The 144179-nt window shown below is 35.3% G+C and overlaps 1 protein-coding gene and 1 pseudogene across 2 annotated transcripts; one reads left to right on the plus strand and one right to left on the minus strand.

Annotated features, from left to right (window-relative positions):
* Nucleotides 1–39488: 39488 nt before the first annotated feature.
* Nucleotides 39489–96054, plus strand: LOC150101469 (uncharacterized). 2 transcript variants are annotated; one of them, XM_090400451.1, is made up of 5 exons: nucleotides 39489–39643; nucleotides 45713–46275; nucleotides 84027–84218; nucleotides 86739–86987; nucleotides 94370–96054. In XM_090400451.1, the coding sequence occupies exons 2-5, from the start codon at nucleotides 45757–45759 to the stop codon at nucleotides 94619–94621; spliced, it is 1212 nt and encodes a 403-aa protein (XP_090256577.1). In that variant the 5' UTR covers nucleotides 39489–39643; nucleotides 45713–45756; the 3' UTR covers nucleotides 94622–96054. The 2 variants fall into 2 exon arrangements, with proteins under 2 accessions (XP_090256577.1, XP_090256578.1); XM_090400452.1 differs by lacking the exon at nucleotides 84027–84218.
* Nucleotides 96055–138316: 42262 nt separating this feature from the next.
* Nucleotides 138317–138973, minus strand: LOC150101470 (general transcription factor II-I repeat domain-containing protein 2 pseudogene; annotated as a pseudogene).
* Nucleotides 138974–144179: the final 5206 nt, after the last annotated feature.

The raw sequence follows: 144179 nt of genomic DNA on the forward strand, positions 1-144179 counted from the left end.
GGCCTGAATTGGCTTGAAAAAGGTTTTATGTTTAGTCTCTACAGCAGGGTTTCCAGATTATGTAAAAAAAAAAAATATATATATATTTAATAAAAAGAGAAAAAACCCTGAGCCTACCCATGATACTAATGTACTACAGGGCTACAGCCTTTCATGATCACATTAAAAAATAAATAAATAAACCATTCCTGAATTCATCGTGGTCCCGTTAAATGTATTTTGGTCCGTTAACTTTTCTCAGACCGGTTTGTCTGCTTTGCAAGAGGAAAAATTCCACCTTTGTATCAGAAAGACTATCTTCTCACATTCTCAATTAACTCCTCTAAAATGCAAACAATTCTTACGTGTTGCACTTTCTATCTCTCAAACAATCGCAAAGAGAACATTTACTTGTTGTTCGTTATACAACTTTTTTTTTTCGTAACCTGCACATCGTACAGTTCCTATTCCCTGCTCTTTTATGATAACGTGAAAGCACATTTTCCGGTCTCACTCTTTTCATGCATTTCTGATAGCAATTTTTATCCTCCTTCACAGAAAAATTTTACATATCTTGATAACAGTTTTTCTTCACTGTATTATATTTAATAACTTTGATCATTGATAAAAAATCATAGAATGCATTGCTCTCTCTCTCTCTCTCTCTCACACACACACACACACACACACACACACACACACACACACACACACCACATCATTCTATTTTCTTTCTTTTCTTTTCTTTTCTTACTTAGAAGGCAGAATACAATACAGCGGTTTGTATTCTTCCTAAACTGATTTGGAAAATTTAAATCGAATCTCTCTGACAGTGGAGTTTAATCTTCAATAACTATAATGCACTAGCAAAGATCATAAAAACTTATCTGCAGCAAGATTATAGACAGATATTCAAAGAGAGAACAGGTAGTAAACGCAAGACAAAATTACAAAAACCATTGCTAATAAAACAAAATTAAATAAAGCAAAAAACCCTTTAAGAGATTAGAAATTGTGATTAAAAATACTAAAGAAAAAATTATTAAGACAATAAGAGTGTAAGATGATCAATAAAATATTTAAAAAAAAAGCAACTGACAAGAAGCATGGACTACATTGTTCATTATTAACTTCCGTCTTCTTTATACGACAAGAAAATGAGCACCATCTTTGTCACAGTTTGTTATCTCGTAAGTTATCTGCTTTATCTCTTTTATTTCTGAATACTAAGTATGGATTTATGACACTGCACTTTGTTATTTTAATGAAGAGTCCTGGTTTCCTGAGTTCTTCTAACTCATCCATCTCTCCAAATTTGCAATAGGCACGTATATTCTTTAAAAAAAAAAAAAAAAAAATCTCGTAATACAAGCAAGCACGTGTGACAATATACGTGCTTACTCGAGTGTAACTGCTTCATATACATTTTTGGCTTTTTTCTAATTATTTTTTATAAATATTTAAACGTAACTGTTGTTAGCAGACGCCCTCTATATTTAAATAATCTTTATTAAACTTAACTGCAATTCGACTGTTTTCGTTATAATGGGCACTTCACAGTTCAGTGAATATGTTTTGCTAATATATATGTAGTTGTTTTTATCGAACTGCAACACTGAATGTTGATTTGCTATTAATTTAGTATGAAACAACGTACTGTTGTATTATTATTATTATTATTATTATTATTATTATTATTATTATTATTATTATCTGAGACCTCCAGGTTGTCAAGGGCTCATCGAGAGAGGCTATAAATCACCCAAACCAACTATCATACCTTCCCTTAAATGCATTCACACTAGATGCACTCACTACCCCTAAAGGCAAACTATTCCACTCACTCACTGCTGTGTAAGAGAAAAACCTAGCTCTTACCCCTTTCTTGATGGTGAACAAACTTAAATTCCGTGGATGCCCCTGTGATATCTCCGCACCTTCTATATAACGAAAATTTTCATCAGACGATATCCAATAATGCCCATTCAAAAGTTTATAGACCTCTATCATATCACCCCTCTTTCTCTTGTTACCCAGAGTCGGTAATCCACATACTCGCAATCTGCCCTCATAATCTAAAATCCCACAATCCAGATATAATCTTTGTAGCACCCTTTCCACAGCTTCTTTATCCCCTTGGAATCCGGGAGACCAAATCCGGTCTCCCGATTATTGGTTAGGAACAATCCCTTAATTGCACTCGAGACTAATCACGTTTAATAAACTCATTTCAACTGCTCATTCAGTTTTACTATTTGCGTTTGCTCATCTTTCTCTACAAAACTTACCGTTGGACAGTGATTCTCCACAAAGCTAATCTTTCTTAATGTGATATGCTTTGTAAAATAATTTTTATTGCTTAGTATAGTGCCAGAGTATGAAAAAGTCCTGAAATGGATAGTAATACTATATCAGTTATAGTAACCTGCAATTTTATCAATTTTTCTTAATTGTGAAAATGCCATGCTTATTCTAATGTTCACATAGCATGAAGCATAAATAACTGTAGTTATTAAATGACAGTGTTACAGTGTCAGATAACGAAAATAAGTCTGTTGAATTTAATTACTGCGATATGCACAGTAACCTGAAATAATTATTGCGCTCGCTGTGTGATTCCGGAAGATTTTTTATGCTTCCAGATGTTGGTGATAACAATCATTTTCCATAATGACATGTTCCTCTATTCCTGTAGACGCTAATTATAACGGATGTCTATTGTATTTCAGCTCAACAAGACACTTCGGTATACCCAATTCTTGCTAATTTTCTGATCATAAATATACAATACGGACTATAATGACAAAGATAACATGGTTCGTATTTTATTATATATTATAAGGGTAGTCAAGAAATATCACCTGAAGCAGAGACGGTTGCTTTTCGCGTGTTTCCATCTTCATGTATGACATGAATTTAAATAGTGTAAGCCTTGGCATAGCAAGTACAGCAAGCTGGCAACGTCTCTGTAGGTAGCTCTTTGGATCAGTACAAAAAACAATCCTATTGCCATTCATCAATTCCTTTCTTTTTTTTTTCTTTTTTTTTTTTTTTTTTTTGTAACCTCGAATTTCACCGTTTTGCGAGTAGTTTGGAATTATATTGGGAGTTGTTTATGAATTTTATATATATTATTTTTCATTTATTTTTTACATAATCCGACAACCCTGCTCTAGAAACCAAACGTGGAACTTTTTCAAGTCACTTCAGGCTTCCAATAAACTAGGACATGGACTTACAATGGCAGAGCAATTCATCTCCTACCTAAAGACAACCACAAACATCCATACCCAAGGCGGGATTTGAATCCGTAGCCTTTGGTTAGAGAGTCATGATAGAGATGCATATCAAAATAAGTTTTTGTTATAGCGAGGACCGTAGGTGTTTTTAAATTACAGCAGAAGTAACTAAAGTTATAAATTCTTATGGCCGGTGTGCCTACTTTAAAGGGGGGGGGGCAAGAAAGTATCTGACTTCTAACCCATACACGGCGCTAATGTGTTATGAGATCGGCAACCTCTCATGTATAGGATTAATGGAAACTAGCGAGGCACTTATAAATCACTAAACGCTAATTAACACAACTGCAGTAATTCATGTTTAGAACAAAGAATTCGAACAAACACATTTAGTATTCGTTCATCGATAGTAAAATATGTATACATGGTATAATAGTTTTACTAGTTTATTCAACTAAATTTATACTTTGTTATTATTACTTTGTTTTCCATGGATATCCCTAAACTATTGGCGAAAAGTCACTCCATAATCTGTTAAAGTCCATTGCACTCATTAAATGTATTTTTATGTGTTAATTGCGTACGTTCTCAGCCCAGTTTTCCAGCTATGCAGAAGGAAACTCGAGTTTCCAAGAGGAACCCTGCCACGTCCGAGAGCTAACACGCTTTCGGTTGAAAAAAAAAAAAAAAAAAAAAGAAATGCTTGGAAATATTCCTCGTATCATGAGATTTTATATTAATTCATGAAATTAAAATACATTTGCACGAAAGAAACTTTTTTTTTTCTATTGGATTCTAACAGCGGCATTTTTGGTTTATAAAACTGCCGATGATTTATTACAGCAGTTTACTTTAAAAAAAAAAAAAAATCTGCGTAATCAAGTTAAATCACTTGAAATGGATGGCGCTGCCATATTTATCGCAAGAATACCCACGTATACAGACCAGGTCGCTAACACGTTATTCACAGACATTAAATAACCTTGAAGAAAAGTAAAACGTTTGTTCAGATCGAGTTGAGTTCGACAACGATCAACGAGCTGTGAATAACAATTGAAACTTAAATTGTTCCACTATCCATTCTACTGAACAGAAAACACACGAGGTTATTGAATTTCATGAGTAGAATTCGCAAGTGTTGTATATATTTAATGCTTAAAACCCTGCTATTAAGTTGTTCAACCAATGAACAACTTAATAGCAGGGTTTAAAACGAATTAAACAAGCTCTTATTAAAATTGTTAATCTATTAGGAATGGAGGAGAGACGTACTATAATACATATATCTAACAAGTGCCTTGAACTCTGCGAGAATTTAAAAAAAAAAAAAAAAATGAAATTTCTTCGGAGATATGCTGTACTTCCATTCAAGATAACTTATTGTTCTTAATGAAGACAGTTTTGAGTCGCTTATTGTACGCAAAATAAACGTATATTTTCTCTATACACACCAACAGCGTGAAAAACTGATAAATTAAAAGTAGAACAGCGTGATGTGATGCACTAATTCGTGGCGAAAAGCGAAGAGGAGGCTAACATTCATGCTTGTATTTAGAACGTGTAGGGCAACTGTAAAAGAGCCTAATTTTCCGCCATGAAAACAAACTGAACAGAACATTTAAGGGATATTACATGACATAAATCGAGGTGTGTGTGTGGGGGGGGGGGGTAAACACGTTATTCTTATTACTGAAAATAAAATAGAAAAACCTATATGAGAATCTGTTCTCTTTCGTTTCTTACTTAATTTAATTTTATTTTTTTGAATAAATATAACTTTTCCCTATTGTATAAAATATGAGAGAGGATCTGATCCAAGATTTTGTAGTAAGTGTTTTTATTTCTTCTTTTACTGAAAAACAGCAAGCGTCTTATTTTTCTATATTTTGATAGAATTAAACTTATAAGGAAATCGGTGTCCGTCAGCAGAATTCATAAAACACATCACTGATGACTTTTTTGGTAGCGTAATGGCGTTGAAGGGCTCTCAGAAAGACGTGTCAAACATATAAAGGGTTCCATTGTCTTTGGATATTTTAAGTGATTCGTTTTAAGAGGCGAATATTACACGCATACATCATACTTAATGTCACATAACACGTATTGCAGCTTTTATTTTTCATAATTTACTAATCAAATAACGCTTTGAAATGTTTTTAATAAAAACGCTATTAATTATTAATATAAAGGTTACAATGCAGTATGCAAGCAATGGCTGCCTTTGAAACTAAGTTTAGAAAGTGATAGAATAAGTGCAAAAATACAGCCCTGAGAAATGCACCACTTAAAAGTTAATAATCCGTTATGTTCGCGTTGTGTAGGTGCTTTTGATGAGGGGATTTCACCTCCAACTGGAATCGTTAATGTTGGAATTCCTTGAGAAGATTTGGCCAAGTGGACAGTTACCATGTATCCCATGTGTACCCACCTTCAATAACTCCTTTCCTCTGATAGCTTCATCCCTTTCTCATCTGGAAATCCTCACGTCTCCTGGTAATACTAGTACTGTAGCTTGAAATCTTTAGTGTGTTCCAAGTTCTTGGAACATTTGCCAAAAATCGCCAACGTATTACGTTTAGAAATAAATAAATTCTCCATCTCCTCTTTTTCATTCTCCAAAGAGAGTCCGGTAGCTGTTTTAGTCCTAACTTCTTTTTTTTTTTGGGGGGGGGGGGGGGTGAAGATAGACAGGTGAACTACACCATTCATCATCACCACAGTTCAGTGCGCGATTTCTGCGTTGCACACACAAAAAAAATTCTCATAAAAGTGCAGAGGCATACAGAATTAATGCATACAAGACATTGGCTAGACCAATACTCACCTATCGGAGTGAAGCTTGGAACATCAGGAAAAGAAGTTGAACAACTGATTACATCAAAAGAAATTAAATTTATGAGAACTGCAAGATATACGTTAATATACGGGATAAAAAAAAGGTTATACTGAATAAACTAAATATGATACTCATAACATGTAGTAATATAAACAAAAATGGTTGCAGGTTGTCACGAATGGACAGGTTACCTCGACATATTCTTCGATATATCCGCAAAGGAAGAAGTCTGCCAGAAAGACTAACCAACAGCTGGCTCAAGCTCATAGCAGGCTAGGTTTACTACTAGATAGGATAATGATGATGATGTTGTTGCTGAGTCGTGAAGTTAAACAACGCGCTATTTCGGAGGGGAAAAAATACTACTTACTTACGCCAAAGATTGAAAACTAAAATATATTTCCCTAGGAGGGGATTAGAACCGAACCTTCTTCTGCAGATCTAGCGACATGGAAGTTATCACACAGGCACACCTGAGAAATGTTTTAAATAATATAGTCACAATAATTATTTCTTAACCACAGCTGACACACACACACACACACACACACACACACACACACACACACACACACACACACACACACAAACTGAGTCAACAATAATGTTATTTGAAAAATTTCTTCATTATATATCACTAATCTCGTCAAACTGAAGCCTTCTAGGCGCTATATTTTATTACTTTTTTCATATTTTGACTTCTTTATATATAATATTAACCTTGTATTCACCTGATAATGAAAGAGTATACATATTTAAACAATAATCTGGTACCTTTTGACATGTTTAGCACTAATTTATTATTTTATTATGTTTAACTAATACTGGCTTAGTTGGCTGAGTGGACAGCATTTCTGTCCAGTGAACAGAAGCAGTAAATTCGAAGGCTACTATGATATGGACATTTGAAAGTCTTCAGGTGGTAGATGATCCTAGTTGCCCGGTGTGACTAAAGTCCAGCGTGTTGAAGAGGCTTGGAAAAAAAAAAAAGTAAAATAAAACAATATATAAAGAAAGTGCAGACTCAGTTTTTTTTTTTTATTATTTTTTTACACTACAGATTTCGCTCAATTTTTGTTTGAACGTCACTATTGCAACTGGAAAAATTTAATTTGTTTGAATTAGGTCTGAAATAACCAAGGCTACTGCTCGCATGTTATATCCGTTGATTGTGTGTATTCTCTGGACAGTTTCTCGGTTTAGGAAGATGAAAAACCGGAATTTCTTGGAGACAAACTCTACTGCTACCTTCGTTTAAGATCAGCCAAAGCACTCTTAAATTACGTATGAAGTAAAGGTTCCTCTCATTTAAGGTTCTCGAACACCAGGTCTTACCAACCGAAGGAAATATAAATATTATATACTGTGTGTGGGTGTGGGTGGGTGTGTGTTCCATCACATTTTTACTCAAAGCGCGAGCCTAAATATTTGAAATTTGTTACTCTTCTCGGGTTGTTACGTAAGGGCATGTTTGTTTGTTTTAGGCAATACAAGGCATGACATTTCAATGATGTATGTGAGAAACTATGGTCATCTTAAGATTTTTCAAGATGATGAGTTCAGCTTTATGGGTTTTTTTTTTTTTTTTTTTGGATTTAGTTAATGTTTGTATGTGTATTGCGTGTTTCATCGCATATTTTATTCAAAGTGCGAGCCTAAATATTTGTTGTTTGCTTCTTTCTGAATTGTTGGGTAAGGGTATGTTTTTGTTTGCTTCAGGTAATACGTAGGAAGTATGATATTTAAGTGATACATATGCGTGTGTGAGATCTGTAGTCATCTGAGAGCTTCTAAAGATGATGAGATAAGATCAGATTTATTGCTGTTTAGTACGATAGAATTGGCTTTTTTTAAAGCCTATTAGCGATTATGCTTGTCTGTCTGTAAATGCTGTAAGGGTATTGGAGGGTTTTTGTGTATGGATATGTAGTGCGTCATCTGCGTACGAGGGTGCTGAAAAGTTTGAAAATCACCATGAAGGAATTGAGGTAGAACCACGTAACTTACATATTATTCTACATGTTCCCTCCATGAAGTGTTATACCCTTGTTACAACGCTGCTACATCATTTGCAATCCTCTGAGAAAAAAGTCTTTCTCTTGTTGCACAAACCAGTCCTCAGCTGCAGATATGACGTCATCATCTGTGGTAAATTTGTTCCTTTCACGTGTTTCTTTAAATTTGGAATTAGGAAATAGTCAGATGAGGCCAGGTCTGAAGAATAGGGTGGATAAGGCAGACATTGATGGGTTTCGTGAGCAGGTACGTTGTCCAGCAAAAGCAACATGCCTCTGTTCAGTTTCCCGCTGCGTTTTTCCTTCAGTACCTACTTCATTTCCTTCAGAGTTGTTGAATAAACTTCTACTGTAACAGTTTCGCCTTTTTTTTTCAGATACTTGGTAAAGATTACACCATCCATATTCCAAAAGACAATGGCAAAAACCTTCCCTGCTGACTTTTGGGTTCGAAATGTCTTTGGCTGTGGAGAATCTTTGTATCTCCACTCCACTCCACTGACTGTTGTTTGGTTTCTGGGTCATAGTACTAGATGAAGCCATGTTTCATCATCAGTCACAATATGAGCCAAAACAAAATGTGCACCTAATTTCTCAAAATGACTCAAAATCCCTTGAGATGAAAACAGACATTCTCTCTTGGTCGACATTCAATCATTTGGGGACCCATTTCGCTGAGAGTTTCTGTAAGTCCAGATGTTGATGGATAATGACCCCAACTTGTTCCCTGGATATCCCTAGTCTTTGCAATATTTTTGGCTGGTATTCGTCTATCATCAACGATCATGGCATGCACTGCATTGATGTTTTGAGGTGCGATCGCTGTGGAAGGTCTTCCTGACTTGGGAGCATCTGTTATCTCAGGATTCCCAGTTTTAAACTTGGCGATCCATCTGGCGACTGTTGGATATACTGGGGTAGAGGCCCCTAAAGTCTCACACAAAGTTTGGTGAATCTCAGTTGCGGACTTTTGTTGCAGCACGAAAAACTTAATGACGGTCAGCATCTCTGGGGCTTCGAATTTCGTCAAAACCCTCTGACACATCTTCTTATATATCCTAAAAGAAAAAGAACAAATTATCACCATTTGATTAAACATGGGGGTTAAAGGGTTTTAAGATATGTTCTTTCTCGTGGTTATTAACAGTTGCTTTAATATAATTTTTGTTCTAGGTGTTTATCAGAATTTTTCAGCCCCCCCCCGTACTGATAATGTAACTGTAATTTGGTTGGATCGTTTACAAAAATATTGAATAAGCATAGCAATTAATTAATTAATTAATTAATTAATTTAAAAAATTAAAATTAATTTTAATTTTTTAAAATTAATTTTTGACATGGAAGTATCCAAATCTTTTTGTGTTGTCTGGAGCATCAAAGAGTATTGTTTTGTATCTGAACAATGTTGGTGTTTGACTTTCCAAGTATAGTTCGCCTTAGTAATTTCTTCCTTGAAAGTGTCTTTAAATTTGTCCGCTAGTTGTTTAAACAGTGTCTGGTAAAATTACGGATAATATTTATTGATGCAAGAGGTGTATTTTATTGAGTTCGTTTATTACTGAAGGTGTACCTTTAATTTTTTCCTTCATTTTATTGTTGTAATGTTTACTTTTATGTCGCAATATTTCTGATTGGAGTTTGTTTCTGTTATTCAATCATTTCTTTTTTTTTAAGCTTTGATTACATAAATTTTGGAAAGATAACTGATGCCTTTCCCCCCCCATAAAAGATAACTGATGCCTTTCCCCCTCCCCTTAAAAGATCTATATGGATCTTTTAAGATATAAAAGATATAAAATACCATGAGGTTTTTTCTCATTTCTTCATTCTGCTTTTATTTATTATTTTTTTTTAATTACTTTGATGTGGGTATGAAAATGGAGTTTTGTTTCTTTATACGGGGATATGTAAAACTGTGGTCTATTAGTTTTGCTTTAATGGTTTACTGATATAAATCTGTTATCTCTGACACGAACATTAATGTGGTCTATACAGGACTGTACAATACTTGCATTTACTTTTTCTTGTATAGTATAAGATAAAAATGGTTGCTATTGGTTACTATTAAGCAAAAGCTAATCCGTTGTTTAGGGTTTTAAGGTTTCCCGTTTAGGATGTCCCTGTTTCTTGCTATAATTAAGAGTTTGTTTTTATTTTCAGCTAGGTTTTTAGTTCCTCTAGGAACAATTTAGGATTTTCATAGTTTGTAAATAGAGTTCAGTATTAAACCGTGTTCACTAATACAATTCTATACAATTTAAATGTTTCTGGCTGTCTGAAATTTCGTTCTTTGTTGAATTACAATGTATATTTGTTTAATATAAACAATAATTCCCCCATCGTTTATATATACTGTATATATTTTTATTTTATTTTTTTAACGACAACAGCCATATATTTGGAAGGTGTTTATATTTATACAGAGGAAACGCCTTGTTAGGTAGTTACTTCTCTCAATATTATGTTTATAATAGCTGAATGTTCACTATGATCTGCTTGGAGTTATAGCCAGTATTTTTTTACTACATGTACGTACATATTGATATTAATATTAATCTATGTATATTAATGTATAATACAGTGCACCCATTCCCATTTAAATACATGAATTTCTTTTTTCCAGTCTTCAAATAAATCGAATACAATATGGTTTACTTGGTCTTCTAGTTCTTATTATTAGACCTGATCTATTTGATCTTAATAATAATAATAATAATAATGAAAATATATACTCTTAGTTTTAAGTAATAAGAAAATCAAGATAATAGTGAGATACTAATTGAGAATTACGAGCCTAAACATGAAAAAAAAACTGATTTTTTTCCAATCACTTCGAATATGTCAGAAATGATTGGAAATGAGAAGCTGATAAATGAAAAATGTCAACTATTTTGTTCTTAGCTTTAGAAAGTGATACGTTTATTTTAGACATTCTACATCTACAATGAGTGCAATGGACAGCGTACGCGAAAATAAAAAAGAACAAAAATGAATTATTAGGGTAGAAAAATAAGAGAAATGTTCCAATACCGGAAATTGCAATGAATGAATTTAGCCTTTAAAACAACTTATGTCAGTATCACATAACTTTCTTTGATACAGCCGGGAATGGTTCATTCTACAATATCTCTTTGATATTAGCTTTATTCTTATGTCATCTTCATGGACAAACCTATTAAATGGTCTCAAAGAACCTTGTTTCTACTCTAAGGCCACTAAATATTTGAACACAGAAGCCTTTTCCTTGGGACTATTTTTCCTGGTTAAATATAGGTTATTGTCACTGACCTCAATAGATAAAGAGCTGCAGGTAATCATCTGAGCATATAATGTATACTATATCGGAACCACGTTATATAACATGGTTAGGTAGCGCTGTAAAGAATTTAAATAACCTATGGTGGGTCTTCCGTCATATCGAAGAGTAAGTAACCTTGGGCTTTTTTAATTTTCTACGTTGCTGAACTGCAGTCAAGGATTATAAATACAGTATTGATCAATTCACTGATAGCTATAACTGCACTCGGTTACTATCTTCAGGGAAATATTATATTAATGTTGGGAAATACATATTCAAAGTTGAAAAAGTTTGAATTAAGGATTGTGTTCGTTATTATCAAAAAGATAAATAGTATTTGCGATTAAAATGAGCTCACAATAATTTCAGATTAGCTTACAGTTGTATAAGTTTGGACAATTGCTACTTCCATATAAGAGATTTAATATTCTTGTTGCATTGGTTCTAACTTTTGTGGGACAAACAATTAAGTGAAAAATTATCACTTTATACAGTAAACTTTTTAAAATCGAGTATTTTAATGTTTAGGATACTGACGTAGGAATTTCCCGTATTCAGTTTATCTTTATAAGTTTTATTTTCTTTTTAAAAAAATTCTGGAATAAACAGAGTAAATTCAGATTATATTATTGAACACACTGAATACCAGTACATCACAATTTTAAAATTTAAAGTTTTCAAAATAAAGTTGCTTTGCTGTTGAGTATAGTTTCCTTTTGGCATATAGTATTTCAAGGTTTTTATTCTTCAAGCTAAAATAATATTTTTATTGGCGATATCTGGGATGGCGAGACACTTTTAAATGATGCAATGTTTACAAGCATTTTATTTATACATTAATTTACGACTAATTTACATAAGGATGGCATGTTAATTCAGGAGGTTAAATATTTTTCGGAAGAATATATCTTCTTCAGTATATTAGGATTTGTTGCCAATTTCTCACTGAATGTCTCAAAAAAAAAAAAAAATGAGATATTTGTTTTAACTGCTGTAATAGCAGTTAAAATCGTAATGGCAAATATAATCTGAAAGGCAAAATTAAATTTGAAAATAAAAATAAAAATAAAAATCGGGGATAATTTCGAAGACAAAAATAGGCTAGGACGTGGGGTTTGTTTCAAAGACCCTTCTCCAAAATCGAGAACGAATGTTCATGTTAATAATATTCGATAATATTTACGATAATTTAGTAGACATACAATTATATTCTATAACTTATTTATCATAACTGAGAAATATATTATACTGTATATAATATAAATAAATACATACACACACACACACACACACACACACACACACATATATATATATATATATATAAACATTACATTCGACAACATTTTATAATTTAAATTGTACGTTATTGTTTGATAATTTTCGATAATATTTATTATAATCGATTATTATTATTATTATTATTATTATTATTATCTAGTAGGGGGAAAACGTTTGTAGCGGAGTGGAGTTTATAGAGTGCCCACTCGCGATGAGCCCTTAGAGGTGTCACGTAATAACAATAATCAGCATCATAATAATAATCGAGTATTTTAGGATTTATTGCCTATATATTTGGGAGCACTATTACACTTAAGTTACGTGAGCTAATTACATTTGTTCACTGACAATGGTTTATCGTAGAGAGTATTTAAATATAGACAGCTAAACTTATATCGTTACTTTCTTTTAGCCAAAATGCAGCATAGAAATATGTGCATTTTTTTTTTTTAAGTTTACTTAATAATAAACAAACGAACAGTTATCTATGCCTAAATACAACAGTGCAAGATTGCGGCAGGATCGCTTGGCGTGCTGCCGTGTTTACTGCTACTGCGTACTACTACTACTACTATTATAGCATTATCTAATAATATAAACCAAAAAAAGTGAGAGGTTTCTTTTTAAAAAAAAAAATGTCGGCCACTTATCTTGGCTGTCAACAAACTTCATATTAATTAACTATTAAACAACATTGCATATATTTATTAGATGAATATAACTGATTCGTATTATGAATATATGCATCCATCAATAATTTAATATATTATACTGAAAATCAACAAATACCTTAATTTTTCTTATAAATCTTTCATAATCTCGGATACATACCATGAAAATTGTCTACCAAAGCGACATCTGCAATTCATCAAATTGAGAAGAAGAAATCCTTTAAAATATTTTCAAATATCAATTTTTATAGCTGTCGCCACTGTGTTCCGCTCTGTGTGTGTGTGTGTGTGTGTGTGTGTGTGTGTGTGTGTGTGTGTGTGTGTGTGTGTGTGTGTGTGTGTGTGTGTGTGTGTGTGTGTGTGTGTGTGTGTGTGTGTGTGTGTGTGTGTGTGTGTGTGTGTTAAACATACCAAGAAATTTAATAAACTTGGTTTAATATTTTTTCCCAAGTAAGCAAACAAGCAAGTAAACTAAGCTGCACCTGAAGTATTTTCAGGCCTGAGGCAACTCGTGGTAAAGGTGGCATAAGTTCTGATCACTTGCCTAAATATTCCATAATACAAAGCACATCTCCTTACGGACATGTATAATGCTATGTATTATGGCAAGAGTCACTACCCAGACTGGTTTCTATCTTTATTGAGGTCTCGTCAGTGGGAGCCAGACCGAGAGGTGGTGATACCAAGGTTGCAGTAATGCAAAACTTGGGAAAAAAGCATTAAAACCAAGTTTATTAAATTTCTTGGTATCTTCAACGCATAGTACTCTCAAGGTAAAAAATTTTCTACATCTTTCTCTCATTCTGAGATTTTTATTTAATAAGGTTTAAGCACCTTTGTGGCAACTCCCTTAGGTAAATATAAGTTCTGCATTGCTTCAACATTGGTATCTCCTCTGGGTCTGGCTCGGTAGTATCGTAGCCACTTCTGACAAGATCAAGATCAAGATAAGACAAGGGATCATGACATGATGACGTTTATTTGATGACGTCATTCTGTGTGTGACGTCATGAGTTTGGAATGTTAGGAATTTTTCTGGGGAGCATTTGTGTATGTGTGCCGTCATGTTGTTTGTTTTGTTCGCATATGGAATTATGGGTAATGATTAGAGATAAGGATTCGTGTCATGATTGGTGGTGCCCTTCTGACAAGATCAAGATCAAGATAAGATAAGGAATCGTGAGTTGGGTGTGTGTTGTTATGAGATGTAGATAAGTGACGTCATTTGTTAGTTGTCAATAAGTAACGTAATTTGTTAATTGTAAATAAGTGACGTTGTTGTTTTGAATGGAAAAGGGAGATATATTAGTGGATAAGGAATCGTGTCGTGATTGGTGGGACACTTCTGACAAGATCAAGATAAGATAAGGAATCGTGACATGGATGTGTGTTCTTATAGAGTTTGGAATGTTTGGAATTTCGCTGGGCCCTCGTCTGTCAGGGACATCCCCTGGTGTGTTGGATTCACGTATTGCATTGTGGGTTTTTTCTGTTTTTTTGAAAGAATTCTGTTTTTTAAATCTTTCAGGTAATTCTTGCCAACTACAAGGTTATTTTGTCAATGCATATCTTACATTAATTCCATCAGAAATACAAATTTCTTTAGGAAATAAATTTGAACTCTTATTCAAAAGAAATTGGCAGTCAATTATCCCAATGATAACTGAAAATTCGTATTTTTCACCCACTGTCGATTTTTCATAATCGTTTTCCTTCATTCTTCTTCTTCGATTACTTCATCTGGCACCACAAATAAATAGTTATTTATTATTTCACTGATTATTAGCTCTGATCGTATACTTTATGGTAACTTTCTGTTACACAATTCTAAACAATTAGAACTTTTCACAAAGAAACTTTCAAAGAATTTTGTGTGGCTCACCTGTTATTTTTACTTTACCAAACACAAAACACCACAACACAAAACAGCAGCTGCAGTGGATGAACGATCACTCAACTTTATGGTTTTTTCTTATAGTACTGTTTACCCTTACTATATGCCCTACCCTGACCGTTCCTTCAAAAATGAACCTTTTGCGCAGATGCCTCAACGACATGTTTTTGCATACTGTTGGATATACTGTTGGTGTATTTTTATCTTACATTGTGTGGGGAAAGGTAAAATTTGTATATGTGTTATCTGTAGAGTACAAACATTTTTTCTATACCACACTTTAAGAGTTTAGGTCTGGTTTTGGGGTTAATATCTCTCTGTAAAACAACCAAATTCTAACAGTTCAGATTTTTGATTATGTGAACGAATTGTTTTCAGATAACTCAAACAATGTCAATAGGTAGCATTAGACAATTTCTAAAATAATCAATACATGGATATCAGTTTTCAACACTTTTTTTTCCACATTCCTGGTATTAATTTCATAGTAATGATTTTTTTTAAATAATTAAACAGAATTGCATTAAGGTATAAAGTTGTGGATTTCAATATCAAGTTCTAATTAGAATAACTGAGTAAAAAATTCACTGTGGAAAAACACAACACATCTTTGTTCATTTTAAGTTTACAAATGCATATTTTATTTTGCTGAAATACCATTTACAAGTATATTCACTGAGAAAAATTCTAATTTTCTCAGTGAATATACTTTCTCAGTGAATATGTAATTACCTAAAAATATTTAACAATATTTAGTTTACACTCAACATTTTCCAAAGAGTTCAATGAATAAAATTTTTGTTACTCACTGTTTCTTGGTTACATTACATCAAAATAGCTGGTCATGCAAAAGAGATTTTAAATCTGATACCATGGTAATCACACCTCCATACATTTGATACTGTGTCAGTCTGAAAATAACACCATGCCTCCCTAAACATTCTGTGTATTCTTTAGTCACCAAATATACACAAACAGTTTTTGTAAAATGCTCCTAAATGTCCCAAAATAAAGAATCTTTATCGAATTGGATAAAATCTTGGAAGTCTAATTTTACCATTGATGAATTTAAATGATTAGCGATAATTTTCCCCATGATACGAATAGCTGGTAATTCAGTTTCCAAAAATAGTAAATGATTATCAATGTCATGCATTTTTGGTGAAAACCTCTCAGCTTCTTCACAACTAATAGAAAAAACTCTACTTCCAACAGCTCCTGTATCATCAAGTATTAGTTCCCTATCTTGGCATTTCAGAATATAACACTCACCAAGGTCCATTTCGTAGTCAACTCTTCTTTGCAAGTAGCTGTAGCTGAGGATATCAGACCACTTCCTGCGTAACTTTTCCCAAGTGGTCCTAGATAAATACATCACAATATACGTGTCTTCTAAAATAATAATCGATTTCCATCCTTTTAGAGCTAGGTGAAGAGTTTGTCTTGTGCTATTTTCCTGAAGAAAGAAAATTTCAATGACTTTTGTGGCTCACCCATTATTTTACTTTACTTTCCTGGACAGAAAATACCACAACACAATACAATAACTGCATTGGATGAACGAATTGCTGTAACTGCAAAGACTCTTGACTCATTTGTTTTTACTTATAGTACTGTTTACCTGACCCCTTGACCATTCCTTCCAAAATGAAACTTTCGAGAAGATGATTCACGGACATGTTTCTACATGCTGTTGGATATGATGTTAATGTGAGATTATCTTACTTTGAGACATCATAGGGCAAATCTTATCTCTGTGGCTCAAAGGGTATCTACATTATTTGTCCTTATTATGTTAAGTATTTTATCCTCAAAAAGTGTTTTTGGTGTTAGGCCATGTTACTAGTTCTCTCACACATATGTCCGAAATTGTTGGGATGGGAAAAAAATAGCATTAGGTGGTGGAAGTGAAAAGGTCATCAAGAGGGTGACAGAAGTCTTCCCTGCAATACTCCCCCACCCCACCCCACCCCTAACCCCATCATTCCCTATTCTCCCCCCCCTCCTCCAGAAGATGTCTGCTCAAGCTAGTGGAGATGAGCGAGCTCATCATTTGCAGATATCTTTTAGTGATGTCACCTCCAACTGATACTGATAACTTTGGAGGGAAAAAAAACGCGTTTTTTTTCCTCCAAAGTTATCAGTTCCAAAGTCATTACAAACTCTATAATAACACACATCCACATCATGATTCCTTATCTTATCTTGATCTTGTCAGAAGTGTCCCACCAATCATGACACGATTCCTTATCCACTAATATATCTCCCTTTTCCATTCAAAACAACGTCGCTTATTTACAACTAACAAATTACGTCACTTATTGACAACTAACAAATGACGTCACTTATCTACATCTCATAACAAGACACACCCACCTCATGATTCCTTATCTTATCTTAATCTTGATCTTGTCAGAAGTGGCCCATCAATCACGACACGAATCCTTATCTCTAATCATCACCCATAATTCCATACGTGAACAAAACAAACAAAGGTGACGTCACACACACAGATGTTTCCCAGAAAAATTCCTAACATTCCCAACTCATGACGTCACACACACAATGACGTCATCATATAAACAACCAATCATGTCACGATTCTTATCTTATCTTGATCTTGATCTTGTCAGAAGTGGCTACCATACTGCTTGGCTCCCACTGACGAGACCTCAATAAATGTTGAAACTGTAGGGTAATGACCCTTCCCATAATACATGGTATTATACATGTCCGTAAGGAGATGTGTTTTGTATCATGGGATACTTAGGCAATTGATCAGAGCTTATGCCACCTTTACCACGAGTTGCCTGAGACCTGAAAATACTTCAGGTGCAAACTTAACTTACTTACTTGTTTGCTTACTTGGAAAAAAAGGATTAAAACCAAGTTTATTAAATTTCTTGGTATCTTTAACGTATAGTACTTCCAAGGTCAAAAAACGTTCTACATATATATATATATATATACATATACATACACTCTAAAATAATTATAATATTTTAGCACTTTTTAAAAAATTGCCACATTACACACCAATTAAAACTAACATTGAGAATATTTAGTACTCTTTTCTCCATGGGATGTTTCTCAGCTAGGAGAAACAGTATGGCATAAATAAAAAAAGCCAAGTACCGAGGAAGGATGAGATTAATTGCAATTTAGAAATGCAATTTACTGATATTATTTTTAATAACTGGCGATATTGCTGTTACTGCTTTATGGTATTGCTCGAGTTTCAGGATGATTTCATTTTTAATAATTAAAACAATAAGAGCCTCAGTCGCGCAATTCGAAGAACGACGGTACGTTGCGCCCTTCGATTGGAAAAGGCCTAAGTTCGATTCTCGTCGTGAGGGGAGGAATCTTTATATGGGCTTCTTTCAATTGAAGGTGAGTTAGCCGATCTCACATGGAGGTAGCAAGGTTTTTCTCCCGGAAGCTCGGGTTTTTCATCCCGCATACAGAAAAACGGCCTTCAGGACACACGCAATTTACAGACAAAAAAATACTAGTGATGGTGGTGGTGGACAGTAGATGGCGGTGGTGTAGATGATGGTGACGGATGGAGATATTGTTGAGTAGGTGTCCTCCTTCGATGAGTCTTCGGACACCTTGGAGGTGTCACGAAATAATAATAATGATAATAATAAGTGAAGTAGTCATATCTGAATTGCAGCCGACCACAGGCTCGTCAGTGCTTAGCTCGCTTTGTACATATAAGCATTCGTCATTAGATCGAACTAATTTTTTTAATATGAAGTAGATAAAATAGTCAAAAAATAGTTGAATAAAATGATTTATAGAGTTGTCTGCAAAGCAAGAATTTCTTATTTCGTTTTAGTTCAATTTGGCTGGCTTTCTCAGGAGAATATTACCAATGGAAGGAATGACTATGTTTTGAATTTGACTGAAATCAGTTGAGTGATGTAACCTGTAGAGGCAGTTGCGAAGGATGCTACCTCTCCCTTCCAACCTCTACCTTCATTTTTGTCTGATTGCGCTGCAGTTCTCATGGGAGAACAAACAGCACAAGCATAACTGATTTCAAATGTCGAAATGTTTGAATAATGCATTCTGCAGAGGCGCTCTTCCTTTCATTTTAATCCGATTAGATGAACCTCCAATAATGTGAGAAACGATTCGACCTGTAATGGTATCTTCAAAGAAGAAAGAAACGAATAACAACAACGCGTTTTTGGGGACGTGTTCGCTATTTTCAATGTTTTTTAATTACCTCTAAATTCACCGCGTTTAGCATTCTCTCCTTTTTGAGCATCTCTGTCGAATAAAAGTGGAGAATTGTTAATATTCATCTTGGAACCGAAGTTACAGTAGGTTGAATTTTGGCGCTAATGGTTCTTGTAATACGAGGTCTGTGACTTGCTTCGGTATTTAGTTTGGAATCACTACTAGTGATTGATACCAGGTACCATGAGTTCCTCCTAGCCTTTTCAGAAAGTTGAGTTTGAAACAGTGTTGCAGATAGAAGAAACTTTCTGATTGGTAGGTAGAAGAACTAGCGCTATGGATTTACTGGACTCTTTGCGTTTACAATAAAAGGCGGACATATTCATGACTGATCGCAGGACCTCAAAAAGTAATAAAAGAATGGAACTCCGCAAGAATAAATGAAGAGAATTTAGTTTTGGGACACTGAAGGCGGAATTTGCTAAAGCATACCTTTATTGATTTGAAGAATAGTAAAATAATTAAAGAAGTTAGTTTGGATAATCTTCAGCCATATAAAAAGTAGCAGAAACTGTTCCTCTGTTACCAATAAAGTGGATTAATGAGGGAAAAGAAATTAATGCGATCTCTTTTGCTGAGTCAAACATTTTTCAAGGGGATTTTAAGATGATTTCAAAGCTGTTTTGGATACCGTTTCGGGTGTGAAGGATCGGTATCCCTTGCATTTAGATGCTATTTAATCGTACATGTCGTTCAAACGTCGTTGGATGTTGCGCATGGAAGTAGACATGGCCAGGCACGCGTCCTGTCTGAGTATATTTCATGCGATAAATCTCACTACATAGCAGGAAACGGAAAGAATAGGAGACTAATAATTCAAAACTGTTCTCAAAATCTATCTATCTTGTGTTGGTAAAAATGCATGAGTACCGAAAAGAAATATGGGGAAAGTGACTCTCCGTGGAAGAAGACTAATTTGTGATGCCAATAAAGAAAGAAAAAAAGGGGGGGGGATTAAAAAAAATTTCTGCGAATAGTTTCTCCAGGGGCATCAAACAGTTTTTGTTCACAATTACTACTGTATGACGATTACTTAATTCACAAGTAAGCAATTTAATACGTCGAAAAAATTGTCAATTGTTAAAAAAAAAGCTCTCTGATTTGCAAAATTTCCATTAAAAGGATGTGTAATGTGGTTTTGATTCAGGCACTAGATAGCATAGCGTCAGCTTTGTTTGATATCCCATTTACGGTACACATTACACAATTCAATTTTGACCGTTCTATAAGATTTCCTTCTTTACTTGAACAAATAAAAATCACACGAAGACCGTAATTAACATTTGAAAATACGTATAAAAGCTTCATAGCCTTATCTTCGAAGTAGCATTTCTAGTTTTCTAATATTGTTGCTTTTATCTTCATTTCCTCAAACTACAGTGCATACTGTATGCATATAAATAACTGCTGTAGCGAAAACTATATATTAAAGGAGAAATACTCATAAATTTGATGTGTGACCTATAGGAAATTATAGCTCGCTTTCACGTATCCTAGATAGCAAACAAAGACTATGATTTTGCTAGAGATAAGACTGTATTACACCTATGTGACCACTGAAAAGCTCATGACAAATAACTGGTATTAGTTGTAAATGTGAAGTTGTTGTTTTTTTAAGACATTTCCCCTAACCTCTTCTTTGCTTTATTATTATTATTTCCTCATATTTTGAAGTCAATACAAAACTCATTAGGCTTAACTGAACTTTCATCGCTGTAAGTATATTTCAGAAATTTTTCTCTTTATCACGATATCAAATCTCACGAAGTTTTTTTTTTCTTTTACTTCTCACGCTTACATAAACGCAGAAAGTAAAAAATAAATAAAAAAATTTTTTAAATCCAATTCACTTACTCAAATTTGCAATGGTCACGCTATGTTATCTTACACGTTTGTTGATGATTTTTATTGTTCTTTCTTATTGCTATGCACCATCACAAATATACAATGAACTGCTAGCAACCTGGATTAGTAAATGGGGTAGCAATAAATATTAGCGTCTGTAAAGGCAAAAACAGATCTTGCACTGAATCCATAAAGAGGTAAGTATTTTAATCACAAAAGGTCAAACAGTGCACTGAATTCAAATCCAGCCAGTTAAGTTCATCGACACAACACACACACACATATATATATATATATACACACACACAGCTGTTTCGACTGTTTCTCGATTAAAAAAAAAGTTCCGTTCTGAGGTTAAATATTTTTTAAATTAACGCTAATTTTTGCTGATTATTAATAAAAAAAAGTATGTGAATGTGTTTTTATTTATTTTTATTCATTCATTTTTTATTTACAGCTTGCACGTGATGAATCATTTTCTGAAACCGGCTTTAGTCAAAGCCGGTTTTAGGAAATATAAAATGGACATTTTACTTCACTATCAGATAAATTTCAAGGGCAACCATAAAGGGATATTATGCGTTCGAGATGTTCCATTGCTAATCTACCTTATTTGGGTTTAACAGAAGGCTTTCTTTCATTTAATCTAAGATAAATGAGTTAAATAATTCCTTTTTAATTTTTTTAAGCGAATGGTTTTCGAACAAAAAAAAAAAAAACTCGTGGTTAAAAGTCATTACTTTTTTTTTTTTTTAAAGGAGCGCTTCATTCAATTTCTTAAAAAAAAAAAAAAAAAAAAAAAAAAAAAAAAAACAGAAAAGTACTTGCATTATACACGTTATTTGTTACCAAAAGCAAATAAATGAGTTATAGGACAATTAAAAAATACTTTTTTGAAAAATGTTGGTAACTCCTATGGAAATTGTACTTGATCGGAAATATAAAGAGTTATTGATCTCGATCAATAAGTCTTATATTTCCAAAACTTTTGATCAGCTAGATCATACAGACCTTTATAGTTTTCTTGCTCTTTGCAGATAGGTTGCAAGCTGCCTCTGGGATTGATCACAGCATTTAATGGATGGTTCTTCTTCTTCTTTTTCATACTTCTCTGTAAATATAAGAGTATTCCCAAAACTCGTGTTCTTTTTCTTACGTTTTTCCCTCCCTACTATACATCAATTACTTTCTCTCGCTAACTTAAATCTTATCAACAGTTTTGCTGACGACAATACACTCCATTCCTCCTATTTATTTAATAAACTATGTACAACTCAAATACGCAAAACTCTTTCGAGACGAGTCTAGCGAGATTCATTACAAATAAAATGTAGTGTTGCGATGTTTTTTAAAAAGATTTAAATAATATAAATAAATTTCTCCTTCTCACATCTCTTCTTGGATAAACTTTCTTTTGGTATGTAGATCTCAGATAATTCCAACTTTTCTTAGAAGAGTTGGAATTAATTTTTTTCTTAAGATTTTTATTTATTTTTAGTGCATGCAGTCTTTTAAAAGACTGAAATTGAAGAAATTGATTAACAAAAATAAAACTCTCCTTGCATATTTGACACCGATAAAAGCATGATTCACAATCAGAGCCGATGTTAAGCCTACAAATGTTTGGAACAAAATTAATTAACTAAAATCTAAATGGAAAAAAGGAAAAAGAAATGTGTGGTGATCCGATATTTTTCGTGAGGGTAGAGATTGGCGTTTGAGGGGGGGGGTTAATATTTTAAACGGTTTTAAGATTTTAATTTAACTGTTCTTAATATAAAACAATATGAAGATGGTTCAGATAGTTCATAGTTCCTCTAACAGGATCAAAATACCAGAACATTAGTGAACAAAGAATAATACTTTGTGATTTGTACATCTGTTATGTTAGTTTAATGATCAACAAGCTTTAATGGGGCTAGGGATTCGAGGGTGTTAGTGGACTGTGAGCGAAGGTATATTGTAAAAGTCACTAAAATACGTGGCTCATAGGACTACGTTGGTTATTGAAAAACACAGAGAAGAAGCAGACCTAAGGAAATTTTCCTATCTCTTTATTAGACACTGATACTGCCCTATCTGGATTATTATGCATAGATCTGATCGCCGGAGAGCGACCAAATGGTAGCAGATCCGTGAATGCTCCTTATGGGGATAGACTGAAGATTTATGAGTTACAGTAATTGGCTGGTAGGGGGAATTTTATAAGTTAGGGCTAAGTTTAGAATAAGATAAGTAAAGATTCTCATCATCTCTTTCGACGAAAGGGTTTCATTAAAACCAACTAAGCTATAGCTAAGCTGGATAAGGAAATTTTACGGTACCTGATTAGGGAGAGAACGAGAAATCATTCCTTGGATAATGAGTAAGAGTGTACCTATGGTGAAGACTATAGATTTATTGCTTGAAGAGTGGTAAATGAGAGAATAGTTTACCAATGTCAGTCGTGAATGCTTTGTCGATGAATGAGTTCAAATTGAAGCATAACATTGTGCAAATGATGGTTAGTGTGTAGCGAAATGTTTAGTGCGCCTCACACGATGAATCTACGGACTTCACTGAAATCCCTAAAGAAGGGATCCTTGTTCAGCATTATCGAGCATGAGATGCCGGATCACACGAATGCGCATATAGCACCTCTGGTGAAAGAAATCATGCAGAATGCACTTGGGGCAGTTGGAGTGAACTTTAGTTGTTTTGCAAGATCCAGATCCAGGTCAAAATCCAACCTTCTATTCAGTTACGAATACAGGCTGATTCTGAATGTCTGTAAGTGATAATGCACATTATATTTTGCCAACAAGTAGATCAAGTGATTAACATACTCACTTTCCAACCACCGAATCCCTCCATGGACATGTGTTAATAATAATAATAATAATAATAATAATAATAATAATAATAATAATAATAATAAATAAAGAAAAATTAAAAAATAATTTTAAAAAATCCTTAGCCTACCCATAATGCTGAAGTATTATACATTTACAACCTTCGTGAGTGACATAAAAATACTTGTGTTTGTGTATGTTTAGACGATGATGTTGGTGAAGTACCTGTAGAAGTATTTTTTCTGGGGGGGGGGAGATGAAGTTTTGTTTTTATGTTTTTCAATACTGCTTTTTTTTTTTTTTGGTGTTGAAGCAATGGAAATTTTCTGTTATTTACCATTTTGATAATCAGATAAAGAAATACAATCTATAACGAGGTAGTATTATATTATCCATTGAGTAATATGATATCATCACCTGCCTAGGTAGAAAAAGAAGAAGGGAAAAATAAAACTAACTAATGACACGCGCTCATACTCAGTATGCATTTTTTTAGCAATGCACACACACACACACACACACACACACACACACATATCTTTACTCTGTCCTTTATTATCCCGCATATAACTTACATTTGTGTTTGCGTATTTTTAGGAAAGAGGTAAGAAATATTACTGTTTTTATCTACTGCAACGATCAACTGTAAAATCAAAAGATATGTTTGCTTAAAAAATGATAACCCTCCCCCCCAACACACACACACACACACACATACACACACAAGAGCATTAGAGAGTTATTAGAAATACAGGCATTTCCTTTACTACAAAGCAAACACCATTTCAATGACGTAAACACGTCCTTAGGGTAGAATGCTGGAAGGGATTGCTGAAAAAAAAAAAAAAAGCTGAAAGCGGTGGCAAGGTCATAGAGGATGATCCTCGCAGCGTTTTGCTGCAACCAGACAGACGCTTGTCGCAAAATTAAAGAGAAGTTGCGACATTCTTAGAGCAAAACCGAAACAATATGGGGAGCAAAAGACAAAAAATGAATGTTTTACATGCCGCTAACAAACGGTACACCGGAAACGGCAAACGTTCAGCCGTCACATAATGAGCTCTTCTCTCCTCCCCTTTCTCCACCTCCAAAGCTCGAGAAATCAAAGAAAAGAGTGATGTAGTAGTTCGCTGCACAAAACCACTACCAGACAAAAAGTAGGAAATCTCGCTGCGTGCTCTGTGAACGCAATAACCGAAAGCCATATAATAAATCATTCCCGTTACAAGTTGTCATCGGCATCCTTTGCTCGGTAAAGTGTGCACAGTACAAACCCGACATACTCAACTTGTCTACTACAATCAATATTCGAATGATTTAATTTCCAATTAGTCCACATTGTCCTCAGTTACGAAAGCGCAACTGAAACTGTTATAATATTTGTTCACATGCCATCAAGACTGAACTGGTAATGGGGGCGGCGTACACGCGGCTAGGCCCCTAGAATTTCTTTTTAAAATTTTTATACTATTTCGCTGTATAGGATGACCACAAATTTGACACTTGCCAATAATGGCTTCATTAGTTTAATATAAAATAGGCACAGAAATCACAGCAGGTATTTTCTTTATTGTAGTTTATGAATTCCTCTCGTACTTCACGTATGAGAAGATCAGGAAAATTACTGTTCATACCAAGAACATAGCAGCCCAAGAACAGAACCTGCTGCACGCCACTAGTAACAAGCCTTCTTTTGGACTCTACTTCTGAATAAACTACTTTTTGATATCTCTCTATCAACCACCCTCCTATCCATCTCACCAACCCTATATCCACCCCCATGTGTTGCAGTTTACTGATTAGAATTTCATGTGGTATCCTGTATTGGAGAAGTCCAGTACTTTGACCACCACTACTGAAATGCTAAATGGTTGATAATTTGCTACTTCTTAGCTGAGCTTTATGCAATGAAGCTACTTTCACCTTCCTTCCATTCCCTTGGGAATCTATCGAGCTGAGATTCAGATTGAACAGTCTAGTCAAAGAGGCTACCAAAGGGACTGAACTGACATCCAGATTCTGCAATATCCAATGTACCTCGACTTCCTCTATCCTTACTATCACATTAATCTCTGTCATATCTATTACTATAATATCGTCAACTGGACGACATTTTCTTGCAAGATGATTACTGTGTGATTACACTAGTTCACCTGCTTCGGTCACCTCCCTACCATCCACATTCTTCAAAATCATTCTACTAATCTGAAAGAGATCTTTCAGTATACTCCTGGCTCGTTCGGCTAATCTCCTCTGATACTCAAATTTTGCTTTCCTTACCATACCAGTCACTCTTCTATTACTATAATATCGTCTAGCCTTTGCTTTATACTGCTCATGGACTTTCTGGTCACTTCTATCTGTGAATCTCTTCGACATGCTTCTAGAAGCTTTTCTTGCTTTTTAACTCCTGCTGTAACTCATCCATTTAATTCCCAGTTTATTAATTCTCTTAATTCTTGGGATGCAGTCAGCTACTTCTTATTTCAAACATCCCTTTATAATTTCCCATGTACTAACATATTCTCCTGAAGTATATTCTCCTATGGCATTGCTCCAAACAATTTTCTAAGTTTCACGTATTTCTCAGCTTTGTAATTCCACATTCTGAATGAAGATGAAATTTGGAACATTTCTTTGAAATACCTTGCAGTAGCGTCAGATGTTTATGATAATAAATATTATTTTGAAATGATTATCAGTTAAATGTGTACAATGAAATCAAGCGCCTTAGTTTGAAAGTGACAGATGTAAATCTGCTAATGCAGCTAAAAATCTTCCTGAATTTAGGGCAATGGCTTGTTTCAATCTAATGATATTTCTTTCTCTGCCTGCTTACCTCTTACTATTATTTTATATTTACCAATTATAAACCAATTTTGATAAGTGTCAATTTCCAGCTATTCTTCTAAGAAGTTTCAATGCTGTACTTAGCATTCCATTTTCATCTTTTCTTTTTGATGATTTTCATTTCCGTATAGTGAAGTACAATAAGTGAAGATAGTATATATCTATAAAACATTGCGTAATCTAGTAGTTTTGTATTAGGGATGAGCTACATATTCTTTATATGCAGTATAATGTAGATAAATGAATATATTCACTTATTTTAATATTCGGTTATCTGTTACATTTTTTGGAAGCATCATTTATTTTTGAATTTTTTACATTAATTAATATAATAATACCTCCTGGCTGATTTAAGAGCAATGAATTAATAAAAATTTAAAAGAAAGACGAGTGACTCAGCTGAGCTTATATGTTATAAAGTAAAACTTTAAGCATTTCCGCTCTATTATATAATCCAGAAATATTGACAGTTAAAGATCAGAGTAACATATATGCAGTTGAAAAGATATAAATTTTAAAAGCAATTAAAGCATGTAAAAAATTAGGGGAAAATATATATGTGAAGTTATCGTGAGAGAATTAGATATTTATCGTTTAAATGAAAAGAAACAGATAGAAATAGAAATAAAGAGAGAGAGAGATCAAAGACCAATGACGCCAGAAAGCAAATATCCTTGATGGGATTAGGAAACCAACTCGAAAGCAATTAGTGTTATTGAAAACACTAATTATATCAACGATTATAATCTACATTTTCTTCATAATTAATCATTCATAAGTATTTGTGACATTTTTAAGTTTCTGCTCAGGCTTTTTCCTTAACACGACAACTAGCGACTCCTGAAATGATAACTTATTTTTTTCTAAAATGTTCATATTATTATTATTATTAAGAGAGACCTCCAGGGTGTCGGGGACTCATCGAGGGAGACCACATACTACACGCACCAGCTATCATACTTATTCGTGAATTCATTCACACTGCTTGCACTCACAACATCCAATGGCATCCATTCCAATCACGCACCATCCTATGAGAGAAAAACCTAGTCCTCACTCCTCCTTAGTGGAGTTCATTCTCAGCTTCCAAGGATGCCCTCTTCTCCTTTTCCCGCTCTCCGTAAATTGAAAACTTCCATGAATTGAATTCCTGTATAACACTTTCAGAAGTTTGTAAGTCTTAATCATATCACCCCTCTTTCTCTTGTTTGCTAGTGTCTGCAGTCTACAAATTCTCAATCTGTCTTCATACTCTCATAATTCTGATATCAATTTTAACACTTTACACTCTCTCCACTATATCAGAATCATAACGGAAACTAAACCTGCGCACCAATAGTCCAAGGGAGGTCTTATCAAGGCTTGTAAAGAGGCAAAATAACATTCTTATTTTTACATGTGAACGTTCGTTTCAGCATTGCAATTATCTTTTGAGTTGTATTTGCAATCTTTGCTACATGGCCCTGAACTTCAACTTCTTGTCTAACTGTGCAAGATCCCTAGCCTCATCTGTTTTTTCTAGCTTAATCCCACCAACATAACACGATATTGGATATCTAATCACGCCTAAGTGCATGACTTTACATTTACTGATATTGAACTGACATCCATTTGATATTGAACTGACCTACCTACCTATCTATGTGTCATCAGCAAATAACTGTATGTCGCTTGTAGAACCCTTCTCAATATCATTAATGTACAGATTGAATAACAGTGGACCAAGCACTGATCCTTGTGTCACACCACTGGTTACTTTAAATCATGCAGACTCACATCACCCATATACTACTTTTTGATATCTGTCAGTCATCCCGTTATCCACGCTAATATTCTATAATCCAAACTCATATTCTCTAATTTATGCAACAGTCCACCATGGTGTATTTTGTTAAAATCCTTAACAAACTCCAAGAGTATCATGGTGTATCTTGTCCAGTTCAATGGCAACATTTTTATAGAATGTGAGCAAATTGCTAAAACATGACCATCCCTTAGTAAACTCTGTTGCTCATTGCAAAGTAGAAATTCAAAGGAACGGCCAGTTCAGCTGATATTAAATTGCATTATGAATTTTTTTCGGATAACTGATTTAGTATCCCCAGATTAAAAGAATAACTAAAGGAGACGTTTCTTTAAATAAATCATAATAATTTATTTGCCTGCGAGGGAAGATAATGACAGGAATTACGTAATTCATGTTGTATATTGAAATAAACATAATATTACAACAAAAATGTGCTAGAGGGCGATTTTACATTTTTGAAGATAAAAAAATCTAACTGAGTTGCCCGTTTTCTTTATGTGTATGTGTGTGTGTGAGTGTGTGTGTTTACACACACACACACACACACACACACACATATATATATGTCAAAAAAATCGACCATAGAACTCAACTATTTCAGACAATAACTACGAGTTAAGATTTAGAAACACTGTTGCCTACGTCTTCTCGCCACAAAGTATTTAAAATTATTGGTAAATACGAATTCGACTACAGTTGATGACTAAGGATGGAAATAGACTGCCTACCAATCAGCTTTGGTTCAGAGATTTCCGTTGCTTCTTTTGAAAATAAAAGGGAATTTATTTATTTTTATAACAAAATATATTTTAACTGTATTATTTTAATCTGAACTATATGAATAAAAATGCAAATAAAAACACATAGTTTCTAAGAAAGTAATTATTTTTATTTTTATTTTATTTATTTATTATTATTATTCTTTTTTTTTCAAACGTTTCTTGGCAATTTACGTTTCGGATGGGATCCTAAACCTACGATGTAAGACTCACGAGTGTCATAATCCAATTTCAGTACAAGTATAGTGTATCAAAATTACACTGAGCTTAATTTTTAAAACTGCGTTTAACAATCTTGCATACGATTATAATCTTTACGACTGTATTATAATGACTTATAGCAACTCAAGCAAGCTAAGAAACGTGCAAAGGAGAACCTGTTTAAAAATTCTGAGTAGAGGAATGGGTGGAACTAAACTTATTTAGCACAGCAACAAGTTTTCTTCGGTTCCTTGAGCTTCTCCCTGTGCCCATGAACATTCAGTGAGCGTCTCAAAAGTTTTCTTGGTTTCCAAGCTTAGCTTAAAATCTGTGACGAGTTGTTTCGAATGTCAATCGTGGCATATCGGCCTATCACACACTCTTTGAGAGCAAGCTAAAAAGTGTTCCATCCGTCTCGTGTTCTACATGTTATGCACATAAAACGCATTTAATGGAACGCACTAATTATTGCAACGCTTAATTGTATGATCTGACAACCTTCTTACAACCACCGTCTACTTTATGAAATCTGAGGCGACCTCATTTTGCGTATAGATAATCAAGGTGAACGGTTTTAATAGAAGGAACTTGATCAATCGAAAATTTCCTCTTGTCTAATAATGGGGACAAAAAAAAAAAAAAAGTACCATAATGTGAAATCACTCATTGTGGACGAGCTTCATAGTTTAAATGTGGCCAAAATTCACAAGGTTTTAAGAGGAATGAGAGGAACTATCTAAAGCTTATTGCAACGTGATCTAAAAATCTTAGTTACACTAATGGCACAACAATCAGACTAACACTGGACGGTATCAATATGCTATTAACAATTTATGAAACTTTTTATAAAAAAATTCAGCATTCAATATGTCAGTTTATTTATAAGGGACTTAGAATTATAATACCAAATAAGTCCCAAAATAGATTTAAGGATATGGATATCCAAAATTAAATTTGAACAAAGTGAGGAGTGTTACAGTACACGATCAATAAATGCACAAAATTCGTAGCATATATGAACTCCTCAAAGATTCTAAATGAGGGTTCTGGGAAATAAATGTGTTTTGTCTACCATTAATCAACCACTTTCTGGTTCTGTCATTGCAAAAACTTCTGAGATAAACTACCTCCCTTTCAGCAGTGCAAAATTAATAACAGCGACCTGAAATTTTTATACTTAAGGCTGAGCCCCTTCAAAAATCCCTTCTGAATGAAAAATTGCTCTTTCGTAAAATGTTTATAGCTGAACGTATTCTGTTACTTTGGTAACTCCACTATTCGAACACACATACCTTCATAGTCATGCAACATTCGCTGATTGATTTATAGATGGCAGACGCCACTAGCTGACAGCTTGTCTTCTGAGGAGTATTTCCAAATTAAAGAAGACAAGTTCTGATGATTCTAAGTCTATGACCTAAGAATTTATTTCGTTTTAGCAAAGGGTGTCGTTTAGGTCAAATTTTAAAAAAATATTTTTTTTTCCCTGGACGAAAAAAAAAAAAATCCAACTTAGTAGATATGACATGACATAAGAATCACCTGCCGTGAGTTTTGTCTATCGGACTCTCTGACGAACTGTTACTTTGCATAACAACTGTAAGGTGGAGTAGTCCAAAGATTTTTATGAATGTACAACAGTCTTCAGTGATCAACGCTAGGCGAGACTACATTTAACCTGTCTAGAGCCCAAACTTGATGATAGGTCATCGAACTTATTTTTGTAACTGCGCCTAACTACTAGTTCAACGTTACCCGAAGGCGATAATTCTTTTGAACTGCACGAGGCGTTTCTATTTGGTAAGAAGCTACACCTCACTTTCGTTCTGTTGTGTTTTGATTACTCCCTGTCCGTATTTTTGTATGTTAATGACTTATTTCAGCATGTTATATCTACAAACGAATTCTCACAACTTTCTTCAGAAAAAGACCGTAGTAGCATAGCCTCTTATTTATTTAAAACGGTAATTTGGGAAGGCACTCCATTGCCCTAACGTAGGTCAAATACTAAATTGATCACTAGTCACGATAAGTATTTGACCTCATCTTTCGTGAATAGCATTGCAAGCGCATGTCGAATAGGAGAACAAGCAAATAATGAATAGCAAATAAAGGCTATTGTTAAATGACGTCACTTTTAGGAGAGGAGGAAGGGAAGTCCGTGTATTTTCTTCGTCATATTTTGAATTATTTTGCAAACCACCACTTTAACAAATTTTAAAATAAATAAATGAAACTTCGAAAAATACTGACTGATTTAACTCTTGATTTCGAAAGACAGTAGACGGATACTATCATACATTACAAAATAAAAAGTGACTTTATCTGTAAATTTTAAAGGCAGAAGTTCATGTATTTATATCTAAAATTTTCTTTCTTTTTATTAACATATGACTGGGGGGGGGGGTGAAACATTTGTTATTGTGTGGGTATCATTTTTAAGAGATAAAAGAGATCGGACCGATGTTAGAGTTGAGAAAGGGCAAATCTGTCAAGGTTCAAAAAATAAACTAAAAATTGTCTTCTGCATGGAAAAACGTAGTACCAGATCTGAGGGGAGTGTGGGGGGACTATTAATAACGACTATAATATATTCCTTATGCTTTATTATCGTATTTGCATTGTAGATTACAGTGGAGGATAAGCGTTAAAATAAATATTGCATCGCGTTAAAATAAATATGCAATATCAGAATTTTTTTTTTATTTCTTTGCAATACAGCAGTGGCTTGAGGAGAAAAAATAAACGTGTCTACTCAGTCTAATGATATTGGGAAAATATTAATATATTGCACTTACAGACAGCTTTCTGTATTAGTTAGAAATAATATTCATTGTAGTCAAGTGCTAAATAATGATACTTGAATTGTAAGTAATGAAAAATTTGTAATCCTAAATTTAAGGTCGGGGAAGAAAGCTGTTGCCAACAGAACTATCTAGGCACCAACAGGGAAAACACGTGTGTGTGTGGGGGGGGGGGGCAGTCTTTTCAATATCAAAACTTTTTTTTTTTAAATCGGTATTGCAATTTTGTAACTTTAATTATATTAAAATAAAAATTAATTTATTTGTAGGATTTTTTTATTTGGCGGCATACAAATTTTCTATTTCCATTTTTTTTAAATTTGAAGTTAAAAAATCAATTTTTTTTTTGTTTTCCTAAATAAAAATGTTGCTTGGAGAGACTAAAAAATAAATAAAAATTTAAAAGTGTCCGCACGGTTAGCCTAGTGACTGTGCTCTTCGCAACCATATGCCTGGTGAAGGGGGGGGGGGGGGTCCTAGGTTCCATTCCCGTCGGTGCCGTGAGGAGCTGAAGGAACTTCCTCAGCCATAGCCAAGTTAGCCGGTCTTGTGCGTGGACAGTAGGGTTTTTACCCCAGTTTATTCTGAGGTTTTTCATCCCACAAAGCAGGCAAACGGGCCTTGAGAACTCAACACTACAGGATACACGGGCGTACGGCTGACCACCTTATCCTGTGAACGGCTTGAGGTCCGATGATTAATAAACCCTCCACACCGCAAGGTAAAAGAGGGTATAAAGAAGATGAGATGAGATGAAAGTCAAAAGTTGTATTTTAGCTGTCAACATTCTGACTGTTCCATGGAAACGACTGAACTGAGTACCATATCAACATGATAACGAACTGACTTGTCGAAAATATGTGCTGGCAGCACAGGATGTGTATTCAGCAAGAGATAAAGATATCGAACTTTATTAAGGAACCAACTGCACTGACAGTTTCGCTGAGAAATGGACCAAATTATCTCCATCCGTTTATCAAGAATTGAGGGGGGGGGATCTATACAGGAAAGTAATATTTGTAATAGCTATCAAAGATGAGCTAACGGCGTATTGAAGTTATTTTGTGAAAATAAATTAGGTATCCAGATAATTTTTGCATAATATGTATATACAGTATTTGCAGTAGTAAGACTCAATTTAGAAAAACATACTTGCAAAACAGTATTTATTTATTCTTATGGTAAAAAGAATACAATGCAGCTATAGGTCAATGTCTAGTCCAGAAAACCAATCCAGGGCCTCATCTGTCACCTCGTGGATGTCTTGGAGGCTACCATGAAATTGGCGCCTTAGGCCGTTCACAATATGAGAGATTGTCTGAGCTACGGGAGAACAGCCTTTATTGTGATGTCAGTAAACGACGTCAATGATGCCCAAATCTTCCTAGGAAGAGCAAAACCAGGTTGCGGAGCACAGGGATCTTCAACCAAGAAGCCAGTTGTTGGAAGAGTATTGGACCAGTGTTCTCTCCACGACTTACAACACAGCAATTAGAACTGTCAACATTGGTGTGGGAGACCTTCAATCTACCAAAGTTGATTGAAGAACGGTAGCAAAACTGGATTAAGGCTTTCTAGGGTTCGGAGCACTATATTTTGGTACCGACCTCATAAAATGTGACAGTTATTTTACTAAAAATAACTAATACTTATATTGAATATTTGATTTAAACTGACCTACTCATTGATTTTCTAATCATGTTGATCCTTATGTCATCAAGGATTGTATTCCTTTAGTACTCCTGTTGGCAGTATTGTCGACAGGGTGTAGCACAGAGGCTACATGTCTCACGGCGCGGCTTAATAAGGGCGCTCGTTCAGCCATATTGAGGTAGGCGACGTGGCTACGCTAGCAATTCCTGTTAACGTAGCAAGTGCGGAAAGAAGTTTTTCCAAGCTCAAACTGATTAAAAATTATTTGCGAACAGCAATGACCAAAGAGAGATTGGTTGGTCTAGCAATTATATAGATAAAGGCGGACATAGCATTTGGAGATTTTCTTATATTTTTGTCTTATAATCCACCAGGGCCGATATTTAATTGTTTGCCTGAGGGAGCGATCTAATTTGGTGACGGCCCTGTCTGTTGGCCTGATGCCCTAAACAGAACTTAATGTGCTTAATGGGTAATCCGACTGCAGAGTGGTGAAATTAGAAAGCACAACTTAAAAAAAAGAGTTTCTTTATAATAAGATTTTTAAGATACTGGTATGCAGATTCTAAGTTCACTGTTAGAACCAGATGGAAATGGTAGCTAAATACTGTGGCTTACGCCATTTAATCAGCAACTTCGTAATACAGTTGACAACGAAGACTCCAATTGATAAGAAGTGCCTGAGATCGATTCTCGTCGTAATAGCAAGAACATTATAAGGACTTTTCGAATAAAGGCGAGTTATCTTCTCCTATTTTGCCAGTGGACCTCCCGCGACAAGTCTTTGGACTCAATGTAAGTGCCCATATAATAATAAATGTAACAAGCGAACAAAATACACGAACAGTGTTTGGTCTAAAATAAGCTCTAGACAACTATCTTTACTTCCCTTTTCATCGATCGATCTAATTCGCATTCTCATTGGCTCCCTTATAGGAATTCAAGGGAGAGATTACAATCTTCTTTCATTGTTTCCTTGTTAAGTAAAGTTTGGGTACATAATTAATCCTGTCCACTGAGGAAGTATATATTATGTTTATAAATATTTGTTTGAGACTCGATCTCACTAAAACATTTATCTTTGAGAGAGAGAAACCTTCCACCTCCACATGACACCAGCTAATTCTCCCATTCTGTTGAAACTCCCTTATGTTTTATTTTTTTTTTTTCATGCTGAGAAGAGAACTGAACCCAGTTCTTCACAACTAAAGTTCATAGTCGCTAACGACTGAGCGCTATGAAGCTCTATGCGAGTTTACGGTATGACATAGTTTTTCTCTGGCAATTCCCAATTGTCCAAGTGACATTACCTACTGATCTCGTTTAGTATAAAACGAAGACTAATTAGACCAAATGCCATGCTATTTCTGTAAGCTATCTAATTATTTAGTTGTTTTTCTGACTGATTTTAATAATAGATGCAAAACACTGAGCGTTATTAGACTAATGCAATCTATTTTGTAATCCCCATAATTAGATACTCGTTTTATCTATCTTCCCGGAGAGACTTCATTATCTACTTTGATACTAAGTTTCATTCTATCTGTGATGATGTTAGTTCGTCAGCATTTCATGTTTGGAATATTCTTATCCATATTTCGAATGAAACAGTCTATTGATAATTTTTAATAACAGCTAGTATGGTATTTAAATCGAAAATATGTTGAAAAATGCAGTGAGACAACACTATAATTCCGAGAAAATTAGACTGCATTAAACTACATTTCAATAGTGTGGTTTTTTTTAGAAATCACACCTTTCGCTCTTCTAGACACACGCGCAACCAATCTGACCATACGAATTAGGCATTTTGGTCCATCAGCCCATTTGTAGTATTGTTGACGCATTGGTCTGGCCCTCCCCCGGCGTCTCAATTTCAGAGTATTCTACTAGGCCGAGATCAGGGCTCTGTATATGCTAGTCAAAATTTTTCACATAATTTTCCTCAAACTGTGTTGTAGCAGCACCTAGACCACGTGCTATTACACATGGTAATTGTCCTGCTAAAAGAAATATCGGTCTGTTCTGTAAAACTACCACAATATAGGTAGCATTATATATCTATAAGTGTTGCATGTTCATCGGTTTTCATCCCTCCAGATGCTATAACCAAAGTTGTGCTGGAATAGCTGCAGATCATTATACTTTCTACATCAAACTTCACAGTTAGGATGATGCAGTTGTACAAAAGGAGTTCTCTTGGCATTCGCCACACTCGCCAGCGTGATTAAAAAAAAAAGAATTAAATATTAAAAAAAAAAGAAAAGATGCAGAAGTGATTAGTTTCTCCATAATAATAAATGTTTTGGTTTTCGTGCAACTTTTCTTTTATAGAAACTAAGAGTGTGCAATTCTAAACTTAGTGTGATACTAATGAATCTCTGCAGACACTTTGACCTTCTGATTGAAAGTGAGTTGGCCATTCCTAAACAGCGTATAGATTTTTTTGTTCTGAAAATGCGGGGTTTTTCATCCCAAAACGACCAGTTCAGAGAATATACCGGCTTCACAGGGTTAGTTGCTTTGCCAACATTTCTAACCACCATGTCCGCCAAAAGAAAAACCCATGCGTTTTTCTTCCTTTTGTTTTTCCACAGCTCTGAGAGAGTTTAAGAAAAATTATCAGTATCTCAAAAAATACATTGAAAGCGTTTTTGAGAAGTCCAACATCGTAGCCACAGGTACAGCCAGGTTAGAATGTCTTATATATAATACACTGCGTGTCCTTCGCAGTATTATATGACATGTACAAATATTTTATATAAAATAAACTATCGATGTTTTAATAAATTTACTTACTTTGAAAAGTTTCCCACGACTCACTTAAAGCAGTGATTTTTCCAACAACCTTGTCACACTCTTGTTATCTTCAGTGTGGAAAACATTGCTTATGAAATAAAAGTTGTGCAAAACCTTTCAGAGCATAGTCTCGTTAACATAAACACATAATTAACTCAAGTGCTGTATAATAAACAACCTATTTACCGATGTTATTCACATTTATGAACTTCCAAATAGCAGGCTTCTCCTCTTATAACAATATTTGAATATTATTATTATTATTATTATTATTACGGGAAATTAGACTCATCGAGAAAGGCCCTAACATCATGTCAAGAACAACTATTCAACATTCACATAGTATCTATCATACTTCGCCTTCAACTCATTCACAGTCATGGCACCCACAACGGACCCTGGCAGCTTATTCCACTCATTCACCACTCTTCAAGTAAAAAAACCTAGCTCTAACACCCTTGCTAACCACACTTTTGCCCAGTTTCCATGGATGGCCCCTAGTCTTCCGACCACCAGTCCTGTTCTCAAAAATATCTTTTCAATTAATCCTATAGAAACCCTTCAGTAATTTGAATGTCTCAATCATATCATATTGCCACGTACCAGAGCTTATATAAGTTGCAGAATCAAAATTGGGCAGTAGATCATTCGAAATATGTAGTATAATGTGATAATATAGCACATACTTCTGTTCTCAGATGGATGTGTTTGAGTATGGCGGCTACACGAAGCACTAAACGCTCTTCTCAGATTTATTGATTCCTGAATGAGATTATTTTTGTTTTGTTTCTTGCATATCCTGATTACGTCGTTTCCATTCACAATAATATTTAATGAGTGGTCAAAAACTTCTTCCTGCACGAGCGGAGGGAAGTACCCTTGCTTTTCTTTTATATCTTGGAGTCCTCCGTAGTCTACTGTCAAGAGTTTGATTTCCCTTTCGAAAGTATGCCCGAGATGTGTGCTGCTACATTAATTTTACTTATTTATTTTTTAAGCAGAAATGTATATATGCAGCTAAATAGATAATTAACATAAAATAATTAATATATTTCACATAAGCAGTGCTCGACAATTTGTGCAAAATCCTATTAGCGAAATTAAAAAAAAAAATCGCGCAAGACCGTCCCCATTTTTAATATGTCCCAATAAGTCGATAGAGTTCCATAAAGTGATCAGTGGTGGCGTTGTATCGTTCTTCGAAGAACTTTTTTGTGTGTGAGAACCATCCCAAGAAGAAGTCAATAAATAATACAAATAAAAAGGGCAGTAAAAACAACATTGATTTTTATTTGGAAAATATAATTAGTTAATTAACTTTTGTTACCAGAATGGCTCTTTATATTAAAAAAATGTTCAGAAAATTACCTTTTTATTAAATAAAACATATTTTATTTTCTCCTGTCTGCGTCAACTCGCCCGTTGTCAAAATCTACGTCGGCGAGCATATTTATCGAACTTTGCAAATAAGGATTATCTCTACCAAACTTCAATTAAATTCATCAATTACTTAAAAATTATTTAAAATATAGAGCCAATAGGCTTCATTTCGGCGATGTAAAACATTTAAATTAAAGGGGATATTAAATCCCACATTGTTTTAAAAGGTCGCCGATACGTTACTATATTCGGCATGAAACTCTTTGATTCCGATCTTTGAGTTTCTTATTTCTTATTGAGTTTCTTAATTAAGGGGATATTAATTTTTTAAATTAATATCCCCTTAATTTAAATAATCCATCAATATTACTTTAAAAGATTTTATTTTTTTTTAAAGAAAAAGTGATTCTGATACACACAGTGTTCTACACAAGGCATTCTACTCATCAAAAATTATCTGCATACTTACTATTGTAATATACAGTAATATTGCTATGAATATAAATGTTTTTAGGAAAAATTTAAAACTGTTCTAGACTTAAGAGCTAAGTGAAGACATATAATAACCTTACCTTTTTATAAAAATAGAAAAATGAGTAAAAAGTGAACACGTTTATGATTTTACAATTTTCACATTTCTGTGGCTAATAGCCTTTAAAGCACTATTGAATATGTGCCTTCTTTCAAAAATTATCCGCAAAACTGAGCTACAGCTGTATCCAGAAACGTTTACGATATACCAAGTATATGATGGTAATTCTAGTTTTAATACATAGATCCTATCATTGTGTGATGTGTACGCAATTTCACATTAATCCCTGATTTTTATTAACTTTATTTTTGTTTGTGTACAGTGCAGCAATATATGGCAGTTAGTAAAATACGACTTATGTTCTCTCAACGCTTCCTTACATGGATAACCGAAAACCAGATATCGCTGCTTCCTAGTCTGCCGAGCTAATCGCGTTACATGATTGGTTTAAAACTTGTTAGTAAGACCACGTGGTTCTAACTGTGACACCGCTACACTTACAAAGGTAAAGACCAAAATCATAGCAACCTGTTCATGAAACAGTTGGTGTTGTGTAGTGAAGGTTGTTTCGTGTTCCTTAACTTTGTATTATTTTTCGTACTACTTTTTTTAATTCATATTCTCGCGGATCGCTTTAAAGCGGAAGGAATGGCGTAAAAGAAACTTTGTCTTTCAATTTAATACCATTTAAAAAATTGGTGAGTATTTTATATTTAATATTGGCATTTTTTTTTTTTTTTACTACCATTTAAATGTTAAAACTATTATTTTTGCATTTAAATGTGCTGAAGTTGTACATTAAATTTGTCAAATATCTCTGAACACTGAATTGAGAATTTATGAATAGTGAAATGAAAATCCTTACTGGTAATGACAGTGCTTACCGCTTCGTCTACAAATCATAAGCTCACTCGTTAGTGATTTTTTTTTTTTTTTTTTTTTTTCCCCTGGAACGGCTAAACACGTTTTGTTTTATTTTGTGTTTGTGCTAGCAGGGCTACTGATTAAGCGTCTATCAATGTAAATTTCGCGTATTTAATTTATTTACTTAACTCACGGAATCGTGTATTAGCACATCATCTTGGAATTGTGCCCAGAAACTTTCAGTTGGGAAATGAGATTGACAAACGGCTAGGACCAGCATAAGTATTACGATAGTGGCATTATTATGGAATATCATAGGAATTATGATCTCATTTTCGTTACAATGCTCAATTCAGTTTTCATTTGAAATAAAATACGTTAAATGCTTAGCTTGCTCCTTTCTTTTTGGTTTTAACTTTCTTTAATTTTGTTTTGCGCGAAAAAATATAACGCCAATTCGTGTGAACGATTTGTATGATAGTTAAATCATTTTGTGCTTTATGGAATAAACTGTACGGAATAAAATTTTGTGTATTTTTCTCAGGTGAGGCCTAGGACTTCGTGAAGGTTATATGTAGTAGTAGTAATTTACTGATGGATGGGCGCTGTGCATATATCGCCCCTAAAAATAGCCATGCTACTTCCTAACTCAAGATTATTATACAGCATCGAAGAAAATAGTATTAACCACACATGCATGTTAAAGTTTGTGAGTAATTATTTAGGGAAAATAATCAAACACACACAAAACATTCAATTGTATGTCAACTAACGAGCATATAAAACTTAATTTAAAAACCTGGATTACGAACCTATCTAGCGGACCGCTCGACCTTGAGCGATTATCAAAAGGTTGATTATCCCCCACCCATACAATATGCATCATTACCTGATCTTTCTCTGCAATGATGGGTGACTTGTTTATATAAAATATTACACTTCATTGGCATCCTAAGCGAGGTGAAATTCTCGATACTAGAGCCAGATGAAATGTGATCATGACTGCTTTATACGAATGATTGCTCTTTTCCTTAAAGAAATTAGAGCAAAATATTGAATGATATAAGCATTTTTTAAAATTAATAATTTAAAATTAGTTATTAAATAAAGTTTTTTTTTATCGATTTGAAGTAGCTTACACAGGACTTACGAGATCTGTGGGATACATTTTATTGCGGCAACAGTGAGGGTACGCTACATTTTTAAAGGAAAGGCGATAATTTAAAAAAAAAAGTTTTTATACGCTCTTAGTAAGTTCAATAAAAATTCTGTACAATCGCCCAAAACAGTTTAAAAAAATCTAATTCTTCCCGCTGAGTGGTACACATTCAAGGGGTGGAGATTGTTTAATCTGTAGGATCGTGTCATATATGCTTATCAGTCTACTTTATTCCCACTGTGTTGGAAGAAGGGTCACAATAATTGAAGAAATTTTCAGCTTCGATAGCATTGGCAAAAATATAGTGAATGTTCATTGATATAGCCTGTTTTAATCCGGGATGTTTGTTTTATATCTTAAATAACTGGAGCTCTTCACTCTAAAAAAAAAAAAAAAAAAATTGTAGTTGTGCGGAGTAGTATAGTATAATATATGTATAGAGTGGTATAGTGTAAATGGTGATTTATGCAGTGTGAATCATGTAGCATAGTGGCCTATAATAATATAAAAAAGGACGAGCCAACTGGTAATAAAGCAGGAGATTGGTTGCATTTCAGATGCGACTACTTTACTAATATTTATTGTTGGTGATATCGTTGTGGATGCATTATTTCGATTCCAGGGAGAATTTATATGCTCAATTAAAAACAACGTTGGCCAAGAAGACACTTCTAAATCGCAATATATTCGTGGATGGAGAGGAAAATAAATTACTGAAATTTTCTAGTCAGTCGCATCTCCCTTAACTTCGATGTTTTAAGGTATCTCAGTATAAAACGAAACAGTAACGAAAATTAAACACATTTCGAAAAAAAAAAATACAATTCGATGTTTAAACAGAAGAGTAGCAAAATATGCTACAGTTCGGTTGGCACGGGGGCACTTTTTAAGTCATGCCACGGCAGTGACTCTTAAGCGAAGCACTGGAGCATGTCACCTAACTGCCCATTACAAGAATCATTAGGGGCAAAATTCAACCTGTAACTCCGGTTTTAAGTTGAATATTTTCAGTTCTCCTCTTTTATTGGACTTTCGAGTTGGAAATGTTAAATTCAATTAATGAGAGAACTAAAGCACTTTGAGAATGGTTGAATCCCTCCCCCCCCAAAAAAAATTCCTCCCTCACTGTAGATATTACAAGTCGCATCTTTCGAACTGATTTTGATCAAATTTGGAATATTATTACTTAACACTGTCAAGGAAAATCCAAAGACTCGTCGCCAGCACTCCACTCTGCACAATCTGCTTAAAAACTTGGCATAATCGAAGTAAAATCGGGTAGGGTTATCTTTCTCGAATACCTAGTACTATTCGCATTGCAATAGATTTCGACCAACATTATAAATATTTTTCTTTCATTACTTCAGCTCAGTTGGACTAATATGAAGTGAGTTGGAGCAGAGATGGACTTCTTTGCAATACTAAATAACTTCAACAGGTAACTTATTAGTTCTATCAACTGGAATGAATATTTCCTATGTTGTTTGAAGTCCTTTTACAGTTTCTGCACAAATACACCAAAATATAGAGGATTGTAAAAGTAAGGGAGAAATAATGCATGTTCAATTTAGAATAACTATCCAATGAATGTTGTACACCTTCAACTAAAAAGTGATGCCTCCATATAAGAGAAGACAAGATATTGCAATTTAGAAGTGTCTTCTTGGCCAACGTTTTTAATTGAGCATATGAATTTCTTCCTGGAATTGAATAACACCACAATGCATTCACAACAATATCACCAACAATAAATATTAGTAAAGTAGTTGCATCTGAAATGCAGCCATTCTCGTCCTTTTTTTATATTATTATAGGCCACTCTACGCTACCCAAGGCTACATGATTCACACTACATAAATCATCATTTACACTATACCCCCTATGCGTTTTAAAGGATGTTCTGCTCACTTTCTTGTTTTTTAAGGCAGGGAGAAACTTGCCTTCCATTGAAAAAGACCACATAAAAATTCATTACTTGTCATCTTTCCATTTGTACTATGGAGGCGTACAAGGTGTTTTTGGAAATTTGATTAACAGAGCAATTTGTAAACCATTTTACTATGTACAAAGCTGGCCTAAATTATAGAGGCTGTATTCAAAGGAAAGTGCAGCAATTAACCAGCAAAGGTTGGTCGATTGGTAGAGCCTCTGCTATTAATGGCTCACGCAAAAAGTTAAGCAAGTTTGAGTGCAGTTAGTAGTTGGAAGAGGTTCAATCATTCAATGCTGTTGGCACACTCTCCCTCGATGAGTCTCTGGACACCCTGGAGGTATCACATAATAATAATAATTAATTAAAAAATATCATATTTAAAACATTTTAGCAATTAGAACATTTAAAAATTTTCTGTGGATTAGTGGTTAGAAACACTGAAAAATTCTATTATTACAAATAGACTTCCTTTTGAATTAATGTTTGGCATAAAAACTGGAAGATGGTGCAATGAAAGTAGCTAAATTAATGCAAACTTTATATGTGGGTATCCAGTTAATATATCCCTTTGGTTGGAAAGACCCAGGTTCAGATTTTGCCTTTTAGGATGTGAAAAATGTTTTATCAGGATTTTTTCACCTAAAAGTGATTTAGCTGGTCTCATATGGAGGCAGAGGGTTTTTGTCCTACAAAACAGGCAAACTTCCCAGAATACATGTAGTTTACAGACATAATATGCTGGCCTCATAGCTTCAGATACTTTGGCCATAATTCCAATCAACCAAACTTTCTGCATCATGTCATGTTAGATGGGAAGTTAGGCTTCTGATTTGCACAGACCAGATGTTAGGTTTTAGTAATAAAAGCATGAAGTGAAGTGGTCAAGAGATATGACTTTACCCTTTGGGATGCCTTTTCTGATCTAACAGAACTGCTGAAATGTTTCTAGCTGAGTTTCATAGTGAAATACAAATTCAATGTACTTCTCAATTCAGAGTGGTTTAGCATTGTGACATAGCACAGCCTGTTTCTCCAACCCTCTTTAGTACTTAGTTTCAGGCTTTATATAATGGATATCCCTTGCTATACTGCACCTTGTATACCATTTTTAATATAATGGACATATTCAAATGCTAGATTTACCTGAAGACACTTGCAGGAATAGTAGATTTGTTGCAAAAAAAATTGTTAGTAAATTTGCTGCTGAAACATTATAGAATCAGTTTATTCTTCATGTTCATCCAATTTTTTTCAGCAACAGTTAATTGTTGGGATCTTTTTTAATTGATATCATTCAAGTAAGAGAAAAGTTCTTAGGCTATTGCTGAAAAACAAATAGTATTTACAATTTGTGAGGAATTTGAATGCGAAGGAGATCTGAGTAGTAGTGGACAGTAACTTGGAAGTTTGGAAATTATATTTGTAAAATTGTGAAGACAACTTAAAGGATTATGGCAGAGAGGAAGAGAATCCTGACATGTAAAGAGCTTATGGTTCCATTTGTATAAAGTCTTGATTAAATCACTTATGGATTACTGTATAGATTTAATTACATGGTTTTCAAGAGAATGAGGATATATTGGAAAGGAGGATCCAGAGAAGACTACAGCAGTGTCGATTTTCTGGAATGTTGCCTATAGAAACTACCAAGCTAGTTTCCTATCCAAGAGGAAACTTACTCCTAATAGATATCAAAATATTGTATACAAAGTAGCTGTAACTTGGCTACTCTGTACAATACATTCCTGTTTTAATAAGAGAGTATGACCTGTAAGGTGATCAGGATAGTTATGTATAGAGCACAAACTTTTAGTACAACTGGAGGGATACTGGAAGCCAAAAAAAAAAAAACTTACTAGCATCATTGAGCTATTGAATGTGTATTGAATTTTTCTTGGACTGTTTTTGCAAGTGTTCTTGGGATGATCAAACTTAAAAAAATTCTTTTTTTTTTTTTTTAGTGTGAGAGACATATTATGAAAGTAACCCCCAGAGGATTATTGCCATATAGAGAATGACCAGCAAAGATAGCAGTGGCTGTTTCACAGTATAACACTGATTAGAATACATCTGGATTATTGGGCTCAAATTTGATCACTGGGCTTTGAAGAGGATGAAGTGACCTTGGAAAAGGGTATAGAGCAGTGTTTCTCAACGTGGGACAATGAGAAAATGTTACATTTGTCACCTCATCACTGATATACCCAAAACACTCACCATTGTCGGAAAGGCGGGGGGACATCAGTCTTTGAGGTGGGGCATGATCCAAAAAACATTGGGAAATACTGGTATAGAGGCATATACGAAAAAGAAAAAAAAATGTATCAACAAGAGTGTACGATGTTGGTTATGAGGATAGGCTGAAGGCATGCAGACTGCATAGTTTAGATAGAAAATGAAGGGATAATATGACTGAGAAATTTAAACTAAGGTATTTAGAAGATTGACACTGAGGAAGATTTTTCATGTGGTAGAACAATGGCAATTTGCAAAAAGAAGTGGTAAGAGGGTGAGAATTACTTTTGCATGGAGATGGTTAGTCAATGGAATTCATTGCTTTATAGGGTGGTAAAAGTGCAGATGGTGAATGGGTTTAAGTGAATGATATAACCTCATTCACTGTCTAAGAGTCTTGTGACTCTTTGACAGTGAGGTGGTCACAGTGAGCCCTGTGTCTTCCATGGAAGTCCTGAATAATCATAGTAATAGAATAACTTCTTACAGATTGATCATGTTAAATATTTATTTAGTTCTATATTTGGAAACTGTGTCTCATCACACTTTGATTATATTTCCTTCCTATTGTCTTAGTTTTGCAGATTTATCTTCTGTTACATTGCTCCGAGTCCACAACAATGCCATCAAAATTAGAAGAGCTTCAACTCCGATTTCGGCAAAGACTTATGCAAGAGAAAGAGGAAAAGTTAGAAAAGGCTAATGAACAACAACAGAATTCTTCAGATAAAGCAGCAACATCCAGTCCTAGTTATAGTTCACCAGTAAATCAAAAAGCATACACTTCTAATACTCATCAAAAATCATCTGCATTCCAAAGTTCTAGAGCATCTCCAGATAAGAAAATGAGTCCAGGAATAGATCGTTCAAGGCCTCTTCCTCCTATACATAGAAATGGTAAGAATGAGCAAATATCATTCAGTAATATAAGAAATAGTCCTGGAACTTCTTTTTATGGAAAACCCACTAAAGAGAATAGATTGCAATCCAGATATGTGGATAATGGAAATAAACAATATACAGATAGTGCTGCTGTTGCAAATGGAAGAAGATCAAGTGGAGAATTAAAACACAGTCCTCTTTCTAGTATCACTCAAGAAAGGCCAAATGAAATAAAGAAAACACAAGTAACAAGAAAGGTAAGTATCTACTGCTACTAATTAGCTTTAATAAAGAATATTAAAGTACCTATATCATACAGTTAGATTAATTCTCGTGGAAAGACTTAGATGTTGGTTATACATTCTTACTAAATAGCTTAAGGAAATTACAACGTACAATAGAATATACATTAAAATAAATTTTAATACACTTCCAATATTTCAGCAACGTCACGTTGCCATTTTCACAGGAAATTAAAAAAAGACACGTGCACGCAAGCACAACACACAGTAAATGAGGACAAAGCTGGAAGCAATTCTGTCTCCTAAAAGTCCTGATGGTTCCCCCTAGCAGGCAATGTTAGTATTCTTGGTCGATTGAGCTGAAGGTCTTCTGATGTAGGTTTCCCAAATTTGTTGAGGTTTGGATTGTTTCTTAGTTCTGAGGCTGATTCCATGAATAGCCTTTCTTATTTGAATTTACTATGGTATATTATCGTGGCTTTCTTCCACCGTATTCTATGGCAGGTATCCAGCGCATGGTCTGCAAGACAAGAGTGGTTGTATTGGTGAAACCGGATATAGTCCTTGTGTTCTGAAATTCTGATATTAGCTGTCCTGCCTGTTTGGCCAAAGCAGGACAGCTTACAGCTCCAAGGGACCTGGTATACACCAGGTAGTTCTAGGGGGGGGGGGGAGGTTGGTCTTTAGTGGAGTGGATAAGGGATGCCAATTTTTTATATGGTCTGTAACAAGAAGTTAAGTCATGTTTTTTTAGGATTTTTGTAATTTTTTTTGAGGTGTCTCGGATATAGGGAATGGTGATGGATTTAGAGTAATCCTTGTTGTGAAGGGGGGGGGGGTATTGGTTTCAATATTTATTGGATTTTGGGGGGGTAGCCATTGGCTGAGAAAGTGTTGAGAATGTGGTTTAGTTCTGTGGTTAGGGCATTGTCATTTGAACAGATAAGTTTAGCCCTGTTGTGTAGTGTCTTAACGACTCCATATTGTTGTGAAGGGGGGGAGGGTTGTTGGTGAATGTATCTGCCTGTATGGGTGGGTTTTCTATAAACTGAGAAAACCAAGGTTCCATCAGGCTGGCGGGTGACTAGTGTGTCTAGGAAAGGGAGGCTGTTGTTTTCCTCTTTTTCTAAGGTGAACTTGATTTGATTTTGGGGTGTTGGTTGTTTAAGTGTGTTAAGAAGGAGAGGAGTGTATCAGAGCCATGTGGCCAAATAGCAAACACATCATCAACATAGTGAAGCCATATGGTTGGTTTTTGTGGGGCAGAGTTTAAGGCTTTCTCTTCAAAAGCAAGGAAAATTCTACAAACAGATAGAGGGGACAGCCATGGGTTCTCCACTCTCTCCACCCTTGGCTAACTTTTATATGGAGACTTTTGAAGAAAAAGCCTTAAACTCTGCCTCACAAAAACCAACCATATGGCTTTGCTATGTTGACGATGTGTTTGCTATTTGGCCACATGGCTCCGATGCACTCCTCTCCTTCCTAACATACTTAAACAACCAACATCCCAGAATCAAGTTCACCCTGGAAGAGGAAAAAAACAACTGCCTTCCTTTCTTAGACACACTAGTCACCCAAGCCTGATGGAACCTTGGTTTTTTTCAGTTTATAGAAAACCCACCCATACAGGTAGATACATTCACCAACAATTCCCCCCCCCTCACAAAGTGCAAGAAGAATGATTGTTATGGGAGATTTTAACTACAGTAGTATAAACTGGGGAGAGGAAGATGCATGTAGCAATAAGGGAATGGAATTTCTAGAATTCTTGAGGGACAAATGTCTTAGGCAATATGTAATAGAGGGAACAAGATGTTCAAGAGTTTTGGATTTGGTTATAGCATCTGAAGAGTTGATAATAACTGAGATGACATCTCTCCCACCAGTTGGATAGAGTGACATGTGGTTTTGACTTGGAAAATGAATAGACATGCAGGAGTATCAAAGAGAAGGGAACATATGTGGAATTATAAGGCAGGTGATTATAGTAGTCTAAGACGTGAACTTGGGGAAGTTTCATGGAGGGAGGAATTGGAAGGCCGGGATATCATTAGCGCGTGGGAAATTATGAAACAATATTTGTTAGCATCAATGGTAAGTTGTATACCACGAGTGAACAAGAGGACACAATTTGGAGTAAAGTGGATGATGAACAATATTAAACAGGAATTGCATGTGAAAAAGAGGCTATGGAAGAGACCTAAGGAGATAGGTGAAGAGAAGATGCATGAAGAGTATAAGACGCAGGCCAGAAGAGTGACTAGTATTGTAAGGAAGACGAAACTGGAATATGAGAGGAGATTGGCCCTAAGATCCAAAGAAAATCGTAGGGAATTTTTTAGATATGTGGCCACTAGGAAGAGAAATGACTGTGAAAGAATGATATTGTGGGATAAAAATGGGAATAGAGTGACTGATGCAGAAGACATAGTGGAATTGTTCAATGAACACTTTATTGGAGTATTTCATTCTGGAGGAGTCAGTTTTAATGCTAGAGGGATTGGGTAGGTTCAAGGTTTAGAGGTACAGGAGGAGAGTGTGTTTCAGATACTGAGTACTCTGGATGTCAGTAAAGCTGTGGGACTGGATGGTATTTGACCAAGAGTTTTGAGAAATGTGCTAGGGAACTGACAGTGCCTTTGACCTGACTTTTCAGTGAAAGTCTGGCTGTGGGAAAGGTGCCCATGGAATGGAAGGAAGGTAAGATAGTGCCATAACATAAGGGTGGTAGCAGATTGGAAGTATCTAATTATAGGCCAGTTCGTGTGTCATCAGTAGTTAGTAAGATCTTGGAGAAAGTAGTGAAGGACCATATACAGCATTGGGTAGATGAGGGTAATGTAATCTGTGAGAGTCAACATGGATTTGTTAACGGGTGCTCTTGTTTTAGCAATATGCTAATCTTTTATGATAAAGTTACAAGAGCATTAGATGAGGGAAAGGCATATACTGCCATTTTCTTAGATTTAGCAAAATCATTTGACAGGGTGCCACATGATAAGCTGATATTTAAGTTGCAGCACATGAGTCTGGATGTCAGATTGGTCAACTGGATTCAGGATTGGCTGTCTGATAGGTATCAGAGAGTTGTGTATGGTGGGGCAGTTTCAAGGAAGCAGAGGGTTACAAGTGGGTCCCACAGGGCTCAGTACTGGGACCGATATTGTTTAACCTTTATATCAATGACACTGTCAGTCGATTGCAAGGGGATATTCAGTTGTTTGCAGATAATGCGAGACTAGGAAGGATTATTAGTAATAGTGCAGATGTGGCAGCCCTGCAGGAGGATTTGAATAAGCTAGATCGATGGGCAAATGAATGGGGGGTGTTGGTTTAATGCAGCAAAATATAAGGTCTTCAGGTTTGGGACACTGCATATTCTATGGAGGAGTTATACTGGAGAAAGTAGTCATTAAGACACTACACAACAGGACTAAACTTATCTGTTCAAATTACAATGCCCTAACCGAGGAGACAAGAGATCTGGGGTTGATGATTGATAGAAACCTGAAATTTAGTGGGCATATTGCAAAGGTGGTGAAGGTAACACAGAGGATTGCTGCAATAATGAGAAGGACGATGACCTGCAATGATAAAACAGTTCATTCCGTTGTATAAGACCCTGATCAGACCACACTTAGACTATTGTTCTCAAATTTGGTCCCCAGGATTTGAAGAGAATAAATTAACTGTGGAAAGGGTACAAAGGTGGATAACAAAGATGGTTTCAGGAATGTACAATGATAGTTATGAGGATCGGCTGAGGGAATGTGGACCGCAGAGTTTGATGGATGAAGGAGAGGTGATATGATTGAGACTTTTAAACTGTTGAGAGGTGGTTACAGGGTTGACACTGGGGAGTTCTTTCGCTTGGTTGAACAGTGCAAAGGAGTGATGACAAGAGGCCATCCCTGGAAGTTACAAAAGCAATCTGTGAGCAAGAGGGTGAGCAGTGGTTTCTTTGCATGGAAGGTGGTTGAACCATGGAATGCATTGCCTGATGGAATGGTGAGAGTGAGAATGGTCAATGAGTTTAAGGAGTGGTATGATAGACTTTGTGTTTCTTAGGGGGACCTCCCCTCGATGAGTCTTGATAGACTTTGTGTTTTTTAGAAAGGACCTCCCACGATGAGTCTTTTGACTCCATGGAGGCCTGAATAATAATAATAATATAGAGTCATTAAGACACTACACAACAGGACTAAACTTCTCTGTTCAAATTACAATGCCCTAACCACAGAACTAAACCACATTGTCAACACTTTCTCAGCCAATGGCTACTCCCCCAAAAAATATTGAAACCAATAACCCCTCCCCTTCACAACAAGGATTACTCTAAATCCATCACCATTCCCTATATCTGAGGCACCTCGGAAAAAATTGCAAAAATTCTAAAAAAACATGACTTAACTTCTTGTTACAGACCATATAGAAAATTAGCATCCCTTATCTGCTCCACTAAAGACCAACCTTCCCCCCTAGACCTACCTGGTGTATACCAGGTCCCTTGCAGCTGTAAGCTGTCCTACTTTGGCCAAACAGGCAGGACAGCTAATTTCAGAACACAAGGACTACATCTGGTTTCACCAATAAGCCACTCTTGTCTTTCAAACCATGTGCTGGATACCCGCCATAGAATATGGTGGAAGAAAGCCACGATGATACACCATAGTAAATTCAAATACAAAAGGCTATTCATGGAATCAGCCTCAGCCCTAAGAAACAATCCAAACCTCAATAAATTGGTTGCATGAGACTGCACCAAATTTGGGAAACCTACATCAGAAGACCTTCAGCCGAATCGGCCAAGAATACCAACATTGCCTGCTAGGGGGCACCATCAGAACTTTTAGGAGAAAGAATTGCTTCCAGCTTCGTCCTCGTTTACTGTGTGTTGTGCTTGCGTGCACGTGTCTTTTTTTAATTTCCTGTGAAAATGGCAACGTGACGTTGCTGAAATATTGAAAGTGTATTAAAATTTATTTTAATGTATATTCTATTGTACGTTGTAATTTCCTTAAGCTATTTATTAAGAACAGTTAGATTAACTATGCAATAATAAACCAAATATGTAGGTTGAAAATTTGCTGTCTTACACCCTCTGTCCAAAAAGAAACAGAGCTTTTTGAAAATAGAAGAAACTAGTGGCGCCACCAGTTGTATCTTTTTGTTGTCGAAAGCGGTATCCTTCATTAGTGTTATGTCAACTGTTTGTGACATTTGTTTTATTAGAAGCCTAGTTATAGTGCCAAGAGTGACAGTGTGTTTTAACGAACGGTCAGAAAATGAGTTTCAAACCGAGAACTGCGATTGATTTCGTGTTAAACTTGGTAAAAGTTTTACCAAAATGTATCAAATGCTTCAAAAAGCATACGCTGATGAATGCTTAACTCGTACTCAAGTTTACAAGTGGTTTAATCGATTTCAAAGGGGGTGTGAGACGCTTGAGGATGGTGAAAAGCTGGGCCATCCAGAAACTGGACTGAGTGAAGTTAACATCCAAAAAGTGTGCGATTTCATCAAAGAAAACCGGAAATCATCCGTGAGATTGATTGAAGATAAATTGGGTATTCCAAAATCAACTGTGCACAACATTTTGTCTGAGAGTTTTGGCCTTCATAAATTGAATTCTCAATTTGTTCCTCACAAGTTGACCGACAACCAAAAAATGTATCGAATTAAACACTGTAAGGACCTCCATTAAAGCTGCTCGTAAGGACTCAAACTTCTTTGAAATGATCGTTACTGGTGATGAAACATGGTGTTTTGAGTATGGGCCCGAAACAGAGTGCTGAGTGGAGACCGCCAGAAGAGGGACATCTGAAAAAAAAAGTCACTTGGAGAAGTCAAAAGTAAAGGCAATGCCGATTTGTTTCTACGATTCCAAGAGCATTATCCACAAAGAATTCATTCCGCCTGGCCAAATGGTTAATGGCGAGTTTTATCTCGAAGTTTTGAAGTGATTGATAGCGAGAATTCGTCGCGTATGGCATGAATATAGTGATGAAGGCAGCTTGTCACTTTTGCACAATAATACACCATCTCATCGTTCAAACATTGAGACAGTTTTTAAGCAAAAACTAAGTTTGTGTGTTGGATCACTCGCCGTATTCACCTGATTTAGCACCCTGTGACTTCTTTCTCTTCCTCCAACTTCATTTGCTGATGAAAGCAATACGACACCATTGAAAACGTTCAAGCAGCAGTAACCATGACTCTCAACAGTATGCCAAAAACCGACATAAAAAAAACTCAGTTAACAAATTAATTGACCATGCCAAACATTGTATTGAAGCTGTGGGAGAGTATATTGATTGAAATAAATGATTTGAATAATTATAATTGGCCCATGTTTTATTTTCTATCAAAAGTTCGGTTTCTTTTTGGACAGTGTGTGTGTGTGTGTGTGTGTACATTTATGTATATTGTCTATTAATTGAATATTGTAATGTTTATACAGTGCTTGGCTGTCTGTGTGAATGGATGAATCAGAGATGTAGTAGTGTGGAATACCATATTAGCTATGTATGTATGATGACAAGTAATGTCACACATAGATCAGTGTGTAGTAATAATCACTTGATTTTCATTGCTGACCTTCACATCCTTTGGAAGGAATTTAAATATTTTGACATGCTTCAGCATCATGTTCTAGTCACTATAGTTCTTTAACTTTCTTTTTAGATATAAGTTAATGCTATCCTGATATCATCTTTCCTTGCTTTTTTTAAAATGCATAGAGAACTACTGAAACAGTGACATTTCTGTATATGCTTTTTGGCAATTTTGAATGTCAACATTTCTGATTTTAGTATAACAGTAATGGGGTTGGAAAATTAGTTCTAGGAAAAACTGACAATTTAAGAATAATTTGAAAAGGGTATATATGGATTTATTGATGGATAGCATATGCCTGAGGAAAACTTATAACATTTTGTGGTCAATGGCTTTGACTGTATGGATAGATGAATGTCAGGTGCCAGTAGGGCACAACGTTTGGAGAGAGAAATAAAGATGGTGAGAATGAAAAGGGAAATTAGTGAAAATCAACAGATTAAGAGGGAGGGGGAATAATTGGAAGTTAAGAGAATGAGGGGGAAACTGAGTGTGGAAGTGGACAATGTGATATGGGATACCAATGAAGGAGGAATGAATGTGTGAAGATGTGTAGATTCAGGGTGTGCAGAATAGAATGTTAGGAATACTTGTTGGGGAGGGAGGGTTATAATGACTATTCTAATGAAGAGAAGTCACAATATATGGAATGATAGCAATAGTTGGTACAAATGCCCTGAGGCAGGACAAATAGGTGAGTGCAGTAATAGATTGAAAGGACAGATATCAAGTGCTGCCTCTGTTATCTAGAAAAGAATAGTGATATGATATAATAGCAAGAATATGCAGCAAAAGGTTTGAAAAATACACACACAAAGGATAGTGCATCACTTGCACATTGCCAGTCTAGTTGTCTGAGTAAATGGAGCTACTTTCTAGCCAATAGTATGTAAGTTTGAATTCCACTAAAGGCATTAATGTTTGAATCTTTTAAGTAGATGTTTTATTGCCTGGGAAATCAGATCATATACCGTTGCGGTCTGAAGTAGTTTGAAAATTGCATAATGGAATGTCGAAGCATAAAATAGCAGGTGATCATTACCTGCAAATTTTGCTGATGTGTCAGTTAAAAATAAAATAAAAAAGGGGTAATAATTTTTTTTTCTTCAGGAAAAAAATTACTAGTTTGATATGCTTTAATTGTGTGTATGTTCGTACATTACTTTGAAAGAAGTTCCTTACACACCATAGTGTAAGGAACAATCAGCCATGGCACCCACCTTAATAAGATGTAGGATCTCCTTTTGCTACAATGCCTGCAGCAATCCTATGGCATACTTTACCACAATCAGTGGTCTAAAATTCCCACTCTTCCTGTAGGCATGTAATGAGATTATGGACTGTTATTGGGTAAATGTCCCTTGACCAGGGCTCCAGTTCATCCCACAGATGTTCAGTAGGGAGATCAGGGCTCTGTGGTGGAGGCCAGTCAGTGATGTGATGCAGTGAAGTGCAGAGATGTTCATTTCCACAAACCACACAGTTACAGTAGCAGCCTTTTGACACGGTGTATTGTCTTGATGAAAAGAGACAATTCATAAGAAAGATTTTGGTAATTGGACCACATGTTTATTAAGAAAAAAAAAAAACGACAAGTTTTGTAAGTCTATAAGTCAAACGACTTACGAAACGTTTTTTTTTATTTATCTTAATAAACGTGGTCCAATTATCGGAATCTTTCTTATGAACTTCTAAACCACAGAAACCTACGCCTACAACTACGAAAAGAGACAATGTTTAGTTCCATAGAAATACCACAAAGTATTGCATTGTCCAGAATGTTCAAATACCACTGAATTCAATATTTGTGGAACCACAAACAGAGGTCAGAGGCCAAAACTGCCTAAACATCTCCTGCTCCTCACCCTCTGTGCTCGTTGGCTTGTAGCAACACCCCACTAAATATCCTGTCTTGTCCACCTCTACCTCACATGTATGCTTTCAAAACCATTGGTGTCAATCCCCTCCAAAGCCTCCACTTTGAGAGGACATAAGTCATTACTTATCATAAGCAATACTCCATCACCTTCCTTTCTTTTCAAAAAATACTGTACCCTGCTACTTCTATTCCTGTTATTATATCCTCTTCTGTCAACCACGTCTCAGAGATCCCAATAGTCTTTGGACAGGCTGTTGCTATCAGCGCCACCAATTCATCTCCTTTATTCTGGATTCTCCTGGCATTAGTATAAAGCATAAAAATATCACTGTTTCTATACCTATCTTTATCTCCTGATTCCACTGCACTCAGCATTACCCAATGTATTCTATCTTCACCCAAGCACCTATTCCCACAAGAGGCCACCTCTGCTACCATCCACCCTCGTACTTCTAGTTTCCCTGCATTGACACACAAACTCATTCAGAGAATAGCAATCTCTCCAGATGCCTACATCCTTCCTGCATTCAAATACAGTTCCTGTCTGTCCTCAAATGCCCTCCAAGCATCCACATATTCCAAGCCTCTCTTCTGACACATAATAATAATAATTATGATAATAACGAGCTGAGTAGAAGAGCATTAATAATGAATAGCATGATAGCCAGAAACTCGGCTCGTTATTATCATACCTGGGCAACACACACATTATCTTCCCTCCCTGAGTTTTCTTCTGTACAACCTTTGTCTGCCATCACCCTGTAAATCTCTAACTTCATCTATTTCCTGGAATACAGCTCCATCAGTGTGTACACAGTTTGTAATCTGTTATCCCAAAATGCATAACTTTGCATTTCTCCACATTAAACTGACACCCATTATTGTCCAAGCAGCAGACCTCTAGACTGCATGGAACTAAAATGTTGAAAAGAAGCTGTGACTCGACTCTATTATAAAAATTTAGTAAATTATGAAAGCTATGTTGCCCATCATACAATATCATATTTTTATTCATCTATTCTTGAATTCTCTTTGACCAGTTTTTCCAGTACTTTTCCCACCATGTCTGAGATGCTGATTAGTCTATAATTTAATACTATAGTCTTAGAAACCTCCCTTATGCAAAGGAATTTTTTGCCCTCTTTCCACTCCCTTGGAACTCTACCAGAGCTGAGACTTAAAGAGCCTAGTCAGAGGCATTGCCAGTTCCCTTGCACATTCTTGCACCCTAGCTGATATCCCCTCTAATCCCACAGCTATATTTACATTGAGATTCTTCAATATCCTAAGAACCTCCAATTCATCCACCTCTGTTCCACATCAGTGTCTGTCACATGTGTTATAGCAGTACAGTAGGCCCCCCGTATCCGCGGGGTTTGGTTCCATCGTCTTCCATGGATACCTGAAACCGTGGATAGTAGCGAACCCTATACATATTATGTTTTTTTCTATACATAAATACCTATGAAAAAGTTTAATTTATAAATTACGCACAGTAAGAGATTAACAACAATAACTAATAACAAAACAGAACAGTTATAACAACATACTGTAATAAAGTTATCTGAATGTGAATGGAATCTTAGCAACCGCAGCTGTGTGTAGCTTTCTCCACCTTTGCAACAAGTTGCCCTGGTGTTGGACAATCTCTGCAATCAGCCGAACTGTCTATTACTAAAAGAAAGGGCCATATGGCTTCATTTCGACGATGTAAAATTACTTAAGAAAAGTGGATATTAGATCCAACATTATTTCAAAGCCGAATGTTTGTAGAGACTATGAAAGTTTCGTAAGTTGACCTTTCGTACGTTAATATCTTCGGACCAGGGTTGACCGCAGATATGGGGGTTCTACTGTAACTTCATTGGATTGTGTATCCTTGCAAAGTGGTCCACTCAGTAACTCAACTATTTTACCAGTTTCTCTCACCTTGTGGCCTTCACTCATTAAGGTTAATCTTCCATAGTCATTCTTATTTGCCATGTAACAAAAGAACTCGATTTGGATTTAGATTTGTCGATTTGGAAAAGGCATATGACAAGGTGCCAAGAGAGAAGCTATTCAATACACTGCAGTTATATGGTGTCAATGGGGCATTATATCAAGCAATACTTAGTCTTTATTTGAGTTGTAAGTCAGCCGTTAGAATTGAAGGAAGTACAGGAAGATGGTTTAATGTTAAATCTGGTGTGAGACAAGGATGTACATTATCCCCTCTGTTATTCATTATCTATATGGATCACATTATGAAGGAAAGTGGTATTAAACATGATATCAAAATTGGAGATGTTAATGTCAGCTCTTTGCTTTATGCGGATGATGTTATACTTCTAAATAAATCTGCTACAAGTCTGCAAGATTCTCTGACTAAATTGAATAGCTGTTGTAATAGATATGGTATGAAGGTCAGCAATAAAAAGACAAAGACAATGAAAATAGGCAGAATCATTGAAAATGTCAACTGTGTTGTGAATGGAGAACCTGTGGAACAAGTAAAACATTTCAGCTATTCAGGCACGATTTTTACTGAAGATGGTAAATTAAATATAGAAATAGACAACAGAATCAGCAAAGCTGGTATGGTGGGAAGTCAATTGAATAAATTCATATGGAATAAGAGAGAAATTAGTAGGAACACTAAATTAGCTGTATACAAGACAGTGTTCAAACCAGTTTTAACTTATGGATCTGAGAGCTGGGTCAGAAGTAAAACACTTGACCAAAGACTGGAGACTACAGATATGAGAGTCCTGAGAAAGATTATAGGCGTGAACAGATGGCATCAATGGCAATATCATATTAAAAACGAGGATATTAGAAAAGAACTTGACATTGTCAGCATCCAGGAATACGTTAGCAGAGCTAATCTCAGATGGTATGGTCACTTAAACAGAATGGACGAGGAAAGATTAGCAAAACAAGTGTTCTCTGCCAGGTTGGCAGCAAAATGACCCAGCGAAGACCAAGATATAGGTGGATTGATACGGTACAAAGTGCCTTAGACGATAGAAATATAAGATCTGATAATGTTGGAGTCTTGACAAGTAACAGACTGATTTGGAGGAAAATTGTAGATAGGAAATTAATAATGATGTAATTTTTTTCATGTAGTACTATCATATCCTGTACACCCCTTGAGGGTACATGGCAGGAATTTGATGATTATGATGATCAAAAGAACTCTTCAAGATTTCCTTTGGCCTGCTCAGTTAGCTTCTTCTCGTAATGTGATTTTGCCTTCATTGCCATGCTGGTTACCTTTCTTGCATGAGCCTTGTACCATTCATGAGTTTGCTTGTCACCTTTCTCCTTATATACCCACCACAGCATTTTCTTCTTATACTTATAAGCTTATACTTAACAATTTTACTCATCCTTCTAACTCCTACCTGATTAACCCTCTTTATCTTAGGTATACAATGTAATATTGCTTCCTCTAGATGATCCTTAACTATCTCCCATGCACTACTAACATCCTTCCATTGCAGTGTTTTATGTCATGGCACAGATTTAGGATTCCTCCTAAACTTGTCATAGCCATCTGCCTTTTATATGCAAGCTGATATACCATCTGATCCCATAGTTTTATTTGCATCAAGGTTCTCTAATATCCTATGTGCCTGCAGTTCATCTTACCTCTGTCTAACATCAGCCCCTGACATTCTTGTTACTGCACAATTCCCACCTGGATGATGTACCTTTTGCAAAGTGATCATTTAATAATTGAACTGTTTCATTTGCTTTTACTACCTCCCTTCCATCAGCATTTGCAAACTTATTCTCTCGTAATCATTTTTCTTTTTAGTTGCTGCATTCTGAAAGAACTCTTTGGGTTTACCTTTTGGCTTGTACAGCTAATTTCCTCATATTATGATTTTTGCCTTCTGGCTTGTGTTTTCTCTGTAAATTCTCTTTAAACTTTTTTTTTTGCAGCTCCTCTTTAATAATGATATTCATCCCTATAATTCCCACTTTATTTATCCTCTTATTCTAGGTATATATTCAGCTATTACTTTAGTCACCTCTTGACCACCTCCTATGCATTATTAATATCCTGCCCTTGCAGACACACAGGGCAAGTGTCAGCTTAGAAGCACAAATTTTGAGCACAGCTGAGGGAGGTGACATTAGCAGCAGAAGACTGTTGATATTCAAACCATTCAGAATTATAACTTTTTTCTCTGTTAAAACCCAAGGAGAAATTAAGTCAGCTGTTCCTAGTGTGGTGAGGTGATGATTTGTATAGGAGTTTGAGCAAGAAAGAAAAATTATTGAAAGACATTTGTTTGAAAACAAATGTTTCAGTGACATAAAAGCATTAATTATAATGAAACCAATCAGGACATGACCAAAAAACCATACTACCATATTCCAATAATAGTAGTGGGGGGGGGGGGGAAGATGCATGTACATGTGTACACAATGCCTACTGAAAAATTTCTTCATTCTCCAAATGGAAGAGTAGAAGGAAAAATACTGCTGGGAAAGGAATGGATAGAAAACATTCAGAGTATAAGTGATCTGAACTACCCACAAAAGGTTGATCTCCTAGATGAGTCTTTGACTCCATTGGGTTTTGGGTAATAATAATAGTCTCTAAAGCAGAGTTCTTAAAGTTTAAGTGGTTGAACTCTTTCACAGCCTTAGATTTTCAAAACGCATAGTAGTTATCTGACACTTGGCAATAAAATTAATTTGTCGACATGTTAGAGCAAAAGAAGTTTTCTTCAGTTGGTATCAAAATGGGATATGTTTTTTTCAACTATTATGAGTTGCAGTGTAAGCTGAATGTAAAGAATTTTGTTCTTCTCTTCAGACCCTAAGGGACTGAATTTTTTTTCTTGCACTCCCTTGGCACATGTTAGAAAATCAGATTTCAACAGTAGTTGAAGGTTTAAGTAGAATAGGGATTGAAAGTTTGCATTCCAGCAAGAATTTTCAGCTAGGGACTTCGTAGGTCTAGGGAAAGTGGCTTGTCTTTTGTGGAGTGGATAAGAGATGCCAATTTTTTGTGGTCTGTAAGTGGTCTTATTTTCTTAATATTTTTGTCAATTTTTCAATTCCAGATATTTGGAATGTGATAGATCATGAGTAATCTCTGCTCCAAAGTGGGGGGAAGGGGGAATTGCATTTACAGGGTTTAATATTTTTGGGGAATTGTAGTCATTGGCTAAGAAACTGAGGATATGGTCAAATTCGGTAGTCAGAGCATTGTTATCAGAACTGATTAATGTTGCCCTGTTACATAGGGTTTTTATAATCCCATATTGTTGGGAGAGGTAGTGGTGGGACTGCCTGTATGTGTAGGTTTCTGTAAACAGGGAATGTTGAGGATCTATCAGGCTAGTGTATAATCAGTGTCTAGGAATTGGAGACTGTTGTTTTCCTTTTCTACGGTAAATTGGATTCTGGGGTGTTGATTGTTTAGGTTGTGTTAAGAAACTGTAGAGCATATCCAGGTCAAATGGAGAACATATCATCTATGTAGGGTAGCCAGACAATGGGTTCATGTGTGGCAGAGTTTAAGGCTTTTTCTTCAAAGATCAGCATGAAGAAGTTGACCAGGGATGGGGTAAGTGGAGAACCTATGGCTCTCCCCTCTGTAAAATTTTCCTTGCCTAACAAAATAGCCTGAATTCTTGGTGAACTGAAACAGGGCTGAAATATCTGGAGGAAATATGGCTTGGCTGAGGTCTAAAGTATCTTTGAGTGGAACATTTAATAAAGCTTGAAATAACTCAAAACTAAAACTCGCACTCAAAGATGCTTTAGATCTCATCTGAAGACCTAAACACAAGGTCTACATCTGGTTCCACCAATACAGCCACTCAAGACTTGCTGACCATACTTTGAACACCCACCACAGGTATGCTGGAGGGAGGTCACTCTATTACACTGCAGCAAATACAAATATGAAAGGCTATTTCTCGAATCTGCCTCAGCCCTGAAAAACTTCCCAAACCTCAACAAATTTCTACAAAACCTGAAGAAAGGTAACAAGGTGTTTGATTGCATTCGCCAGACAGTCCTTTTAACTGGGTCATATCTGATGAAGAGGACTTTGCTCCAGGATCTGTTTTTTCCAACACGTCCCATACATTCTTGATGGGGGAGGGGGTTTCAAGATCCGGTCTTTGTGGCAGCCAGGGAAGATGGGAGTTGCTATCATGCTTGTTGACCCACTGCTGAACAGTTCTTGTGTGATTATTATTGTTGTTATTATTATATCATACCTCCAGGGAGTCCAAAGACTCATCGAGGGAGGACATCAACTCTTCGTCTCACTACTCCACCAACCTTTCATCATCTGACACCAACATCATCTACTGCCGACTACCACCACTAGTGCTTTCACAGACAATCGCAACCATCCATGCCCACGGCGGGATTCGAGCTCGCAGCCTTTTGGCTGGAGAGCGGATACACTAACCACTCAGCCAGCCAGGCCGGCAAAAAAAACTGAATATTATTATTATATGCCACCTCCAAAGACTCATCGAGGGAGGGCACCTCAATCCACCGACGAATCGCAACTACTATCATCATCCACATCAATGCCATCGGCTGCCCACCATCATCACTAGTATTAGCCTTTTGGCTGGAGAGCGGATACGCTAACCACTCGGACAACCAGGTCAGCAATAAACTAATGGACAGTAGTCATCTATGAAAGAACTATCATCTTTTGGATAAAAAAGTCAACATTGCAGGAAGAACCCAATCAGGAACAATGTTCAGATGTTTCATATTATAAATGACATTGGAAGGGCTTAAATGGTGATATACAGTTGTTTGCAGATGATGCAAAGTCTATCTATCTGCCACATTTCATGTGAATTTCTGTACTATTTATTGTTACATTCAAACAAATAAGCTATCTTTTATCAAAAGGAAGGATGGAATTATGAATATGATGCAGAGTTAGGTTGGGTTATGAGGGACATGTGATACAGAATCCTTGCAGACTGACTTGAACAGGAACAGACTGATTATATGGATGAGTGTTAATAAGTGTCAATTTAATGGCTAAGTGCAAGGTTACGTACTTTAGAAAAATGGATTTGCAAGTGGTTGAAGCTACAGACCTTGGTGTAATAGTGAACTGTTAGGTAAAATTTTGGGGCCAAATTGCCTTGTTGAAACAAACACTTGAGTTGTAGGAATGAGTTATTCTCCTACTGTACAAGTAGGATATTAACTCATTCCAGGCATATAGGACAATTTGGAAAAAAAGGGGCAAAGCTATTAAGAATGGTAAGTATTTACTGGACTTCTACTCAGGAGACTAGTCCTGAGTAGAAGTAGTTATTACTAACACCATGTTTCAATATAGAGATGTGTACAAATTCACATGGAGAGGAAACAAGAAATAAGAACGGCCTCATTAACTATACATCGTTGTTGATAGTGATATCGTCATTCTCGTTCAGGATACAAGAGCATGCAGAGGACTTGAAATTGGAAGTCACCGTTACTTAGTGCTAAGCAGGATAAAAATGGATATCACTTTGAAATGAACAGCATGTAAGAAAGTGTTTAAAAAGAATTAAAATTGAGCAGTTTTTGCAAGTAATTTGTAGACTCAACTATTCAAACATTGATGGAAAAAATGAAACGAGAACCAAACCTTGGAGTTTCATTGGCAAACTCTGAAGAAGACATTGATTTATTCAGCTAGGGATGTATGTGGCAAAGTTGTCTGCAAGGATAGAAAAATAATAACACCATGGTTGGACACAGTTCTGGAAAAGAAGAAAGCATACCAAACGTTTCTAGCAAATAAGTTTGCAGATGCCCTCAAAGAATACAGAAAAAAAATGTAAAGAGCTAAGCATGTGTAAAACTTTATTAAACAAAAGTCATGGGATCATTTTGGTTAAAGTATGGAAAATAAATATCAGGAAGGTGGGAAAATGTTCTGGAGGCTATTGAAGATGCTTAGAAATGGAGGAAAGAGTACTGTAAAAAGGAATCAAAGATGATAAAAGTAACATGAAAACTGAAGATAAAGATATCCTAGATGTCTGGAGTAATTACTTTGAAAGACTGTTAAACAAACTAAGCAGTGACAGAACTGTACTAGAAAATATTCAAGAGGAATGCAGAGGTAAGTGAGTACATGTCAATACTTGATGTAGAAAAAGCTTCAAAAACTTGAAATATGGAAAGGCGGCTGGAGTAGATTATATTTGATCAGTAATGTTTAAGTATGGAGGTATAAAAGTTTTACAGTGGCTACACTGCATAATTCAGAGGACCTGGTCAGAATGTCCAATTCCTGATGATTGGAGTAGAGCTCTCATAGCATGTACCCATCTATATAAAAGGGAATAAAACCAAATGTGAGAATTACAGAAGAATTTCTCTACTAAGTGTTTAAAGTAAGATTTATGCAAACATACTTGAAAAGAGGTTAAGAAAAATTGTAAAAGAGAAACTTGAAGAACAAGCTGGGTTCAGGTTAAGATCAGGTTTTCACTTTAAGATAAATAGGTTGAGAAATCGGGGGGAATATGATGAGGATCTCTACTCCAGTTTTGTAGATCTGGAAAACGCATATGACAAGGTACCTAGAGAAAAGCTGTCCAAAATACTACAATTATATAGGGGAATGGAACATTATACAGAGCAATACATAGTCTATATTTAAGTTGTCAGTTAGAACTGAAGTAAATACAGGAAGATGGTTTGATGTAAAATCAGAAGTAAGACAAGGATGAACATTATCTCTACTCTTATTCAGCATTTATATGGACTACATTATGAAAGAAAGTGGTATCAAGCCTGATATTATTACGGGTATCTCCATGGAGTCAGTAGACTCATCGCGGGAGACCCAAACTAGCAAAACAATATCTGTCATATCTCTTCTTGAATTCATTTACAGATTAAGAGCTCACAACTAAGTCAGGCAATGAATTCCACTCATTCACCACCCTCCAGGCAAAAAACCTTGTTCTTGACACCCTTGTTAACCACACTCTTCTTTAATTTCCAGGGATGACCTCTTGTTCTTCCATCACTATCACACAGCTGAACCCTCTCCTCATCTCCAAGGAATCCAGGTGACCAGACCTGAGCACAGTAATCCAAATGTGGAAGTATCAATGCTTTATAAAGGGGAATAATAACCTCTTGATGTCAGTGTGTTCCTCAACAATCAAGTAATTCCATGTGCAATCTTGGACATCTTAGCAATGTGTCCCCTGAACTTCATCTCCCTATCTACCAACACCCCTAAGTCCCTAGCCTCATCAATCTCTTGGAGTACTGTTCCATCAATGTAGTTCACAGCTGGTAATCTTTTAATCCCAAAATGCATGACTTTACACTTTTCCACATTGAACTGACATCCATACCTTTTGCCCATTCTACCAACTTATTTAAATCCTTCTGCAAACTTTCAACATCAGCTTGATTTTTTATTGCGCTACCCAACTTTGCATCATCAGCAAACAACTGAATATCTCCCTTTAAGCCATTTCCTATATCATTTATATACAAATTAAACAACAATGGCCCAAGCACAGAGCCCTGAGGGGGGTCACCTGCCTCATCCTGGACTCTGCTCCTCCATACACCACCTCTGGTATCTTTCCCTGAGCCATTCTCCTATCCATATCACCAATTTAGTATCCATTCCCATCTGCTCCAATTTGTGTAAGTGTTCCATGGGGTATCCTGTCAAAAGCCTTAGCAAAATCCAGAAATACCACTGTGTAGCCAGTTCCTTTGTCCAACGCAGATGTCATTCTATTATGAGAAGTTGATAGATTGCTAAGGCAGGATCTACCTTTAACAAAACCATGTTGGCCTCTATAGAGTATCATATCCTGATCCACCCATTCTTGAATTTTGTCTTTAACCACTACTCCTGAGATGGTGATTGGTCTGTAATTAACTACCGCAGTTTTAGAGCCACCCTTATTCAAAGGAACCGCTTTGCCTAACTTCCACTCCCTAGGGACCATACCAGAGTTCAAACTTAAGTTAAATGTCCAAGTAAGAGGGGATGACAATTCATTTGCACGTTCATGCAACCCCCGAGCTGATATTCCATCTAAACCTACAGCAGTGTTTGCATTTAAATTTTGAAATATATTAAATACCTGTGATTTCTTAGCTTCAATTCTCACATTGGTTATTGCTACAGGTACAGAGATATCCTCACTTGGGTGATAGACTTTTGAAAAGTGATCACTCAGTAACTCGACTATTACATCTGATTTTGTCACCTCAATACCATCAGCACCCACTAAAGTTATCCTTCCAAGTCATTCTTCCTTTTACTTGCCACATAGTGAAAGAACTCTTTGGGATTACCCTTGATCTCTTTGGCTAAGGTCTTCTCATAATCTGATTTAGCTTTTCTTACTATGCTGGTAACCTTCCTAGCTTGAGCCTTGTACTGCTCATGGGTGTACTGATTGCCTTTCTCCTTGTAAATTCTCCATAACATTTTCTTTTTTTGCAGACCAAGCTTGATACTACTGCTCATCCATCTAATGCCTGCCTCATTTGTCTTCCTGACCATGGGGACACAATCTGATATTGCTTTCCTCAGATACCCACTGATTTTATCCCATGCACTGCTAACATCTTTCCCCTGCAATATGTTCTGCCATGGGATGGCTGTAAGCTCACTCCGAAGCTTGTTATAATTGCCTAACCTGTAGTTCCGTATATACCCCTTCTTAATAGAAAAATCCACAGATTTTGCAATCTCCCAAGTCAATACCACGTGATCGCTTTCATCAATTGGAGGTAACGAGGACACCTTACTTATGCATATATCCTCTGAACCAATAACCAGGTCCAACACTCTCGCACCACGTGTCCCTTCATGTCAAACTTAGTTCTTTGCTTTACAGATGACACTGTACTTCTCCTAAACACATCTAGTGCAAGTCTCCAGGATTCACTAATTAAATTGTAACAAATTTGGCATGAAAGATGATTGCAATGCTGAAATGAACATTCACATGTAAAGATAAGGATGTCATTTTGTCTCTTTACAAGGCCTTGATAAGACCTCACTTGGACTATTGTGTGCAAGTCTGGTGTCCTGGTTTCTGTTGTGATTCTGATATACTAGAGAGACTGCAAAGGAGAGTGTTAAAAATGATATCAGGATTGTGGAATACTGATTATGAAGATGATTGAGAATTTGTAGACTGCAGACACTATCAAACAGGAGAAAGAGAGGTGATATGATTGAGACTATAAGACCAAACTATGAAAATAAGTAGGAGCATTGAAAACTTCATCTGCATTCTGATCCTATAGAAAAAGTAAAATATTTCAACTATTTAGACATGGTTTTTAGTGAAGATGGTAGGTTAAATCTGGAAATAGGCAACAGAATAAGCAAATCTGGTATGTTAGGTAGCCAGCTAAATAAATTTATATGGAGTAAGAGAGAAATTAGTCAAAATATCAAACTAGCCATATACAAGACAGTAGTGTTCAAACCAGTTTTAAGTTATGGATCTGCGAGTTGGGTTAGAAATAAAGCACTTGATCAAAGACTAGATACCACAGATATGAGAGTTCTGAGAAAAATTAGGAGAGTGAACCAATAGCATTAATGGCAGAATCACATTAAAGGAACTTGACATTATTAGCATTCAAGAACGTGTCAACAGAGCTAATCTAATGTGGTATGGTCACTTATATAGAAAGGTTTGATGACAGGAAAGAGACCCAGATGAAAATCAAGGGCTGGGTGGATTGATTCAGTCAAAATACAGAATGTTAGATATGACAATATTGTGAGAGATTGATTTGGAGGATAATTGTTGATAGAAGATTAATCGTGTAGTGCTGTCATAGTAACCTGAACACCTCTTGGGGTTACATATCAGGAAACTGATGATGAAGGTCGAGAGAAGATAATTCATATGTTTAGTAAGGGGATCTTGAAGTATTGACAAAAGGATATTTTGAAACTCATGGTAACTAGTGGGAAGAACTTTTGGGTTGTCACCAGAAACTGAATAAAGGCATAGAGAGGAAGCAGATGATGCTGCTTCCTTTCTATGCAGTGAATGAAGGCAATAACTTGTTAGTTGACATCTGAGTAATCTTCAGTGAATGTTTTAAGGAGAGGTATAATAAGTACCAAGGAACTATACCTGGAAGGATTCTTTCTCGATGAGTTTCTCTGGAACTGCTTGTACACTGGTATCTGTAACTGGTAATTAATTTACGGAATTCACAACGCATATGAAGTATATTAATTAAAGATACTTTAATTAATATACTTCATATGCGTTGTGAATTCCGTAAATTAATTACCAGTTATGTCTAACCAACGTATAAGTCTTACTACTAGAAACTTGTATCTGTCTTTGAAATAACTTTATTTCTTCCTGAGATTGAATTGTGAACCTCTTTTAATCTTGCATAAGATTAATTCTTTACATAGGGAAGCTTACTACATGATGTTCAACATCATGTAATACAATTTCTTAAACTTGTTTTGGCTTTATGAAGTTTTTAGACAGTCTCCATATTATAACCTACATTATTGTATTTTTTATTTCTTTATTAGAGAATAATCCCTAAGATTTTAAAATCTTTAAGTTAAATTTTTTTTCTGTTTATGTTATTTTAAAGCTTTATTGAACTACCTACCTTGAAATCTGGAAGGGGGATGGTAAAATGAAGCAGGGTTAACAGTAATGAGTCATCAAGGCCAGGGTCGGTTGCCAGAGTAGGCTCTATGAATGCATTCTGCTGCTGGGTGTGTTCCACATAACACCCATTCACTTGCATAAGCATTGTTGCGCAACTTTTTTAATCTATAATATTGCTGTGAATGTTTCTAATCTTAACAAGTAATGTTTCCTTATTTGGATTTGTTTAAATGTTTTGATCCTTACAGAAGGTCTGCATTAAATGTATGATTCAAGATTATGTAGCAGTAATCTTGCCTTGTGAATACATAACTGGAATTCACATGAAATTCCCTATTGCAAAAGAAAAAAAATTATTTTTTTAAAATCTATTTAAAGTTAAAAACTATTAAATTCTTAATAGCACCCATTAAGAATTTAAAATATCTAAGGACTTTAAACTTTTATAGATATTTACAGATACTATAAATTGCTTTAGTTGAATAGAACTTCAATAAATTTGGAGATTATGATATTACATGGGCATCTCTTTTCTGAGTTTGTAGACTTGAGAGAGATCTAAACATTTGCACAGCACCTGTCATACTTTGCATTTGAACTCATTCACTAGCAAAGCACTCCCAACTGACTGGCAACCCATTCCACTCATTGACAACTTGCAAAGCAAAAAAAAATTAGTCCACTCATTCTTGCTAACTCTTGTTCAGTTTCCAGGAATGACCCCTTAATTCTTATCACTAATCATATATTGAAAAATGTTCTCTATATCTATCTATCCTATCCTGTCTTATCTATATCCTACCTTAAAGCAGTTTATACCTCTCATATCTTCCCCTTTCTGTCCATCAACCTATTTCTGCAACATACAAATTGTCAACCTTCCCTTATAAGGAACATTCCATAGATCTGCCATCTTCATCACTTGCCTCTGAATCTTCTCCACTTCTTTCTCATTCTAAAGAAATGAAAGATCTTCATGCCATAGGACTTATTCATTACTATAGGCATTTGACAATATTGGTACATTTGGGTGGTCTTTTTGCCTTTTTTAAGTAAAGGAAATTGAAAATTACTGTAATTCTATTAGCTACATTATGTAACAATGCTATTCCACTGGTGGCCATAACACTCATATTTATGTTTCAGTTGTGCATAATTTGATTGATAATACACGTGAAAAAAATTCTATAATCTGCAGTTGTTACCAAGACATCATCTTTAGTGAAGATACAACTGAAATCCATTCATGCCTAGTGCATCTGTTATATACAACTACTTTTTTTTTTTTTTTTTTTTTTTTCAAGTGACATGTAAAATTAATTATTTGGATAATTCTTTACCTTGTGTCTAAGAAATTGTATTTTTTTGTACTATACCTACCATCCTGTACAACTGCTGCCACAATCTTCTACCCTTGACTAATCTTTAACAGCCTTTCACTTTCATAGTAGTCAAGTCTTGGATTAGGAGTTAGCTGGAAAAGAGATCAATGCAGCTTGGGGGATTTTCAAAAAATATTTAGCGGATGCAATGTCTAAATGTATACCACGGGTGAGAAGGTTAAATAAGTTAGGTGTGAGATGGATGAATAAAGAGATTAAGCATGCAATACAGAGAAAAAGGGCATTGTGGAGGCAGCATAAGAGAAGTGGAAGTAACCAATTTCATGAGTTCTACAAAGACCAAGCAAGGAGAGTGACTTGGTTGGTGAGAGTAGCTAAAGAGAGGTATGAACAGCAGTTAGCTAATGAAGCTAAAAAGAATCCTAGGGAGTTCTTTCGATATGTAGCCAGCAAAAGAAAGAATGATTATGGAAGGATGACATTGATTGGAGGAAATGGTATAAAGACAGCTGTTGCAGAATGTGTGGTGGAGATACTTAATGAGCAGTTCATAAAGATCTTTCAATCTTGTGAATGTGACTTCATGGAGAGATTAAGAGCAGTTGATGATGGGGAGGAGAGACTGACTGTAAGTGAGCAAGAGGTGTTTGGGGAGTTGAGTAAACTAGATGTAAATAAGGCTCTGGGACTTGATAATATATCACCACGTATTCTGAAGGAATGTGCCAGAGAGTTGACACCTGCCTTGACATATTTTTTTAATACGAGTCTTGCACTTGGTCAAGTCCCTAAAGAGTGGAAGGAGGGCAAGATTGTGCCACTTCATAAAGGAGGTGATCGAACTCAAGCATCAAACTATAGGCCTATCTGTGTGTCAGGTGTTGTGGTTAAGTTGTTGGAGAAGCTTGTGAGAACTAGGATCCAGAGTTGGGTTGACAGCAATGGTATAATCTTTGATGGACAGCATGGATTTGCTAAAGGGAGGTCGTGTTTTAGTAATCGACTTACTTATTACAATAAAGTGACTGCTTCCTTGGACAGAGGAGAAGGATACACAGTAATATTCTTGGATTTCGCAAAAGCTTTTGATAGAGTACCTCATGATAAGTTGACAGTCAAACTAGAGCAGATGGGGTTGGATATTAGATTAGTGCATTGGATTGGAGACTGGCTATCTGATAGGTATCAACAAGTTGTGTATGGAGGTGCAATATTCAGGAAAAGGAAAGTCACTAGTGGAGTGCGTCAGGGATCTGTTTTAGGGCCATTACTATTTAACTTGTATATTAATGATATTAGCGAAGATTTGGATGGAGATATTCAGTTGTTTGCAGATGATGCAAAGTTGGGACGAACCATAAAGAGTAGTGAAGATGTTGTGGCCTTGCAAGAAGACTTGAATAAATTGAGTGATTGGGCAAGCAAATGGGGATGTGAGTTCAATGTTGCAAAATGTAAGGTTTTGAAATTTGGAAAACAAAGATGGGATGCAGAATTTATGCTTGGTGAGAATATATTGTTGGAAGTAGAGGAAATAAGAGATCTGGGAGTGATAGTGGATAAGGATCTAAAATTTAGGGGACACATCGCCAAAATTGTGAAGACAACAGAAAGACTTCTGGGAATGATGAGGAGGACACTGACGTGTAGAAGTAGGGAGATTCTTGTTCCATTGTATAAGGCTTTGATTAGGCCACACATGGACTATTGTGCCCAGATTTGGTCACCTGGTTTTCAGAAGGATGAAGAGATGTTGGAAAGGGTCCAAAGGCGACTGACTAAGGTAGTTTCTGACCTCTGGAATGTTGAGTATGAGGAAAGATTGAAAAGATGTAATTTGCAGAGTCTAGTGGAGAGAAGGAAGAGGGGAGATATGATAGAAACCTACAAGTTGGTAAGGGGTTGTTATAGGATCAATGGTGGAGAAGTTCTACAGCGAATAGTGGGAGATCAGGGGAGAACCAGAGGTCATCCCTGGAAACTGTATAAAGAGGGTGTGAGTAGGGGAGTGAGAGGCAGGTTTTTTTCGTGCAGAGTTGTGAATGATTGGAATGCCTTGCCTGAGAGTGTGGTGTCTGCAAGGAGTTTGATTGTGTTTAAGACCCGATATGATGAGATGTGTGTGAGATAAAAGGACCTCCTAGATGAGTCTTTGACTCCATGAGGTCTTGTTTAATAATAATAATAATAATTACGTTATCAATCCATTTTAATCTCGGGTTTCCTTTATTCCTTCGCCATATATCTTTTCTCTCAGCATTCTTCTTTGCCATATAGAATTCTTCCATCCTCTATCTAAAATGACATAACCATTGCAATCTTTGTGCTTTTATAAACCTAACAATATCTTCTTTGTTTAATATCTGACTAATTTCTTTGTTGTATCGTATTCTCCATACATTGTTTTCTTCAACAGGTCCATAAATTCTTCTTATAATCTTCCTTTCAAATTTCCTCAAACTGTCTTGGTCTTTTTTCACTAAGAGTCCACACTTAACTTCTGTATGTAATCACAGGTCTAATGAGCATTTTATAAGTATTTTAGTATTTCTGCTTATTAGCATACTTTTAATCATGCTTATATTTGCATAGTATGCTTTATTATGACAGTGGTGAGATGAGGCAGAGAGCATGAATTTATTATTATTATTATTATTATTATTATTATTTCGGGTGACTCCAGGAGTCCTTAGACTCATCGAGGGAGGCCCTAAACATCATGTCCACACATCTCTATCATACCCTGTCTTGAACTCGTTCACCGTCATAGCACCCACAACAGACTCTAGCAGCACTCTAAAAGTAAAGAACCCAGCTCTAACACCACTGCTAACCACACTCTTGCCCAGCTTCCATAGGTGTCCCCTAGTTCTCCCACCACCAGTTCTGATCTCAAAAATATCCTCTGAATTAATCCTATAGAATCCCTTTAGCAATTTGAATGTCTCAATCATATCTCCCCTCCTCCACCTATCAACTAGTTTCTGCAACCCACAAATCTTCAACCTGTTCTCATATGGTTCATTCCATAGACCTGTTATCATCTTAGTCACTCGTCTCTGGATCCTCTCCACCTCCTCCCCATCAAGAAGGAACCAAGGTGACCAAATCTGGGCACAGTAATCGAGATTAGGTCTTATCAAGGCTCGGTACAGTTGTACAATAACTTGCTTGTCTCTGCTCGTCAAGGTATTTTTCAACAACCAAGTGAGTTGATGAGCTGATTTAGCTACTTTTGCAGTGGCCCCCTAAACTTCATCTCCTTATCCACCAACACTTCCAAGTTCCTGGCCTCATCAATCTCTTGGAGTACAGTTCCACCAATGTGGTGTACTGCTGCTAATCCTTTCACCCCAAAATGCATAACCTTACATTTTGTCACATTAAATTGACATCCATTCTCCTTAGCCCAGAACTCCAATCTATCTAAGTCATCCTGCAAGACTTTGACATCTTCTGCATTCACTATTGCCCTACCCAACTTTGCATCATCAGCGATGTGTGATATGTTAGCTGAAATGTGTGAGGAGAAAGGAGTACAGTTTGTTAATGTGTGGAATGAGTTTGAAGGACAAAGTGAACTATATAAGAGAGATGGACTGCATTTGAGTGGTTTTGGTGCAACTCGCTTGGAGACTGCTGCTGGAAGATAGAGAAATGAGTACAGAGAATGAATCTGATCAAGTGAGAAGCGCTGTGGAATATTTTGGGGAGTATTTTGCTAAAGGAAGGTCATGTTTTAGTAATTTACTTACTTATTACATTAAGGTGACTGCTTCCTTGGACAAAGGAGAGTGATACACAGTAATATATTCAGATTTTGTTACCGCATGATAAGTTGATAGTTAAACTAGAGTGGATTGGGTTAGATATTAGATTAGTGCATTGGATTGGAGACTGGCTATCTGATAGGTATGGGGGGAGCAATATCCAGGAAAAGGAAAGTCACTAGCGGTGTGCCTCAGGGGTGTCTGTTTTAGGGCCATTACTGTTTCTGGTCATATCTGGTCACCCTGTCAAAAATTTCTGTCCAACTTATAGATTCTGTGGTTTTCTTCTTATTTCTGAAGTTGACATCATCATATATTTAGTTTTATTTACATTTGATCTCTAATCTCATATCATTAGTTTTTCTTTCCAGTTCATTATACACCTCAATTAACCATTTCTTAGTCCTTAACATGATGATGATGATCTTATCATCACTTGTATATTAATGATATTGGTGAAGATTTGGATGGAGATATTCAATTGTTTGCAGATGATTCAAAGTTGGGGCAAACCATGAAGAGTAGAGAAGATGTTGTGGCCTTACAAGAAGACGTGAATAAATTGAGTGATTGGGAATGGGGATAAGAGTTGCAAAATGTAAAGTTTTAAAATTTGGGAAACAAAGAATTTATGCTTGGTGAGGATATACTGTCGGAGGTGGAGGAAATAAGAGATCTTGGGGTTATAGTGGATAAGGATCTGAAATTTAGGGGACACATTGCCAAACTTGTGAAGACAACACAAAGACTTCTGGGAATGATGCAGGGGACGCTGGCTTGTAGAAGAAAGGAGATTTTGTTCCATTGTATAAGGCTTTGATTAGGTCACACATGGACTATTGTGTCCAGATTTGGTCACCTGGTTTTCAGAAGGACAAAGAGATGTTGGAAAGGGTCCAGAGGCGACTAAGGTAGTTTCTGACCTCTGGAATGTTGAATATGAGGAAAGATTGAGAAGATGCAATTTACAGAGTCTTGTGGATAGGAGGAAGAGGGGAGATATGATAGAGACCTACAAGTTAGTAAGGGGTTGTTATTACATCAATGTTAGAGAGGTTCTACAGAAAACAGAGGGAGAACCAGAGTTCATCACTGGAAACTGTATAAAGAGGGAGTGAGAAGCAGGTTTTTTGTATGCAGAGTTGTGAATGATTGGAATGCCTTGCCTGAGAGTGTGGTGTCTGCAGAGAATTTGAGTGTTTAAAGCACAGTATGATAAAAGGATCTCCTAGATGAGTCTTTGACTCCACGGGATATTGGGTAATGATAATTACCAACTTGAATGCTTTCTTTAATTGCTATGGTTGATTTTTTTCCTCATTCTTAACAGTATCTCCTAGATACTTAAATCTGGTCACCATTTCAAAAATTTTCTGTCCAACTTATAGATTCTGTGGTTTTCTTCTTATTTCTGAAGATGACATCATCATATATTTAGTTTTATTTACATTTAATCTCTAATCTCATATCATTAGTTTTTCTTTCCAGTTCATTATACACCTCAATTAACAATTCCTTAGTCCTTAACATGATGATCATATCATCAGCATAAGCGCATAATTGACTTGATTTATTAACGATTGTTCTTCTTTGATCTAAATCTTTAATCACATGATGTAAAGCTATGATGAATAATGTTGATAGTGCATCTCCTTGTTTTACACTTTTATTAAATTCAAAGGATCACTAATTTTATTATGTATTTTAACTTTTGCTTTTGTTTTTTCATTGTCATCATTACTAATCTGATTAATTTTGGTGATATCTAATTCTTTCATAGCATTTTGTAAACTATCTCTGTTTAGACTATAAAATGCTTGTTTAAAGTCTATAAATAACATATAGATCTATTGCATGTTAAAAACATTTTTCCATCATCTATCTGATTATGAAAAGTTGATCAATGGTGGTACTTGATCTAAATCCAAATTGATATTCTCCTATTTTCTTTTTGGTAATTTCTTTAAGTCTGTCATTTATTATGGATGTAAAAATTTTATAAACTACATTGAGTAACATAATACTCCTGTAGTTAATACAGTCAAATTTATCTCTCTTTTTTATGAATAGGACAGATTATGCCAGCAGTCTGGCATTTCTTCCTTAGACCAGACTGTCAAAAATATATCCTGTAGTATAGTATGCCCACACTTTGTACAGCTCTGCTTTGCTTTCTGCCAAGAATAGTTGATTCATGCTGAAGGGGAGAAAGAAATGATGTACGAATTGGTCGCCTACATGCGAAATCACGTGCTTTCTTGTTTGTCGCTGTACTAGTTTAAAAACTACAATGTTCATAAAAGAAAAGCTAAATTTTCCGACCTGTAATAATAAACAAACTCATCCCAGAAGACTGATTGATTACCCTATTATCAGAATGGATTGTCCTTTTTGTGACATGTGGAGAAGTGTCGAAGGGTCTCAAATCTGTGGACATACTATACCAGGATATATTTGTTATCAATTCTCCCCTGTCCTTGCCATTGCATTTCTTGTAGTACAATGAGATCTATTTTATATTTCAGCATTTCATTAGCAACTTCATTCATCTTTCCTATGTGTTTCATTCCATGTTGCCATTTTGATATTTCTTATTATTTTATTCTTATTTTTCTGCTTATTTTGTAATCCAATCATATCCTTTTTTCCATTCCAGGTAGATTTCCACTGAGTATTATTCCGAGGTTTCGTAGCATAAATTTTTTTTTTATGCAGTTGGGTTGCTAGCCCAATGCACAACCATCCTCATTTATCCAGGCTTGGGACTGGCTGAGTTGACCACTACCCAGAGTAACCAACTTCAGGCAGTTTTTTTTCTGTACTATATTACTAGTTTTATATGTTAATCTATAACATAACAATATTATGTGGAGAAGTGCAGCTAGGAAGAAAGGAGTAACTATTATTTTTTCTTAAAGCTAGAAGTTTCAATCCCTGAAAAGGAGAAAGGTCTTCTAGAACAAAGATGGAACGAAAGAGCATGAAATAGTAGTTGGAATAGATTCTGAACAGAAATGAGAACAGTTAATAAGCAGTTGCTTTATTCTAAAGACAGGGAGGAATAATAAAAGCAACTCAGCAGAATACATAATGCTTATAGAAAATGGATGCCTGAAGAGATGAAGCATACAATATGGAAGAAAAAGGTATTGTGGAGGAAGCACATAAGTGGCAATAATCAGTTACATGAGTATAAAGAACAAGCAAGAAAGGGACTCACTTGGTAAAGGTAGCGAAAATGCAGTGTGAGCAGCATTTAGCAAATGAGGCTAAAAGAAATGCTAAGGATATTTTTTCAATATGTGGCCAGGTAGAATGATTATGGGAAGATGATATTGATCAGTGATGATGGAAAAATGATATGCTGAAGAGGATATAGTAGAGCTCTTAAATGAGCAGTTCATTAAAGTATTCCATCCTTCTGATTAGAGCATAATGTAGAACTTGAGAGCAGTGGGAATGGGGAAGGAACCACTGATGGTGAGCAAACAGGAGGTATTAAGAATTGAGTAAACGATGTCAACAAGACCATGGGACTTGATGGTATATATCACAAGTCTTGTGGGAATGTTCCAGGGGGTTAACAACTTTTTTAATATGAGTCTTAAACTGGTCCAACTTCCAAAGGAGTGGAAAGATGGAAAAATTGTTCTGCTTCATAAAGGGGGGGGGAGGGTAAGACTAAGGTTTCGAGTTATAGACTAATCTGCTTGTCTGGAGTTGTGGTCAAGGTGTTGGAGAAGCTAATAATGAAGACATGGATTCAGAACTGGGTTGACAGCAGCAGAATTCTCTTTAATGGACAGAATGGGTTTGCTAAAGGAAGATTAGTGTTTTAGCAGTCTGCTTACTTATTATAACAAGGGGATGCACATACAATAGTATATTTCAATTTTGTGAAGGGTTTCAGTAAACTGCCACATGACAAGCTAGTATATAAATTGGAACACGTGGAGTTGGATAGTAGATTAGTGCAATGAATTGGAGATTGGCTGGCTGATAACTATCAGACATCACTAGTGGTGTTTCCTCCCCCATCCTCCAGGGAGTGTTTTGTGGTCATTGTTAATTTGTATGTAAATGGCATTGGGAGGGGCTTTAAAAAGTGATAAACAGTTGTTTGCAGGTGATGCAAAGTTGGGGAGCGTCATGAGAAGTAGAGCAAATGTTGTAGCCTTGCAAGTCGACCTGAATGGACAAGTGTGTGGGGGGGGGATGTTAGTTTAATGTAGGTTTTCAAATTTGGGAAGAAAGATGGGGTGCAGATATTTATTTTTTTGTACATTATTACAATATTTTATATTGTATGTCAGATGTCTGTGACAGATGAAATATTTTTATTATTTCATTGTGCTGTTTTCATTCCATTAAATCGGAACCCAAATACACATTTGAAGTTCTCTATGTTGTGCTTAACCCATTAGAGAAAAGCAAAGAGATCAATATTCGGGTTCTAATCTTGGCATAGAGGCTTTTCTCCCTCCCTCCTCTGTGAACTACATCCACAAAGGGTTGGGAATCTATACATTAGTACAGTGGATAAAATGAGAGTTAGATAGCACAGAAACTGTTCTGAAATGAAATATCTCCACATCTAGAATAGCCAGATGTTGACTACTTGTATTTCTCCAAACCTTTCCATGGCTTCTACCCAATGGTAGGTAATGGTGGCTGAGAGAACTGCTATGGATATGGATAGACTGGCACAAACAGTATTGGTACTTAATGAATAATTGGTGGTCCAAATACCTTTTAACCTTGATAAGGTATTAATCAAGGATAAACAGCCAAATCCATTTTATATAAGATTTGATTATTGATCTTAATTATTTTGAAAAGAACACTGGTAAGTAAATGGATAATAGTTTGAATGGATGACTTATCTACCATTTTTAGAATGTGCTGAATATAACTTGTTTCTGTGATAGGGTAAATGATGAATAGGAGAGCTATTAATGCTGAAGCACTTTATTTTTTTAGCAGAACTAACAGATGTGTAAAGGAAATATCTTCAGTTTTCCCACTTGGTTATACTATAAATTAAAGATACCAAGAAATTATATACTTGGTTTAACCCTTTATCCAAGTGTAAGCAAACAAGTTTGACTTTTGTATATGAAAATATGACTTCTGCATTACTTCAACCTTGGTATTACCTATTGGTCTGGCTCCCACTGATGAGACCTCGATAAAGGTCGAAACTGGTCTGGATAGTGACCTTTCCCATGATGCATAGCATTATACATGCCTCTAAGGATATGTGAAAGTTTATTTTTCACTTGGTTAGACTATAATAAATTTAGTTTAATCCTTTATCTAACTTGGATAAAGGATTAAACTAAATTTATTATAGTCTAACCAAGTGAAAAATAAACTTTCAACATTTTTCTCTAAATCCAGAGTAATTTAATAATAAGGTGGCACACCTTTTGGCAACTCCTATAAGTAAGGATGACCTCTCCTATTGCTTCTGCCATAGTATCTCCACTCTGGACCTAGCTCCCACTGACGAGACCTCAATAAAGATCGAAACTGGTATGGGTAGTGGCTTCCCCCTTAATGCATAGCAGTATACATGTCTGCAAAGAGATGTGCTGTGCATTATGGGAGATACTGAGACAAGGAGTTGAGAGCTTGATCCACCTTTGCTGCGAGTTGCTCAGTGTTGTACTACCTTACCTCAGTCCTGAAGATATTTTCAGGTGCAAACTTTGTTTGCTCACACTTGGATAAAGGATTAAACTAAATTTATTACTAAGGATACGTGCTTTGCAATTTGGGATACTAAGGCAAGTGATGTGAAGTCATAAGCTTCTCTATATGAGTTGCACCAGTCCTGAAAACAGTCAGATTTGAAGTGAACATGTGTGATCCACATTTCAACCAATTGCTTGTTGTTTATTGATTTTTATTACTAAAGGTTTTCCTCCTTCAACCAAGGCTCAGTATACCTTCGGAAGTGCTAAATGATACTTGGACAAAGTGTGTCATGAGTTAACTCCAGTATTTACAGGGTGTTCGGGATAAATTTGACATATTTATAATTAATTATATTTTTCCGTAAGTTACATGTATTAACGCACACTTCTCTTCATTTAAAAGTTTGGACCCTTCTTCATTCATATACAAGATGTCAGAAAGGATGGATAGCTGGAACCCACCTGAATCATGGAAGAGAATAACTTGTATCATGATGATTCGTGCCCGCCATCAAAATAAGGATATTACGACTGCTGCCCAATGCTCCCTGAATACAGTAAAAACAATCAGGCATGAACTAGAGACTTGCAATGGTGACTACGAGGATGTAGCAAGAAGAAAGATCCCTAGCAGACGATCTGATTGCGTTCGTACAGCAGAATTCCTCGCAAATCTGCAGGAACAGGTGTTGAAGAACCCTGGCATTGGAATTCGGGCTTTGTTCGTGGAGTTGCTAACTGTAGTCAAGCCCTGGATAACAAGGGTAGCCAATGGTAGGCCGTATGTATGGCAGCAGGATTCGGCCCCTTGCCACACCTCTGGGAAAAGTCAAAAATGGTTGTCTGAAAATTTCTACGACTTCACCAGTCCAAATGTTTGGCCTCCAAACTCCCCAGACCTTAACCCCATGGATTATTTTGTATGGGACGCAGTTGAAAAAGACACCAATCGCACTTCCAGTAATACAAAAGCCCAGTTAATGGATAAAATTAAAACAGTTTTTGCGGCCCTTCCCAGGGAGACTGTAGCATCAGCTTGTTCGAGGTTCCGAAGCAGAATTGAAGCTGTGATCGATGCTAATGGTGGTTATTTTGAGTAAATCTTGTTGATAGTATTGTAATTAACTCTGCCTGTAATGTTTTTTTGTCAATTCATTAAATTTAATAGATACAAAGAAGATTTTCTTTTTCCTTACGAAACTGTCAAATTTATCCCGAACACCCTGTATATATTTTTCGGAAACGTTTTTTAATAATGGAAAAGTGACTTAGAACTAGGACTTTGAAAATAAGAGTAAATGAAACAGGTGATGCTATCCCTAATTTTAACAGCGAGTAAATATGATACTATTAAAGTAGAAGAAACAAGCAGTTCAAAGAAAATGTACAGTAGGAAATATAACAGTTCATATTTGGAATTCAGGTTTACTTGGTGTGGAGAAGAAAGTGAACAGAAACCTCAATGCGTTTTTGTGTTATGAAGTGTTGTCGAACGAGTGCATGAAACCTGCGAAACTGACATTTAGTAACTAAACATTGTGATGTGAAAAAAAGCAAATCGAAAAAAAAGAAAAGCCAATTTCAGCGACATTAAATAATGGGAAAGAGGTAATTTCGGCTATGGGTCTGATTAATAGCAAGGTACTGGAAGCATCTATCTCTTAATTTGTTTGCGCATAGCGAAAACAGGGAAACCTCATTCTATCGGGGAAAATTTACTACTTCCAGCTATAAAAGATGTGGTAAAAAATATGTTTGGCAACGAGTTACTAGAAGATGTTGATTTGGCTTCTCTTTCAATGACACTGTAGGTCGCAGAATTAATGATATGGCAGGTAACGTAGAATCCCAGTTAATCGAAAGAGTTAAGAGGAGCCTTTATTATGCGTGACAAATATACAAGGCTACTGATGTTACAAATGATGTGTAGTTAGTATGCTACGTAAGATATGCACATGATAACAACATTCATGACGATATTCTGTTTTGTAGAACTTTGTCATCCCAAATAACTGGAGAAGAAATATTTCACACTCTCAATAATTATATAATACACAATGGGATCCAGTGGGAAAAATGTATGGGCTTCTGTTTGGCTGGAGCTCGGACCCTTACAGGCAGGCATAGTGGGGGGTTTCTATGGCCAAGGAAGTGGCTCTGGATATGAATCGGGTATGTTGTTTCATACATAGGGAAAAAGGTTGGCCTCCAGACGAATGCGATCAGAATTTAGAAATATACAATGCTGTAAAGATAGTTAATTTTATTAAGGCTTGACCGTTAAATAACAGGTTATTTCAGTACTCTGTGATGAAATGGGCTGTGAATATATACAACTTTTGCTTCATTCTGAAATTCGCTGGCTTTTCAGGGGCAAAGTACTAACAAGATTATTTCAATTAAGCAACGAAGTTTTATTGTTTGTAAATGAACATAATTCTGATTTTGCATCACTCCTTGTTGACGAAGCATGGTTATCAACACTATCCTATCTTTCAGACATTTTTTTCGAAATTAAATGAACTAAATCTCTCCCCTTCAGGGAAATTCTTTAACTGTTCTTGATGCCTATGACAAAATAAAGGCATTCAAGGAAAAAAAAAACAAAAAAAAACTGGTGTTGTGCATTAGTTATGTAAAAGACAGATAATTTGCACCTTTTTCAACATTGTAATCCTTTTTAGTGGAAAATGATCTTTTTATTTATTCTGAGTTTCTGGAAAGGGTTTGTGACCACCTCAAAACTCTGGAACAGAATTTTGAAACATATTTTCCAAATAACTTTATAAGAAATTTTTATGGGTTCTAGATGTATTTCAGGCCTATAGTCATGAGAACTACCTTTCGTTGTTTAAAAAAGAATTTTATTAGTTGATTGTCACTTGAATCAGTTAATTGAGCTTTCTAGTGACAGTGAGCTTAAAATGCAAATCCGTGAATCTTGGTTTGGCTCGATTCTGGATCTCGCCTTAAGTGAGAAGGGAATTTCCCGAATTATCTGAAGGACTGAAAATCGTTGTGCAGTTTTCTACAACTTATCTTTGTAGGAAAGGATTTTCATTGATGCTTTAAATAAAAACAAAATACAGAAATCTCCTTAGCGCGTGTGCCGATCTTCGACTGAAGTTGACCAATATTGAGCGAGATATCCAGCAACTCTGCAAAGGCCGAGAAGCTGAACCATCTCATTAAAAGTAAGTAGTAACATAATTATATCATATTATTTATTTAGACTACAGTTTCAGATTATTCTCGTTACTGATTTTGAAATTAATCCATTTCCAAAATCGGACAAACTTGGGGATGAAACAAAAGTTACGCAAAGTGACATCACACTGAGGCTCAGCTCTGCTGGCAGATGCTGCCCGCATCCCATTTAGCGAAGTTCCGTATCTTGTACGGTCGCTTGTGGGAATATGCGGCCGAGCACATTGAATCCATTGCATGCAGACAACAACATCTGTACGGTCACGGACTGTACAGAAACACGCGTCACAAATACAAGTAGCACACAGGACGGATATAAATAAAACTGCCACATGATTAATGAATCTGCCAGATTTATGATGACCATTGCTGTGTCTCTGGATAAAACAGGATGGATATAATTAAAACCATCATCATAACACAATTAGTACAAATCACATGCGTATGATATATATGGCATACGGTTGCTGGTGGGAAAATGCACCTGACCACTGGATGGCACTTTGCAACTGACATCATGGGTTAGACTGTTTATAGATATCGGGAAGGACCTCACATAACAGGATGTCTTAAATTTTTTTGCTGAAAAATTTTAAATTTAAGATTGGAAACTTGTCAGGGAAATAAGGCGATTCGTATCTCGGCCGGAAATGTGTGTGTGTGGAGGGGGGGCATTAATGGCTTTGGGATGTTCTAAGTGAAATTTTTGGGTATATGCAGGGGATGGTTTGGACAGGACAAGGGATGTCATCCATAATGGAATCCATGGATGTCAAGTTCATATTCAGTATTATGATGAATGGAGTAAGATAAGAACAACATTTTTCCCTCGTCTCTCTCGCAAAGCACCTAGCAAATGAAACAGTTGATCAAATCAGAGAGTGCATGAAGATAAAAGTTGTTGTGGGGCTAGAGTATCATGAGTGTGAGCAGATAAATGGGATTAAAGATAACTTTGTTGTGAGCAGATGAATGAAGGTTCAGCGGGATGGCACTGACATTCCCCATTCATTTGTTCCATGGTACCAACGGTGCTAAAAAAAAAAAATTGTTGTGGGGTGAACTTAATGAGTGTGGGCAGATGAAAGGGGATAACATATTAAATATAAAAGTTGCTGTGGGCAGATGAATGGTGGTATCAGTGGGACAGTGCTGACGTACCCATTCATTAATTGCCCACAGCAAATTGGAAACTGATTACCTTTATTTGTTTAATAAAAATTAAAACTTTGTTCAGTGATGATACTTTTAATCATTTACTCCAAACTTAATTATGTTTCCATATGTATTCAAAACATGCTTTTAGATTTATGTTATAAAAGGCACAGTTTTTCCAAAATGTTGGTAATCCCCATATACATTAAAAAAAAAAAAAAAAAATTACATAGTGGTCTGTAGAATTGTTCTAGGCATTTTACTGGTCTTTGGCCTTAGAAAGGTTGAGAAACACTGATCTAAAGCAAATTTCACTGGCCTAACAGCTATTCCAAACTATCTAATCACTAGAAGAAATCCTGTTGGCTTGACTTGGTTTGATTTGACTGAATAAGGTGATGTGGATATATCTGTTTATTGTATATTTTTTAACCCTTTTTGCCTGTGTTGTAAATAGAAAAAAATCCAATATTCACTAAGTTCCTCATATCTTAAACTGGGTTTAAACCTGGATCGTTTCAGCTGAAGTTAGAATACTGCATCATCCTTGCACCTAATTAGTCTTTTTTTCTTAAAAAAAAAAAAAATAATAATAATCTGAGTACCATTCTATTTAATATTTGAAAGAAAGTAATGTACATTCAGAGGGCAACCCAAGAACAAGCAGTTTGAAACGGCTTGAATGAAAAATATAGCAACACACAAGATGAATGTGTGTGTTGCTATATTTTCTTGTAAGCTTTTAGTCACTTTGCAACTTAAGTTTCAAATGTTGAATACAAAATAACAATGAATGTTCTATTTATTAGGATTTTTGTAAGTTCACTATTGCAGTTCTTATGTAGTTTTGGTTTCACTTTTTAAAATGACAATTTTTTTTTTTTCATTAATGAACATAAGGATCAGCTGAGGGAATGTAGACTGCAGAGTTTGGTGGATAGAAGGAGAGGTGATATGATTGAGACTTTTAAATTATTGAGAGGTGGTTACAGGGTTGACACTGGGGAGTTCTTTCACTTGGTTGAACAGTGGGAAAGAGTGATGACAAGAGGCCATCCTGGAAGTTACGAAAGGAAACTGTGAGGAGTGGTTTCTTTGCATGGAGGGTGGTTGAACCATGGAATGCATTGCCTGATGGAGTGGTGAGAGCAAGAATGGTCAATGAGTTTAAGGAGTGGTATGATAGGCTTTGTGTTTCTTAGGGGGGGGGACCTCCCCTCGATGAGTCTTGATAGACTTTGTGTTTCTTAGGAAGGACCTCCCACGATGATTCTTCTGACTCCATGGAGGCCTGAATAATAATAATAAATGAAAAGTTGATTTTTGTTCAGGAGTATTTAAGTTTCTTTTTGTTATATATAATTTACTTTCCAAGTAAGTACATATAAAATCTTCATGACTGCAGAATTCATTTATACTTTGAAATGACTTCAAATAAAATAGAATACTCTTATTAGGCATCTACAACTCCAGTGACATCAAAAACAAATGTGAACCTCACTCATTCAAATGGAAGTCCTTATGAAAGATCAAGGCCAAATGGTACTCCACCTGCTGTACAAATCAACAGTCATGTGAATCTAGCAAGTGCAAATGGTGAAAAGATGTCAAATTCAGTTAGAAAACAAAGATTGAAGCCAGAATCAAAGGTAATCAACCATCCTCAGAATTTCAGTGATTTATTCCTGAGCTATCTCTGACACATTTCCAGAATGTTAGTCATCGTAAGATGTATAGGATATTTTTTTTTTTTTTTTTTTCAATTCATATGATTTTTATGGCATGTCTGATTAGCATAATTTCAATGAAGTAAGAAATACAGTGTGTTATGAGAGAACATAATTTTGTTTTATATTTTGTATATTTAACTTTTTTTCTGCAGTGAATTTAGCATTGCATGTCGGACATCCTCAGAGTATACCTCTTTTGAAATTTTTTAATAAAAAAACTTTATTTCAACTTCCTCAATAAAAATTTAAAAAATTAACTGTTCATTGCTATTTAACCAATTAAGAAATAAACGTTACTTGAAGTTTAGATATCACATTACTAAAATTTAAGAATATCACAATTGACCTAAGTGGAATGCATTGTCTGAAAGTGTGAGTGTAGAAACTGAATGGGTTTAAGGTATGGTTTGTGTGAGAATGTAGACTTCCTACAATGAGTGACTAGATTGGAGGTATGATAGTAATATCAGTATCAAGCAGATGGGAGGTTACTATTTTTTCTCCCACCATTTCAGGAAAAACCTCTTCAACACTGATCCTATAACAACCCCTTACCATGATTCAGTAGGTTATTAAGAATGTTGCTAATGGTGTGACTTTTCAGGAGGATTGAATAAGATAAATCAGAAGGGATGCCGTTTAATGTAGTGAGTGTAGGATTATGAACTATAAGATATACAAATGTAACTATAGGATGCAAGGTATCTTGAGATAGGACATTTGAGAGAGAGTAAAGATAGCTTAGAGTATTGCTGCCAAAGACATTGACCAACAGAGATAAGGGTGATTCTATTGCATAATGCCTTGATTATACTCCACATCTGGAGTATTTGCTAGCCTCAGCATAGTACACGTGCATTTATAGACTTTGACATCCCATGGTAGAAAATGCCATTCTTAAATTCCCTTCTTTTGATCTACTCTGGCTCAGAATTTCCTTGCTATGCATTTTTTTTTCATCAGAGATGGATTAAAAATTTCAGAATTTTGGGAAATAGTGTCTCTGAATTGCCACTTTTAATCTGTCATTGAATATTTTTAATATGTATATCAAATTCTTATGCAAATCTCATTGTTTATATCTATATGTATGTATTTTTATGTTTATCTAGGTAACTTTGTTTAATATACTTTTAATATGGAGAGCCTACCAATCCATTGCCTGTGTTTAAATTGTTCCATAGCTTTCTAATGGTATATTGCTGGCCAGTAGAAAGAAATGGTGTTTTTTTTTTTTCTCTTTCCATTCTTGCTCAATATAGTGGTCCATTGGTTGTGTGTCCACTCTGGTGAGATACTCATCACCAAATATTTATATCTGAGTGAAAAAGTGTTTCAAATATTCTTTTTTCTATATACATGTAATTTCTGTGCACATTCTTTTTGAATCTATAGGTCATCTTGCTTACCTCATGGCGCATGCTATAGAATGTTTTGCAGAAACTTCAAGTAAGTAACGCAGGCATTTCCAGCGCATTAAATTAGGTCTAGCATAGAGACCCTCTCAGTGAACTTATTTTTTCCCTATCCTTTTTGTGAATCCCACGTATGAAAGGTTATAAATCTATAATATATTATAGTACTATGGGTAGGCTAAGAGTTAGATAATCCTGTTAGAAAGCCATGTTTGGTCTCTAGAGCAGAGAACTTTCTCAAGCTACTTCAGGTCTCTAAGGCAGTGAAATTTATCTGTCACCTAAAGTTTGATCTCTTTTATTGGTATATATATCGCTCTGCTTTTCACATTATTTGTCTTTTCTGTAGCTAATTCCATGGATGCTGTTCAATGCCACTTATCGCTTGATTTTTCTACAAATCATATATATTAGTGTTAGCCAATATCCAAATGCTTTTTTGCAGCATAGCTAGCTCAAAGAATGAAGTGAGAAAGAATAAAAAATGAAGAATTTTACTGCTTTTTCCATAATTTTATGTCGCATCTCATCAAAAGAATTTATCGGTCCTTTCGCTATTCTCACACCCATACTGATATCATAGTTTTATAGTATAATGTATGAAATGTGGGATGCACATTCCAGAAAATTATGTGTAATAATACAGGCACCTTAATAGAAATCTTATGTTGTGTGTTGTAGCATTTTTTTGCAAATGCACATATGTAGTAGAGCTTATCTTTAGATTTGGAAAAAAATTGAGAATGAGTGAGTTAGTTGATCTCATATGGAGGTAGTGGGATTATCCCTCCCAGAAACTTCTGTTTTACATATTATATACAAGCAAATCAGCCACAGAACACATTTAGCATACAAAAATGCCTTTAGTTGGCAGTGGTATTTTTATACAGCATCTTTACATATTTATGGGGAAAGAGAACTAATGCGAACTAAAATGATGGTAGGCCGTGAATTCAGATAACTGTCATTTTAAATTATTGTGAAATAGTACTTAGTATTTTAAATACTATCATGTAAATTACAGGTATCTGCTGTTTCTCGAAAGCCTTCAAATGGAGCTGTAAGCAAATCAAGACTAGTAAGTGACTCAAGTCTTGAAGAGTGCTCAGTTTGTGGTCGTAGGTTTGCCAAAGATCGGATAGATAAACATAAAGAGATATGTGCAAGAACTTCTCAAAATAAGCGCAAAGTTTTTGATGTGACTAAGATGAGAGTTAAAGGTACAGAAGCTGAGCAGTTTGTAAGACGAGCTGCCAGAAGAAAGGAACCTGAGGTTTGTACTCAACTAAAATTAAAATAATGGAATTTGAACTGGAAATTAAATTTCTTGAATCATTTAGCAAAGATAATTATCTTTTGATAATTTTCATTACAGATAAATATAAGTAACTATGTTAAATTTAGTTTGCTAGAAGTAGAATTTGTGTATTATAAGCACTTTTTTCAACAGTTAGAACAATTGGATACGTTTCTGTGATTATACCAAAGTTCAGTTCTCATCATGTAGAGAGGAATTTTTATATAGACTTTTTGAACTGTAGGTGAGTTCCCTGATCACAGGTAGTGGAGTTTTTTCCTTCCAGAAACTTAAGTTTTACATCTTGCATACAAATCAGCCAGAACACACAATTAACATACAAAAATATCATTAGTTGACAGTTTATACAGCATCTTGACATATCTGTGGGGGAGAGAACTAATGCAAAATTACATTTATTGCACCTAATAATGACATTTATTTATGATAGCTATGGAAATTGCTCTTAATCTTCCCAGAATTTGATGTTTCATTTCATTTTGATGTCTTGCTTATAGCAGGCTGGAAGTTGTTGAAACTGATTTGTTAGAGGAAGAATTTTCTTCTCCATTGTTTCAATTCCATATGGGATTGAATATTAGGAAACTCGTTAAGGAATAAAATATTCATTCATATTCCTCAGAGAAAAACTCAAGTGTCACATCTTTAGGACTGCTGAACCTCTATTCTCCTTGTTGCAAAATTTTAGAGCTGCAGTCTTCTTTCCTGATCTGTCTATCATAAACTTAGTTATTAAAAGTTTCCCTATAAATTTCTTTTTATTTTATAGTTATTATTATTACAGGTATCTCCATGGAGTCAAACTCATCACGGGAAACCCAAACTATCAAAACAATATCTATCATATCTCTTCTTGAATTCATTTGCAGACGAAGAACTCGCAATTGAGTCAGGCAATGCATTCTACTCATTCATCACCCTCCAAGCAAAAAATCTAGTTCTCACACCCTTGTTAACCACACTTTTCCTTAATTTCCAGGGATGACCTCTTGTTCTTCCATCACTATCACACAACTAAAATATTTCCCCTACATCAATCTTATAAAAAACCTTTTAATAATTTAAACGTTTCTATTATATCCCCTCTTCTCTGCCTATCAACCAACCTCTGCAATCCACAAGCTCTCAATCTATCAATGTAGAGAGCATTATTTACATCGCCCACCAATTAGTCACTCTCCACAACCTCCTCATCTACAAGGAATCTAGGTAACCAGACAGGCAACTTATAAAGGGGAATAGTGTGTTTTTCAATAACCAAGTAATCCTATGTGCACTCTTGGACACCTTAGCAATGTGCCGTCTGAACTTCATCTCCCTATCCACCAAGTCCCTAGCCTCATAAATTTCTTGGCACATCATATTTTGAATCATAAGGTAATTCAATTATTTGTATTCAGTTACTGTAAGATTCATTAAGATTTCTATATGTTGACTCCCACAATGAGTCTGCCAACTCCATGGAGGTAATAATATTAAGCTGCTATTTCTGATCCTGAAATTTCAAGGCATTCAAAAAATTTTAAAAAAGCTTAAGTTTCTTTGTCACATTTATCTCACCACTTCACAAGTGACATCGTTTAAAAATTATTATTATTATTACACCAAGACCTCGTGGAGTCAAAGACTCATCTGGAGAGGTTCTTTTATCACACACACCTCATCATACCGTGTCTTAAACACACTCAAACTCCTTGCAGACACTACACTGTCAGGCAAGGCATTCCAATCATTCACAACTCTGCATGAAAAAAACCTGCCTCTCACACCCTCTTTATACAGTTTCCAGGGATGACCTCTGGTTCTCCCCTGGTCTCCCACTATTCTCTGTAGAACTTCTCCACCATTGATCCTATAACAACCCCTTACTTGTAGGTCTCTATCACATCTCCCCTCTTCCTCCTGTCCACCAGACTCTGCAAATTATATCTTCTCAATCTTTCCTCATACTTGACATTCCAGAGGTCAGAAACTATCTTAGTCAGTCGCCTTTAAACCCTTTTGAACATCTCTTCATCCTTCTGAAAACTCGGTGACCAAATCTTGGCACAATACTCCATGTGTGGCCTAATCAAAACCTTATACAATGGAACAAGAATCTCCTTACTTCTACATGTCAGTGTCCTCCGCATCATTTCCAAAAGCCTTTGTGTTGTCTTCACAATTTTGATGATGTGTCCCCTAAATTTTAGATCCTTATCCACTATCACCCCCAGATCTCTTATTTCCTCTACCTCCAACAATATATTCTCACCAAGCATAAATTCTGCATCCCATCTTTGTTTTCCAAATTTTTACATTTTGCAACATTGAACTCGCATCCCCATTTTCGTGCCCAATCACTCAATTTATTCAAGTCTTCTTGTAAGGCCACAACATCACTACTCTAATGACCCTAAAGAAACTTTCAAAATTAATTTATCATGATTCTAGTAGAACTGATTATAGATCCATAAAAGGAATTGCTACTTATTTACAAATACCAGGAGTATTAGAAATAAGGGAGACAAAATTATTCATTAAATTTATTTGCCTTAAAATTGTTTGAATAAGTGAAACATAGTTAGATGATGACTCTATCCTGATGAAAATAGAAATAAGGGTTTTGATGTCTTTTGTGAGGAGAGGGAGTAGCTATACTTGCATTAGATGGGAATGCAAGAGAGAAAATGTTGCTGTATGATGTGAGGTAGAGATTGATAGGATGACATATATTTAGTTAGATGTTATTCTAGGCCTACCATTATGAAGGGAATGTATAAGCATATTGGTGTAGTGAATTATTATAAATATCAGGAGTTTAATTATAGTAACATATTGGAATGGTAAGATGACATCTGGAAATAAGGAAACATGAATTTGAGTTCTTGGCAGACATTAAGGAAGTCATAAGGATAGTCTTAGATCTGATTTAATCAGAAGGTGTGACTGAAGATTCAGTGAGGAATCATTCATGCCCAGCTGATTACCATCTAGGTGGTGGTTAGCTATATGAAGAGTGTGGATAGGCTTATGTGTTCGTCACACATGTTGAATTGGATTTAAATGGTATTGATGCGAACACAGATAAGAAAATAACTATTTATTAACTTAAAAGCTTATATTTTGCTGGTATTATATCCAGCATCTTCAGAGCACAACAAATAAAGTTTGTTACAAATGCGAGACAACCACAATCTGGTGTAACAGTGGGGCTAGTATAAGTAATTGCAGCGTGCAACACAAGACTAAAGTCCTAATAAGGTGCCATCTAAGTTAATATATATATTTTTAAAAATAGTAGTCTTTGAAAGTTTTGAAAAAAATAAAATAAATAAATATTAATTTGGTCTTAGGATGACTGTCTCTCAAATCTTTGGTAGATTTATACAGCCATACTCGTTAAGGTTTGGAGTATGTTTTTTTAAACTTAGATGGCACCTCATTAGGACTTTAGTCTTGTGTTGTTGCACGCTGCAATTACTTATTTATACTAGCCCCACTGTTACACCGGATTGTTGTTGTCTCGCATTTGTAACAAACTTTGTTTGTTGTGCTCTGAAGATGCTGGATTTAATACCAGTGAAATATTAGTTTTTAAGTTAAATAATAAATAGTTATTTTCTTATCAATCTGTGCTCACATCAATACCGTTTAAATCCAATTCAACAAGCTATTTATTCAGCGAGAAAGGGATCTATGTGGAACTATAAAGCTAGTTATCATGAAAAGCTTTCTCAGCTTGGAGCTGAGACATGGAATGTGAAATTAAGTAAAAAATAAATGGAGATCTTGGGGTGATTTGTTAATATTAAAAAAAAAAAAAAAAAAAAAGTGACATTTTTGACATGTTGAAAATGTGGTGAAGGCAACTCAGAGGATTGCTGTAATACTAAGGCTGACTTTAACCAGTAGAAGAGTGGTGATTCCATTGTGTACAGTCCTGATCTAGTCACTAGGATTTGAAGAGGATAAATTAACCTTGGGGGAGGGTACAAAAAGGCCATCTTTGACAAGAGCCATCCCTGGAAGTTGATGTGATCAAGAGGGTGAGGAGTGGTTTCTTTGCATGGAGAGTGGTTGAACCATGGAATGCATTACCTGATGAGATGAGTGGTGAGAGTGAGAATGGTCAATGGGTTTAAGGAGTGGTATGATAGACTTTGTGTTTCTTAGGGGGACCTCCCCTCAATGAGTCTTGATAGACTTTGTGTTTCTTAGGAAGGACCTCCCACGATGAGTCTTTTGATTCCATGGAGGCCTGAATAATAATAATAATAATAATAAAGGCAGATAACAAAAATGAATATCAGGACTCGACAATGTTATGAGAACATACAGAGGGCATGCAAACTACAGTGGACAGAAGATGAACGGATGACATGAGTAAGACATTTTAAACTGTTGACAGATATTTACAGGATTGACACTGGGAGGATCTTTCATATAGCATAGGAAAGAACAAGGACAAGAAGCCATCCCTGGAAGTTGTAAAAGGAGGTGGTGAGTAGGAGGATGAGAAGAGTGGCTTTTTTGCATGGAGGGCAGTTGGACCATGGAATTCGTTGCCTGTTAATGGTGAGTGGTATGATAGACTTTGTGTTGTCTAAGATGGGCCTCCTGCAATGAGTCTTATGACTCCATGGAGGTCTGGAATAAGAATTATTAATGTTGCTTAGGATTGATAGATAGTTATGTAACAGTAGTAATATCTGAATGTATTCCAAAGGCCAAAAAGTAAGGTGGGTGTAAAATGAATTAACGAAAAGATATTAAGCATGTAATCTAGAGGAAAGCATTATGGAGGCAGCACAAAAATGAATCATTTGCATAAGGAATAAGCAGTCCACAAAGGTGGCTCAATCCACTAACTTGATATCCAAATACATGTATTGCTATTTAAATACCAACTTATATGGCATTCGATCAAATACATCCCTGGAAGTTGTAAAAAAAAACCTTTTGCAAAAAAAAAAAAAAAAAAAAAAAAGACAGTACAGGTATCCCTTGCTTAACACACAGAAATTAATTGCGGCAAGAGTTTTGATTAACACGCCTTTAAATTTACTATGCAAAATCATGCTCACATATCCAAATTCTCTTAATGATCTGTGTGTGAATGTGAAAGCTTTATTTTTCCCACCAAATAAGACATCGCTACTACAACCTATGGACATTGGTGTCATTGCAACTTTCAAAGCCTATTTTCTTAAAAAGACATTCTCAAAGGCAGTAGAAATAACAATGGGAGAAAATGTGATTACGCTCCAAGAATTTTGGAAAAAATTTAACATTAAACACGCAATTGAAAACATTCGTGACTTGTGGGAGCAAGTGTCTTCTAGTTGTATGAAAGCTGTTTGGGAAAAACCTTGTGCCAGAACGTGCTAATGACTTAGGTTGTTTTCAAAATCCTGTGAACAATGTGGTCGAAGAAATCGTTGCAATTGGAAGACCTTGGTTTTGATGGTGTTGATGCAGAAGATGTTAAAGAATTGTTGGATATCAAACAGCCAGATTAATGGCACAGCATAATCGGTTCCTTTAGTACACTCTCTTAAAACATGTAGCAAAATCACATCTTGCTACATGTTTTCTCTACAATATTTCTGTAGTCCTCCCTTACTGACATTTAGAATGCTCAGTATTTGGAATACATTTGCTTTATTCATTTGAATGTGGTCCCTTTCTTTCTCTCTGAAGAGATGTTAACATGGCATAAAACCCTCATTTTAATGTTTGTTAGACTATATTCCAGAGATCCACTAACAATATCATCTTCCTTTTGACGTATCATTGTCCTGAAGAGTAGGTGGCTAACTACATCCACTGTATTTCAGATATTCCAGATTTGCTTACACTTGGATAAAGGATTAAACCAAGTATATAATTTCTTGGTATCTTTAATTTATAGTATAACCAAGTGGAAAAACTTCTAACAACTATTCCAGATATGGTCTTATTTGCAAAGGAACAATATGTCATTCTTACTGCTTGTCATTATCTTCATCAGTTGTGAGTCTTGCAATTTAAGCATTGTCAACTAAGGAGAGATCCATACTATAACAATTTTTGCATACATATATAGTGTCTATCAGGCACTATATATGTAATTACTACCAATAATGAACAAATATTCTATAAACTAACACTGATAGTATTGAGGTCTCGTACAAATGTTATTACTTCCAATCCTCCATGGAGTCTACTTATCGCAGGGAGGTCAAACACTGACATACTGCTATAGTTATCTTTCCTCAACTACAACTGCTTCCCTGCATGTTACTGATTGTCAGTATAGCATTGAGGATTTACAGTATAACAGAGGATTTTTGGTGAGCTGAATTAGTTTTTAGTTATTGTGCAAAGAAATTTCATTGGAGAAAATGGGCAAAATTGAGCATCAAATAATGGCACACCATATGTATCCTCTTGGAAAAGAGAATGCAACCATTCATTGGACATGGACAGATTTAGATAAGCAGTACAGGAAGCTTTCTACAGTCCCCATAAATCCATTTTAGTCCAGTTCAACTACATATTCCATGAGCATATATGTTAATAAGATTACAGCTTAGAAGTTGAAGTTACAAGTAAATGAGAAACCTAAATAGAAAACATTTGTGGTACAAATATTACTACAGATTGCATTTCCTGAATTCATCAACTTCTCTGTGCAAAGCCTTTCTTGGTACAATGTCCTACAACATTGTAGGACATGCTACACTGTTATGATAGTCCCAAATTGACTGATATTCCTTAGTTTTGGATTCTTCAAGTGAACCATTTTTCTTCACAAAAGCCACAATATCATGGACAATTATGCTGAACGTGCCAAAAAATTATGCTTTCTTTCCAAAGCTGCAAAAGTATATTTGCAGCATCTGAAAAGTGAAAGCTTTCCTGAATGAACAGTCTTGTTCATTCAGAGACTTCATCATATTGGACATCTATAAAACACTTGGTAAGAACTTATGCTCTTAACGTATCAAAGTACCAGTAGTTCTGGCATCATAGCCTGTTTCTTCAGCCATAATTAATTCCAGACAAATGAAGTTGGGGGATTCCCATGTGGAGAACTACTAAATATCACTTTAAAATCTATTAAATTTTGGTATCTGGGAATGAAAGACTTATTTCATCCCATGGTTTAAGAAATGATTTTTGTTACAGGTAGTTTTTTGCTATAATGAATTGGTGAAAAATCATAATTTTTGAAATAAGGTGTTCCAGACTTGGATTGCATTAGTTCACAAAATATATTGTGTCTATTTAAGGATTGAATAGTTTAAGAAATAAATGTATAAAGATGATAAATAACTTAAGAATGTAAATGCAAAATTTTTATGTACTTATAGGCTAAGAAGTCTGATTGGAGAAAACAACATGAAGAATTCATAAACAATATACGACAAGCCAAAGCTGCACAACGTTTTCTTGCAGCTGGTGGCAAAGCAAGTGATCTTCCTCCTCCACCTCCATCAGATACCTCGCATTATATACCCTGTCCTTACTGTGAAAGAAAATTTAGTGAAGCAGTTGCCGAACGTCACATTCCTAAATGTAAGAACATTATCTCCAATAAGAAAACACCCATGAAAAGAAAATGATTTGTGAAATGCAATTTAAGAATATAAAAACAATATATTGTGCAATGTGTCAGTTGGACTTGGTTTGCTTTATTAACATAAAGCAATATTTCTTTTCCCTCCAGATTTCACAATTTCTTCTGTTTTTCTTTTATGTAATATTTCTTTGCTATGATATAATGTATTAGTTATATTTGTGGCAAAATTAATCAGTGAAGTTTGTTTTTGTCATAGAAATATAAAATTCCAGTGAATTCTTAACATCTGTTATATTTTTTTTTATTTCTAATTCTATGATTTAATTAATTTTACTGTGTATTTTGTTTAATTGGGTCATCATATTTTTATAGCATAAATTTTTAATATTTTATAGCTTTTTTTTTCCTGCCCCTGAAGCTTAGGTTACATTGTTTAATATAGTCACTCATTTTCATGGTACTTAATACACTTCTTCGTTATTAATGTTCTTATGAATATTTAGTAATGAGGACCTTCATTGAACTAAATCAATATTTGAACACATGATATGATTAAGTGATAGTAAAATGCAATATACCTGGTGTATTTTAAAATACTGAAGTTAAAATAAAATAAACTGACATGTATGCATCTCATGTTATTGGGGTTATCAGTTTTTATTAATATAATCACTTGTGTTATTTCATCAAAGTTATCCATTCACTGTGAGTTTAATGTTCCAAATAATTTTAAATTAGCTGTTCAACAATTTTATATATAGATGCATGTTCTACTTTAACGATATATAGACTGCTGTTATTCAGTAATGCCATTTAGAATTAAAAGATTGTGTGAATTCAGAATGTAAATACTATTATGTATGGTGATCGGGGGGGGGGGATTCATTGCTTGAATTTACTTCATTATTACAAAGAAGTGGATATGTAATCTGGATCATTATTGCCATTACCTCTCTCTCTCTCTCTCTCTCTCTCTCAACTGCCTTCTGAGTAGGGTATTGTACTCACAATTATCTTACCTTGTTTCAAACCTTAATACTTCCAATACTTAACATAGAAAATAGCAAGTGCCTTATTTGAACAAAGAGTAGCTTTAGAGAACATATTCATATTTTTAGAATTAAAAATTACTTATGTAGTATTCATGAAATTTTAATATATTACTATGAAAATTCCAATTGTCTATATATAGAGTGCTATACTTAAAGTGGGATTTTGATGTAATATAACTGTATTTAAATGTTAGTCTTCTAAAATTTTTGAAGTGCCTTATTAGACTCATAACATTATGTTATTAGTGTTTTTAATTGTTATTGTGTGGTCAATAAAATGTTACTTTAAAAATGTAAAGTCCTGTTTATGTAGATTGTAATACTTATATTTTGATACTTCAGATGTCATATTGTGAATTTGAACTGCATAATTGTAACACTTTGAAATTTGGATTAAATAAAATACCAATTCTTAAAAATATAATGCTGTCATATTTTGCTGATAATCTAAAATTTTATTAGAGCTCATGCTACATATTTTAGATCACAGTTATTCCCATTTAATAATTTATTTATTCGTATGGAGTTTCCTCCCTTTTTCTCCCCCGTCCCTATTGGGGCGAGTTGAGCCCCCTCATGGGGGGTTAAGTATTTATGGCTGTAGATCCATGTGTGTTCATGGGGCTGGTTTGCCTGCTTGCGGGATGAAAAACGCCAGATAAACTGGCAGAAAAAACCCTCCTGGTTGCGCCCAAGACCGGCTAACTTGGCTATGGCTGAGGAAGATCCTCAAATTCCTCCCGTCTTCGATGGGAATCGAACCTGGGACACTCCTTCCCCAGTCATATGGTTGCGAAGCACACGGTCACTAAGCTAACCACGTGGATATTTAATAATTGAGAAGCCAGGATGGGGGGGGGAGGTACTGCAGATGATAGCTAATGAATTGCAGCCAAAAAGAATAGGAGATAGGCAGGGTAGCTGTTCATTTGAAGCAGTTTGTGAGATTAAGGTCAGTAACACAAAGTATGTAGTTGGTTGTTGCTATAGACTAGGAAATTCCACAGATGATGGAATACATGCATTGCCAAATTAGTACAGGTCGAGTGATTATTATGGAGGACTTCAAACTATGCTGATATAGATTGGATGGAAGAAAGATCACATGGCAGGAAAGAAATAGAACTTATACACCTACTATGAGATAATTAAGGCAGCATGTGATAGAGGTGGGAGAGTATTGGACCTGGTCATAAGATCAGAAGAGCTATTAATAACCAAAGTGGCCACATAGCCTCGGATTGGGAAAAGTGATCATGTAGTCTTGACTAGGGAGATTACACAACATGAGGGATATTCTGTCAAGAAGGGGTATATGTGGAACTACAAGACAGGTGATTATGACAAGCTTAGGAAGAAACTTAAATGTGTGACATGGCATAAAGTGCTGTAGGATAAGGATGTTAGTAGTGAATGGGATATAGTTAAGGGTCATTTAGAGGAAGCAATATTAAATTGTATATTCAATATTAAAGAGAAATGTGACCAGCAAATTCATGAACACTGCAAGGCTCAGGCAAGAAAGGTGACCAGCATGGCAAGTAAGGCAAAAATCATGTTATGAGAAGAATGTAGCCAAGAAAGGCCCAAGGATATCCCAAAGAGTTCTTTTGTTCTAGCAAGTAAGAGGAAGAATGACTATGAATGATTAACTTTAATGATTGATGGTCATGAGGAGACAGAAGCAGATAAAATAGTTGAGTTACTGAGTGACCACTTTACAAGAATATATCATCCTAGTGAGGGTACTGCTTTAACATATGTGACACACATTGATGTAGGAACATAGGTGGAATTGGAGGTTCTTAGGATATTGCAGAATCTCAATGTAAATACAGCTGTGGGATTAGATGGGATATCAGCTAGGGTTTTGCAAGAATGTACAAGAGAACTGGCAAAGCCTCTGGCTAGGCTCTTTAAGTCTTGGCTATGATAGAGTTCCAAGGGAGTGAAAAGAGGGCAAAGTAATTCCCTTTCATAAGAGAGGTTCTAAGACTGCAGTAGCCAATTATAGACTAATCAGTATTTCAGGCCTGGTGAAAGTACTGGAATAAATTTGGTCAAAAAGAGAATTCAAGAATTGATAGATAAAAATATGATACTGTTAGGGTCATCATTGTTTTGTGAAGGGTCGGTCATGCTTTAATAATTTACTAGATTTTTTTACAATAGAGTAACAGCTGAGTTGGATAAAGGAAATGGCTACACAGTGATTTTGCAAAGACATTTGACAAAATAATGCATGGGACTCGGTTATGCAAATTAGAACATTTGGGGATGAACATGACACTGATTAAATGGATCAGAGGGTGGCTGCTGGACAGATATCAAAAATTGGTATATGGATGGGCAGAATCGAGGAGAAAACAGGTGACTAGTGGTGCATCACAAGGTTTAGTGCTGGACCATTGCTGTTTAATTTGTATATAAATGATATACAAAATAACCTGAAAGGAAATGTTCAGTTGTTTGCTGTTTATACAAAATTAGGACGATTAAGTAGGCTGTCGGTATGGATAAAAGATAATGGGTGTCAGTGGAGAAATGTAAAGTTATGCATTTTGAGAAAAATAGATTACAAGCCGTGTATCATATTGATAGCACTGTACTCCAAGAAAAGATGAAGCTAGAGATGTAGGCGTGGTGGTAGGCAGAGTTAGTAGAAGATATATTCCTAAGGTAGCCTATAAAATTACTTGGCTATTGAAGAACATATTAACATGTACAGATAAGGGAGTTATTCCTCTTTATAAGGCCTTGATACATCCACATCTGGATCCCAAGAAACCAGACTTCAGCTGGTTTCTTGGGATGAGGAAGCAGCGTAGAGGATTCAGAGGCAAGTGACCAAGATGGTGAGTCACCTGTAGAAAACCTTTCCTATAAGGATAGATTGAGGATATGTGGATTGCAGAAGTTAGTTGATAGGAGAAAAAGAGGGGATATGATAGAAATATTTAAATTTCTCAGAGTTTATAGGATTTTGATGGAGGTGAAATATTTCAGCACTTGGATGAATGACCAGAACAAGAGGTCATCCCTAGAAGTTGAATAAAGATGTGGTTACTAGGGGTGTGAGGATAAATTGTGAGTGTGCTTTGTCTGTTAATGGGTGTTCAAGGAGAGGTATGATAGATTGGGTCTCCCACGATGAATCTTCAGACTCCATGGAGGTGCCTGTATAATAATTATTATTGCTGTGTTGGAAAGTATATTACATTAAACAAGAAATTAGGAGAAACAAAGAAAACTAATTTCTTGTAAAGTATATAATTTTATGCAACTCTCACAAAAGGATTGTAAACCTATGGTACAGTGGGTGGATTAAGATTCTTTATTTTTTTTTTTTTTTTGCATAATTCAGAAACCCTACTAACCAAACATTAACTGTGCAATGAATTCAGATTTTTTTTTTCTTAAATATCTTTTTTTTTTTTTTTTTTTAATGTGAATCCCATCCACAAATGGCTTTTTTAGTCTGTAGTATTATAACCTTGAGTGAGTTTCATGGTTAGATCTGGAAACCCTGCTCTAGACATGGGACTTTTTTTTTCCTTGCTGCTTTCAATAAACAGGATAGTGGTCTTTGCACTAGGGCAGTGCAGTTCATCACATAATGCACTGGGATTACCATATATTTTATGTTAATCTCAGACATAAGAGGTTTAACTTGCTACAGTGGAAGGGAGAAAGAACCTTAACATTGGATTTGAAGACCTGTAGATTGTATGCTTTCAGAAATATAATGGTGGAGACTTTGCTAAGAGATGGAATGAGTGAAGTGGAAGAAATGTTGACCTTGTAAGATAAAGTGCTGAATAGCTATTGCATGTGTTTTAATAGATTTTTAGGAGCGAGGAATTGCCATTTCTAAATATTGATTGTGAAAATATCTAGAAAAAGTGAGCAACAGAAATTGAATATCTGTGTAAAAGAGTAAAATGATGAAAGTGGGTCATTAATCAACCTGCTTTCTCTCTCTTTCATATTAAGTTAAGTGCTTTGGGCGGGGGGGATATTTAGTGAAACTACCTGACTGAAAATAGTATTTAATGATTGGATGGATTTGATATTCCTATAAATAAATATAAATTTAACTAGTCACCTTTCTCTTTAGCACCTCTATGCATTACTCTGATAACTGTCAGTCATTTTATCAATGTCATGCAAGCTTATCTTCATACACCCTATTGAATTGGTATAATCACTTGCAATATGTAATCCCAAAATGCCTTGGTGAAATCATTAATCTGATACCTGCTCTGAATTTTTCTCTGTTACTTTAAAAACAACTGAGGTGAGACAAACTAGACAGCAATTTGATAGTAAGATTTATTGCCCTTCTTAGGAATAATGGGTAGAATATGGAATAATTGCCAGGGTGCAGAATAGATACTGGTGGAAGAGAATAAAGAGCATCATAGAATAGGAATCATCTCAAGAGCAAAAAACCTTCAAAATGAATATGCTATAATATAATGTTCTTGTCTTAATACCATGAAAGGATGGGAGGATAGTTACCAAGATCATCAATGCAAGAATTTGAGGAAAGATAAGTCAGAATACAAAAGATGTGGAAGCAGGGTTGGACAAAGGTTGCAGCTAATAGCTTTGGCAGGTGACCAGAAAACATGACTGTCAATGTATTGATTGCTTGCCTTTTTTTGGGCTTTAGTATAAAAGGTGGAAATTTCAATGAAAACTATTAAGGAGGATATGGAATACACAGTATAGTAATATCCTGCTTTTTGACAAGCTGGTCATATGATGGTTCTCAGTTATGACCAATACTTATTCGATACTACATTCACTCATATGACATTTTAGCAACATGATGCTCCCCATCAATCAAATGAACGGTTTTTGTGTACTGTTTACATTTACAATTGTTTTCAATGTTGTTGCTAGCTACAACTGTGTTTCACTGAATTATGAACTGTAACTATTTATTGTTCATAAATAGTTACTGCGGGCACATGAACGGTATAAAGTGCAGGCCAGAAGGGTAACGAGTGTGGTAAAAAAAGCAAAAGCGGATTATGAAAGGAAACTAGCTATGCAAGCTAAAGAGAATCCCAAACAATTCTTTCAATATGCTACATGCAAGAAAAAAACTGTACACGGCAAAATGATTTTAAGGAATGACGATGGTAAGGAGGTCACTGAATCAGTCGATATAGTGGAGTTACTGAGCGAGCACTTTGCAAAAGTATATCATCCAGGTGGCGACATTGAAAAAATGAAGGAACCATTAGTTTATACGGGAATTGTGATGAAGTGGAGGTGAATAGTCTATTACAGAACCTTAATGTGAATACCTCTGTGGGATTGGATGGTATACCGGCACGGGTCTTGCGTGAAGCGGCTAATGAATTATCAGTGCCCTTGACCATGTTGTTTAATCTGAGTCTCGGGTCTGGTTTAGTCCCGAAAGAGGGGAAAATAGTTCCATTGCATAAAGGAGGATCCAAGACTACGGTTGCAAATTACTGGCCGATCAGCATATCAGGAGTTGTCAAGGTCTTGGAGAAAGTAGTCAAGGGAAAAATACAGGAATGGATTGATAAAAATGAGATACTGTACGGGGGACAGCATGGCTTTGTGAAAGGTAGATCATGCCTCAGTAACTTGCTCAAGTTTTATAACACAGTGACGGCTGAACTGGATAAGGGTTTACAGTGGTAGTGCTGGACCTGGCAAAGGCATTTGACAGGATACCACATGGAATTCTAATCCGTAAACTACAACATATGGGAATGGATATAGGACTGGTGAGATGGATAGGCGGGTGGTTGAGGGAGAGATAGCAAAGAGTAGTTTATTCAGGAGTTGAGTCCAAAAGACGGCCGTGACTAGTGGTGTGCTGCAGGGTTCTGTTCTTGGACCAGTGCTGTTTAATTTGTTCATTAACGATATAGAGAAGGATCTAAGAGGAACAGTTCATTTGTTTGCTGATGATGCAAAGTTGGGTAGGGCAATAGGGAATGCAGAAGATGTCAAAATCTTGCAGGACGACTTGGATAGATCGGAGTTCTAGGCTAAGGAGAATGGATGTCAATTTAATGTGACGAAATGTAAGGTTATGCATTTTGGGATGAAAAGATTAGCAGCAGTATACCACATTGGTGAAACTGTACTCCAGGAGATTGATGAGGCCAGGGACTTGGAAGTGTTGGTGGATAGGGAGATGAAGTTTAGGGTGCACATTGCAAAAGTAGCTAAATCAGCTCATCAACTCACTTGGTTGTTGAAAAATACCTTGACGAGCAGAGACAAGCAAGTTACTGTACCTCTGTACCGAGCCTAATAAGACCTCATCTCGACTACTGTGCCTAGATTTGGTCACCTAGGTTCCTTCTTGATGGGGAGGAGGTGGAGAGGATCCAGAGGCGAGTGACTAAAATGATTGCAGGTCTGTGGAATGAACCATATGAGAACAGGTTGAAGATTTGTGGGTTGCAGAAATTAGTTGATAGGCAGAAAAGGGGAGATATGATTGAGACATTCAAATTGCTAAAGGGTTTCTATAGGATTAACTCAAAGGATATTTTTGAGATCAGGACTGGTGGTGGGAGAACTAGGGGACATCTATGGAAGCTGGGCAAGAGTGTGGTTAGCAGGGGTGTTAGAGCTGGGTTCTTTACTTTTAGAGTGGTAAATGAGTGGAATAAGCTGCCAGAGTCTGTTGTGGGTGCTAGGAGTGAGTGAGTTCAAGACAAGGTATGATAGATACTGTGAGAATGTCGTATAGTTGCGTGGACATGATGTTTAGGGACTCCCTGGAGTCGCCCGTAATAATAATTGTTAATAATGGTAGTGTTAATAAAATTCAAAGTAAGGGTGCTGCTGCTTCTAGTGAAAAGAAAATGCTTAAACCTATTATATACTAAGATTAAAATTATTAAATGAAGATAGTATATGGAAAACTGAGATAGGCTGTGTAGGCTAAACTTACCTCACACTTCTGCTGTTACAGTTGTTAAAAACAAAGTTCATAATGAAGTGAAAGTGCTACAGTAGTTAATAGTACAGTTAACCCTAAACATCACAATCTTATTACTGAAATGAAAAATTTTTTAATGATGTAGACAGATGACAAAACTTAGTTGGCTTGTTCTCTTAAGCCATGCTATTCAGAATAACTTAACATTTGATGTAAATAAATACAGGGTGTCCACAAATGTTTACCCTGATTATATAATATAATAATATATAATATATTATGACTCTTCAGTGGATACTTGAAATGGATGCATCTCCTGTAGCTGGGGAATGGCATAATTATTGAGCATGTCTAAGTACACGTTTATCAGTATGTAAACTTAATGAGTGCCCAAGTTTACCTGCAACAAAATTTATTCAGTTAGTTTCATTGTTAAAATATTATAGCCAGTTGAAATCAGGGTAATCATTTGTGGAGACACCCTGTACTTTGTTTGCATCATTTATCCACACATAATACTGCTTAAAACATTATTAAACCATTATACATTATATATGCACCTATAAATATATATATATATATATATATATATGCCGAGTGGTTAGCGTATCTGCTTTCCAGCCAAAAGGCTGTGGGTTCGAATCCCATCGTGGGCATAGATGTTTGTTTGTGATTGTCTGTGAAAATAGTAGTGGTTGGCGGTAGATGCAGTTTGGTGGAGATGAGTTGTAGAGTAGGTGCCCTCCCTCGATGAGTCCTTGGACTCCCTGGAGGTGTAAAGTAATAACATAAGTGGGGGCAGGGGTGATTCCCTATAAGATGGTGATCTTGAAACCTAATGTTCTTAAATGATCTTGAATACCATTGGTGAGACCTGTTTGACAGAAAATGATATCTACAGGGATAGAATGTAAAGGATATTGTATTTTCAGGGAGGATAGAAGAAATAAGACAGGAAGTAGGATATTGCTGAAGAACTACAATCAACAAAATTAGAAATCAAAGAGGATTTTTTTAGGTTTTGGGGATATGGTTCATTCGAGGCTGCCTGATGTGTATGAGAGGACAATATATTGTTGGTTGCTGCTATAGACTGAGGAATCCATAGGAAGATGTCGATGCTGCATGGCAGATTGCCACAAGTACAGGGGCTGAACAATTATTATGGAATTATGATATTATTATGGAGGAGAAAAGGTTATCATGGCAAGAAAGAAGTGGAATTTATACAGTTGCTAAGGGATAATTACCTGAAACAACATTATAGAAGGGTTGAGAGTGCTGGATCTGGTAATTGCATCAGAAGATATATCCATAACCAAGGTAGACTTTGGAGAGAGTGACCATGCAGTCTTGTTCTGGGAAGTTGCTACTAAATGTGGAATTCCCTGTCAAGAAAGGGTTTATGTTGAACTATAAAGCTGATAATTATGATACTTAAGAGACATCTTGGACCGGTCCAAGAATATCAGTAGTGCATAGGAAGTGGTCAGACATTGTTTGAAAGAAGCAGTGTCAGACTGCATACCCAAGGTCAGGAGGATAAACTAAGTAGGATTACATGGATGAGTAGAGATATAAAGCAAGAGCTGCAAAAAACTAAAAGCACTGTGGAGGGAATATAAAGAAAATGGTGATCAGCATACTCATGAGCAGTACAAAGTGCAAACAAGAAGAGGTATGGTAAGAATGACCAAATCAAATTATGAGGGAAAATTAGCTAAGCAGGCCAAAGTCATATTGAAAAATATCAGTGTGAATACAGCAGTGGGACTGGATGCTATGTCAGTCCATGTACTACGAGTATGTGAATGTGCAGGAGAATTGGCATTGCCTCTGTAGTCATTCAATCTAAATCTCGGCTCTGGCAAGGTTCCAACCAAGTGGAAAGAGGATAAGATAGTTCTGCTATATAAAGGTAGTTCTAAGACAGAAGTAGCAAACTACAGACCAATTCATATATCAGGAGTGGTTGTTAAAGTATTGGAAGAGATGATTAAATGTAAAATCTAACAGTGGATGGATACGATACTGTATAGTGGGTAGCATGGCTTTGCAAAGGGTTAGTCAAAGGACTAACCCTTTGCAAAGACTGAGAATGAGGGTGACTAAGGCTACTGCTCTTTAATTTGTATATATATATCCAGGGCAGGCGGAAGCGGCACGCAGAGCATGCGGGCGCCGGGACACGGTTCATAAGTTCATTTTTAAGAAAACATTTTTATCAAAAAAAACAAAAAATTTTTAGAATCATCAATATTAAAATAAATAAGGCCGGATGCACCGAATAAAAAAAAAAAAAAAATTGTATATTGCCGCCTCTTTGATCAGCCGGCTGTTTACAATTTTGCAGCGACAGCAGGCTAAACTTACCTGCAGAATGTTGTGTCTACTGCAGTCTATCTAAAGTGCAACGGTGAACGGTTTTTATGCGCAGAAACGAATTTTCGTACAAAACATTTGTTGCTAGTTAACCAGTCATATGGTACACATCTCAGTAGGCTACTTAGATGTGTACCATATGACTGGTTAATACCTTTTCCAAGTTGAAATTGATTAAAACCTACTTAAGAACAAGTATGCCAAAAAAAAGCTTGTTAGTTTGTTTGTTTATATGTCCGGAATTAGACGTTAAGACCATTATTTCTAATTTTGTAAATATGAAATCAAATACCCTAAAATTTAAATAAAAAAATTTCAAGTATATTTATGTAATTTTATTTTATTTTCTGTTATTCTATAAAGATGTTATTTTTTGAATACTTATATTAAATATTCTAATTATTTCTGAATTCTTTTCTTATTTTCTCATCTATCTTGAGTTTCTTTTATTTTCCTGAAAGATAGTTCCACCTAAAAGATTTCCTAAAAATTATTAAAATATTGTTACAAGTTACTAAGAATTTAGTAACTTGTAAAATGCAAGAATTTCTTAAACTTTAGTTCAAATAAATTTTAACTTTAATTAAAATTCGTTTTAATTTTGTTAGCGATTCGGGTCGGTGAGAAGGCTATAATCCCTGTATCATTATATTCAACAATTAAAGTGAAGTGGCTTTAGCAAAATTTGCTTTAACTTTTGAGAATTTTTTGAATATTCGGGTTTTTAACGATTATCCTGCCTAGTCAACACCCCCGGTTCGTCACATTTAGCGAACCAACGTGTGGCTGTTATGTCAAAATTTATTTAAGAAATTTCAAATAATTTAAATTTTTATTATCATAAAAGAACCACACACGCCCGGATCGTTACAGGGGCGCTTAGATAGAAATTGCATGCGGGCTGCAAAGACCCTAGCGCCGGCTCTGTATATATCAACAATATAGGAGAATATTTAAGGGGGACATATTAATAGTGATCGTCAATTTAATGTTGCAAAATATAAGGTTATGCCCTTCAGGTTGAAAATGTTGCATTCTGTGTATAACATTGATTGTACCATATTGCTTAGAGAGTATATTGCAAAAGATAACTCAAAGAATTATTACTTGAATGTTGATAAACACTAACAAGTAAAGATAGGAAAGTTCTCTCTCTTTATAAGACTATGATTTGGCTACATCTTGACTACAGTGCACAGATTTGATCACTTGGGATCAGGAGGTGGTAGAGAGGATTCAGAGATAAGTGAGCAAGCTGCTAAGAGGTCTGTGGAATGCTCCCTCCGAGGATAGATTGAAGCTGTGTTGCTTACAGAGTGTAGGTGATAGGCAGAAAAGAGGGGACATGATAGAAACATAAGATATTAAAATAGTTTTATAAAATTGATGTAAAGGAAATGTTTCAGTATATAACAAATAGAGAACTAGGGATCATCTGTGGAAGTTGTGTAGGAGTGTATGGACTAGATCTTTTTCATGGAGAGTGGTAAATAAGAGGAATGGATTGCCATAATTAGTTGCGAGTGCTCTGATAGTAAATGAGTTTAAGGAGAGGTATGAATTTAGGATTGTCAGATTTCTTGGTTGTCAAACCGGGACACAGAACCGGATCAACAAAATTTTGACAACCAAAAAAAAAAAAAAAAATACACCTCTTTCTACAAATGAACTACAAATATCACAGTCACGAGATTCTTTATTTTATAAAGATAATACAACTCAACTAAAAAAATAAAATCACAGAGACAAATAAAACATTCTTTGTTTTATAAAGATTCTACAATTCAACTAAAAAAATCACAGTAACAAATGTAAAAATTCTTTGGTTTATAAAGATCTTACAACTCAACTAAAAAAATTTAAAGAAAAGAAAATCACAAAAACATTTTTTTTTTAATTATAACTAAGAAATAATACCATGGACTTATTTTAACTATATAAAAATCACCAAACTAGTATTAGTTATCGTTTGTTTTAATTAAAATATTACTCTTTCTTTTTGAACTTATCACTAGATTTGGCCATTTTCAATAGAGCCTTGTTATTCAGTAAATAATCATGCATTTGAAGACAATTAAAATCGTAGTTTTCGAGACATTGAAGAGTACTTTTACTTTCAACAGTATTTATTGAAAGTCTATTTTTATCCTCCGTCCATTGGATTTCCATTAAGGAAAATATTCTTTCCACGTTACCATTGTGATTAGATATAGAAAAAACATATTCACATATATTATACAAATCTTTATATTGTTCCGGAAATTCCGTTTCCATTTTTGAAAATATAAATGCCCATTTTTCTGAAGCTATTTTTTTATTCCGCTCTGAAGATTTTAATTCTTCCTCTAAGATAGTTTTCAATGTGGTGATTTGATTAAATAAGTATGTGTCATTTATATCAATATTTTTTTATTTAATCAAATCAATTCAAATATTTGAAGACAAATTTATTTTGTCTTCAAATATTCAAAACTTTTTTCCACATCTTCCCACTTTGGAATTTCTTCCAAAGTCATCCATGAAAACACTGAATATTTTCCCAATGGTATTGTCCACTGTTTTAAATATTCAGTCATCGTTTCGTAAAATTTTGTTATTTCTTCGTGAAATTCATTGATTTGTTATTTTGAAATTAATCCACTTTCTTCATATTTTTTTATTATTGTTTTAACTTGAAATGGTACAAAATTATTATTATTTAACTTTTCTATTGCTGTTTTGACACTAGATTTTATAACCTCTAAAACTTCTATAATCGACTATTTTCTTCCTTCAATTTTTAATATTTGAAAATGAATACTACTACATTGACTATGTAGGAACCAAAGATAGGCTTCACTAAGACGGTTTTTTAAAAAAATCTAATAAAGTCTTTGGTGCTTTTTCCTCCGACAAGAAAAAAGATTTAGGAGCATCAATAATTTTATAGTTCGCTCGATTGCAGGTAGGAGCGATAACCATCGTTTTATAATGTGACAGTAATTTTTTATATTCTACATCCACAAAATTGCAAAAATATTTTAGTCTTTCTGTTCTTACTGTGCATATATAGCAAAATAATTAAATAGTTTTAAAATAATCTGTTCCACATCGCAAGATAATTGGTCGGCCACGGTTTGTAATGTATTGTGTAATATGTGGGCTGGACATCCAATTCCTTCAATGTCTGCTCCAATTTCTATTTTTAGTTTAGTGTACACATTATTAGTATATTTTCTTTCTCGGTCCATCCCCAAAATTAATATTTGCATTGTCGTTGCCAAATCCGATGCATTTTTTAGTATCGATTTTCAAATCCTTCATAGTTTGAAACACAAAAATTGGTCACCATATCTGATGTCTTCCCTTTTAAATTGCTCGATTTCAATAATTTTAAGTTTATGCCGGTCTTGGTAAAATACTGAATCATGAGTGGAAAAATGTTTTGATCCTTGTGATTACTAGCATCGGTGCTAATGGAATAAAATTAACAACTTTCAATTTCGTTACAAATTATATTAATCGAATTAGGCGCAAGAATCCGATTAATTAAACTCGTTGTTTTCGTTTTTGCTGAAGAATACTGTGTTGCAATTTTTGAATCGTTGAATATTTTCGGTATTAGCCTATTGAGACAGTCTGTAGACGCAAAATATTGATGTTGTTTAATCACATGATAAGCCAAACACAATTCTGCTGCCATACTTTTTTCCTCTTCTGAACTATCTTGTTTTATAAAATAATTTGTAATAGTTTTACTCGTACTTGACGCTACATTAGATTGATGTTTCTCTTGTTTCATATGATCTTTTATATCGGCAATTTCCCAGTGACTTATACTTAAATAACTGTTACAATGTTTACAAAATCTTCGTATTCTGTCCTACCTCTTTTGATAAAAGAATGATTTTCACTATACTTTTCTAAAAATTTGCATTGTCTCTTCGGCATTTTCAGTAGGACTAAAAATAAATAATGTAATTAGAAACGGTATTATTAATTTCAAAGAATATATTTCAAGTAATTACTAATGATCAAGTTTTAAAATAGAAATAATAACTTAACTTACATAAGAAAACGAAACACAAAATAAAATATAGTAAATAAATCAACCGTCAACGGAACTAAATGCATCTACCCTGCCTCACCGTCGAACAGTACTGTTTAAATGTACGTGATCACTGCAAGTCCCCTCCACACGACATCACGAAACGAGACAGGCGCACTGTTAAATTATAATAATATACACAAATACACTGCTAAAAATTTCTGTACACCGTTAAAAATTTCTTTAGTTCGGCGAAAGCGGATTTCGAAAACTTTCCAATATTTTGAAGTGTCCCGAAAGGTCTATTCGGGATATCGGGATTTAAGTCTTAAAATCGGGACGTCTGACAACCCTAGGTATGATAGATGTGGGTCTCCCACGATGAGTCTCCAGTCTCAGTGGAGATACTGTATAATGATGTATTGTAGTCATGTAATGGATTCTTTATTAAGCCTTACATAAAATTTCACCCAACTCTGCAAATTGCAACCTTGGCAGTGCCAACCCACTTCAGCTAATTGGCATATTTGCTCCACAAATGTGTGTTACTTTTCTTACTTCTGTTGTCTTTTCATAAAACTTTCCTGCGCAATGAAAAATGTAGCTAAAGGAAGCAAAAATTAATTGATCTCTTTCAATATACCAAAACTACTTTTGTATTGAGTATTTAAAGCTTGCATTCAATGTCTTGTGGTTTTACAATGGCGAGAGGGGGGGGGGGGGAAAGAAGCCTACCAGTTTCAGTTGACATTATTATATTATGCTGTGTGCAGCAGAGCATAACTACTATTCACAATGATAACAAAAAGTCTTAGTTTTTGTTCTGTTAACCAAGTAAAGGAAACTTGACAAAGGTGAATAAAGTTAAATAGATGCAATCGGATTATAAGCCTGAGGTTTATCGCTCTAACATCCTGCTAGAGCGGTGTTTATCATCGAGGTATGTAATTTTGGCTTAAAGTGGCAGTGCTTATAAATCCTGCTATTAAGGTATTTTAATTTGTTTCCTGCGATTTTTTATGATGTACTGTAATCATACTATGCTATCATGCCTGTTTATTTGAAAAGAAGCAGTTTTTTTTTTTTTCCTTAAAATGCACAAGATATCTGAATTGAAATTGAAATTCATTGAAAATACATAACAAATAAATATAAATAATAATAACGATAATCTATAAATATGCATGTCGGAATTATAACAATACGTATTGTTTTATTTTAAGTATAAATAATTACAATTTGGTATATTTGTTAAGTATTAATAAATATGGTAACTACGTCTTTCAAGTGCAGAATAATTCGTCCCGACCAAACTTTGACAGGACTGTGTATCATGCACAAATGGCGATCCCAGGGCTTTCCTGAGTTGATATTCATTGTCCCAACGTTGTCATAATATATTTCAGAAGACAATGAATCAATCCTAGAGATAGCAATATCAGATTCGTCCACCTCTCAGCATTTTTGCGATTATTGTTGGCGGAGTTTTAAATGTCTGGTTCGAGCTGTTTGATGCGCGATCATCTCTTTGCTCATTCTTGGGTATTAAAGTGCAGACATCACTAAGAATCCATTATTATAATCATCATTCAGTTCAGAGGATTAGGTCTGTCACAACGTGTTTCAGAAGCTGTCAAGAATCGTTTGGTCTTTTTTTCTTTTTTTTTTTTTTAGTCTGTTTATATCAAGATACTTGTATAGACAACCATTTTCAGTTGATATTTCTCTAATACCGATTCTTAATTTAATTCATGTATTATTTTGTAATTTCTTCCTTGATTAAACGTGGCATATTTTGCTGTTTTACTCAGAAATTTCATTTCAGCTGATATTAATTTCATAAATCTTTGCTTCATATGAAATCATGCATTCTAATTAAAAGAATTATTGTTCACAAATTTTATTATGTATTACTCTTTTACTTGTAGCGTACTTAATCCCTTTAGACATCGTTATTCTCGATTTTTTTGTTGAGATTACCATTCCAAAATCTTTGTATAGATTAGAACGGCTTCTGGAGTTCGTCTTCGGAATTAAGTGGTGGTTAATTGGAATGTATTGCCTGAGAGTGTTGCGGTGGCGGTGAATATATTTATGGCACTGTATGATAAACAGTGTATTTATTATTGACATATTAACATTTTATTATTATTATTATTACTATTATTATTAGACACCTCCAGGGAGGTGTCTAATAATAATAATAATTCTGTAACTGTTGTTTATTATTCTTACACTCTCCATGGAGTTAGCAGAGTCATCGTGGGGTTTAATATTCTAAAATTTAACTAGATGTAAACATTGTAAATAAATCAAACATTTTTTTCAGATGCTTATAGCTCTTATAATTTTTAAGATCGTGAAAAATCTAATTAATGAAAAATATTTTCTTAATTTTTGAGAAAACTGCAATCCTACCTAGACCATATGTATTAGTTTTTATTTTATATAATCATTACTTATTATTTGCAGCGGTTTTGTTTGTGCGTGTTATTAATAAGTATATTCAATTTTATTTTATCATTTTCCCGCATAAGCACTGCATTCTCTCCTTTGCAGATGAGTGCGCCCTCTCTTCCTAGGCTTAGATAATTTGCAGAAAAAAAATTACTACATATTTCTTCAAACGTTCAACTGCTTTTTTAATCTGTGAGACAAAAATAAAACTTATCGCGTATACAAAATATGATATTTAAATTGAAATTTACAAATTTTATGCTCAATATGAAAGCAAAATAAATAAAAATATCTTCCAAAAGAAATCATTAACATTAAATATCGATAAATAATAATTTAATAAACAAAAATACTACTACAGTACATAGTATTACCTTACCGTGTGTTTACTTTATTATTATTATTATTATTATTATTATTATTATTATCATCCATTTTCTTTCGTATGAAATAAAAGTTGTAAAAAAATCGTAAATTAATGATCCAGTGCAAATAATAAATGAGAAATAAAAATTATATAACAGAATAAAACTTTCGTTTTAAAACATTTCCGTCTGTTTTTAGTAGACTTTTCAGTAATATCTTTGTTTTTCCTTAACTGTCTTGCAGTTGCGTATGACCCAGACCGAAACGCGCTCATGGGAGTGTACTAGGTCACCACCTACGCAGATTTATGTCGGTTTAGAGATCGGTGTGGAGTGATCCAAGTGACTCAGAACACTGCTGATAACCTGTTTTACAATTGAAACCACCCGATGCCGTGTAGGGGACAGTCAGCTTCCTGAAAAGACGCACAGTCATTGCTTCAAGGCAAAATTGGTTGTCTTTTTCCTTCTACGAGTTGGTTTATTTTTATTTTATTATCAAGTAATATTTTTTTATTCATTTTGCGGTCAGGCCCCAGGGAGTTAGCAGAAGATTCTCAAAATGATTTTAAAGCATTTCTATTTGAGGAATTTTAATGGGGATTCGTAGAAATTAATTGATCATTTAAGTCTTGGTGTATTACTAAAAATATATTAAAAAATTCTAATAAGTAGAAAACCCTATAGCCATAAATTCAGGGTGATTTCGAAATACTAAATATCATTTCCATATCAAAGTAACAAATGAAATCAAATTAAATATATTCCGTTTAGAGAGAGACCTTTAATTATTTCAATAGCTTTATGACGTTTATAATATTCTTCTGTAAGAATATAAAAAATCCATTTTTCTTTCTTAGTCAAATAGTTGAAACTTAAGTTTCGAAATTGTAGTGATCGCTCTTGATAATATAACTTTCGGAGGTTATATTCTCAGAAGCTAGGTTACAATTACTGTATTTGGCTATGAATGAATAATGAATTTGCAAGATAATACAACTTTCGACATCGAAAAAATTTTGTTTTTAGTCAAAACAATTGAATAAATATTGAGAATAAATATATTGAATTAATAAATAGTGAATGGTATAGATCAAGTCAACTAGAATTATTATTTCGAATCGTTTTGTAAATAATAATAATAAAGCTGGTCCATTTATAACGGGCAAAAAAAGGAAGACTCGTTATCAAAAAAAAAAAAAAAAATGTAATGGTGTCAACCTGAAATATTTATTACTGTTTCCTTACTTTATACGTGAGACTCAAGCTTCATATTTGATCGCACCATTGGCTCAGCTATCAGTGATGACTAAAGGGTGTGAATGGCTACTCTACGATGTCCAAAAGTTAATTAGGGCTAAAAAAAGTTTCACTTACTCCCTTTGGGGAATAAAAAATGGCGTTAGAGAAGGATTTTTAAATGATTTATGACCCTTAATTGTACAACTGCAACGAATAGTATTCGTATAACCACCAATGTGGAACTACAGTTATGATATATTTATCTTTTCCAAATATAACGAAAAAAAGTTTGGTTAATAACAAACATCATTAACTTCCTTAACCACGTGTGTCTGAGAATTTCGACACTGCTAGAGAGAAGCTCCCGAATTTCAGCCAAACTACCTTCCTTCCCCCCAAAGGCGAACTTTCAACGTGACACTGCCCTAAGATATACCAGACGCAAATGATTATTGTAGTTTTAAGGAAAACTCTATGGATGTGTGTTCTGTTAATTTAAATTATGTATTTATATGGTCTCATAATAGCGAGGAGTGTTGCTAAATTTTCTTTAAATTTGTATATTTTATTCTAATTAGTTTAAATTTCAAACAGCTTCTGCTTTTATCGATGATAGAATTGGGTGTTTGTCATTCAATTTTCGTTAGTGTAATATATCTCATAACAGTGAGGAGAATTTCGCCTAGCCCTCACGAAATTAGTTTGAAAATAACAGTACGGTTAATTATGATTAATGTATAATTGTAAAATTCACTCCATATTAATTCCTTATAATAAGAGGTGATCTTTAGTGCAATATCCCAATATCTAAACGCAAAAAGCTAAAAAGGTAGGTGACAAAGTAGCAATTTCCTTCCTTTCATTTACTTTAAAAACAATACAATACATTTATATTCAAATGAATTATAAATTATCGTTTGTGATAATATTATTTTTCTCAATAATTTGTGATATCGAAATCCAACTTTAATCACTTTTTAATTGCTGAAATATACACAAACAAAATATTTTTAAACAATAAAACAACATTTTTTTAAGAAAAATATTTTCAAATAGTATTTTTTACTCTAAAAATATTTAATTTTGTAAACATTTGCATTTACTTTTGCTAAATGTTATTTTACATAGATGGCGTTTCATCATAGCAAGATGTTTGTAATTTGGTAGTTAGTCACTGTTGATAGAATTTTCGTGTCATTTCCATTTTTCCACGCGCTAAATAAACAAGCAATTTACTCCTAACCCACACGTTATTGACGAAGGTAGTGTGACTTCCAACAGCAAATTATCATGAAATCATTACTGGGCCTGTTAAAATGTTACGACTCAGTGAGGTGGCCTGCATCGGCAAGTTTTTGAATGTTTGATATCGTAATAGTTTTATTTTATCGTGATTCGCTCTCTGAAGTAAATGAAAATACTAAACTTTATTTCACTCTAGATGCCGAGTAATGATCCAGTAATTAAAAAATGTTTTTTTTTTTTTTTTTTTTTTTTGCTGCAAAAAATTTTATAGTAATACTACAGTACAAATAAATAGTATGAAATTAATACCGCACCATTACATGCAGGTTATTTAGTTCCATAGCATATACAAAGATTGAAGATGCAGTTTTGACAACTAGAAGTGGGTGGGAAAGACCTGGCAACCAGCCGTGAAAAATCTGCGTTCCCCCGCGCTTTAAAAATCTGTTAAAGGTGCATATGCTATTCAACACTAAACTTAGAGAATATTTTTTTCTTCTTCGTTTGTTCTCACTACTATTGTCCTCTGGAATCTCTTTCTACGTTGTCTTAAAAAAAGTTCAATTTGTCTTCATTATTTGTAACTATCCACGATATTGGCGTGCTGTACTATAGATTGAACAACCTCTAGGATTTTGGATTACTAAAACATATAACAATAATTTATGTTAAAAATTGAAATCTGTAAAGTGCTACAAACTACATGACGACATCATTGAAAGTTGTAAAAAATGCAGGCAGTCTCACTTATAGAGAAAAAGAGAGAGTTTTAAAATACACACACAAAACTCTTTATAGTCTATATATAATCATGGGAAGAATTGTAAAGGACCATAAAATAAAAGATGTACTCTTGTGCTGACTTCGTAAGTCTTCAAATAGCATTTTGGCTGTTGCAATATGGAACCATGTGAATGTATGTCCGCTAGCCTTACAGATAGAAGCATTTTTCCTGGACAAGTATACAAATCGGTTAGCGCTTTTCTTCCGCCGTCTCGAAGACCTCAGAACCGATGATAAATCCTTGTTAAATCAGAATGATAGCTCAGGAAATATTTTCAAATATCCGTTCCAAATATTCAACGTTCCGTATACTGATGGTTTGATATAACTTGCCAGATAGCTTGCTTGCACCTTTATTCCTTCCTCCTTTCTTGCAAACGAAATTCCTATGCGCCATTTTATGAAATATTTAACTTACCTCTTATACAGGGTGTTCGGGATAAATTTGACATATTTATAATTAATTATATTTTTCCGTAAGTTACATGTATTAACACACACTTCTCTTCATTTAAAAGTTTGGACCCTTCTTCATTCACATACAAGATGTCAGAAAGGATGGATAGCTGGAACCCACCTGAATCATGGAAGAGAATAACTTGTATCATGATGATTCGTGCCCGCCATCAAAATAAGGATATTACGACTGCTGCCCAATGCTCCCTGAATACAGTAAAAACAATCAGGCATGAACTAGAGACTTGCAATGGTGACTACGAGGATGTAGCAAGAAGAAAGATCCCTAGCAGACGATCTGATTGCGTTCGTACAGCAGAATTCCTCGCAAATCTGCAGGAACAGGTGTTGAAGAACCCTGGCATTGGAATTCGGGCTTTGTTCGTGGAGTTGCTAACTGTAGTCAAGCCCTGGATAACAAGGGTAGGCAATGGTAGGCCGTATGTATGGCAGCAGGATTCGGCCCCTTGCCACACCTCTGGGAAAAGTCAAAAATGGTTGTCTGAAAATTTCTACGACTTCACCAGTCCAAATGTTTGGCCTCCAAACTCCCCAGACCTTAACCCCATGGATTATTTTGTATGGGGCGCAGTTGAAAAAGACACCAATCGCACTTCCAGTAATACAAAAGCCCAGTTAATGGATAAAATTAAAACAGTTTTTGCGGCCCTTCCCAGGGAGACTGTAGCATCAGCTTGTTCGAGGTTCCGAAGCAGAATTGAAGCTGTGATCGATGCTAATGGTGGTTATTTTGAGTAAATCTTGTTGATAGTATTGTAATTAACTCTGCCTGTAATGTTTTTTTGTCAATTCATTAAATTTAATAGATACAAAGAAGATTTTCTTTTTCCTTGCGAAACTGTCAAATTTATCCCGAACACCCTGTATATGATGGGAAAAAAGAAAAACTCACAATAGCATTTGTGAGTTTTTCTCACAAATGCTGGAATAATAAATAGAACGTTGATTGACCCACTTGTTTTAAATACCTCAATGAAGTCGTCTATTAATTCACTCTGGGTGGAAGAATTTGAACCAAGATAGTTTACTTATAAGATACAGTTTCGATATTCCTAATCATGACTACTAAGCAATTTTTTCTCGTCCGGGAAGTGGCAAGAAATGATTTGGTGCCGTTTTAAAATTTAAATTTTATATAGAGAGAACAGTACATTTTTAACCTTCTTGCTCAGGTGAACTGCCCCATTCACTAATGAATAGCATCGGCCCTAAGCTCGTGTTTTTTTTATCAGCTTTAGAGTTTGAATTCAGGGATTCCTTAGTAAAGTATTAAAAAAAATGTGTTAAGCCATTCGTTCTTCTCTCTGGAAAACTCATGAGGAATACTTTCCTATAGAAATTAGAATAATTAAAAAAATGGTAGAATCAAGTATAACCTGGTAGATTATGAACAGGTTATTATTTCTTTATATGAAATATAAAGAATAACACATCACTTTTAGAGTTATTTTGTTATAAAAATAGATGTTTTCTACTCTTCTAAAATAAGTCCAGAGTCCAGACTGGATTTTGCATGCGACATTTGTTGGCTGTGGAACTGATTGCTTGGAACCCATGATAAAGACGAAATGGAATTGGGAGGAATAGAACCACTGGCATTGCGGGGCACCGATCTCCGCCCAGCTAGGGGACAATCTGATGTCCAGCTCGATTAAAAATGTATGCATCTTATGTCCAAATTATGGTATGTAACTTTTCAACTACTCACTACCCTGTTTCTCGGCATGCTAATGATAGTACACTGATGTGAGTCAGATAGCTTCTTTGCACCTTCATTCCCTCATCACTTCCTGCAAGCGAAGTGTTTGTTGTTCTTGTTGTATCTGACTTACATGATTACTTGAAGTGAATTTGCCAGTTCGGTTTTGCATCATGTCAGGTGACACAACTACCTTGGCATAACCTGTAACATCCAGCAATAGGTTATTCAGTCGCTTGCACAGAATATTTCCGTTTGGTATAGTTTGATTGTTGTATGAAGATTATTGGCAGGAAATGAGTAGCACCTGCTGGAATATTTTTGCACGAGTCCACAGCAGTTTAATTTTGCTGATGAACGAGTTATCATCCATAAAAAAACTACCATGAACCAAGGCGTAGTAAGAATAGTATTTAGTCCTCTAATGATCTCCTTTGGGTTAGTGTTTGAATTATATACGAAGAGGAGTTTAGAAGCTCTAATTAGTTCTCAACATTCTTTATAGCATACATGGAAGATTCATCTTATTATCTAGATTCGATCCTTAATCAAAAAAATATACTTTGCAGTAGTCCTCATCATGATCCGTAAAGAAAATAAAAAACTAGTTGAAAAATAATAGGTCCAAATCCGTCTATCGGAGGAAGAAGAGCTCTACCTCCACTTGGAAAGAGGCTGCTATGTGGACCTTGAATACCTAACAGGCTTATGAGAAGAAAGGCTAACCATCTCCTTAAATGAATAACGAGATTGAATAAGAGCATTATCTGTCGTGACATATTTCTAGGCCTAATGAGAAACAGGACTATATTGCCTTTGATTAGTCAGAGTGTCAGTATACATTGAATACAGGGGGGAAAAAAGAAAGAAAATAAACTGTTAAAAAGTTATAAAAGTTAGACAAAATATCCTAATACTTCTAGGAATAAGGAGATTGTTGTTCTAAATTTGATATCACTATTTTAAATTGTGAACCCTTTTTTTTTAAAATTTTTTTTGTGAGTAATCCTAGCAAACTGACCTAAACGACCTCTGGTGTATAAAAATATTTTAGTGTTTTTTTTTTTTTTTTTTTAAACATGACATACTTTGCAAACACAGTAAAAACTTTTCCGAGAGATAAAAAGAGTCTTTAAACGATAAAACTAGTGAGAGGAAGTAAGAAAAGCAATTACTTTAATCGACGAACATTAGATATTCGAGCTAGTTCATAAATAAATAAAATACCGACTTACTCTAAAGTCATCAATCATGCAATTTCTGCCAATACTCATTAGCATACAGCTGCGCTGACATAATACCTATTACGAACAACGTGCAAACTTTCTATACGAAGAACTGCCTACAAAACTTGCGACTTTGGGTTAAAGTTTAAATAACCATCGGGCCACAATTTCCTATTCAAAAGAAATAAACAACTTCAGTGCTGACTGTTTTCAAGTAAATAAAGGCGAAATTTAAAACTCGGCAATTTTGAACTAATCGCTATCTTAAACGATATGAAATTTAAAATGGAGTTTGAGTAAATAAGTGTTTATGATAAATACATAGTTAAAATATAAGAGTTTTGATTAAAAAAATAAATATATCGTATTAAGCATTTCTAAAATTCAAATTTAATCATCAATTTCTTTAATGATTATCATAAATAGAAATTATTCCAAATACACCTTTTTCTTTATTTAATACATAATATATTAATAGCATAAAAAATATGCGGTAAGTTTTGAAATCTCAGGTTTCGTTCGTTGAGTATTCCTTACGTTTTGTAATGTTTATGAAGAACAGTAAGTTTTCGTTACTTTAAGGATGAGAAACTCTGGTTTTGTAGTGTAGCTGCTAGATTAACTAGCAGAGACGTGATTAAAGTTATTAAATTGTGGATTATACTGTATTTAAGAACATCAACACAGATAAGTAGACTGTAATTGCAACGAGGGCGATTCGTTAGGCCTAACAGCCGCTAGAATCGCCATTGTTAGCTCATCTATTTCAGATCCATATACTTGCAGGATTTACTTGCGTTTATACGTAAATCGTTAATGATGAATGTGTTAGATTTGGACGCCCTCACAGATTCTCTGGATGAAGAGTCAGCGCTTATTCTTGTAAATAAACTTCAAAGGAAGTTTAAGCTCAAATGGCCATTAAACATGATAGATCCTGACATCATTATAGACTAGAGCTCTAGATAAAGGGCTGGCATTCAGCTTCATAAAGAAACTCCTTAAGAAGTTCGAGCTTGAATGGCCCGGCTTCCTAAATTTTTACTCTTTACCCGAGACTGATGAAGATCAAAATGAAGACGCTCCTCAAATGGAGGAAAAATTAAATCTAGTAATCTCGGACTCTACTCATTCAGATCAAGGAGAGATGCACGCGTGCAAAACTCTCGCCTCGGAGTCAGCAAACGAAAATGGCATGGATGAAGATGCCCCCAACATCTGCCTCCACCAATGAAAAGGTGCCTCCAGTCATTCTTAAGGAAAAGCAGAGATGGACAGCCTTAAGAACCACCATGGCTAACCTGCAGATAAATTACTCCACTACCGAGAACACAGAGGAGGGCATCAAAATTCAGCCAGTTACAGTGACTGACTATAGAAATTTAACCAAAGAGTTGGATGTAAGAGGTATACAATACCATACCTTCACACTTACCTCGGAGAAAAATTTAACAAGTGATACTCCGAGAAGACATCTGAAGACATTGAAACAGCTGCTAACTTCAACATGCAAGATCTGCCTCCCATAAAGGTCAGCAGAATGTACAGATCAAATAAGACCCCTATGCCTCTGGTATTGGTGGAAATGCACAATAGCTATAAAAATATTTATAACTTGAAGATAATCTGTCGACTTAAGGTCTCACCCGAGCCACTTAGGAAGAGGGCCTCTTCTGGCAGTGCCATAGATGCCAAAAATTTGGTCATGCCCAGAAGTTGTGCAAAGCTCAATACAGATGTTTAAAATGTGGTGACACCCACCCCCACACATACCTGCTCCAAGCCTAAAACCACCCCGGCTAATTGTGGTGGCCCCCACCCTGCAAATTACAGAGGCTGCATCTGCCACCCAAAACACAGGCAAACTGAGTTAATCAGTCAATCTACCTCATTATCAGAAACGAGAACCCCAGAAGCTCAAGTTCATCAGGCTCCTATTAGCTTGAACAAGATGACAGGTGTTCACCCACCATCAACTGAGCCCCCCCAAGAAAATAAATCTTCAACACCAAACAAGAACATATGCTGACGTGGCCCGTCCCAAAAAAGCAGTCCATGATCAGAATATGCCAAATCCACATTCAAATATAACAGCCATCATCACCTCTTCTCTTGTAAATACGTTACAGGATTTCAGTAGCTCAAATCCATCACTAAGCACTACAAAAAGTTTCTTTCAGCAAACACAGTCCATTTTATCTGCACTCTCCAATGCATAGGGAAACTTCACCCCGGATTCTCTAATGATTATTGCATGGAATGCCAACGGCCTTAAAAATAAAATGCTAGAAGTGCAGGAATTCAATGACAGATATAATCCGGATATATTGTTAATTAATGAAACTCACCTGAGACCTGCTGACAATCATAAATTTAAAGGATATCAACTTTACAGGAATGATAGGCTGGATTATAGAGATGGTGGTACAGCCATCCTCATCAAAAATCACATTAACCATCATACTGTAGCCACTCCTACAGCCACTAATCTCGAAGTCAGGTATCAATATCATCACAAACTCTGTCGGAAACATAAAAATCTATGCTGCTTATAACCCACCATCAAAAACATTGCTGACCACAAATCTGGATGCTATCCTCGGAGTTAAACTACCGGTTATTATCGCCGGAGATTTAAACGCAAAACATCACGCCTGGAGCAGTAGGTCTTTAAATAGGAATGGCCGCATCCTCTTTAACTACACAAGCTCAAATTGCGCAGCTGTGGCTGGCCCTTCAGTGCCAACTCACCACAGTCCGACTGGCTCATCCGACGTCTTGGATACAGCTGTCCTTCAGAATGTCAACCTGCAGTATGCACCCTGGAATCATGGAATGAATTATCATCAGACCACAATCCTATTCTGCTCCAACTGGGTTATCAGAGGGGACTTCCCCTTTCGCCTCACACCTTCATTCCCTGGGAAAAACTATCCAAAATGCTTCCAAACTACATTGATCCTGTTCCTCATATTAATTTCAAGGAAGAAATTGATTCTGCAGTCAATAAACTTACAGATCAAATCAACACAGCCATAGCATCTATCACCTCAAATTCAATTGCTTTTAAGCCTAAACGACTACCAGATGACATAATGAACTTAATCAGGGGAAAAAATAAAGCAATAAAAAGATACCACAACACCAGAGCACCCCAAGACAAAAAATATCTCAACAAAATGAACAGTACAGTGAGAGATGCACTTAAAGTCCACAGAAACAAATTATGGGAAGACAAATTAGTCTTCATATCACCCGGTGATCAAACCATCTGGAAACTACTGAGAAATATCAAAAACAAAATTAAATCTCTTCCCCCTCTCAAATCTGATCTAGGCATTGTTCACTCAAATGCTGAAAAAGCCGAAACTATAGTTAAAAATTTAGAAAAGCAGTGCAGGCCTTCATATGATAACCTAAACTTCAATCATATTTATAAAATTCCCCGTCAGACACGTGCTAAAACCAGGGTAATAAACTAAAAAAATAAAATAAAAAACCAATTGATACCTGTATCAGCCAACTTACACCTACTTCTCCAGCTGAAATTTATGACATTATACAGAATTTAAAGAATAAAAAAGCTCCTGGGCCTGACGGCATTCCTAATAAAATTTATGAAATTGCTGCCCCGAAAGGCCATTGTACATCTTACAGCAATAATAAATGCCATGCTCAGATTCAAATACTTTTCCCTCTTCATGGAAGCTGGCAGACGTGGTCCCTATTTATAATCCTAGCAAGGATCCACAGCTGTATCAGTTATCGTCCCATCAGCCTGATTTCTAATTTGGGCAAAATTGCAGAAAAAGTTATCGTTTCCAGAATTCAAGTCACTGTAAACAAGTTAAATATCCTTCCTACAGAACAGTTTGACTTTTGCCAGTTTCACAGCGCTACTCAATAAATCCATAGACTGATTGAGTTCATTACCACAAGCTACAATTAGCATCGATACACCGGAGCAGTTTTTCTTGACTTAGAAAAAGCATTAAACAAACTATGGCACTTTGGACTACCATACAAGCTGATTTTAGCCAGCATTTCATTGGATCTGGTCCACTTTATAAAGGCATGTCTTAATGGCAGACGAATGTAAATCAAATTAAATGGCACATTATCTACCCAGCGACGGATCTTGCGGATGTGCCTCAAGCCCCCCCCCCCCCCCCCGGCACCGATACTTTTCTCGATTTACATGGCGGACAATCCAATGTCATCTATCATTGTCCTCTACGCTGACGACACAGCTACACTAGCCAGATCTCTTAAACCGCATCTTGTCACCAAGAAACTGCAAGAAAACCTGCTGAAATTAAAGCACTGGTTCTCCAATTGGAGATTGCAAGTAAACCTTCCAAAGAGCACTGCCATGCTTTTCACTAAAAACTCAATATCTCCCAAAGAAGACATCTTTCTATTTAACATCAAAATTCACTGGAAAACAGAAGCCAAATATCTCGGCGTACTGCTAGATAGAAAGCTAACCTTCAGCCCTCATACAAAATCCTCATGTACAAAGGCATCAAAAGTCATAGCACAGCTCTTCCCTCTTATCAATAGGAATAGTAAGCTAGATACCAAATTCAAATTGCTCCTCTGCCAGTTGATGATTCGTCCCATTATTACCTATGCGTCCCCAGCCTGGAGCCACACTTCAACAAATATCCTCAAACTGCAGAGAGTGCAAAACAAATTCTACGCATGATTTTAAATGCACCATGGTATATCAGAGATGTTCCACTTCATCGGGACACAAATATCCCTTATATCTCTACTCTTTCCTGCAATCTTCAGCAGCAAAGTTCTCAAAATCGTCATCACATCCAAACGAACTAGTTCAACAAGCAGCAAACTATGATGAATCGGATTTCTTCAAATATAGGAGACCTAAGGCCATCCTAATTCCTAGAGAAGCTCTTTAACTTGCACCCACTCAGGCATAGCACTTAGCTCATAAACTTTCCCCTACTAAGTAACCTAATCAGATAGCAGGGATTATAAAAGCATTTTGCTTCACCCTTATAGACAGTAACGTTCGTTCTGCGTAAGTGTCTGAGTAAAATCTAACAATTATTTGTTTTTAGCTGGAAGATTCACTTCGTAACGTTATTTAAAAACGAAAAATTAGCTTTGAATCCTACCAAATAATAATTATTTAAAAAAAAATTTTTTTTTGAATTTATTTACATTTATGTGATGTTTCGTGCTAAATAACTCAAGAACTATTTCTGTTCAGCAATTATATCGGATTGGCGCTGGGGGGGGAGGAATGTTCCACTATTCAAGTGGCTAAAATTGAACCCTCAGAATTGACACTAGGTCTTCTGCAGGTATCGGGTCAATGGAAATTACCAGGAGTAATATAGACCAATATATTTGATAACTGTAATATGCTATTTAGTTACATAAAAAAAACTTTCCATTGCCTTTAAAATCCAGGTTTTAATTAGAATTTATCCATAGACCATTTACTTTTTTGTATGTATCAAATAGACATCACAAGAAGCACGAAAAAAAAAAAAAAAAAACTAGAGTCAACTCCGTGTGTTGGCCGGGATAAGAATGTCGCCACTGTAGCCCATGCATGTCGTACGAGGCGACTAAATGGGACGCAGAGTTTTGCTCTCTTAGGTTTCTCCCGGTGAGGGAGGGCTTAGACTTTGGGGGAGTTTGCCCTGAGAGAGCATTTTGAATCTCTGGGGAGAGTGTTCTCCAGCGTGGCCCGTGAGGGGCCTTGTCGGTGGATGCTTTTCCCTGGAATATGAGCGGTGCTGCTCGGTGGTGGGGCAGCCGTCTTAGAGTGGAACCAACGCTGAGTTGGACGATCTTTCGGCCACTCGTAGGGAGTGGTCCGGGGGATCGTCTTCATTTTTAGAAAGAATTTTACTTAAAAATCGCCCCACTGTAGCCCATGCATGGTCGTACGAGGCGACTAAAATAGGTACCCAGGGAGGGTAGTGGATGGCAATGCTGTAGCCAATAAAGTTTTAACTGAGGTTCGGCTATTGCTATTACCCTCCTGCCATGATCAGAGCTTATAGCTTTATAATACCCCGTTGATACATGTTCTTCTACAGATAACGGGGAATATGAAAAGCATTCTTGCTTCACCCATCTAGCCATCAAGATAAAGTATTTTTCATTATTTTAAACAGCAATTTGATAACCTGGTGAAAAAAAAAGTGGGTCTGGACTTGTGATAACTAACCTACCAAAATGAAATCATCAAGAAAATCAAACTAGTCATAAGTTATGGTTTGTAGCTATTGATGTACAGCACGTAGCAACATCAGTCATTATAAGCAATGCGTGAATGTTTTTGATCCTGTTTAAGTCATGCCACTAGTCATTGTAGTATTAATAAGCTGTTAGAATAAGCAGAAAAGTAATTTACTCATAAAAATAATCAGTACCACCTTAAATGTACGGGGGGGGGAGGCAGGCACACTTATTTTATTTCTACTATAAAGTTTTTTTTTCTTTTCTCGCGATTTTTTTTATTTTTGATAACGTATAAAAAATAGAATGTCATTATTTCTTTAAAAAAAATATGATTTAGTGTGCACATAAGAGCACACGTGGCTCAAACTTTTATTGTTCTGCAATAAAATCCTGGCTATTTCCTTTTAGGATTTGTTGTGATGAGTAATACATCGAGTTTAATGCTATTGGCCTACTTTTTTTTAAGAACACATCATTGAATTTCTCATAATCTATTGCAAGATTTAACACTCTATTCAAATATTTACAAAATTAATTTTTTGGTACGTCTTTTCCTAATCGGTTTATATTATTTATCTCAATTTCACGCAGGCTGCTGCTAAATGTGCTATAAATTCTGCAACCTCCCGTGTGGGGGATTGGAAAAAAAAAATACAGATATAAATCTGAATATGCTGATAGAATAAGTGTTGTACCTATCTTTTTTCACTCATTTATTCACCATGACCTGAAGTCCCATTTTATCGGCTTTAAGAGTGTCAGTGTCACACAATTGGTATGTGGCGCAAATATAGTCTAGTAGGGGAATCGGTTTGTGTGTGTGAATAGCCTTGCTCAAAGGCAAACGGCCAATAGGAATGAATATTAACAAGGTAAAAAATCTTTCATAACATCTCTAGGTCGAAACAGTTAAGTTGCTTAATACTATTAGGTTATGCATAGACATTTAGAGGTTCATAGGCCTCGAGAAGGGAGATTTTACTTGTTGTAGTGGATAAATCCTTCGCCTTTCCAATAAAGCTATTACTGCTACCAAACTAAGCTATTGATTTTAATTGGGATAGCGACATCGTTGTATAAGACGGTGATAAGTAGTTGAGGAGATTGAAAAAATAACTTGAGAGAGGATGGTGTTACTCCACCTTAGACACAGTTATAATATCTTTTACACTCATAAAAATATCTTCATATTGAAACTCTTTATTAAAACTTCATATTAAAATTATTTTAATAAGGAGGTTACGACCTCAATATAGCAAGGTATAACCTTTAGTTTCACAGCTGTTCGCTATTAGCCTAAGATGTTGCTCTGAATGCCATTCTCGTTGGATTGCTGTTACTGTCCTTGACAAGTTTTTATGCTTGCACACTGTCGACTTTCTGTCACTCCTAGTTCCTACTGAGTCAGCTGTTAAGGTGTTACAGCTGACTCAGTAGGAACTCACTCACTCACTCTATAAATCAGTCATAAACTTGTGTTTAGTGCTTTAAAAAAAATGCAATTTTATTTTCACTCTGAGAATTAAAAATCTCTGTTAAAGTGAAGGCTTCGTTTTACAGTTATAACTAAATATTTCAACATAATAAAATAAATAAAAAAGGATAGGTAGAAATATAAAATATATAACAGAAGCTGATATTGAAATCGGCTTGAGTTTCGATGGTTTAATATTACATTTTGATATCAAGTCCTTCATACTTTTTTTTTTTTTTACAAATTGCATTGAAGTTGATTTTGTAGTTCTGACATCGGTAGAAAGAAAAATCGATTTCTAATTGGAAATACAAGAGAAAAAAAAATATATTTTGAAGGATCAGTGCATACAACAAAGAAAACCAATTCTTTTAAATTAAAATTTTAGGAATCAGCGAATTTTCAATTTGGACTTGAGCCAATTTGTACAACCTAATCCAATCGGGATGGTTTGGGGTAGTCCGAAACACGACATCAAATCAAACACCATTCTTGTAGACAGACGAAACAAACGATGCTCGTATGTTTGCAGAGTCTTGGTGAGTCAGAGCAGGTGGCCTGTCAGTAGCTTTTCGTCACGCTTATCATCTTTTTTTTTTTTTTTTTTTTTTTTAGGAAATTAACAGTTAAACTGTCCCAACAACGTACTAGGCAATCCTGAAGGCGTTATTAGGAGTTCCACATTAGACGTATCCAAACAAGAAAACTTTTTTTTTTATTATTTATTTACTTTTTTTTTTTCCCATAGAGGGGGAAGACCTTGTTCATGTATTTCATCATTTGCATTCTCTTATCTGTTTATGATGCAAACACGGAAATGAGTAAGCGCTTGTGTTTCCGGATATAGTGAGATCAAAGAAAGAGTCTCAATTAGGTGAAACAAACCATGATTGTCAATGGAGGACTTTTCGAACAAAAAAAACGGGAGGGGGGAAGGTAGAAGATAGTAACAGAAATACCTTTCATAAATAAATACTTCTGGACGCCTTTCCTGTTATAAGATTTAATTTTAGCTTCCGATTATAAGATGAACGTTTATTTAAGAAATGAATACTTTATACAAAAAAAAAAAAAAAATCCCCTGTAATAAGTCCCTTATTACATGCTGAATTAATTTCGTCTATAGAGCCACATATGCACATCGGCAATATGGAAAACTTCAAACATGGTAATCTGATTCTGATTGTAATCCGGTACAAATATGGAAAAAAAAATACTGTCCTGGAAATGGTAAGAAAAAGGATTTAAAAAATAAAAAGTGGCAATAAAATTGAAATTACTTGGACTTATTTCACTTCTGTTTATAATCTAGAACCCATAGATGCGACTGTCACGTGTGAATTGTAAATTCTTTATGCAAGTGCCGACGCACTGTTGCGTTTTCGTACGCATGCGCAGGAGGGTGCAACCGAGAACAAGCACGTGTGAAAATATAATTGCAAGGTGGCATCTAAACACCTGTTGCAAACTGACTAATATTGTCAGCTTTCTAGGCGTTGATTTAACTTTTTCATTGCAAAATATACTATGAGTTAGCCGGTATGAGACCGACTAACTCACCTTTAAATGAAAAGACCTGATAAAGCCCTGATTTTCTTAAAAAAAAAGATCATTCTTGTTCCTAATAATGCGTATTATTTATTTTATTTTATTTTATTATTTTTCTGTATTTAATAGTAACAATGGTAGAGCATACTAAGGAACAGTCGGCAATAGAAACATATTTCAAAACACTGTGTGTGTGTGTGTGTGTGTGTGTGTGTGTGTGTGTGTGTGTGTGTGTGTGTGTGTGTGTGTGTGTGTGTGTGCGTGTGTGTGTGTGTGTGTTCATATTGCATTTTGACTCACTTTTAAGTACCGGATAGTTCATCAGCTTTTTCGGGTGAAACGCACTTAGTAACGACCAACTTAGTTTCAGCGCGTTCCGGGTGGCCTACTAAAGCACCGCTGATCAGTTCCACAGAGTAAATAAAAATCCTGACAACCCTCACATCTCAGGTGTTGCTGACACCAATCTGAGGTTGTCTAGCGTGACGGCCTTGACAGGAGCTGATCGCTAAAGGTTTCCTGCCGAGAACATTCCAGACATCGAACAAAGAATTACATCACTAGACAACCTTCCCAAATGGTAGGCTAAAGTCCACGTTATATTAATGAAAACATCGCAATGAATTAGCAATATAAGTTCCTTTTCTGCGTTGGTGGTAGTGACAGTCGAAGCTTTAAACGAAATGGTATTTGTTGATATTATTGTAATGGAGAACCCAGCACGAAGATAAGATGGACTTCCTTTAACCTAATAAGGTCAAACTTGCGATAAACAGAAGCATAAAGGTTAGAGACAGCTTTCGTATATTATGAGATTCAATCCATTTATGCATCGTCATCCGAATTATGGTATCATCGGCGCAATGACTTAAAGGTGTTTGGGTAATTTCGGCGTGGATTTATTGGTTGTCTGATTTTCTCGCACAGTCTGTCGCTTCTCTGCTATTTCAGCAAGTCGTTTTGGGACGGTGGCTTGCACAATTTTTTTTTTTTTTTTCACGTGATAGTAGTCTGCACAGGAAACGGAAATACAGCTGCTGAATTACTTGATACGGTTGCTTAGTTACAGTATTAGTCGGTCACAAGAGCAGCCATTCCTTTTCTTGATAGAGAGAGAGAGAGAGAGAGAGAAGGCAGGTGTTTGGAAAGAACTGCGTTGTTCTTTGACGAAGGGTGGATATGGGAAAAAAAAAAAAGTTTGTGTTGAGAAAAGACAGATGGGAGGGCGTGTCTGCCATCTGCTTTGGTAGACTTTGGAAGACGTTTTGTAGTGAAAATAAAATATTAAAGATCACTTCCTTTTTAGTACTTTACGGTGCATTACTGCTAAGACACTTTGAAATTGCAATCAGTTCCTTCTGACAAGCGTGGGTAGACTTAATAAACAAGGAAATTCAAAGGCCAAAGTGCCATAAAAATGGAATACGAGGAAGGTTCTAATAATGAGAACAGCTGACAATAAAAGTGATGTAAAGAGACAGCGCAAATAATAATAAAAACGACTCTCGACCCATCCTTGTGTTGGTTTAATAGACTGACAAAGTAAGGAAATGGAAATTGAAAACAAAAATAGAAAAGATGAAGTTTAGAAATAGATTCCATTGTCTCAATTGGACTCATTGTTGACTTCGATTAGATCAAAACAAACAATTAAAAACTATTTGTTGGTGAGAATTATGGCAGAAGTAGCTAATGTCATTGTTAACGATTGTCTATAAACAGCACGACTTTTGATATGGAATGGAAAAAAAATTACTTTCGTCTAAAATTTATAATTTAGTCTTGTCAGAAAATACTAATGAAGCTTATCCCTGTTGGAGACTTGGATATGCGAATCTGTAAACGGTGATAGTTCTGCCACAATATTTACTAGTCCAGGATGACAGCTGGTGTGTAGACGAGACAATAAAGCCCTTCGATAGTCCTAAAATCTAATTGCTGCATGAGAGGCTTTTGTTCCAGGAAATGCGGGTTGTCGCTCTCTTGTGTTATCTGCTTAAGTGATGCATCAGTCTGTGCTCTGTTCATCGTATTCGGACCCTTGACTATCAGAGCCACGGAAGTACCTGTCCAGCAATCTGTCATGACTTCGTCTTAGGTCTGCTCTAACGTATCAGTTGCTAAATGCTTCTCTGAGTTCGAAACTAGGGTCGTGAACCCTTCAGAGTTTTTTTTTTTTTTTTTTTAGAAGGAAAATAAAATTCACACAAAAATAAGGAACGTCACTGTAGTTTATTCAAACCATGAAATAAAAATTAATGATAATAAAAATATTTTAAAAATAAATAATAAAAATGAAGACATTGAATAAATAAAAAAATGATTTTTTTAATATTAAAATCTTTGACTTCAGGAAAATTGTATAATAATAATAAAAGTAATGCACTTATGACATGAACGCTTAGAGTAATTAATTTTTTTTTTTAGTTGCCCGAATCTCCCGAGAGGGGGCGATGGCTAATGTAAAGAATTAGGTAAATTTATATTTGTTTTTCCAAGGTAGTCATGACATAACTTTCACGTGTATTCCAAAACCAAGTAAGGAAAAAAATGTCATTTCAAGATGACGTCACAATAGGCAACAATGCGACTCACCGAGCACTTGAAGTATAATATAATGATACAAAAAAGCTAGCAATATAGAAATTTTCCAATATATGAGTAGGAAAAGCATATTGCTGACATCTATAAGTGTGTTTGTGTAGTCTCCCCCCCCCCCCCCCGCTGTCGGTGAAGCAGAACACCGCAATTAACTTTAATCTTATTCTGTGTGTATGTTTCGGTTTTACTTTAATATATATAGAGGGCGTGACACTCTTAGAAGGTGATTCTATTGTTCAAGTAATTGAGCTTAGGGCAGCACTTTCCAAAAGTAAATTTTCAACAATGTAATCCTCAGATCAATCATGCCGACTACAGATTGTTGAAATTTTCATTTATTTACCATAATTTAATATCCTAATTATTGTGTTGACAAATGAAATAGGCGTCGCTACAATCGCAAAACAAAAGAATCGTTATTGGAGTGTAATAGGGATCACAATCGTTTCTTTATTCAACTCTAAGACCTGTAATTATCTACCTTCGTCAAGTTCACGTAAGATTGCCTGCCGTTTGTGACCTACGGGCTGCTAAGTTTGTTAGCGTGTTAATCCTGTTAGCAAGCAACACGAGATTTGTGTCTTAGACAAGAAGACTCAGGACATTCACCTGTCAAGAGGCTAAAGATAAACACGTGAGTTATGTTTTCACAGTTCGAGAATACAGACAAGGATAAGGAAGGTGCAATCAGCATTGAAGAATAAACAAAGTACCAATGAAGGGTTTACGAAACTAAGAAAAAAAAAATCACATGAGTAAGAACATTCATAATTATATGGACTTTTATTGCATCCTATTAGTTCAGGCTTTACATAAACCGATTGGCTTCATAAGCCTAAATTGTGTTCTTTGTATGCGTGGGTGGCAATGCACAGGAAATTTTTCTTTCCTTGTTTGGATTTTTTTATGAGTAATTGTGATTTCACAGTATAAAGTAGACCATGAGTCTCATTTTTAGCCCTTTTTTTATTTGTAATTATGACCCAATATAACACAGTAATGATTTTAACTACTGCATATAATATTGTGTTTTTTGAATTGTTTTTAATCATTGTGACGTCATACGCAATAGTGAATGAAGCATATAGTTGTTTCCGACTTATCTAGGTAATGTTGTTATTGGTACATTTTTGCTGACGTCACAGTAGCAACAAAAGATGTCATGAGTTCTTTCGTAAACTTGGCAAGCCACTTAATGTGACATCATGCAGCAGAATTCGCATATGGTTTCTTTTGTTAACTTAGCTAATTAAAAATAAAAATGCTGAATTGTTTATGGAAAAATATGAGATAAAACATAAACCTTAATTTTGGGATAGATTCATCTTCAGGTACAGTAATTGATACTATGCGAAGCATCGAATTTTACTTTGTACTGAAGGACATGAAATGTAACAAAGTGTGCTCGAAGATGTTTTTGAAATGAAAACCGGAGCACCCGGAGGAAAAAACCAACCCGAGCCTGGTTGATCGAGTGGAGTTAATATATTAATTACGTTTCAAGGTTCTTTAATAGGGTATATTCTTGTTACCAACTTATCTTAAATTAGGAGGCCCATCAAAATGATCCCAAATAGACCCCGCATTTGTAGCGGCCGAGACTTTTAAATCAATAAAAACAAATAATGAAATTGGGTGAAAGTAATTAAATTTTCTCTCCTAATCATTTACACATTATTAAATTGAATGTGAATCGAACTGAATATTCCGTCTAATGAAACATGCCGAAAAAAAAATGGTCCATCCCTAATTGAATTAAGCCTTAATGCTAAGCTATAACAAATTATAAAAATTCCCAAAGTCTTTAATACTTTTTTTTTTTAATGAGAATTCTAAATCCTTCGAAAAGTTGTAAACCTCTCCTACATTAATGTCATGGGTTAGTTTTTTCACGGGTAGATTTTTTCCTCCGGGTGCCCCGGTTAGCTAAGGAAAGATACGCCAAAGAAAATTTTCTTTAGATACCAAATTTTGAATATTTGAATATTTCTTTCGGAAATATAATTTTCATTTTTTTTTAAAGTATCATTCCGGAGTATTGTAGTGCATGCTCTTTTAAAGTCTACGACTAAATCTCTCTCTCTCTCTCTCTCTCTCTCTCTCTCTTTGAATCGTCAAGTACTTTGCCTAATGAAATATTAGTTGACACTTTTTAATGGCGTATGTTGATCACGCAGTTGTCTGGCACAGTGTGACAGTTCCTTCATCATTATTTTTAATGAGTCCAAATCACTTGATCATCATTGGATTAACGAACAGAATAAGCGATGTCTGCCATTGAGTTATTTCCATTCTTTCTCACCTTTTAGTCGATTTTTAAACAGTTCATTTACGTTTACGAAATGCTAATCATTTCTCATTTTATGTTGTGTGTCGCTGCGTCACGAGAACAACGAATCCTGCAAAATTGGAAAGACTTGGATTCGAATTTCGTTTTAAGATGTAACCACTTTTCAGGTAAACATGAGTTAACTAGTCTTATGCGGTGGTGGCTTGTTTTCCGTTGTAAATCCATTTTTTTTTTCTCTAACAAAAGAAAAAGAGGGAAATCAGCTAAAGAAATAAACACAATTAATAAAACATCATGTCCTGGCGCCTTTGTAGCCTTAATATTGCTTCGATCGTAATTTCAACTAATTGCAGTCTGAAAGAACAGGTTCGAGTCCCTCTCAGTCAATAATAATACGTGTACTGCGCTTGAGTAAACAAAATAGCACAGACCGCACAATATAGTTTTGCTTATTAATATATTTTTGTCTTTTTTTCCTTTTTTTTTTTTTTGTAATGGTTCATATCGTTTATCATTATACTTTAACACATATGCAGTGGCGGCTCTTGGCTTGAAATCGTAGGGGTGCTGCAACTTTCGAAATATTCATACACACTGTAAGTACCGCTTATAGGTGTTTGGATAAAATAATTAAACATGAAACAATATTTGTTTATTATCGATAAAATTATACAGTTTAGTATAATTCAAAATTACTTAAAAATAAAATCCATTCCCTTAATTGTAATTAAAGGAATGGATTTACAATTTTTGGACATTACAATTAAATCCTTTAATTGTAATGTCCAAATATTTAAAGACGGAGTAAACACGATAAGCACTACGAACACTACTACTGGCGCAAACTGCATATAAACAACAGTGGCACTGCGCGACGGACAGTTCCGCATTACGTTAATAGCTCGCATCTCGCTACGACGTGCACATGTTTGCGCGCGTAGCAATATAGCACTGTGGTAAACACGGTGCTGCTGGCGTCCTTCGCCCTTTTAAGTGCTACAAGATGGATTTTTATTATTTTTTATACAAAATAAGAGAATTGTATAGGATTGTTGATAATAAAATTAAATATTACAAGCAAATATAAATAAATTAATAAATATATTTATAAATCGAGAAAAATTGGGGGTGCTGCAGTTCCGTAGTGCCTATGCATAAGCTTCCCCTGCACATATGTTCTTCCAAAGTTTATCCATAAAAAATAACTATAACCTCTTCTTTATCTTCATAATCTATCTGATTGCTTTAGTTCTTCTGGTTGGTTACATTTTGTTTCCTATACAATCGTGCATTAAATTTTATTATACGATGGAATAACTGAATTTGGGACGTTCCTAATCAACAGATGGGTGTGTTATAATAAAAGACCACGCTCTGCTGACGCATTTGGTATTCGAACACACACACACACAGACACACACACACACACGCACACACAAGAGCATTAGATAATTAAAACACTCTGTTTGAAAGAGGATATCACGATAAGATAGATCCACTCCAGTATGTGGCTTTATAACACTCGAAAACGCGCAAAGCATATTGAATACACACACACACATTCGCCTTCTAATCAGGTCATAACATCAAAATTACGGAAGATCTGCCGTACGCCAGCTGAGAACGCCTCCGCCTTTACACAAAATCAGCCATCTGTTTACTCGCATGGACAAGGAATCCCGTGGAGGTGTAAATAATCGTGGGGACTTGCATTTTCCCTATTTGTATAGCACAAATATGACTATGCGAATACTGTGCCCAAATCAGAGGACCGATTTGCACCTTTTTACTTTGTAATTTCCCTTTTTGGGCGTTGTAATTCCCCCCGCCCCCTTTCTAGTGTGTCAATAAACTTGCCAACACGCCTGTCGAGCGTGCATGTGGGTGAAATTTCCAGACCAGCTCACAAAAAAAATAATAAAATAAAATAATACAAACAAAAGTCGCTACTGTTGGTTCAAAGACACATTAGGATGACCTTTTACGGGCTACGTTACGGAATGATTAAGCCGCTTCAGCCTGACAGGTGAGTCAAGTTGCAAATAAATGAGATTTTACGTGTCACTGGCGATGTTCCAAGAAGTTATTTTTCTTACTTTTTTTCCTGCTTAAAACACAATTCAAATAATGAAGGGAAAGCAAAATAATTGCGTTTAAAAGTCCTTAAATTTAAAAACACAATTTCAACCTACCCTCCCGTGCTTTTGATTTAGAAAAACCCTATACTAATAACTTGGCCTATGATGTAGAGAGATCACGTGGTCAAATAATTTTCCCTTTTTTTTTTGTCCATTGCAGTACAGTACCTTGCTTTTTCCGGAGGGGAACCGGTGATTTTGTCCGCGGCAACTATGGTGATTGTTTACATTATATTATCGCAAATATCGAAAAATAAACTTCACTTGATTGAAATCCTCGAAAGTTATATAAAAAGCTCATTAAAAGTTTGTTAAGGCTAACTATACCCTTCAGAGTATCTAATATAGCCTTAAAAACTTAACGTCGTAATTTAAGACTACATTAGCCTTAAACGTCCATGAGGCTAATGAATATCCTTGAATGATGATTAAGGCTAATGTATGGTCTCGTTTGCCTTTAAGACTAACTGGAATAATATCTGTAAGGTTAACGTAGTCTCAAATGACTTTAAGGCTAATACGTAGCAGTATTAAACTCAACTTCATTTGTCTGATGGATAAATAAATAAATTCAAAGACACATAACCTCAATTTAAGGCTAATGCGCATTCTAAAAGGACTTCAGGAAGTATAGGTCGTTTTGGATTCACGGCAGAATCAACTAAGGCTATGAGGCCAAATGTATTATGCTTAGGAGGTGGATGGTGTCTTAAGAGCCTCCATAGCAGGGGCGAATTCTCTATGCTTGCTGCGCAAGCTCATTAATTGAGAAAGAAGTAATATTTATTTATTAATAAATGCATGCATTTATAAGCATTCCATTTAGGCTTTTATTTTTGTAGACAGAAGACGTTTTAAGCTTGCGTGGCAATAATTGAGCTTCGCGTTGTGTATCGAAGACCGATGCTTGCTCGTCTAGTCAAAGCTACCTTGGCTTGCTCGGTTGTCGGAGCTTCCAGGTCCTCGCTACAGCACTGTGATTTCATGCGCGCGCATAACCATTTCACATCGTCTCACTCTGGTGTTTAAACACAGGTTATATGCAGTCAACGTAGCTCTAGCCAGTGAGCTTCAGCCAGCCTTTTACAATTGTGCGTGTTGCTTGGGAAAATTAAGTTACAACTAACTTTTTATGACGATGTTATTGACCAGTTCATAAAGAAGAACCAAAGGGTAGAATTTGCATTCAAGTGGCTAAATTGAAAAAGATAGAATATCATTTGTAAAATAAATGTTGTATTTGTATGATTAAGTTTACATAAAATTCTAAATATATAGTTTTAAATGGTCAGTAATTCATTATTCCGCTAATCAGACTTCAGTCACACCTCTCACTCCCTGAATGATAACAAGAGCAAGCGTGAATTTCAAGACCACCATTCGCCCCTGCTCCATAGTTCAGTCAGTAACGATGGCGCTGGTTGGTTGGAAAAATTTGAGTTTGAATTCGGCTAAAATGATGCGAAGAACCTTCAGAATAGGTTTTAAATATCATGTGAAGTTAACAGGGATATTTTCAATCCCCGAAACAGACAAATTAGTAATTCCAACCAACGTAGGAAGCCTTGAAATGTCCTGACCCGTATCGCGACATGCAATTTCTTCGTATTTCCCGTTATATTTTGAAGTGCCACGGTTCAGGAAACTGGTCAGTTGTCGTCATCGAGCATCTTTTATGTTAAATGACTGAAGCTAATAGTTTTTTCTTACGGTAATGTTCTGATAAAGAAACCGATGATGAGTAGAAGTATCCCCCCCCTTTCTCGTTTTTAATTTTAGTTATCCACCGGGAAAAAACTATTGCTATCAAATATCAAAGGAGAGTTTTCCTCATTTTGTGCCCCGAAATAAACATGTTTCCAGCTACTTTTATTGATATATAATTTTCTTTCTTATTATTCTCATTCTGTTCGCTTTATTTGGGTGTGCAAAACTCAATTCGTAATGACACGGAAATGTCTCAATATTCACATGCAAGTGCAGCAATAATGAAGTTCCGGTGTTGTGAAATGTAAGAGGCATTATTTGCTAATTCCGGATTACGCAGGAGACTCACGGAATCCGTTCGAATTTCGGTTACAAAATACACACTCGTAATCCGCTACTGCATTCAGTTTTATCACATATCATTAGAAATGCTGCCATCTGTTGACGACATTTCATAAAATTATAACAATATAAACATAATTTACATTTTTTTTTCTTTCTCTTTTGAGCGTTTTAAAATTCTCTGCTTTTAAAAACCAACTTATAAAACACTGATAAATTTATTAAATTTATTTTCTATAAACAATATATACATTAATATTATTATTTATTAATAATAATAACTTTTCTTTTTTTTATAATATTTGCTAACAGATGGCAACACTTACTACCATGACAAAAATTATAATTCAAGTTAATCATTAATTAGTTACTACTCTACCTTTCAATAAAATAAATTTTATTTCAGAAAACATTTTAAACAGTATGTAGCATAAATGCCTTTATTCGTTTAATACATATGAATAAATGCACAAAGAGAATCATAGAGTATTTGTTGAAATTGAGATAATCACAAATTTTACTTTAACAATTCATTGCTATCAAGTAACTGGCTCCACCTGGTAGACAAGGAGTGTACTAAATGAAAAAATATTTTTTTGTTCGTCTGCTTTGGGGTACTACATTATGTAATTAAGATTACTATTTGTTCCTATCAGTAGAACTTTAAAGCCATGATTGCGTACACTATGTGTTCTCTAATCTTTGATTTTCTGTTTTGCTTCTAAACTCTCCCCCCCCCTTCAGATTCATAAGTTAAAATTGCTTGAACGCTGTCTTGTATACAGCTAGTTTAGTGTTTAGACCGGGGTGTCCAACCTTTTAGCTACCCTGGGCCACATTGGAAGAAGACGAGTTGTTTTGGGCCACACATAAAATACACTAACGATAGCTGATGAGCAAAAAAAACGTAGAATATATAGTTAACATATTTAAATAATTTAAACTTCATTAATTCATGAATTTTTTATTATAAAAGTAAAAGATAAGACAGCAACATGAAATTAGTGAGATGTTTGACATTGTTTTTGAGACACTAATGCTTCGATATTTGGTTCGATGGAAGTAGTTGCAATTCTCAGTGAGTTCTCAAGGTGCTCATCAGATATTTTGGTTCTAGTTTTATTCTTCGTGTGCTTCATCCTTGAAAATAGCTGCTCACAAATGTAGGTGCTTCGAAATAGCGATGACATGAATCAGGCATGATTGTGAAGCGAGGGATATTTTTCTATGAGAAGATATATCTTATAGAAGTCCAGTAAAGAGACACGATCAAATTTTTCTTTAAGTTGAGTGTCCGATTGTAGCTTTATGCATTCCATTTGAAAATTGGCAGGTAATATGTTTATGTCGACTGAAAATGGAATCGCAAATATACCAAAAGATTGATGATTTTTCCGGAAATCTTGAAACCTCTTCTCAAATTCCTGTATCAAATCGAAAAGCAAGGCTGCATATTTTTCGTTGTTCACAGGACCGTGTTTAGCCAACGTGTCGAAATGCATAAAATTGTTTGCCTTAATTTGAGATTGCCATAGTTTCAGTTTCATTTCGAACGCTGTTATAGTTTGAAACATTGTATTGATCAGTTGGGTTTTCACCTTGAAGACGCATGTTTAACTCATTTAAATGAGCGGTCAAGTCTACTAAAAATGCCAAATCTGTGAGCCAGTTTTCATCGTCAATTTCTGGCACAAATTTTGTTTTTGATTCCATAAACGACTTGATTCCATTTCGCAAATCATAAAATCTTTTCAACATTTTACCTCGACTTAACCATCTTACTTCCGAAAAGTAAATGATGTCCCCATAGTCGGCATCCATAAATTTAAGAAATTCCTGGAATTGGCGATGATTCAATCCCTTGGCCCTTATGAAATTTACAGCCTTGATGACAATCTGCATGACGTTATCCATCTTTAAAGCTTTTGCGCATAAATTTTCTTGGTGTACTATGCAGTAATATTTCATGATACGTAAATTTTGGGAGGCAATTGCATCGTCTTCTATTAATTTTACAAGTCCATCTCTTTTACTTATCATCGCCGGGGCACCATCAGTAGCTATACCAAATATGTGCACAATGGACAAAGAAAATCGCTTTAACGTATTTTTCACTGCTTCGTATAAATCTCTTGATTTAGTTGTGTCTTTTAATGGCAATAAAGAAACCATTTCTTCAGTGATAATATATTCGTCATCAATACCTCTGATAAAAATTGCCAATTGAGCTGTATATTAGTAGCATCAGTACCTTCGTCTATCGCCAAAGCATAAAATTTAAAATTAGCAGCTCTACTCTCCAAACCTTTTTCGATAGATTTTCCTATTTCATCGATTCGCCTGGCTATAGTCTGGTGAGACAAACTGATTTTAGAAAAATCCCCTTTTTTATCAGGGCAAATTATATTTTTTAAAAAAACTTTGCTGAGATGATAGACTTTTTTTCAGTTCCACTATTTTGTCTTTACGGCACATTCCTTGATAAGCACTAAATTTCGCAGCATGTTTTTGCGTCAAATTGTATTCTTTGAAAATTGGCACAAATTCCCTAAATTAAGCAGATTGCCTTAGTATTTGCCTCGACAAAAAAATCTGTCCACTTTTCGTTGAACAATCTTCCTTCTTCTATCATTTTTCTTTTTCTTTTGGTTCGGTTTTCTTTGGAGATGCTGTGGAAGCTATGCTAGAATTAAAAAAAAAAAAAGATGGAAAATTAGAAAGCAAGGTTTAATAATCACCAACTCGCCAAATTTTTACTTCTAAAAAAATTACTCCCCAAATCGCCACAAACACACGTAACGTCTGCACCTTTCTTCGATGTCAACTCGACTGTTTACAAGTGCACATTGAAAGTCGTACCAGCGTACCCATGGCGCACATAGAGAGACATCTATTGCGTGGTAAAAGTAGAAAGCACCATTTATTATGTCGAGAAGTAACTACTCGCATGGGCGGCAATTTTGAATAAATACAGTTATTTGAGAATAATTTTATGAATCTCTCATTCCTAAAGAACGTGTTAAATACAAAAATTCATCGCTTATAAATTAATAGCATGCTAAAATTGTATTTATAGTATTATTAATGGTATTTTTAGTCGCAATCTCATAACGTTTGCAAGTTTACGATTTTTTGTTGGGCCGCATTCATAGCCGTCCTGGGCCGCATGCGGCCCGCGGGTTGGACAAGCCAGGTTTAGACTAATTTCTTTCTTACTCCCAAACTATACGTGCTTTGCTTATTCTGTTGTCTGTTTCCAAATTTTATTTGTGATGTTCGCTAAAAATTGTACCTAAATAGCTGAAATGTTTTACTTGTTCTATAAGTTCACCATTTGTGGTTCATATTTTCAGTTGTTCGTCTTTTTATTGCTGATTTTCAAGCCAAATTGTTTAAAAAAGTGATTCAAATAGTTTACGAGTACTGAAGTCTTACTGGATTTATTCAGTAATATAATATCCGCTTAAAATAAAGAGCTGAGATTAATATTTTCCATTTTAATATCAGGTTTAATGCTACTTTCTTCATAATGTGATCCTTATAAATGAAGAATAAGAGTGGAGATGTTGTACACACTCTTCTCGCACCCGATTTCACATCAAACCATTTTCCTGTACCTCGTTCAATTCTAACTGCTGACTTACAACTTAAATTCCCCGAAACACGGAAAATTCTTCAGTAATTCTCACATTCAGTTTTATTTCGCTTTTTATGGATTAATACTATGAGCGCTCTATTCCAATTATCCAGAATTCGACCTGACTAGGCCTTCTGAATTACACACTATCAGTGTAATCTTTTATATCTTCAAATTTCAGCATTTCCGGTCGAATATTACTACTCCTGTTGCCTTCCACATTTTGGATTTTGATAGAATTTTTGATCACCTTTATCATCTCTAATTTCTTTTATAGAATTCTTTACTCCTTCGTGTTTTAAGATGTCTCAATAACCTCCAGACCATTTCGTGCCACCTTTCTGATATTTATCTTTTCTATTATTGTTTGTCTTCTCTTGGTCTTTTGCTTTGTTACTTTTACTCACCACTTTGCATTTTTGCATCTTCTCTCTATTTCGCTTCGAAGTTTCTGTATGCTTTTTTTCTTTTTCTTGACTGCCTCTCTGAGTTCCAGAGTCCATCATGAAGTCCATCATTTTCTGTCCTTGCAGACAACGTCATCACATACCTCCCTACCTGAATAAATCAATGTTTTCTTCAAAGTCTACCACTCATTATCAATGGTTTTATACTTGTTTTTAAACTGTTTTTTTTTCCTTGAATAATATTTGTATATCTGATAGTTAATGATAAAATTGGACTGGAAAAATTCAGTGTCATCTTGCGGCATGATATTCAATTTGAGGCTGTTCAAAACGTGATGGTCATCACTTCCCGTTTAAATCCTCTGTGTATCCTGAATCAGCATGAAGATATCGCTATCAGCAACGACATAATTCCACTTTTTCCTTTGTCTTCTGTTCATGTGAGGAATTTGGGAATTCAGCAGCTATTTATCATTATTATTAGCTTTGCTCTTTTCCCAAAAAAAATTTCCAAAAATATTTTTATTCACTAAAATAAAGAGCCAAAAGGCTTCAATTCGGCGATGCAAAATTATATAAGTAAAATGGATACTGGATCCAACATTATTTCAAAGCCGAATGTAGAGGCTGTGCGAGTTTCGTAAAGAAGTTGACCCAGAGAGCTTACCGGAATACACTCGCCGGCATTTACGAGTTGCCCTAGCTCCGACCTTATAGAAAACATGATCGCTTTGCCCAAGCGATCACTCCTGACAGCTGCTTCTAACTGGTTGGTTCTCCTTGGAGAGCAGGCAGAAAGAGAGCAAAAACTCTCGTTCAGTACTAAGCAACTCGAAGTGTGGAAGGGTTTATTTTTTGTAAGCGAACTCTCGGTCGGTGCGTAAAGTATTTACTCGGTTTTGAAATAATGCTAGATTTAATATCCACTTGATTTATATATTTTATTCATTTCCTACTGTGCTGTTTTAGATCTCTAACAAGGATCAGCTTTTTTTTTCTTCATGTCGGATGTCTTTTCTAACCATTCAAAGAATTCCTTCATTTCCTTAGGAACTTTCTATGGTACCAAATAAGTCTCATTGTTCAGTTCCCCATTCTGAACATTTGTCCACATCTCTCTACTTGATATTGGCTCCCATTCAAAGAGATTAGCCTTGTATTTAGTGTTGTTTACTATGGCTACTCCCTCTTTTCCCTGATTGTTATTGCCTGACCATAACATTTTATATATATTGCTTAGAAAGATCTCGCTGTTTGGTCTTCTTGGTTTCAATCACGCCAATTATATCGATCTCGTACTTATCCAATTCTTCTGCAAGTTCCGTTTCTTTTCCATTGATGCTTCTTATGTTGATGTTGCTTATCTTGAATTCTGCGAATGCAGAGTTCTAATTTATTCCAGTAGCTGACTTTAAAATAGGTGTAAATCTATTTCATTAAATATTTAAACAATAAATCTTAATAACTTATTTTCATTCTCTGAAACTTTAACTTACTCTCTCAATTCAAACAGCTAAATTGTGGAGATGTAGAAAGCAATTTTCGTTCGTATATTAAAAAAGTTTGTCTATTACGAAAATTAAAAATATCCAATGTCAAAAAATATAGTAAGGTAAATATTTAAGACAGAATCAGAGTTAAGAAATTTTAACTGGAAATTAAAATTTCCAATTAAAATTTTCTTTAAAAATTGACGCTTTTGAGGATTAGTCTGAAACTTTGTAGTGCTGTGTAACAATCGGAATTCAAATGTCTGAAAAACAGAAGTACGATGCAAGAAAACAGATGCGAGACATTTTGATTCATCTCCGATTATAAAAAACAAATCCTTAAAATGCCATTCAAATCTTTTGTACTGAATTACAGCAAAATGTTTGTATTAACGATAATAATTACGAATAAAGCAAAATAAATGAATAAATTGAATGTGATTGTCTGTGGAATTACTATTGGTGGTGGCGGGCGGAAGATGGCGTTGATGTTGTGGTTAGTTGTAGTTAGTGGATTGAGTGGTGGAGACAAAGAGAGATGTAGAATGGGTGTCCTCCCTCGATGAGTTTTTGGACTCTCTGGAGGTGTCACGTAATAATAATAATAATAATAATAATAATAAATCAATAATTGAGGCGGTACTTTTAAACGACGCTTGTTATATTTGAATAGTTCATGATTTTTATGAAGAGAAACTTTATGAACTTCTTTTTTCATGAAGATAAATCTAGTCAACTAACGATGAATTACGGATGTGTTAAAATGATTAGTTTTGCATTGTTTCGATTGGTTGTGAGGATGCGACAAGATTATCACCTTTGAAAAGATGACGCTACTATCAGACAAAAAATCCAGCTGGTTGTTGTTATTCATTTTGATTGCTTTCTCCACGTGTCTGTCCATTCTTTGGGTTCACAGACACATTATGGCCTATTTCTTTTCACTCGATCATTTTTCTGGAGAACTGTTTGCTTACTTTTGATTTTAGTTTATTTATTTAGTTAGTTTTTCACAATTAAGAGAAAGTTATAGCTTGAATTCCTTGATGCTCCCAAACCGACTATCATGGCTTATGCTTTAAAAAAAAATAGTCATGTGATATATAATGCCTTTTTTTTTTTCATTTTTCTCAGCTGTTTACATTTTTCCCCCATTCATACACGTATAAAATGTGTTATAGTTCGTTGCTTTCTCAATAGATGGCGCTTGAGAAATATCGTCTCAAAAGCAAGTTAGAGTTTGAACTAAATTAAAGTACTTATGGCCCTTAGTCAGAGTTCCAAATTACCAAGGCTTCTACTGCCTCAGGAGTTGCTTCTGCATTCGTAGCAGAAATATAATTTGACCTTAGCTTGCCAAAAAAAAAAAAAAAAAAAAAGACAAATATAGATTTTTTTTCTCTTTAAAGCGATTATAAATACTTTTACTATTAGATTTACATTTTTTATGCTGTTTTAAGTGTATATTTTTGTTTATTAGCAATATGATTATTTAATAAGAAATGTTATAGCTCATTAAAAACCTTTTGGCAGGTTATTACATAACATTATCATTATTTACAGAGAATTATTTTCATTGAAAATATTCAGATGCAAATAGGCAACGCCGCGCGGTTAGCCTAGTGGCTTTGCGTTTCGCAACCATATGACTAAGGGAAGGAGTGTCCCAGCTTCGATTCTCGTCGAAGACGTGAGGAATTTGAGGATCTTCCTCAGCCATAGTCAAGTTAGCCGATCTTGGGAGCGGCCAGTAGGGTTTTTTCCGCCAGTTTATCTTGCGTTTTTCATCCCGCAAACCGGCTCCGTGAACATACGCTGCTACAGTCAAAAATATACCCCTCCCC

This window comes from Typopeltis vanoorti, chromosome 11 (genome assembly GCF_054136105.1).
Source record: "Typopeltis vanoorti isolate ZY-2024b chromosome 11, IOZ_Tvanoo_1.0, whole genome shotgun sequence".
In the NCBI taxonomy this organism is placed as follows: domain Eukaryota; kingdom Metazoa; phylum Arthropoda; class Arachnida; order Uropygi; family Thelyphonidae; genus Typopeltis; species Typopeltis vanoorti.

Excerpts from the sequence above, each read along its gene's own strand:
- LOC150101469 (XM_090400451.1), top strand. The coding sequence starts at position 45,757 with ATGCCATCAAAATTAGAAGAGCTTCAACTCCGATTTCGGCAAAGACTT. Across the intron at positions 46,276-84,026 it reads AAACACAAGTAACAAGAAAG|GCATCTACAACTCCAGTGAC; the intron begins GTAAGTATCTAC and ends TACTCTTATTAG. Across the intron at positions 86,988-94,369 it reads CCAGAAGAAAGGAACCTGAG|GCTAAGAAGTCTGATTGGAG; the intron begins GTTTGTACTCAA and ends ATGTACTTATAG.